We start from the raw sequence: 101666 nt of genomic DNA, 5'->3' as shown, positions 1-101666 counted from the left end.
TAATTCAAAGTAGGCAGGTAGTGGGCATGTTGTATTATAATGAATCGTGACCCCATGTAAATGTATGGCCGATCGAACGGCGCATTCTCAGAATCACGTCTCATATACTCCCTAAGATACGACGGCTCAATGCGTACGACGTGACTTACGCCCAGCCCCATTCAAGTACGACTTACGTAAACAACGTAAAATAGGACGGCAGTTTCGATGTCCATACTCTAAGGCCCCATACACACGAGAGGATTTATCCGCGAATACGGTCCAGCGGACCGTTTCCGCGGATAAATCCTCTCGAGGATTTGAGCGGATATCCATGCGATGGAGTGTACTCACCATCGCATTGAAATCCGCGCCGAAATCCTCTGGCGATGACGATGACGATTTTGACGCGGCGACGTGCGCGACGCTGTCATATAAGGAATTCCACGCATGCGTTGAATCATTACGACGCATGCGGGGGATCCCTTCGGACGGATGGATCCGGTGAGTCTGTACAGACCAGCGGATCCATCCGTTGGGATGGATTCCAGCAGATAGATTTGTTTGGCATGTCAGCAAATATTTATCTGCTCGAATCCATCCCAGGGGATAAATATCCGCAGAAACAGATCCGCTGGAGTGTACACACCATAGGATCTATCCGCTGAAACCCATTCGCTGGGATTTTTCAGCGGATGGATTCTATCGTGTGGGGCCTAACATGACTTAGACCAGCTATTTGGTGGTTTATCTTTACGCCGGAAAACCGCTTTACGTAAACGACGTAGATTACAGCGACGGGCGCAAGTACGTTCGTGAATCGCCGTATTTCGCTCATTTACATATTCGACGCGTAAATCAATGGATTTACCAGCGTAAATATGCACCCAAGATACGACGGCATAGGAGACTTACGTCGGTCGTATGCTGCCAAAATTCAGGCGTATCTTAGTACAAGAGTACGGCGCATAGACACGACGGCGCATCCATGGACTTACGCGGCGTATCATTAAATACGCCGGCGTAAGTCTTTCTGAATCCGGCTATAAATGCCTAGGCTTATGACATCATGCACAGCTCTCTCTCTCACTCTTGTGAGAGATTTTCATGAAGGGAGGGGGGATGAGTCAAAGGAGGGCCAATAAGAGCTGCAGAGGCATGCTTCTATGTACATCCAGGAATTGAACAGGCACCAGCTTCAAACTTGGTGGAGGGAGACTGCTGCAGTATATTTGGCAAGAACAGAATCACAGTATATATAAATTATGCAAAGTGATTAGAGGGAAGCTTCAAAATTACAAAAATGTTTTTATTACAAATTATGTGAGCAGACTGCAGTTCCTCTTGAATAGGGTTTCCCATGGAATAAAACATTTCTGCAGCAGGAGAAAGACTTTGTGGTGGGGGTGGAGCTGAGAACACCATTACAGAATCTCCAAGAGATATAAAAAAAATCAAACCAGCCAGGCTCCACCCACAACGCAAATATCAGCCTTCAGTGACATTGGGCCATATCCACAAAAGAGATACTCCGGCGTAAGCCGTCGTATCTCTGGTTCTAACTTTGGAACTGATCCTCAGAAGCAGTTTTCCTAAGTTAGGCAGAAGATCCGACATCTGTAAGGGACTTACACTGCCGGATCTTAGGATGCAGTACCGCATCAGCCACTGGGGGCATTTCGAGTCGAAATGCCTCTTCTAGTATGCAAATTAGCACTTAGGGCGATCCTCAAAGCTTTTGTGCCTAGTTTTTTCGCCGTAAGTGTTAGTTTGCCTGGTGTAAAACTAGGGCTGCTTTTACAAAGTGTAAAGTTAGTCACACCTTGTAAAGGCCCATTCAAGCGACGGCATTTGGTATGCATTCCCGAGGGAGAACTCCACGGCAATTTGTAAAATCCAAACCGGCATGGGTTCCCCCCCAGGAGCATACCAGGCCCTTAGGTCTGTTATGGGTTGTAAGGAGACCCCCCCTCCGCCGAAAAATCGACGTAGGGGGTCCCCCTACAATCCATACCAGACCCGTATCCAAAGCACGCTACCCGGCCGGTCAGGAAGGGAGTGGGGACGAGCGAGCGCCCCCCCCTCCTGAGCCGTGCCAGGCCGCATGCCCTCAACATGGGGGGGTTGGTTGCTCTGGGGCAGGGGGGGCGCACTGCGGGCCCCCCCACCCCAGAGCACCCTGTCCCCATGTTGATGAGGACAGGACCTCTTCCCGACAACCCTTGCCGTTGGTTGTCGGGGTATGCGGGCGGGGGCTTATCGGAATCTGGGAGTCCCCTTTAATAAGGGGGTCCCCAGATACCGGCCCCCCACCCTAAGTGAATGGATATGGGGTACATCGTACCCCTATCCATTCACCTGTAGGCAAAAAGTAAAAGTTATTAAACACACAACACAAGGCTTTTTAAAATAATTTATTATTCTGCTCCGGATGCCCCCCCTGTCTTCTTTATTAGCTCTATTAGCAGGGGGGGCTTCTTCTTCCGCTCTCCGGGGGTCTTCTCCGCTCTCCGGGGGGGGTTTCTTCTTCCGCTCTCCGGGGGAGGGCTTCTCCGGGCTCCGGGGGGCTTCTTCCATCTTCTCCCCTCTTCCGCTGTTGACTCAGCGAACCCCGGTTCTTCTGCAGATGTCCGGTGCCTTCTTCTTCAGCGCTGGCTGCCTGCTATCTTTGTGTGTTAGCTCAATTTCTAACAGGCAGCCGGCGCGGTCTTCTGTGACGTCAGGGTCTTCTCTTCTGTTCTTCTCCCCTCTTCCGATGTTGCCTCGTCGCCTCTTGTCGCTGCAATGATGGAAGCGCGCCTTGCATCCCATTTATATAGGCATCACCGTCCCATCATGCTCCGGCAGGTACCCACGTGGTGGGTGCCTACCCACGTGCACCCACCACGTGGGTACCTACCGGAGCATGATGGGACGGTGATGCCTATATAAATGGGATGCAAGGCGCGCTTCCATCATTACAGCGACAAGAGGCGACGAGGCAACATCGGAAGAGGGGAGAAGAACAGAAGAGAAGACCCTGACGGGAGAAGATGGAAGAAGACCCCCGGAGATCGGAAGAAGAAACCCCCCCCCCGGAGAGTGGAAGAAGACCCCCGGAGAGTGGAAGAAGACCCCCGGAGAGTGGAAGAAGACCCCCGGAGAGTGGAAGAAGAAGCCCCCCCCTGGTAATTGAGCTAATAACGAAGACAGGGGGGGCCTCCGGAGCAGAATAATAAATTATTTTAAAAACCCTTGTGTTGTGTGTTTACTAACTTTTACTTTTTGCCTCCAGGTGAATGGGTAGGGGTACGATGTACCCCATATCCATTCACTTGTTTAAAATTATTTGTTTTCCCGGCGCGTCTTTTTTTTCACCCGTCGCAACTTTAGTGTCCCGTCGCAATCCACAAAGCCGCCCGGCGTCAATTACGTTCGCGCGCTGCACGTTGGGAAAATGACGTCACACGCATGCGCAGTACGGCCGGCGCGGGAGCGCGCCTCATTTAAATTGTAAACGCCCCCCGGAGAGGAGGACCGCCTTACGACGGCAGCACTTAAGTTACACGGCTTGAAATTTTTACGTAAGTGCTTTGTGGATCAGGCACTTAGGTAGAAACTTTAAGTGTAACTTAACTGCTGAAAGTTAAGTTACGCCGCCTGGCTGAGGATTTGGCCCATTGTACTTTACTCATCTTGCTTTGGAATGGAGATTTGCTGGAGATTTGCTCATTTACTGTTTAACCCGGAGGGATCTAAAGCTCTCTGTGCTCTTTGTCCTCCAATATCTTCTGGATTTTCTGAGGGAGAATTTTGTACCAAAAGTCATATTTTGCGTCTTTCAGTCTCTGGGCGGCTTTCTGTTTCGGGTGAATATCAATCTGCAGATAATCTTCATCCTGGTCATACCGCGGCCACTCAGCCAGGCCGGGTCCATTGGGGTCACTAAAATAAGATGGACAGAAATTATGATCAGGAAGAAGGAACTCTGCACCAAAGGAGCTTACACTCTAAAATTCACACAGCAGTCGCACACTATTATTAACTCCTTCATATCTGCGCTATACCTGAAAGAAGACTACAGCGCGGACCTACCTTGCCGGGCAGCCGTTAATAGACGTCCTGCCTTCGCACACTCCCCACACGCTGTGATCACTGAGGCAATGAGACTCGGGTGATCACAGATCCCGACCTCTTACCACGTGATCAGCTGTCAGCCAATGACAGCTGATCATGTGATGTAAACAGAAGCTTGGTAATCGTTTCTTTTCGCCTCACGCTGACAGCAAAAAAAAAAAAGCCCATCACCGGATTCTGTGCAAGGGACATCGGTCCCGAAGAGAAAGAGACACAGGCACCTCATCTATGCCCACCAGTACCGCCTGCCAGTGCCCACAGTGCAACGAATCAGTGCCCACCAATGCATAACAGTGCCACCTATCAATGCCCACGAGTGCCACCTATCATTGCCCACCAGTGGTGCCAATCAGTGCCTCATCAGTGCCACCTAGCAGTGCTGCCTATCAGTGTCACCTACCAGTGCCAATCAGTGCCACCTATTAGTGCCCACCAGTGCCACCTATCAATGCGCTTCAGTGCCACCTCTCAGTGGCCACCAGTGCCGCCTTATCAGTGGCCACCAGTGCCGCCTTATCAGTGGCCACCAGTGCATCCTATTGGTGCCTATCAGTGCATCCTATCGGTGCATCCTATCAGTGCAGCTTTATCAGCGTACATCAATGAAGGAGAAAAATTATCCGTTTGCTAAATTTTATAACAAAATATGAAACGGTTTTGTATTTAAAAAAAAAAAAAAAATATCTGTATTTTTTAACAAAAAATAAAAACCGCAGAGGTGATCAAATACCACAAAATGAAAGCTCTATTTGTTGGGGGAAAATTTATAAAAATGTCAATTGGGTACAGTGTTGTATGACCGCGCAATTGTCGTTCAAAGAGCGAGAGCGCTAAAAGCTGAAAATTGGTCTGAGCAGGAGGGGAGTTTAAGTGCCCAGTAAGCAAGTGGTTAAACATTTATATAGCTCCGACATATACTGCAGTTCTGTACAGAAAGCACTGAGCCAGTCACATCGGTTTTTACAGCAGAAGAGCTTACACTCTAGTAGTACAGACAAGCAGATGTCTAGATGGCGTTTGTAGATTTTAGGAGGAAACCTATTTTATCACAGCAAGACCTACATACACTATGGGCTAGATTCAGATAGCCCGCCGTAACTTTGTATTCACAAAGAACCTGCGCCCTAAGTTACGGCGGCGTAGCGTAAATCTGCCGGCGTAAGCGCGCCTAATTCAAATTGTGAAGAGGTGGGCGTGTTTTACGTAAATAAAACATGACCCCACGTAAATGACGTCTCTAACTAACGGCGCATGCGCCGTCCGTGAACGTATCCCAGTGCGCATGCTCCTAATCACGTCGCAAATAGTCAATGCTTTCGACGTGAACGTAATTTACGCTAAGCCCTATTCGCAAACAAATTCAACGCTGTCCCGACGTCCATACTTAACATTGGCTATGCCTCATATAGCAGGCATAACTTTACGCCGGAAAAAGCCTTACGTAAACGACGTAAAAAAAATCCGCCGGGCGCGCGTACATTTCTGAATCGGCGTATCTAGCTCATTTGCATATTCTACACGGAAATCAGCGGAAGCGCCACCTAGGGGCCAGCGTAAATATGCACCCTAAGATACGACGCGTCAGAGACTTGCCGGTCGTTTCTTAGCAACATTTAAGCGTATCTCAGTTTAAGCATACGCTTAAAGTTGCGACGGCGCGGATTCGGACTTACGACGGCGTATCTACTGAATCTAGCCCTATGTGGGTAATATTAGGAACGGAAACCAGGACCCCAACATTGCAAGCCAAGAAGATTAACCACCAAGGCACTATAAAGGGGCTCTCTCCCTCAGCTCCTGAGTGCGCACAACATTATGAAATAAGAGAGATGTGTTTTTCTTTACAAGTTCATAGAGAAGCCTACACCATTTATAGTCATTTATGACTGGATATTCACATTCTCTTATAAGCCCAACCATGACTGGTTCTTATTAATACTGGTCCAATGAGGTCAGGCCCAGCAATGCAAACTCCAGCACAGGAGCCCCAATAATGTGAGTCTTACCCGGTCCGAGCGAAGTTGGCCCAATATTTCATCATGTTCTTACTAAGGATCTTTTCGTCTTCCTCCGTCTCGCCTGGTGGAGAGAAAAGAAGTGACACAATCTGGAAGCTTCTACAGGCGCCAAGATGCAACAAAGTGGTAACCAGATAATATCAGATGGTTCATAGATGACCAATCACTGAATCAATAAAAGAAAAGGGAAACTGCACTCTGAGATAAAAGAAAGCAGCTGTAAATAAAATAGTGCAGCGCTAAAATTATTAAATATTGATGTGCAATAAACAAATAATAATTAAATAAATGTGACTACACAGTGGCGGCTGGTGCTCAAAATGTTGCCGCCACTGTGCCCATCAAATGCAGCCACTGTGCCCATCAAACGCAGCCACTGTGCCAAAAAATTGTCGCCACTGTGCCATCAAACGCAGCCACTGTGACCATCAATTGTCGCCACTGTGCCATGCCATCAAACGCAGCCACTGTGCCAATTGTTGCCACTGTGCCCATCAATTGTCGCCACTGTGCCATGCCATCAATTGTCGCCACTGTGCCCATCAATTGTCGCCACTGTGCCATGCCAAAAGCAGCCACTGTGCCATGCCATTGTCTGCACTGTGCCATGCCATTGTCGCTCACCAGTGGGCCGGCCATCTGAATAGTGGGCAGCAGCGACAATACATAGATTCATGCAATGCATGAATCTATGTATTGTATTTCAATGGCGGTGCAGGAGCGAGAGGGGGTGGCGCTCCTGCGCCCCCTCTATGGACGCACCGTCACTGCCCGTACACACAAGCGGAATGTCCTCCAGCAAAAGTCTGATGTGAGCTTTTCATCGGAAATTCCAATTGTGTGTATCAGACTTTTGCAGTCAGAATTTCCACCAGCAAAAGTTTGAGAGAAGGTTCTCAATTTTTTCAGATGGAAAAAAATCCTATCGGAAAATCCGTTCATCTGTATGGAATTTCGACGGGGAAAAAAAACATGCATGCTCGGAAACAATTCGACGCATGCTCGGAAGCATTGAACTTAATTTTCCCGGCTTGTCGTAGTGTTGTACGTCACCGCGTTCTTAGCGCTCGAAAGTTCAGAGAACTTTTGTGTGACCGTGTGTATGCAGGCCAAGCTTGAGCAGAATTCCGTCGGAAAAACCATCCAACTTTTTTCTGACTAAAGTTCCGCTCGTGTGTACGGGGCATTATGCCGCGTACGAACGATCATTTTTCGGCATGAAAAAAAGCAACGTTTTTCGGCATGTAAAAAAAACAAAGTTTTTCCAACTTCATCATTAAAACGACGTTGCCCACACACCATCGTTTACAAAAAATGCTCTAGCAAAGCGCGGTGACGTACAACACGTACGACGACACTATAAAGGGGAAGTTCCATGCGGATGACGCCACCCTTGGGGCTGCTTTAGCTGATTCCATGTTAGTAAAAGACGATTTGCGCTTTTCTGTCTGTTACAGTGTGATGAATGCGCTTACTCCATTACGAATGGTAGTTTTACCAGAACGAGCGCTCCCGTCTCTCTCATAACTTGCTTCTGAGCATGCGCATGTTTTTAATGTCGTTTTAGCCCACACACGATCATTTTTTACAACCCGAAAAACGTCATTGTTTAAAACGTTGTTAAAAAATGCAGCATGTTCGAGAAAAAAAAAATTGTCGTTTTTCAGAACCCGAAAAATGATGTGAAGCCCACACACCATCATTTTAAATGACATTTTTTAAAAACAAGGTTTTTTTAATGCCGGAAAATGATCGTGTGTACGCGGCATCAGACCCAGTTCACACAGGAGAGACCTGTCAAGCCTTCTATTAGGAGGAACTCAAGTCTTAGACTTAGAAAAAGGTACTACTTTGGGGTGACTTCAGAGCGGCTTGCATTGACTTCTATACATACTTTTGCAAGCCGCGTCGTAGTCGCGCTGTACGGGGTAGCTTCAGAGTCGGGCGACTTTGAAGCCGCCCCTATGTGAACCAGCTCTTAACCGGTTCCCGACCAGCTCACATCTATTTACGGGGGCTGAATTTACGGGGTCCCTTTAACAGCCGCCAAAGAGCGCGCGCCTGCTGCATGGCGGGGGGGCCAAAACATGTGGCCGGCGATCGCCGATGGCCACACCCGATCGGGTGCACAAGCGCCTGAACTTGGAAAATAGAATAGAAAATAAAGGAATAAAATAGAAAAACATTTTTTTTTCTATTCTATTTCTTTATTTTCTATATTATTCTTTTTGGAAATTGGAAAATCTATTTGAATTTGAAATCTTTTCAAATTCGAAAATATTTTGAATCGATTTGAAAATGAATAAACAAATCTGTGGGGTCTACGTCACTTTCCGTTCCTCCCCGCTGTCTCCTGGGAAACACACAGGTCCCAGAAGACAGCGGGAACCAGTGAGGACGTGCAGCGCGACTCGTGCATGTGCAGTAGAGAACCGGGAAGTGAAGCCGCAACGCTTCACTTCCTGATTCCCTCACCGAGCATAGTGGTGGCAGCATCCGAGGAATGGGTCAGCCTCGGGTGCTGACATCGCGGACACCCTGGACAGGTAAGTGTCCATTTATTCAAGGTCAGCAGCTGCAGTACTTGTAGCTGCTGGCTTTTAATATATATATTTTTAGGTGGGCCTCCGCTTTAACATGGGTATCTTCACTTAAGGATTCCAATTTCTTGGTGGACTGGTACAATATTTTTTTTGATATATGAAAAGGGGGAACCAGATAACAAATTCCCACACAGGGGATATGGACGTGAAACATAAGATAGAAGTTCACGTAAGAATACATAATAAAACATATTATGAGGGTATAGATTAAAAACTGACACCGACCCGCAAGCCAAGGCCGGGGGTCAGTGTGTTATGCCCGCGCCTTAAGACCCAGGGGCTAAGGTAGACAAGGGGGAGCGGAGCTGTCTGCATAATGGGGGGGAGAAGATAAAAAAACATTAAAAATAAAAGAGGGGGGATGGGGGGGTACAAAAAAAACAAGACACACACATGAACAACAGTGGGGGGGGAGTGAGGTGTGTAGGTGTACAGCAGAGCGCCGGGAAAGAGGCCCAGAAACGGGACGAATAAGAAAGACGGACAAAGAGGAGATGGGAAAGTGAAAGAAAGGTCCCCCAGGCTGGAGATGGGGTCAAATTAGATTTAGAATCAGAATTAGATTTTAGAATCTAATGCCCCTAAATTTCCGACAAGAAAAGTCCGATGTGAGCTTTTGGTCGGAATTCCGACCGTGTGTAGGCTCCTTCAGACTTTTCCTGTCGGAATTTCCCCAAACAAAAATTTGAGAGCTGTTTCTCAAATTTTCCGCCGGAAAAATTCCAATCAGAAATTCCGATCGTCTGTAGCAATTCCGAAGAGCAAAATTCCGACGCATGCTCGGAAGCATTGAACTTAATTTTCTCGGCACTTCGTAGTGTTGTACGTCACCGCGTTCTTGACGGTCGAAAGTTCAGAGAAGTTTTGTGTGACTGTGTATATGCAAGCCAAGCTTGAACGGAATTCCGTTGGAAAAACCAGCCAACGTTTTTCCGGCGGAAAATCCGATCGTGTGTACGCGGTAATAGACTATTCGGATTTAAAGTAGGAAATGCGTAGGGCCACCACAAGGCCCACACCATAAAGGGGTGGTTCCCCTAAAAATAAACTTTTGACATTGCATTTGCTACATTATTTACAATTAGAATCGGCTGGTTTTATTGAAAAAATACCTCCGTACGTAGCGTTTGCTATAATCGTTCCCACCGCCACTTCCGGGTACGATGCTGGCGGTGGGCGTTCCTAATTGATGGACAGGCATCCGACCGACGCATCCATCGCGTCACGGGATGCCGAAAGAAGCCGAACGTCGGTGCGGCTCTATACAGCGCATGCGCACCGACGTTCGGCTTCTTTCGGCATCTCGTGACGCGATGGATGCGTCGGTCGGATGCCTGTCCATCAATTAGGAACGCCCACCGCCAGCATCGTACCCGGAAGTGGCGGTGGGAACGAATATAGCAAACGCTACGTACGGAGGTATTTTTACAATAAAACCAGCCGATTCTAATTGTAATTAATGTAGCAAATGCAATGTCAAAAGTTTATTTTTAGGGAAACCACCCCTTTAAGAAATTTGGCATGGGAGTGGTGGAGGACACTGGCCATTTTTTTATGAATCATAAGGGTCAAGGTATTCTTTACCTCCGAAAATGAAACAGCCGGATTTTTCCAGGCCCTTGCTATTGTTCAATTGCCTGTGATAAATAAGTATGTGGCTAGTTTCTGCTGGTGAGAGAAAAGGCCCGGGATCAGGCAATGGAGTAATGAAAATTTGGGGTCCTTGCGGAAGGGTATGTGAAATAGGGAGGATAGTAGGTCAAAGACCCTTCACCGTAATCGTACAAGACGGGGGCAAGGTGGACTTTTTTTCATTCATTTTTTGATTTTATGAACTTTCATTTTGGAGTTATTGAACTTTATTTATTCATTACCATTTTTTGCTTCATTGATTATAGCACGTTATTCACAATTTATTTGCTCTGTCATTTGTGCGCACATTAACAGTTTTTCAAGTCACATTTATTTCATTATTTATTGCACATCAATATTTTATAACTTTAGCACTGCATTATTATTTTAATCACCGAAGTTCTGTCGGGTGAAAGGTGGAAGGGGCAGTTCCTGGGGAATGTTTACCTGAAAAGAGAATATAGTCGTCGAGGAAGGGTCCTCCAATCACAAAGAAAACCTCATCGGCATGGTCGGCCTTCACATAATCCGGCTTAATATCTTTAAAGAGAGATGGACGACGGTGGAACTCGTAAAAGTAGACAGGATATCCAGAATCTGTGAGAGGATAATGGTTTAAGCTTAAGATTTCAATGGTGCCTGTTGATATCAGTGTAACGTGACTTTGGGGAAGGGTCCTGTGCTACTTTGTTGTGATGCGGCGTGATTTTGTCCCCCATAGACTTCATGGAAAAACATCAACACATCTACATGCATTTTTTATGCAATTCCGGTGTTATATTTCCCCTCCAACTGTTCTCCTCTAGAAATCACAGAAGTATTAAAATTGTGTCAAAAATGGATCAAAAATAAAATTAAAGTCATACCGCATGCAGTTCCACTACATAAGTTCATTGGAAAATCGGATGAAAACGCAGTTGCACTAGTGTGAACCAGGCCTTACGGTCAAGATGAGAATGCAGATGAAAAGGCATTTGAATTGGAGTTAAACTCAAACCTAGGAAAAAAAGCAACTTCCCATTCCTGTTGCTCCATCACCTAATCTATTAGGCAAAGCTTCAAAGATTTACCTGCTAGGCTGCTAGTATCCCTGGGCTCCCTTAAATTGCAAGCATCCTCAGGCTACCACCAGCTACCAGCATTCCCATGCTCCCTTCAAGCTACCAGCATTCCCATGCTCCCTTCAAGCTACCAGCATTCCCATGCTCCCTTCAAGCTACCAGCATTCCCATGCTCCCTTCAAGCTACCAGCATCCTCGGGTACCCCTCAGCTACCAACACACTTTGATTCCTTCAGCTGCCAGCATCCTCAAGCTCTCTTCTGCTGTCAACACATTTTGATCCCCGGGCTCCCTTCAACTGCCTTGATCCCCAGGCTCCCTTCAACTGCCTTAATCCCTGGGCTCCCTTCAACTGCCTTGATACCCGGGCTCCCTTCAACTGCCTTGACCCCCGGGCTCCCTTCAACTGCCTTGACCCCCGGGCTCACGTAAACTGCTTTGACCCCCGGTCTCACTTCACCTGCCTTGATACCCGGGTTCCCTTCAACTGTCTTGATCCCCGGGTTCCCTCCAACTGCCCTTATCCCTGGGCTTTTTTTTTTGTTTTTCGGGTCATTTGTTATGATCGAAATTCGGAAATTAGAAAATTCTGAAATTTTAGAAAATCCGAAAATTTGAAACAAAAATCCGAAAATTCTAAAGAATAACTAATAATAGCTAACTATTCAATTATAGGTATTGGAATATCCTTTCAAATTTGGCTGTTAGTCAACGTAACAAAACACAAATTTATCCGAAGTTACGAACTATCCGAAATAACAGATACCGCATTTAAACAAATGGAACCGAATGATTTAATAATAATAAAAAGGGCTCCCTTCAATGGCCTTCAATCTAAGGCTCCCTTCAACTGCCATCATTCTGGGGCTTCCTTCAACTGCCATCATCCCAGGGCTTCCTTCAACTTCCATAATTTCGGGCTCCCTACAACTGCCTTCATCCCGGGGCTCCCTTCAACTGCCTTTATCCCCAGGCTGACTGGTGACACAGCAGTAGGTGATGATAATTTTCTATGCAGAATTTAGTTGTACATGTATACTTATAGAAATTATCCCGATATGTGAAATTAGGGTATATAGTATACCCCATTTCCTGTAAACTTCACATTTAAGCAGCAGTTCTGTATCTATAATCACATCCAAATTATCATCAGACAATGAATATTCACCATGGGCATCCTGTCCTACTATAGGTTCAGAAACTTCACAATCAGACAGGAAGTCAGCTGTGCGCAGGTAAATATATCCCCCAGGACCGGGAAAGTATCTCACTAATTCTCAGGTCTGATGACTTCATAAAATGTACAGATACCGCAATGTATGAGTCTGAGAGATTTTTTTGGGGGTATTAAAATTATGACTGCTCTGGGCTCACCTCTATGATATTTCGCTGTTTTCAGGGCCGGCATTACAAATACGAAGTCTCCACACAGGTCCAGGAAGCGGTTGCGGAGTTCAGTGGGATCCGTCTCATTTTCGAAATATTCCTCGATCAGCAGCGGGATGACAGTGCCTAATGATCCCTGCAAAGACAGATACGATGTTCATTGCCAACAGAAACTTGTGGCTAATACCCAGCCAGGGCCTTTTCCTCCAAGGGTTGCGGATGTCCAGTCTGGTCCTGAGACGTGGCGACTTGTTTGGTCGGGAACGTGATTGACAGTGTAGTCTATGGACCCATACACGGTTCGATTGGCGATAAGGCGGCAGTAAAGAACTGGACAGAATATTATCAGTATTTTGTTCAATCCGTTCCACCTTTTACAACAACTGAAATCTAGAGCAAGTTATAGGCCAGCTGCTGCAGAACCTCTTGTCAGACCCAGCATCAGGAGAGTGCTGGCTCTCCTATTCTGCCGACCTCTGCACTTGTACCATGTTATTGCCCCGGCTGCCTCTCATGTGCAGCTGATTAGAAAGTCAGACTGCACTTCCCACAGCAGTCATGGATGAGCGAGTTTGGGGTGGTGGAACTTGACTGGCCTGCACAGAGTCCCGACCTCAACCTGATAGAATACCTTTGGGATGAATTAGAGTGGAGACTGCGAGCCAGGCCTTCTTGTCCACATCCTTGTCCTGATTCACTGAATTAGCGCTGCACATTTTATCTACCATTTTCATATACAAACTATATTTGTCTGTGCTAGCGGCTTTTTTGCTTTTTTCATTTCTCACCAGGCAGCCTGGTAATATCCTTCCATTTTTCTTGTCCACATCAGTGTCTGACCTCACAAATGCGCTTCTGGAAGAATGGTCAAACATTCCCATAGACACTCCTAAACCTTGTGGACGGCCTTCCCAGAAGAGTTGAAGCTGTTATAGCTGTAAAGGGTGGGCCAACTCAATATTGAACCCTATAGACTGAGGCCTCCTACACACGACCGAGTTTCTCGGCAAAAAACAGCCGAGGAAACCGGTCGTGTGTACATTTTTTGACAAGGAAACTGTCGAGGAACTCGACGAGCCAAAAAGAGAGCATGTTCTCTTTTTCCTCGACGGGAATAGAGAAAATTGGCTTGTCGAGTTCCTCGACAGCCTAACAAGGAACTCGACGAGCAAAACGATGTGTTTCGCCCGTCGAGTTCCTCGGTCGTGTGTACGAGGCCTAAGACTGGGATGCCATTAAAGTTAATGTGCTTGTAAAGACAGGTGTCCCAATACTTTTGGCAATATAATGTATGTTCCGCCTGTGTGTTCTGCTGACTGTCCATTTAAGTACTACGAGAAAAGTCAATCCATGGGGGATAGTCCTGGTTAGATACCCTCAATAGTTATCTGATCCTGTTGAGGGCTGAGGTTCATGCCCCAGACAAGTGAGTGGTGGTGCAAGTCCAGAGATCAAGTGATCACACCTAAAGTGACACTATGGGGGTTATTTACTAAAGGCAAATAGACTGTGCACTTTTCAAAGTGCAATTGCACTCTGCAAGTGCAGTTGCTCCAGAGCTTAGTAAATGAGGTAAAGCTTCACTTTGCAATGAATACCCAATCATGTACAAGGAAAATAAAAAAAAAACAGCCTTTTTGCTTGCATATGATTGGATGATGGAATTCAACAGAGCTTTTCCTCATTTACCAAGCTCTGGAGCAACTGCTCTTGCAGACTGCAAGAGTAGCCCCGATCCTCCTCTTCTGGGGTCCCACGGAGGCTCTCGTGGCTCCTCCCTGCATTAGATAACCCCCTCTGGGAAGCTCTCTCACAAGGGGATTACCTTGGGGTTACCTTACAGGCGCACTCCTGAGTCATACACTCTGCGTCCATAGACTCCAAGCCGAGTGTATGACTCGGCCCCGGCGCCCGTGTCATTGGATTTGATTGACAGCAGCGGGAGTCAATAGCTGAGCTGCTATCAATCTATCCAATCAAAGCCAGGAGAAGGACGGCGGGGACGCGCTTACGGAAATTCGGGGCTCAGGTAAGTAAAATGGGGGGGGCTGGGGGGGTCGGACACTGCAAGGTGTTTTTTCACCTTAATGCATAGGATGCACAAAGGTTTACAACCTCCTAACTGTTCCTGTGATGTCCAACATAGATAGATAAGAGGGATGAGAAGTCCTACAAGAAACAATATCTCCTGCCGTTATCCTACCATGTAAAACCTGGGCACCGACTGTTATTATGTTGGTTTTTAGTTATATTTATATCGTTTTGGAGATAAACGGTAAGTTGTACGTTGTTATGCACATGGCTATGTGGAACTAGTTGGCCGGGGTATGCCCCAATGTCCATGTTTTGTACCTTTACACTGAAACTTTGAGAAAAGGACAGCCCGGTGCTTCATTGTTTCATGGGTCTTCAAACTACGGCCCTCCAGTTGTTCAGGAACTACAATCCCCATCATGTCTGTGAATGTTAGTGTGTTACAATGACTCATGGGATGTGTAGTTCTACAACAGCTGGAGGGCTGTAGTTTGAGGATCCCTGGTGTAAGTAGTCAAGCTCTCATTTCATAGGATTTGGATTTTGTGGCACAGATTTAAAGTGAAACAATAAAACAATGATTTACACAATGTGCATTGTGGACGCACACGGAGACGATCGTACCAGCATGGGGTTGCCATATAGTGCTGCGGTTACTGTTTCTCTATCCATTCCTTTCTCCAATCCGCTAAAATTCATGGCCTGCAGGGGAAGAGAAAAAAACATTAAGGGCAAATTCACTGGCTTCCGCTCGCCCAACAAATTAAATTCAAAATACTAACAACTACCTACAAAGCCATCCACAACTCTGCCCCCAGCTACATCAATGACCTAGTCTCTAAATACCAACCTTATCATTCTATTCGTTCTTCTCAAGACCTCCTGCTCTCTAGCTCTCTCATCACCTCCTCCCATGCTCGTCTCCAGGACTTTTCCAGAGCCTCTCCAAGCCTATGGAACTCCTTACCCCAATCTGTCCATCTATCTCCTTCTCTATTATCTTTTAGAGGATCCCTGAAAACCCTCCTCTTCATAGAAGCCTATCCTACCCACACCTAACAACTGTATTTTCATTTTGTCCATCTGATCACCTCCCACATCTACTACCCATTGTTCCACTTGACCCTCCCTTCTAGATTGTAAGCTCTAACAAGCAGGGCCCTCTGATCCCTCCTGTATTGAATTGTATTGTAACTGTACTGTCTTCCCTGATGTTGTAAAGCGCTGCGCAAACTGTTGGCGCCATATAAATCTTGTATAATAATAATAATAATTCAGCGCAGAGTGCCCTTTTTTTTAATTTTTTTTACGAGTTTTATTCAAAGTCAGGCAGCATTTAGCATGGTGTGCTGTGCTGCCTGACATTGCAGTGCGATTATGGCCGGTGTGCTGCGATACAACATGTCTAGGCCGCTGTTGCAGTGTGAATGAGACACAAATGTTTCCTGTGTGTACCTGCGGTGGCAGACATTCTACTGTGCGGTAAAACCTTAAACAATGAAATAAAATAGAACCACACAGTCCAAATGCATCCAGAGTCCTTATTTCAATCACACTTCATATACCAGCATTCTTCATAAAATTCCATTTCCAATTTTTGTCCAAAAATATAACAATGGCTTCTGAAGGTGGGTGGGATAGATTATACGCTACAACGTATGAGCAAATCGATCAATATACGCTTATTGGGATTTTTATTACCAAAAACATGTAGCAGAATACATATTGGCCTAGATGATGAAATTTGATTTTTTATTGGATCTGTCTTATAGCAGAAAGTAAAGTAAAAAATATTGGTCCAGATTCACAGAATAGATACGACGGCGTATCTCCTGATACACCGTCGTATCTCTTGTCCTATCTATGTGGCTGATTCATAGAATCGGTTCCGCATAGATAGCCCTAAGATCCGACAGGTGTAATTGACTTACACCGTCGGATCTTAGGATGCAATACTTTGGCCGCCGCTGGGTGGAGATTGCGTCGTTTTCCAGCGTTGGGTATGCAAATGAGCATTTACGGCGATCCACGAAGGTTTTCGCGTTCGTTACGTCGTCGCAAGTCTTTTTTTCCCGTCGCAAAGTTAGTCCTGCTTTAACATGGCTTAACTTTACACAGCCCATGTTAAAGTATGGCCATCGTTCCCGCGTCGATTTTGAAAAAAAAATTCTGGCGTAAGAACGTTACACACATCGCGATTCACAAACACGTCAGGCCGCCGTATGTTCGCGCGAAGCACGTCGGGAAAATTGCGAACGGAGCATGCGTGGGAGCGCGCCTAATTTTAATGGTACACGCCCCATTTGAATTGGGCGGGCTTGCGCCGGACGGGTTTACGTTACACAGCCGCAAGTTTACAGGTAAGTGCTTTGAGGATCAGGCACTAACGCTGAAAACTTGCGGCGGTGTAACGTAAACACGATACGTTACGCCGCCGTAGTTTTTGGTGAATCTGGCCCATTAGCTCTATTTGCAGGGGGGGGGACACGGATTTTATTATGGCTAAAACTATAGGCTTGAATATTAAATACATCTTTTTGAATATAGTTCAGCAGTCAACATGTTATTGGAAACCCCTAATGCCCTGTTCACGCGTTCGGAGTTTCCGTCGGAATAAACTCCAACGGGTTTTTCCCGACGGAATTCCGTTCAAGCTGTCTTGCATACACACTGTCACACCAAATTCCGACCGTCAAAAACGCGGTGACGTACAACTAGTACGACGAGCCGAGAAAAATGAAGTTCAATGCTTCCAAGCATGCGTCGACTTGATTCTGAGCATGCATGTTTTTTTCTCCGTTGGAGTTCCATACAGACAAGCGGATTTTCCGTCGGAAAAAAAAGAGAACATGTTCTCTTTCTAACTCCGTCTGAATTTCCGATGGAAAAAGTCAGATGGGGCATACACACGGTCGGAATATCCGATGAAAAAATTCTGTCTCACTTTTTCCATCGGAAATTCCGATCGTGTGTACAAGGCATGTCCCTATCAGCAGAAAGTAAAAAATATTGGGGCATATTCTTAAAGATCTGAGGCGGCGGAACGTATGTCCTTTACGTTACGCCGCCGCCAGTTTAAGTGGCAAGTGCCTGATTCCCAAACCACTTACCTGTAAACTTGCGGCGGCGTCGCGTAAAGTCCACCCGCGCAAGCCCTCCTAATTCAAATGATCCTGGTAGGGGGCGTGGATCATTTAAATTAGGCACGCTCCCGCGCCGATCGTAATGCGCATGCTCCGTTGGGTAAATTACCCGACGTGCATTGCGCTAAATGACGTCTCAAGGACGTCATTTGTTTTGACTGTAACGTAAATGGCGTCCAGCGCCATTCACGGACGACTTACGCAAGCAACGTTAAATTTTCAAATTTCGACGCGGGATCGACGGCCATACTTAACATTGAGTACGCCACCTAGGGGGCATCTTTATCTTTACGCCGCGTATCGCTTACGGAAACGACGTTAAAACACTACGGCGGGCAAGCGTACGTTAGAGAATCGGCGTGAGTAGTCATTTGCATATTCTACGCTGACCGCCACCTATCGGTCAGCGTAAATATTGCAGCCTAAGATACAACGCCAACGTAAATTATTTGAGAATATGGCCCACTGGCTTTATTTGCGGTGGGGGGGGGGGGCTGGGTGGGGGTTCAAGGTTTTTGTTTTGTTTTTTGGCACAGCGTAGCATGACCGTGCAATTGTCAGTTGAAGTAACGTAGTGCCGTAAAAAAAATGGCCTGCACATGAAGGGAGTAGATCTTCCGGAGGTCAAGTGGTTGTATGTATTTTTTATTTTTTGCTTGTCTCATAGGTACACATTATATACTGTGATAGCCCTTATTTTTAATTTGGCACAGTGGGTGGTGGTTTTATTATATATAGAAGCACTACATTGTTTTCATATGCATAACATTATTATTTTAGAAACAAACATTTAATATGGTACACCCAGCACACTGGACTTGAAAAGCATTAATGATAGAGTTCCCCTTTACACCCTCCTGGAGCCACCCACAGTCTATGACATCAGTGGAGCCGTACAGAGAGTGCCTCTTACCGTGGGGAGAATCCAGCCAAATTCCTGCTCTGCCACACCGGTTATAAACGGAACCGGATTGTTTTCTTTATCCGCCAAGATCTGCTCTGCGGGTTTTGGGAGGAAGACGCCATCGATGGTGGCTGGGGGAGTCAGAAATTTCTGCAGGGACAGAAAATAGAGGAGCTATTCATGGGGGAACCCCAGACCATGCTGAAACATGTGGCTATCGTTTTTTGGTGGGTTTTTGTTTTGTAATTCCTTTATTTTCAAAGAAAGTGCATTTAACAGTCAATGGCCCAGATTCAAGAAGCACTTGCGCCCGCGCAACCATAGTTGCGCGGCGCAAGTGCTTACTTGCTCCGGTGTAACAAGTGCTCCTGATTCAGGAACCTCGTTACACCGAATGCAGCCTAAGATATGACAAACATAAGCCTCCTTATGCCTTCACATCCCAGGCTGCATTCTTGCGTTGGCCGCTAGGGGGCGCGGCCTTTGTGATCGGCGTGTAGTATGCAAATTGCATACTACCACCGATTCACAAAAGTTGCGCGGGCCCTGCGTACGCAAGGTACGGAGTTTCCGTACGGCGCCTTTAGCATAAGGCTGCTCCTGCTAATAGCAGGCGCAGCCAATGCTAAAGTATAGCTGCGCCTCCCGCCCGTGAAATTTAAATTTCACGTCGTTTACGTAAGTGAACCGTGAATGGCGCTGGACGCCATTCACGTTCACTTAGAAGCAAATGACGTCCTTGCGACGTCATTTGCCGCAATGCACGTCGGGAAAGTTTCCCGACGGAGCATGCGCTGTTAGCTCGGCGCGGGAGCGCGCCTAATTTAAATGATTCCCGCCCCCGGCGGGATCATTTACATTAGGCGCCCTTACGCAGGGCTAATTAGCATAGCGCCCGCGCAATTTACGGAGCTACTGCTCCGTGAATCGCTGGGCAAATGGAAATATTTGCGTGGGCGCAGAGAAAAATCTTTGCTCTTTGCCCACGCAAATATTGCTCCGATCTACCTGAATCTGGGCCAATACATATAGCAGAGATACATAATAAAAATCAGACAGAAAAAAACAAAAAGGGCACAAAAAGATGGTGCGGTATAGAGATATTGTCAGTGTGCAAAGCAACTACCTGCGTGACCCAAAACATATAATAACGTATGCGGAGCTATATAATACAATAAACTCTCACAGCTTTTTGGGGGGCAGAGCATCCCGATGACCAGCTGAGCCCAGATATGGGACACCATGACATGGATAATGCAAACTAGGATATTCACAGTATCTAATCAAAACAGCCCATGACTGGGTAAAATTTATGGGGAAGGGGGATGGACATAGGGGGAGAGGGTATGGGGTCAGTCATCTCTTAAGGCGAGATAAGGGCAATGTCAAGGAGAGATAGAAGGGGAAGCGAAAGGTAGAGGGGAAAGTATAAAGATAGAGAGGCAGTGGGATATAAAGGAAGCCAAGTAGAAAGGTAAAGTAGAGTATTGCCCCCCGAAAATTTTGGGGGGGGCGCAAACGAAAAAAAAAAAAAAACAATTGCAGCCTCACTATGCCCATCAAACGCAGCTACTGTGCCCATCAATTGCAGCCATTGTGCCCATCAAACGCAGCCACTGTGCCCATCAAAGGCAGCCACTGTGTTTTTTTAAAAACGTAGTTTTTTACATGCCGAAAAATGATTGTGTGTACGTGGCATTAGGCAAATTTCAACAAACTTTCAACAAAAAGGTCCGCTTGTCAATACAGTACAAAAAAAAATTAAAAAGGGGGAGAAAAGAGAAGAAAGGTAATTTTGAATGAAACAACAATGCCAGATCTGGCTCAACATAAAAACGTTGCTCTCCATATCTGCCAAACGTACTTCAGCGTAACAGGGAGACCGCCTACACTAGATGAAAAAATGGCCAAACCTCCATTGGGTTTGGCGTCATGGGCAGTATCCATCCATGAAAGGACATTATATAGATGAATATACGTTACCATTGCAGTACTTATGGAAAGGATTTCCTCTTCTGATTTTGCCTTCATACAATCCACCAATGATGCCAGATCACAGCCAGAAATGTTGGCGATTATCTGTAATAACAAGATTGCATCCAATCATAGGAGTGCTGAAGCTCAGTCAGGTGAGACGCTCATTCAAAATGACTGAAAATTCTCATCTTAAATGTAGAACAGTCTCGGGACACAGATAAAAAAAAATTCACCACCTTACCAACAGCCTTTCCATCTCTATGCTCTCTTCCCATCTCCTCGCCATCATTTATCTCCATCATTTATCTCCATCATTTATCTCCATCATTTATCCCTGTCCTCTCATCCCATCTCTCCATCTCTGTCCTCTCGTCCCACCTCCCCATCTCTGTCCTCTCGTCCCATCTCCCCATCTCTGTCCTCTCGTCCCATCTCCCCATCTCTGTCCTTTCGTCCCATCTCCCCATCTCTGTCCTCTCGTCCCATCTCCCCATCTCTGTCCTCTCGTCCCATCTTCCCATCTCTGTCTTCTCGTCCCATCTACCCATCTCCATCGCTTTATCTCCATCGCTTTATCTCTGTCCTCTCGTCCCATCTCCCCATCTCTGTCCTCTCATCCCATCTCCCCATCTCTGTCCTCTCGTCCCATCTCCCCATCTCTGTCCTCTCGTCCCATCTCCCCATCTCTGTCCTCTCATCCCATCTCCCCATCTCTGTCCTCTCGTCCCATCTCTGTCTTCTCGTCCCATCTCCATCGCTTTATCTCCATCGCTTTATCTCTGTCCTCTCGTCCCATCTCCCAATCTCTGTCCTCTAGTCCCATCTCCCCATCTCTGTCCTCTCGTCCCATCTCTGTCCTCTGGTCCCATCTCCCCATCTCTGTCCTCTGGTCCCATCTCCCCATCTCTGTCCTCTGGTCCCATCTCCCCATCTCTGTCCTCTGGTCCCATCTCCCCATCTCTGTCCTCTGGTCCCATCTCCCCATCTCTGTCCTCTGGTCCCATCTCCCCATCTCTGTCCTCTGGTCCCATCTCCCCATCTCTGTCCTTTCGTCCCATCTCCCCATCTCTGTCCTCTCATCCCATCTCCCCATCTCTGTCCTCTCGTCCCATCTCCCCATCTCTGTCTTCTCGTCCCATCTCCCCATCTCCATCGCTTTATCTCCATCGCTTTATCTCTGTCCTCTCGTCCCATCTCCCAATCTCTGTCCTCTAGTCCCATCTCCCCATCTCTGTCCTCTCGTCCCATCTCTGTCCTCTGGTCCCATCTCCCCATCTCTGTCCTCTGGTCCCATCTCCCCATCTCTGTCCTCTGGTCCCATCTCCCCATCTCTGTCCTCTGGTCCCATCTCCCCATCTCTGTCCTCTGGTCCCATCTCCCCATCTCTGTCCTCTGGTCCCATCTCCCCATCTCTGTCCTCTGGTCCCATCTCCCCATCTCTGTCCTCTGGTCCCATCTCCCCATCTCTGTCCTCTCGTCCCATCTCCCCATCTCTGTCCTCTCGTCCCATCTCCCCATCTCTGTCCTCTCGTCCCATCTCCCCATCTCTGTCCTCTCGTCCCATCTCCCCATCTCTGTCTTCTCGTCCCATCTCCCCATCTCCATCGCTTTATCTCTGTCCTCTCGTCCCATCTCCCCATCTCTGTCCTCTCGTCCCATCTCTCCATCTCTGTCCTCTCATCCCATCTCCCCATCTCTGTCCTCTCGTCCCATCTCCCCATCTCTGTCCTCTCGTCCCACCTCCCCATCTCTGTCCTTTCGTCCCATCTCCCCATCTCTGTCCTCTGGTCCCATCTCCCCATCTCTGTCCTCTGGTCCCATCTCCCCATCTCTGTCCTCTCGTCCCATCTCCCCATCTCTGTCCTCTGGTCCCATCTCCCCATCTCTGTCCTCTGGTCCCATCTCCCCATCTCTGTCCTCTGGTCCCATCTCCCCATCTCTGTCCTCTGGTCCCATCTCCCCATCTCTGTCCTCTGGTCCCATCTCCCCATCTCTGTCCTCTCGTCCCATCTCCCCATCTCTGTCCTCTCGTCCCATCTCCCCATCTCTGTCTTCTCGTCCCATCTCCCCATCTCCATCGCTTTATCTCTGTCCTCTCGTCCCATCTCCCCATCTCTGTCCTCTCGTCCCATCTCTCCATCTCTGTCCTCTCATCCCATCTCCCCATCTCTGTCCTCTCGTCCCATCTCTCCATCTCTGTCTTCTCGTCCCATCTCCCCATCTCTGTCCTCTTGTCCCATCTCCCCATCTCTGACCTCTCTTTACATCACCTCATCTTTATCCTCTTTTCTTCTCTTCATCTGTATCCATTGCACTCATCTCCTCAACCCCATGTTCCCATCCTCTCTTCCCATTTCCACCCTTTCTCCTCATCTCCATCCTTTTCCCATCTCCTCATCTCCATCCTCTCTCCCCTCCTCTTTATACACTAGACACATACATAAATACATATGTGTCTGATAATATTCCATGCCTTTTTGAGATTATCCAGGCATTGTGAAAATATGACTGTGGGTGGAATCCATGATTGTATCCATCATTCCGAGGCTTACACAAATCTGTCGCACACTCTGACATTTATTGCACTGCCGAGGGACAGACGTCTGCAGAGTATCTATGACGTGCCTTATGACCTCCCCTGATTGTCTTTCAGTAACAACCAACCAGGTGATTTCACAGCTAAGAAATGTTCTGTACAGATATCGTATATTCGCTATCAACATTGGGACTTACATTCCGCACAAAGCTGGTCTCCTCAGCAGACTTGGCGATCAGCCCTGGAACAAGGGCCACACCGCTCTCTGCAATGGCTCTGTGGAACAAGCCCTTGGCTAGTGGGGACAAGACCTGTCAGGGAAAGAAAAGACAAGATTAGTTACAATGTAACACACTGAGGAAACCGTATATATTCAAGAGAACCTATCAGAACAGAAGAATGAGAGCCAACATTGGTGACTTGTCTGTAGCGCCCAGTGCAGGGCTGTCATTCTTGCGCCATTATTTTTGTGAAACTAGTGAGCGAAATATGGAGTCTGTTAATACTGACCTCTTTAGGAAAATGCTAACTTCTTGACTGTTTGTGCACCTAAAACTTTGAGAAGCTGCCCTGAACCAGCATGAAGATCAGAACATTGACGTCAGAACTCCTCATCTGCTTGCTCTAGGTTAATGGCTTAGAAAGTACTGAAGCCATATGATCAACATGCCTCCATCCAGGAATCATGGGCCAAATTCACAGAGATTTACGCCGACGTATCTGTTGATACGCCGTCGTAAGTCCAATTGTGCGCCGTCGTATCTATGCACTCATTCTCTAAATCAGATACGCCTGAATTGTGGCAAGATACGACCGACGTAAGTCTCCTACGCCGTCGTATCTTGGGTGCATATTTACGCTGGCCGCAAGGGGCGCTTCCGTTGATTTACGCGCCGAATATGTAAATGACCTAGATACGCTGATTCACGAACGTACTTGCGCCCGTCGCAGTAAGCTACTTCGTTTACGTAAGGCGTACGTCCGGCGTAAAGATAAACCACCAAATAGCTGGTCTAAGTCGTGTAGGGTATGGACGTCGGAACTGCCGTCGGATTTTACGTCGTTTGCGTAAGTCGTACGTGAATGGGGCTGGGCGTAGGTTACGTTCACGTCAAAAGCATTGAGCCAACGTATCTTAGGGAGTATATGCAACGTGATTCTGAGCATGCATGCGCATGCGCCGTTTGTTCGGGAAGTCATTTACATGGGGTCACAGCTAATTTTAATACAACACTCCCACTACCTTCCTAATTTGAATTAGGCGGGCTTACGCCGGCCCATTTACGCTACACCGACGTAACTTAGGGAGCAAGTGCTTTGTAAATACTGGCCTTGCCTCTCTATTTTACGTCGGCATAGCGCAAATGAGCTGCGCTACGCCCGCTGAAATGTACGCCGCTCTACCTGAATCTGGCCCCATGTTTTTAGAAGAGGTCACTGACTCACCAGGTAGTAAAAAGCGAACGAGGATGATGGTTTTTGAGCCGGTATTTTTTTTAAACAAGTCAGAATTGGAGGCGCCAACAAATATATTTCACTTCTTCGATCCTTCTAAAAAAGTTTATTTTTATACTTACCAATGCAGAGACACTGACCCCACCAGCGGACTCTCCAAATATAGTGACGGAGTCTGGGTCACCCCCAAAATCTGCAATGTTCTCCTGAACCCAGTGCAGCGCCTTGACCTGATCCACGAATCCGTAATTTCCTGGAGCTTGGCTGTCCCCGGAGCTAAGAGATGACAAACAGAGGTTATATGACAAGTCAATAGAAAATGGTCTTTTAGAGAAAAGCCCTGCCCCTGATGATGCCATTTACAAACTCCTCCTCTGCTTCCAGGAGTCATTATTATTAAGTTATTTTTTTCGGCAGATACATTGATGACATCATTGTCATATAAGATGGCCCTCCGTCTATTATTGAGTCCAATACTGCAACGGTAGCAACCTAGGTTTATCCTTCACACATCTCAAGCCCCACCACATTGGTTTTCTTAGTTCTTGAATTGGGTCTTATGGATGAAAAGATTTCCAAAATGCACTTCAGGCCTTCCTCTGCTAATTCTTACCTACATTTCCAAAACGGTCATCATCCTAAATGGGATAATAACATCCCAAAAGTAAAGTTTTGTAGACTTTGCACCTTAGATGGGGAGAGGGTAAAAGATAAGTTCTTGGATAAGCGTTTTAATCTGGACCTGATAGATCAAACCAGGGCCGATCCGCCCTATAGGCTCACTATGCAAGTCGCTTAGGGCCCCCGCAAAGCTGCAGAGAGCCCCCCAAATTACTAGAACCCCCCTGCCTGGTGAGAAGTCATTTTCAGCCCCTCACCCCACTTCTCAACTCGCTGGCTGCATGGGAGAAGAGGTAAGAAGTCAGTTTAATGTGACATGTCATTTTCGGCAGCCCCCCCACTTCTCAACTTTAATGTGACATGTCATTTTGCTTAGGGCCCCAGGAAGGTCAGGATCGGCACTGGATCAAACCTTTCAAGAATGCCGGTCAGTCCACCCTCAGGGTCCCAGGGTTAAAGCTATAGCTGTCCCCGACATCGCGTGTATTACTCAAGTCCATAATAAATACAAACGAATGGAGAGAATTATTGCACTTCATAGGGTTATCCTCCTCAAGGATTCAAAACTATGGCCCATTATCCCAAAGAGGCCTGGATTTGTATATGAGGGCACCAAATATTAAAAACAAGGGGTTAATCGTCTGCATTGTGTAAAAAGGCTGTTTGATCCTGTCTTCTCTGATCCTCACCTTCTTCCATGTCCTGTAATCATTTCCTGATAGTACAGAGCTCGGGGACAAGCTGCACATGCTCAGTTTGATGTGTATTGCTAGAGCGTTGTTTATTTCTTTGGAGAGTACGTGTGATCAGCACAGGGCCAATCAGCACTGTCCAGAGAGAGGGTCGGGGGTCCTGCATTCTTATAGGACACTCATAGGAGAATGAAAACTCCTCCTACAAGCTTTAATCAGACACTGATAGAAGTTACAAGACTGCAATATACTGCTGAGAAAAGGTATTTAGCAGTTCATATTTACTAAAATAATTGCATTTCTGTGTCCTGTGGGAGACCAGATATAGTAAATGCAGGGTCCTGAGTTTAGTAACACTTTAATGCATTCTATGCATTAAAGTGGAGTTCCACCCAAAATTGGAACTTCCGCTTATCCCACTCCTCACCCCCTTACATGCCACATTTGGCATGTAATTTTTTTTTGGGGGGGGGAGTGGGGGCTTCAGGAGGAGTGGGGCTTCCTGTCCCACTTCCTCCTTCCGCCGAGAGGCTGGTTAGGCGATTAAGCTTAATCGCCTACAGCAGCCCCTCCCTGTAGGCGATCGCCTAGGACACGTTACAGGTCCTAGGCGATCTCCTGTCCAATCAGACGGCGCAGCGCCGGGGCGCGCGCGCATGCGCAGTGGGTGCCCGGCTGTGAAGCCGAAAGCTGTCACGGCCGGGTGCCCACAGTTGAAATGAAGACGCGGGGAGGGGGGGAGAGGAGCGGAGCCCCGGCCGGCGCGTCGCTGGAACACTGGAGCAGGTAAGTGTATGTTTATTATAAGCCAGCAGCTACACTTTTTGTAGCTGCTGACTTTTAATAAACATAAAAATTGGCTGGAACACCCCTTTAAGATGAAAAAACTTCTGTGTGTAGCGGCCCCCCTCAGCCCCTTTTAAGCTTGAAGGGAAATCCTTTTTAAGTGGAAGTTGTCCCTACCCCCTACTGTAATGTCCTGGCATGCTGCCATCAATGCAGTGCTGCCTCATGCTACCCGTAACTGCCATTGAAATATAAGACTTGGATAGTCTCTTGGGGAAGTAATCTAAATTCCTGGCAGTCTTGCTTGTTGCCTCTCCCATCCTGCTCTGACCCCCTACCCTCTTTACCCTCCCCTTCCCCTTCCCCTCCCCCTCTTTTGTTCTTCCTCTTGCCTCCTTCCCCCCCCCTTTTTTTTCCTGGTTTCTGAGTTGGAAATCTAAAGAAATATTTGTTGCTCTCTTTGCCGTATCCCATGGTTTTCTAAAAGAGTTAACTGCCTGCATTTGCATGCTTCATTGTCTTATTATTGATAACTCCAGCTTGTGTACAGTGCCTGAAAAAGTATTCATACCCCTTGAAATGTACTACATTTTGTCATGTTACATCCAAAAACGTAAATGTATTTTATTGGGATTTTATGTGATCGACCAACACAAAGTGGCACATAATTGTGAAGTGGAAGGAAAATTATAAATGATTTTGAACATTTTTTACAAATAAATATGTGAAAAGTGTGGGGGGTACATTTGTATGGCCCCCCGGAGTCAATACTTTGTAGAACCTCCTTTCTCTGCAATTACAGCTGGAAGTCTTTTTGGGGGTGTCTCTACATCTTTGTACATCTAGAGAGGGAAATTTCTGTTCATTCTTCTTTGCAAAATATCTCAAGCTCTGCCCAGGTTCACACTGGGTACGATTTGGTACGATTTGAGATGCGATTTCCCATGTCAAATCGCATCTCAAATCGGCGGCATTTGCCGGCAATTGTCGGCAATGGCACCGTCCTAATAGGTGCGGCGCTGCACCGATTTCAGAAAGTAGTTGATGTACTACTTTTTGCGATTTCGGGCCACGATTTACATTGATCCCTGCACAGATGTCCCTTAAATCGTGGCCGAAATCGCGGCAAAACCGCAGCCACGAAATCGCGGTAAAATCGCGATTTTACCGCGATTTTGAATTCGCAGTAGTGTGAACCTAGCCATAGTCAGATTGGATGGAGAGCGTCTGTGAACAGCGATTTTCAGGTCTTGCCACAGATTCTCAATGTGATTTAGGTCTGGACTTGGACTGGGCCATTCTAACACATGAATAGGCTTTGATCGAAACCATTCCATTGTAGCTCTGGCTGTATGTTTAGGGTCGTTGTCCTGCTGAAAGGTGAACCTCCGCCCCAGTCTCAAGTCTTTTGCAGACTCTAATGCGGGTTTTCCCGTCGGAATTCCTCTCAAACCTATCTTGCATACACACGGTCACACAAAAGTTTCAGTGAACTTTTGACTGCCAAGAACCCGGTGACGTAAAAGACTACGATGAGCCGAGAAAATTAAATTCTATGCTTCCGAGCATGCGTTGATTTTTTTCCGAGCATTGGTGTTTTTTTGCGTGTCGGAAAAGCATACAGACGAACGGATTTCCCGTTAAGATTTTTCCTGACGGGAAAAAAGAGATCCTGCTCTCTTTTTTTCTGCCAGTTTTCCTGTAGGAAAAAGTCCGATGTAGCATACACATGGTCGAGATTCCCGGCCAAAAGCTCTCATCGGACTTTTTCTGACGGGAAAACTGGTCGCGTGTACGGGGCATAACAGGTTCTCTTCTAAGATTGCCCTTTATTTGGCTCCATCCATCTTCCCATCAATTCTGACCAGCTTCCCTGTCCCTGCTGAAGAAAAGCATCCCCACAACATGATGCCACCACCATGTTTCACGGTGGGGATGGTGTGTAGTGTTCATTTTCCGCCACCAATCGTGTTTTTCTTTTAGGTTAAAAAGTTAAATTTTTGCCTCATCTGACTGAATATCTGGACCAACCAGTTGTTTAGAAAGAGGTGTATAGTGTGTTACCTGAAGAATCCCAGAATCCCCAGGCGGTACTGGATGGAAACGGTGATGACGTTTTCGTAGGCACTCAGTGCAGAACCTTCAAACATCATGGCTCCTCCCATAGCTAATCCGCCTCCATGAATACCCACCAACACCTGGAGAGAATAAATAAAGGATCAATAACCTTCTGTCCTCCAGGCAGGTCCACCACATTTTCTACAAGTGCAGGGCGGGTTCCCACACATCTGTACACCCGTACTGAGCGCCATAGCTGTGATTTGCAAATATGGTGACATTACAGGAACCAACAGTAAGCTAGGCACCAAAAACCAAGTGCAACACCCAGGGGCTGACTGATAACTCATGGGACCCCTGGGCAATAGAAGATTATGGGGCCCCTGGGCTCCAGGAGGCAGTGCAGAGGCGGGGCAGCTAAAATCTTTGGATTTTCACATCAAACGCATGTCGGTTTCGGACATATCAGGGACAGATCTAAAAAAAAAACACGATTTTTACATACTGTCCCTGGTTTTACTGAGCCTGGCAACCCTGATGGGGCCCCCTAGTGGTATCTCTGATACGCTGCGCCCATCTAATTATCTGTGGATCTGGCCCAGAATCACTATATTAAGACTGTACCAATGAGACTGAAAATACTTAAAGTGGTTGTAAACCGCAGACATGAAAGATGAACATCCTTCTATAGTGTGCACTTGTGTCTATCCAGAGCACAAAGTGTCATTTCTGTCTGCTGCTTTGTTCCCCTGCTATCTGCATGAATGACTTTTGACAAGTTTTCCTGACAAGAGAAAAAAAAGGTGACAGGGGAGGCATCTACAGCACACAGTCTGTTATTGACAGCCTCAGCTCTGTTCCTGTGTGCTGTGTGGAAGGGGGGGGGGTGTCCCTTCCCTCCAATCAGCTCTCAGGATTCTCTTTACTGAGCTTTCAGAGTGTAATTTCAGCTCTACATCCCCTATTTTCTGAAAGCGCGGACAAGCTTTATAAATTCTGGAAAGAGAAGATGAAAGATAAACAGGTAAAACTTGTACAATCTACAATCCAGCAATATCTCCCATAATCTGCAGCACCTCTGGGACTCACCGGTAGTTTGGCGTTTTGTCCGCGGTCAGCCGGAGTGAAGACATTGAGGTACAGGCAGTCCTCGGATGTGGGTGGGAGCTTGGTTTTGGCTTTGATCAGATCTACAAAAAGTTGCATCCCTTCTTTACTCTGCAGACACCTGAAAGAGAGGAAATAGAGATCAAATCAGAGTGGAGTGAGGATCTGGGGGGGAGGGGAGGGGACTTTGAAAACGCTTCATTGAGGCTTTACCACCCTAGAGGTCCCACCACACCAGGACCAGGACCAGGCAAAGGCAAGACAGGCAGCCACCTAGACTGCAATACTGTAAAAAAAAAAAAAAAAATTTAGATACCCTTTAAATATTCAACAGCTGTGCTGAAACTGAATTTAATAGAAGGGAGATCAGATTATGCAGACTGCTGACCTCTCAAGTAAAAATGGATTTTCTGTTTGAAGAGAACATCAGAAAGTCAGTCCGGCTTTACAAATTGCACTAAATTGTTTTAAAGTGAATGTAAACCCGATTTTTTTTTGCTGTCACAATGTAGAGTATAAGATTTCCTATCATCTGTGCCCAATCTTGCCATGGAGAGTTAATCCAGCTCTGAGCAATCCTCTTTTCATTGTTCAGTGAGATAAATGGACAAACAGGAGAAAACTTTTGTCCATTCTTCCCCCTTGCTGTGAGTGACAGGTTATTTACATATCTCATGCACTAGCCTGAGACAGGCATTAGTTTTTAATTCCCACCCCCCACTCCTTTTCTGAAGTCATGTGGTTACTTTTCTGGATCTTGACTGGATGTTAGTGATCATAGCAGAATTTAGTGTAAGAAATACATAGGAGAAAATGCATGTTGACAAGGGGAGTGTACAGGTAGGCGGGAGTCTACTGACATCACGACTCCACCCACCGAGCTCCGGACAACAGATCCGCCCACAGAATCTGCAGTTTTTCAGTTCTTATAACAGACAGAGGGGAGACATTTGACAGGTGAGGATACATGCAGGAGGCGTCTATATCCTTATAGATCAGCACTATGGCAGTAGTTTAGAAAGGATGAGAGTGGCTTTAAATCCACTTTAAATAAAGTTTTTATAACACACGATTATTACAAAATAAAACACATTGGTTTATAAACATTAAAAAGGACAGCTGTAAATATCTCTGTGGGTGGAAAAGGTTGCTCGGTTCAGTGACAGTTGTCAGCACAAAGGTAAAGGAAAAGTTGCTGACACTCCGAAATTCTCACATTACAGACGAGCTGAAGAGTATTCCGATCTTATGTGACAGTTCAGGGACGCTGATAGATAATGACAGGTGATTCTGGTGTCATGCAGAAGAGGTGACCCCCCCCCCCCCCCCCCAATCTATTCCTGATCATACAATGTAACAAACCAATGACTGGATGAGACAGGAAGTGTAACTTTGTATCTGTATGTTGTATCCATTGTATTATATTATTGTATCAAAGTAAATAGAAACCAGGACTGGATGACATTAATTAGGAGCTCCAATCTCCCCCCCCCCCCCCAAAAAATGTAAATGTCAGCAGCTACAAATACTGCAGCTGCTGATCGTCAGCTGTTACTGCGGCCATCGACTGTGCAGGCGCGGCAAGGCGCACGCTCGGCGCACGCTCACGCACAGCAGCCACAGCGGGGAGGAGACAGGGGCGGAGACAGCTCACATACTACACGCCGCAAGGGGCGGAAAAAGGGCGGGAAAACCCCAGAAAAGGGGACGGAGCCAAGAAGGGGCCGAGAATCATGTCCTATTGGACAGCGCCTACACACAGCAAGCCATGGGTCATCATGTTCAATATCACATCTGCCCCTTCCTGCCCCCTTGCTGTATAGAGCATCGGCGTGTATTATAAGGCATCGAGAGCGAGCGCATCTACAGCTGACGAACAACTGTTCCCGCTCTGAGCTTTCCGTCGGCTCGGATTACGCCTGCACACTGCACACTGAACCATATCGATAGCAGGAACCAGCTCGGCAGATCACCGGCATCGCCACTAGCTTCCAGCTGCCCATGCATGAGCCGCCCTGCGCTTTCGTAATTGATTTGCAGTCTTCTGGGTGCTCTCAAAAAGTTGGGAGGTATGTAAGCAGCACCTGGCCAATCAGCTCTTCTCTTCTCTCCCCCCCATCATACTTACATGGGAGGCTGTTCGGTGGCCTCTCTCACCCCATTCCAGCTTTCTGGGGGTTGCGATTCTGCAAAACGTAGCTCTCCAACCGGAGGCTTAGCGAAGGGGACCCCGTAGAAGACGTGCACCTTTCTGTCCGTTTCTTTGACCGTCACCGTTTTGCCAAGCAGTTTGCCGTACCGCGTGTGAACGAGGGGCCTTCCATCCTCGCCTCCTGCCATCAAAGCAAAGACACAATTTACTGAGTGATATCGCTGTGCAAGGAAAGGAGCAGGAAAATGGCGACTTAGCGCGAGCGAGAGGGAACATTCTCAGATTTACACATTGCAAGGAGTACAGTAAAACCTTGGAGTGCGAGCATAATTCATTCCGGAAACATGCTTGTCATCCAAAGCACTTGTATATCAAAGCGAATTTCCCCATAAGAAATAATGGAAACTCAAATGAACCATTTATTCGTAGATCCTTCAGTTTATAGTCCATATAAAAAGATTCAGGTTGTGTAACCATAAAATGTCCATCCACAAATGGAAGCCTCCACAAGGGGATTCGAAGCAAAATCCAGCAGGAGCAGGAGCTCCAGAGTATAAAAGAAGAGAGGCGCCTCTCAAGCCTCGTACACACGCTCGGTTTTCTCGGCAAGAACCAGCAAGAAAACTGCTGGCAGAGCTTTCTTGCCGAGAAAACTGAGCGTGTGTACGAGGCTTTCAAGTTTCTCGTCAAGAAAACTGCCCAGAATCTAGACGAGAAAAATATAGAACATGTTCTCTATTGTCTCGTCGTGAGATTCTCTGCAGTGTTTTCCTGCCGAGAAACCCGAGAGTGTGTTTACCGTATTTATCGGCGCATACCGCGCACTTTTTTCCCCTTAGAATCAGGGGGAAATCGTGGGTGCGCAATATACGCCGATGCTGTTCCCGGGCGCCGCCAAAATAGACCGAGCCGAGTGTACTGCGCACTCGGCTAGGCTCGGCCACACTCGGCTCCGCCCGCAGCCACGCAAGACAAGCCGAGAGGAGCCGAACACACAGGAAATCCGGCGCCTAATTCAAAAACTAACACCGCTGCAACCCCGGGCAAGGTGCGGATGGACCGGACGGACCCCGCAAGGAAGCCACAGACGGACACCCACAAGGCTGGACGGACCCCGCGCAAGGCCGCAGACGGACGCCGGACAAGGCCGCCGATGGACAAAAATGTTAGTTTTTTTTTTCCTTAAACTACTTTTTTTCCTTAAACTACCTTCTTAAGTTTGGGGTGCCCGTTATACGACGGCGCACGGTATACCCCGATAAATACAGTACTTACCTCTCCATGGAAACCCGCGCATGCTCGAAATGACTTTGACGCATGCGCGGTAGCTTCCTAGGGATAGGTAGGGTGCAGCAGGATGGCGGCAACGGCATTTAATTTGACGAGCGCACGCTCATCGTACGCGATGACGTCGCCGCGTTCTTGCTATTAAAAAGAATGGCGGCATGTCTGTACACGCGGCAAGAGAATCTGCCTGTATGTACCTTCATTAAATGTAACCATATTGCTACACTTAGAGGCTCCTCTCTTCTCTCTTTTATATTCAGTTGTGACGTGACGCTACTCTTATATCAAGACATCGCTTGTATATCAAGGCAAAATTTATAAAAAATGTTGCTTGTCTTGCAAAACGCTCTCAAACCAAGTTACTCTCAAACCAAGGTTTTACTGTATAAATAACAGATAAGAATTAGGTAGACAAGGCCGGTGGCTGTTGCATCATGGGAGCAGAGTATTTTTTGTCCTGGTTCAGACTTGTGACATCCTGAATGGATGGAAAATTATGGATTTTTTTTTTTTAATTTTTGCAAACATACCCGGTAGTTGGAAGATTTGAATGGTATAGAATGTTTGTTTTTCTTACACAGAGGGCCAGATTCTGGTACAATTGCGGCGGCGCAACGTAACCCATTTACGTTACACCGCCGCAAGTTTTCAGTGTAAGTGCCTGATTCACAAAGCACTTACCTGTAAACTTGCGGCGGTGTATCGTAAACACGTCCGGCGCAAGCCCGCCCAATTCAAATGGGGCATGAAACCATTTAAATTAGGTGCGCTCCCGCGCCGGACGTACTGCGCATGTTCAGTTTTAAAAATTCCCGCCGTGCTTTGCGCGATGTGACATCATTTTTTTGAATGGCGACGTGAGTTACGGCGTTTCGTATTCCCGGATGTCTTACGCAAAAACAAAAAAAAATTAAAATTCGAAGCGGGAACGACGGCCATACTTTAACATAGCTCGTGTAAAGTTAAGGCATGTAAAATCATGACTAACTTTGCGACGGGAAAAAATTACTAGCGACGACGTAACGAATGCGAAAACCGTCGTGGATCGCCGTAAATGCTCATTAGCATACCCGACGCAGGAAAACGACGCGAACTCCACCCAGCGGCGGCCGAAGTATTGCATCCTAAGATCCGACGGTGTAAGTCAATTACACCTGTCGGATCTTAGGGCTATCTATGCGTAACTGAGTCTATGAATCAGCCGCATAGATACGACAAGAGATACGACGTCGTATCTATTCTGTGAATCTGGCCCAGAGTTCCTGCGGTGATTTGTATACACTCAGAGTCTCGCCGCCATCGCTCAGTGCCAGATCTCAGTATTTGTGCTGAGCTTTGACCCAACCTCACCTTTGGCCGGCTATATGTACATAGATATCATCTGCATAGATCTCATCAAACATTCCAAAGGTCTGCAGTGCCAAAAAAAACACATCTATAGATCTGTAGATAGGAGATGGGCATACAGAGGACAGGAAAATAAAAACCCGCTACCAGGGCAACCCTTGGCTCTGCTGAGCCTTGGCATGCATGTGAAGCTTGCACACATTTGCAAATGATGCTGAGCCACAAATGATCAGATCTCTCTGACCCCCCCCCCCAAGGTCACATGACCAGCGAGCATTGTGCAAAACAATGAGGTCGCTGTTTATCCCTGGAAAAAAAATCGCATACCCCACGGGGACCCGTCACCCCTCACTGTGCAGAACAATCACCAGTTTGTAGCACATCAGCTCTACAGGAAAATAGGACAACTTTATAATAATAACAATTTGGTGGCATTAAAAATGTTTTACATAAGAAGTCAATGTACATGGTGCCAGTTTCCAGGAGTCAGTGTGCCCCTCTGTATATAGTGCCAGTCTGTATGTGGTATTAGCCCAGAGTAGTCAGTGTGCCCCTCTGTATATCGCGTCAGTCTCCAGTAGTCAGTGTGCCCCTCTGTATGTAGTGGCAGTCAGTGTGCCCCTCTGTATGTAGTGGCAGTCAGTGTCCCCTCTGTATGTAGTGGCACTCGGTGTGCCCCTCCTGTATGTAGTGGCAGTCAGTGTGCCCCTCTGTATGTAGTAGCAGTCAGCTTGCCCCTCCTGTATGTAGTAGCAGTCATCGTGCCCCCCTGTATGTAGTGGCAGTCAGTGTGCCCCCCTGTATGTAGTGGCAGTCAGTGTGCCCCTCTGTATGTAGTGGCAGTCAGTGTGCCCCTCTGTATGTAGTGGCAGTCAGTGTGCCCCTCTGTATGTAGTGGCAGTCAGTGTGCCCCTCTGTATGTAGTGGCAGTCAGTGTGCCCCTCTGTATGTAGTAGCAGTCAGTGTGCCCCTCTGTATGTAGTGGCAGTCATCGTGCCCCTCTGTATGTAGTAGCAGTCAGTGTGCCCCTCTGTATGTAGTGGCAGTCATCGTGCCCCTCTGTATGTAGTAGCAGTCAGTGTGCCCCTCTGTATGTAGTGGCAGTCATCGTGCCCCTCTGTATGTAGTAGCAGTCAGTGTGCCCCTCTGTATGTAGTAGCAGTCAGCGTGCCCCTCTGTATGTAGTGGCAGTCAGCGTGCCCCTCTGTATGTAGTGGCAGTCAGCGTGCCCCTCTGTATGTAGTGGCAGTCAGTGTGCCCCTCTGTATGTAGTAGCAGTCATCGTGCCCATAGCTCCCAACTGTCCCCGATTTGGAGCAATTTCCATCTTTCCTCCTCATTTGTCCCTCAGTTTGGTCTGATCTATAGAGTTGTATATAAAATGTACTTTTATCTTTCAAAAAGGGTTCCCCAGTGCTAAACCTTTCATCCAAATTCTAAATTGCTGAATTTGTAAATTTTAAAAGCCAATATAAAGGAATAGTAGTGGATTTAATTAATTATTTTTGTTAATTCTCCTTTAAGGGGCGTGTCTTATGCCAACATACAGTCAGTGTGCCCCTCTGTATGTAGTGTCAGTCAGTGTGCCTCTCCTGTATGTAGTGGCAGTCAGTTTGCCCCTCTGTACAGAGTGACTGTCAGGGTGCCCCTCTGTATGTAGTAGCAGTCAGCATGCCCCTCTGTATGTAGTAGCAGTCAGTGTGCCCCTCTGTATGTAGTGGCAGTCAGCATGCCCCTCTGTATGTAGTAGCAGTCAGTGTGCCCCTCTGTATGTAGTGGTAGTCAGTGTGCCCCTCTGTATGTAGTAGCAGTCAGTGTGCCCCTCTGTATGTAGTAGCAGTCAGCGTGCCCCTCTGTATGTAGTGGCAGTCAGTGTGCCCCTCTGTATGTAGTGGCAGTCAGTGTGCCCCTCTGTATGTAGTCGCACTCAGCGTGCCCCTCTGTATGTAGTAGCAATCAGTGTGCCCCTTTGTATGTAGTGGCAGGCAGTGCCCCCCTATGTATTGCCCCTCTGTATGTAGTGCCCCTCTGTATATAGTGCCCTCACCTGCACACAGGCCGGCCAGCAGCAGGCAGCACAGCACAACTCCTTCACTCCTCATCTCCTCTCTGGGGGAAATGGCAGATTCAGCTGCAGAGAGTTATATATGGTGGGAGGCTGGGCTGTTCCTGGCTGCTGATTGGTTGCAGAGGCTTTTATTGAAGGATTCTCTGTCTATATGAGGAGATAATGGAAAGTTTTGTTATTGCTCAGCCTGGAGGAGGACCGGTCACTATCTGTGAGATCTCACCGCTGACCTGCTGAACACTGACATTCCTTTCTCACATATACAGGGCCTTGAAAAAGTATTCATACCCCTTGAAAAGTGGCATATAATTGTGAAGTGGAAGGAAAATGATAAATGGTTTCCAACATTTTTTACAAATAAATATGTGAAAAGTGTGGCATGCATTTGTATTCATCCCCTTTACTCTGATACCCCCAACTAAAATCTAATGGAACCAATTGCCTTCAGTCACCTAGATAGTAAATAGAGTCAACCTGTGTGTCATTTAATCTCAGTATAAATACAGCTGTTCTGTGAAGCCCTCAGAGATTTGTAATGCCTTGTACACATGAGCGGAATTTCCGATGGAAAAAGTCAGACAGGAGCTTTTTATCGGATATTCCGTCCGTGTGTATGCCCCATTGGACTTTTTCCGTTGAAAATTCTGACGGAATTAGATAAAGAACATTCTTAATTTTTCCGTTGGAAAAAAATTCGAGAGGAACTTCCGTCTGTATGCTTTTCTGACGAAATAAACACCATGCATGCTCAGAAACAATTTGATGCATGCTCGGAAGAATAGAACTTAATTTTCTTGGCTCGTCGTAGTGTTTTACGTCACTGCGTTCTTGACGGAATTTAGTGTGACCGTGTGTATGCAAGACAGCTTGAGCGGAATTGCATTGGAACTCCGTCGGAAAAAAAAAACCTTTGGAGTGTAGTCTGACGGAAAAAACAGTCCTGTGTACAACGAAATTGAGAACTTTAGTGAAAAAACAGCATCATGAAGGCCAAGGAACACACCAGACAGGTCAGGGATAAAGTTGTTGAGAAGTATAAAGCAGGGTTAGGTTATAAAAAAAATCTCCCAAGCTTTGAACATCTCACGGAGCTCTGTTCAATCCATCATCCGAAAATGGAAGGAGTATGGCACAACTGCAAACCTACCAAGACATGCCATCCACCTAAACTGACCTGGCCGGGCAAGGAGAGCATTAATCAGAGAAGCAGCCAAGAGGCCCATGGAAACTCTGGAGGAGCTGCAGAGATCCACAGCTCAGGTGGAAGAATCTGTCCACAGGACAACTATTAGTCGTGCTCTCCACAAATCTGTCCTTTATGGAAGAGTGACAAGAAGAAAGACATTGTTGAAAAAGCCATAAGAAGTCCTGTTTGCAGTTTGTGAGAAGCCATGTGGGGGACACAGCAAACATGTGGAAGAAGGGGCTCTGATCAGATGAGACCAACATTTTTACTTTTTGGCCCTAAAGCAAAGCACTACGTGTGGCGAAAAACTAACACTGCACATCACCCTGAACACACCATCCCCACTGTGAAACATGGTGGTGGCAGCATCATGTTGTGGGGATGCATTTCTTCAGCAGGGACAGGGAAGCTGATCAGAGTTGATATGAAGTTGGATGGAGCCAAATACAGGACAATCTTAGAAGAAAACCCGTTAGAGCCTTCAAAAGACTTGAGACGGGGGGGGGGGGGGGGGTTGACCTTCCCACAGGACAACGACCATAAACATACAGCCAGAGCTACAACAATGGAATGGTTTAGATTAAAGCATATTCAAAAAATGTAATAAAGAGAATTAAATCTAAAAAAAAAAAAGGATCAAAGCATATTCATGTGTTAGAATGGCCCAGTCAAAGTCCAGACCTAAATCTAATTGAAAATCTGCTGCAAGACTTAAAAATTGCTGATCACAGATGCTCTCCATCCAATCTGACAGAGCTTGAGATATTTTACAAAGAAGAAGAATGGGCAGAAATGTCCCTCTCTAGATGTGCAAAGCTGGTAGAGACATCCCCAAAAAGACTTGCAGCTGTAATTGCAGTGAAAGGCGTTTTTACAAAGTATTGACTCCGGGGGGCGCCATACAAATGTACCCCCCACACTTTTCACAGATTTGTTTGTAAAAAATGTTGAAAGCCATTTATAATTTTCCTTCCACTTCACAATTATGTGACACTTTGTGTTGGTCTATCACATAAAATCCCAAAAAAATACATTTACGTTTTTGGATGTAACTTGAAAAAATTTGGAAAATTTCAAGGGGTATGAATACTTTTTCAAGGCGCTGTAATTCTGCCCAGGGTGTGGGTGTCAGCTATCCCAGGTACACTGGAGGTGTGAAGATGCAATACTGTACATGTAGGAACCACATATGGAATGAAGAACACCCTCAGCATGCACAGAACTCTTCTGCAAATACAAACTATGCTCTGCCACTGGGGCCCAATATGAAGGGTTCCCATCATTCCTGAACGGAGTTCCCAGTTTCTGTACACCTGCTGTGCCCATTATGAGGGGTTCCCATCATTCCTGTGCTGAGTTCCCAGTTTCTGTACACCTGCTGTGCCCATTATGAGGGGTTCCCACTATCCCTGTGCTGAGTTTCTGGATCTGCATACCTTCATGTACCTGCTGTCGGTGGCCTCCGCCCTTTCTAATCTTAGTAATTATGTATCAGATGAGATTTGTAAAGAATTAATTGTTACAGCGGATTGTGAAATCTGATTGGATGATCTCCAGTAAACAATGTCCCGGAGGCAAGGGGTTGGACGGCAGCCAGATCCAGCATGTAAGATCAGGTTGTGTTTAATTACTAGACCAACCTGTTCCCTCTCTGTACTCCGCACCCCGCAGGCTTTCCGCCATCAGGGTCCCTACTGGTGATATTCTGTCATATGATCAGGTGTAGTGATCTCCCCGACTTCCAAGGGCCTGATGGTGACCCTCAGAGGCGGGCCAGGAAGAACTGATATTCCTCCTCAGGGTGCAGGTTACTAGGCATAGTGGGTGTGGTGCAAGGTGGAAAGAATGGGCGCCAGTCACTTTTTGTAAAAATTAACAAAGAGTTGTATTTTTATTATTAACAGGAACGGTGGGAGAGAGGGTTAGGGCACAGGACACCCTTAGGCAAATGCAATAGCAATTAGGCTTAACTCTGCAGACCAAAAATAGAACTAGGCAGACAGCAATACAGAACGAGGGCCTTTAAGCTGAATGCAGCAATCTGTATCTGGTAGCAACCGCTGTTTTCTATAGCAGGGGTCTCCAAACTTTCTGAGAAATTGGCCAGTTTACTGGCCTTCACACTTTGAGAGGGCCGGAGTGTGGCAGTGTGAGTAGAAAATGCCCTGGTGCCAATGTGGATAAAGAATGTCCTGCACGACTATATGGCACGGCTGGGCAGATCGACGTATCTATACGTCGCCTTAAAGGCCCGTGGTTGTGGGGGTCGGAGGGGGAGGGGCATCACAATACCACCCTATAAGGGGAGAGAATATTTTCTTCTCTCCCTCAAGATGAGGAAGGAGGGGGACAGGGTGAAGAGAGAGAAGGGAGAGGGGAAAGTAACTTATTTTTTTTTGTGGTATTTAACACCTTTTCAATACAATAAAAACTATAAAACTTTTTTTTTTTTGTGTTGGGCACCGCTCTCTCTCCTGGGGTACCATCTAGCTGGTCGTGTTGGTTTTTCCCGAGCTCTGAGTTTGGAAAATGTGTTATTTTCCCGGATTAGGAATGGAGTCTTTATCAATAATATCAATCAATGTAAAGAGATTAAATATCCCAGAGAAAAGGCGGATACTGTTACAGGAGTTGAAGAGGATGGGGAGTGATATTACATTTATCCAGGAGACGCATTTTAGAAAAGGGGGGCTCCCCTTTCTCAGAAACAGAGCTTTCCCGACGGTATATCATGCTATGAATCCAGTAGCAAAGAAGGGGGGGGTTTCAATTCTAATGTCGAATAAGGTCACATGGTCAACTACAGGCTCCCTGATGGATACTGGGGGACAGTACTTAATGTTGAAAGGTACGATTGAGGGAATAATGGTGACTTTGGCCTCTTTTAACGCCCCCAATATGCAACAGGATGTTTTTCTAAAGAAGTTTATGGAGGAATTAGCGACATTTCAGGAAGGACAGTTGATTTTGGGAGGGGATATGAATATCCCCTATCTCCTAGAATGGATACCTCGTCCGGAGGGTCGGCAGTGCCGGCGGGTACATGGAAACGTATACTGCAGTTGATACTGAAGGAGAGATTAATAGACATATGGCGACTGACACATCCAGGGGAGCGAGACTATACCTTCTATTCCATCCCCCATAAGACATATTCCCACATAGACTATTATTTTATCCCACATAACCAGTTGCACGCAGTTCATGAGGTTGGAATAGGGAAAATTACATGGTCAGACCACGCACCAATTATCCTGAAATATACACTGGGTAACTCTCAACCCCCGGGGGCAGTGACCTGGAGGTTGAACGAAAGTCTCCTGCAGGATGCTGTTGTATTGGAAGAAATTCAAAAGGAAGTAAGGAGGTATTTTCAGATTAATGATACGCCAGATTGTGATTTAGGAGTGATATGGGAAACCCATAAGGCAGTGATAAGGGGTGTTTTGATGAAACATGGGGCAAGGATAAAGAGGGAAAGAGAAGTCAAACTAACAGCCCTTCTAACTGACATCGCACGTCTGAATTGCTTATGTATAAAGCGAAAAGGGCAATACAGACAGGTAAGAGACAAAACTACGAATATGGTAATAAATGTGGAAAGCAATTGGCCAGGTCGCTGAGGGAACAACAAGTAAAGACCTATATACCAGTGATTTCAGGGGAAGGTGGGGAAAAAATGTATTTACCCAGAGGTTTGGAAATTTCTATAGTACTTTGTATAACCTGCAAACAACTTCTCAGGATCAACGAGCGATGGAAAGGTATATAGTAAGTATAGATGGGAAGGGGACAAGAGGCTGCCCCGACAGCGAGGGGATAAGATGACCCAATGTGTACACTCTTAGGACTATGAATAATAATAGTATGTGTAGGAGGGGGTTAATGATGGTTGATAATAAGCAGATTTTGTTGTTAGGAGAAGGTATATTACATATAGAAGGAAGAGGAGGTTACATGATGCAGGGAATGTTTAAATTGAATATTGACATATACCTGTAATGGAATGTTGGTTCCCTCTGCTGTCATTTTTTTTTTTGTCTTAAATCATATAAAGGAAAATATGAAAGAACATGGGGACCCCTGGAGGCTGGATAGGGAACTGCACCCCCTATGCACTGCTTAAAACATGTTTACTCATCATGAATGACAACATCTGTCTGATCTCCTCACTGGTTACTTTTAAATCTTCTCCCTGTTGGCCGGGGTGAATACATTCAGGTAGAGGCAATCCTCCGACAAGGGCATTGTCATTGAAGTGGCTCTGAAGGAGTTCAGCATGTCATGCAGTTTGTGTGGATTTTGGAGGCACCTGGAAAGAAGAACAATGATCACACACCGTAATTTCCCATCTGTACATGAAAGGGTTAAGAAACAAATTTACCCAATATAGAATCCATATACACCCATCGCATGACCACTCACATAGGGGGGTATTAAGCCGCCTCTCACACTGCTGTCCAGGGTTCAGGCAGATCTGGGGCTGCAAGCCTCCGAGGCCCAACTGGTGGTTTGGCAAAGGGGATGCCGTAGAATGCATACACGAGCCTGACCTTCTCTTTCACTGTGACAGTTATTCCACGCAGCTTCCCATACCTTGTGTTCACTCGGGGGGTCCTGGCATCCTCTCCTAAAACCAGCAAAAGAAGAGATCACTCCACATCCCATACCATCTGTCCCCATACCATCAGACCCAGAATGGCCCAACGTGGGATTTTTCTAACTGTCCCCATACAATCGGACCCAACATGGAATCATTGAACTGTCCTCATACCATCAGACCCAGCACGGGCCAACATGGAATCATTCCAACTGTCCTCATACCATCAGACCCAACATGGAATCATTCCAACTGTCCTCATACCATCAGACCCAACATGGAATCATTGAACTGTCCTCATACCATCAGACCCAACATGGAATCATTGAACTGTCCTCATACCATCAGACCCAACATGGAATCATTGAACTATCCTCATACCATCAGACCCAACATGGAATCATTGAACTGTCCTCATACTATCAGACCCAACATGGAATCATTGAACTGTCCTCATACCATCAGACCCAAACATGGAATCATTCCAACTGTCCTCATACAATCAGACCCAATATGGAATAATTCCAACTGTCCCCATACCATCAGACTCAACGTGGAATCATTCCAATTGTGCCCATACCATCAGACCCAACATGGAATCATTGAACTGTCCTCATACCATCAGACCCAACATAGAATCATTCCAACTGTCCTCATACCATCAGACCCAACATGGAATCATTCCCACTGTCCTCATACCATCAGACCCAACATGGAATCATTCCAACTGTCCTCATACCATCAGACCTAACATGGAATCATTCCAACTGTCCTCATACCATCAGACCCAACATGGAATCATTCCAACTGTCCCCATACCATCAGACCCAACATGGAATCATTCCAACTGTCCTCATACCATCAGACCCAACATGGAATCATTCCAACTGTCCTCATACCATCAGACCCAACATGGAATCATTCCAACTGTCCTCATACCATCAGACCTAACATGGAATCATTCCAACTGTCCTCATACCATCAGACCCAACATGGAATCATTCCAACTGTCCCCATACCATCAGACCCAACATGGAATCATTCCAACTGTCCTCATACCATCAGACCTAACATGGAATCATTCCAACTGTCCTCATACCATCAGACCCAACATGGAATCATTCCAACTGTCCCCATACCATCAGACCCAACATGGAATCATTCCAACTGTCCTCATACCATCAGACCCAACATGGAATCATTCCAACTGTCCTCATATCATCAGACCCAAACATGGAATCATTCCCACTGTTCCCATACCATCAGACCCAAATATAGAATCATTCCAATTGTGCCCATACCATCAGACCCAAATATGGAATCATTCCAATTGTCCTCATACCATCAGACCCAAACATGGAATCATTCCAATTGTCCTCATACCATCAGACCTAACATGGAATCATTCCAACTGTCCTCATACCATCAGACCCAACATGGAATCATTCCAACTGTCCCCATACCATCAGACCCAACATGGAATCATTCCAACTGTCCTCATACCATCAGACCTAACATGGAATCATTCCAACTGTCCTCATACCATCAGACCCAACATGGAATCATTCCAACTGTCCCCATACCATCAGACCCAACATGGAATCATTCCAACTGTCCTCATACCATCAGACCCAACATGGAATCATTCCAACTGTCCTCATATCATCAGACCCAACATGGAATCATTCCAACTGTCCCCATACCATCAGACCCAACATGGAATCATTCCAACTGTCCTCATACCATCAGACCCAACATGGAATCATTCCAACTGTCCTCATATCATCAGACCCAAACATGGAATCATTCCCACTGTCCCCATACCATCAGACCCAAATATGGAATCATTCCAATTGTGCCCATACCATCAGACCCAAATATGGAATCATTCCAATTGTCCTCATACCATCAGACCCAAATATGGAATCATTCCAATTGTGCCCATACCATCAGACCCAAACATGGAATCATTTCAACTGTCCCCATACCATCAGACCCAACATGGAATCATTCCAACTGTCCCCATACCATCAGACCCAAACATGGAATCATTTCAACTGTCCCCATACCATCAGACCCAAACATGGAATCATTCCAACCATCAGACTCAACGCGGAATCATTCCAACTGTCCTTATACCATCAGACCCAACATGGAATCAATCCAACTGTTCCCATACCATCAGACCCTATATGGCCCAACATGGGATTTTTCTAACTGTCCCTATACCACCAGACCTAACATGGGATCTTTCCAACTGTCCTAAATCCATTAGACCCAACATGTGATGCTTGCATCTGTCCCTATACCATCAAACCCATAGAAAAATCTCCCAAGTGGGGCACAGAGAACAAAACATATACAAATATAAAAACAGACAAAGGTTCTAACCTTCCCCACTTCATCCAAAACTAAGAAAAGGTTTTGACTTTAGATTAATTTTATAGGTGTGTGATCACTGATCGGTGATAAATAGTTTTGCATTGAGAAATATTCTGTGTTCTATTTGTAGTGATTTGAACGGCTGTAAAGATTTGCTGTGTAACAAATGCAAATAAAGGAAAGACAGCACAAAAGGCGCAATCATTTATGTAAACGGCATATGGTGGGAATAGATTTTTATTATAGTTCATGGCTCAGATCAGCTGGGTGAATGACACGGTGGATCATAAATGTCCATTATTAACCTTTACAGCTGTCAGGGAAAAAGATAATGAATGGCTACTGGGATTTCCAGTCCTTCTGCACCCAGGTGACCTTCGTCCTTTAGAGAGGGGGGGGGTTCTCCAAAGAGGAAGTTCTCCAGAGGTTGCATTCTCTAGAGAGGGGGTCCTCCAGAGAGGGGACACTCCAGAGTGGGGGTCCTCCAGAGAGGGGATACTCAAGAGAGGGGTCCTCCAGAGAGGGGACACTCCAGAAAGGGGGTCCTCCAGAGTAGGGACAATCCTGAAAGGGGGTCCTCCAGAGAGGGGACACTCTAGGGAGGGGGTCCTCCAGAGAGGGGACACTCCAGAGAGGGGGTCCTCCAGAGAGGGGACACTCCAGAGTGGGGGTCCTCCAGAGAGGGGACACTCAAGAGAGGGGTCCTCCAGAGAGGGGACACTCCAGAAAGGGGGTGCTCCAGAGTAGGGACAATCCGGAGAGGGGGTCCTCCAGAGAGGGGACACTCTAGGGAGGGGGTCCTCCAGAGAGGGGACACTCCAGAGAGGGGGTCCTCCAGAGAGGGGACACTCCAGAGAGGGGGTCCTCCAGAGTGGGGACAATCCGGAGAGGGGGTCCTCCAGAGAGGGGACACTCCAGAGAGGGGGTTCTCCAGAGAGGGGGTCCTCCAGAGTAGGGACATTCCACAGAGGGGGTCCTCCAGACAGGGGACACTCCAGACAAGGGGTTCTCCCAAGAGGGGACACTCCAGAGAGAGGGTCCTCCAGAGTGGGCACACTCCGGAGAGGGGGTCCTCCAGAGAGGGGACACTCTAGGGAGGGGGTTCTCCAGAGAGGGGACACTCCAGAGAGGGGGTCCTCCAGAGAGGGGACACTCCAGAGAGGGGGTCCTCCAGAGTGGGGACAATCCGGAGAGGGGGTCCTCCAAAGAGGGGGTTCTCCAGAGAGGGGACATTCCAGAGAGGGGGTCCTCCAGAGAGGGGACACTCCAGACAAGGGGTTCTCCCAAGAGGGGACACTCCAGAGAGGGGGTCCTCCAGAGTGGGCACACTCCGGAGAGGGGGTCCTCCAGAGAGGGGACACTCTAGAGAGGGGACACTCCAGAGAGGGGGGTCCTCCAGGATGGGGACACTCCAGAGAGGGGGTTTTCCAGAGAGGGGACACTCCAGACAGGGGACACTACAAAGAGGGGGTTCTCCAGAGAGGGGGTTCTTTAGGAAGAGGACACTCCAAAGACGGGGCTCTCTAGACAGGGGACACTCCAGGGAGGGGGTTCTCCAGAGACCTTTTTTGTATTATATATATTTAGACCTTGTGCTTTTGTTTTTCCTGGATAAGAAAGTTTTTTTTTTGTTCTATTGGTTGAAGATGGAATTGTGTATTTTTTAAGCTGACTGTGTAACTCTGGTCTAGAAACAATGAACAGTACCAATAAAATATAATCATGCACAGTACACAGTGTGTGATGATGGGAGTAGTAGTTACAGCTTCACTTCTGGCCGGTAGATGTCGCTGTGAGAAGATAAAGCAGCTGCAATTCCACATCTAGCCGGCAGGTGCCCCCTGTGTGCGGTATATAAATATCTACAATTCCACATCTGGAACTAACTGCATCTCCTCTACGGCCGGTAGGCGTCGCTGTGCGCATTGCACATTAGCTGTAGTTCCCCCTCTGCCCAGTAGGTGGCCCCTGTGCAGTATATACATGACATGTACTGTATTACCTGTAGAATAGAAGCTCCGACAGTAAAGTGTCATTGTGCGAAGTATACATTAGATGTAGTCCCTTCCTCGGCCGTTAGATGTCGCTGTGCAAAGTATGCATTAGCTGTAATTACACTCTTGGCCGGCAGGTGTCGCTGTGCAAACTGTATACAGGATTGTAGTTCCACATCAACCCTGTAGGTGCCGCTGTACAGAGTGTAAATTAGCTATAGTTATTCCACCAATCTGTAAAGTGTCGCTGTTGCAAATATACAGATGGAAGCGCCCCTCCCGGCCGGTAGGCGTCGCCGTGTAAACCATAAAATAGCTATAGTTCTACCTACGGCCGGCAGGTGTCGCTGTGCAGAATATAACATTGATTGTACTTCTTCCTCTAGCCGAAGGGTGTCGCTATGCAGCGTGTACAATATGTAGTTCCTTTTACAGCCGGCAGGTGTCGCTGCGCAGAATATAATATGAGTTGTACTTCTTCCTCCAGCCGGCAGGTGTCGCTGTGCAGCGTGTACAATATGTAGTTCCTTTTACAGCCGGCAAGTGTCGCTGCGCAGACTATAATATGAGTTGTACTTCTTCCTCCAGCCGGCAGGTGTCGCTGTGCAGCGTGTACAATATGTAGTTCCTCCTCGTGCTGGCAGGTGTCGCTGCGCAGACTATAATATGAGTTGTACTCCTTCCTCCGGCCGAAAGGTGTCGCTGTGCAGCGTGTACAATATCATGTAGTCCCTCCACCGGCCGCCAGGTGTCGCTGTGTCCCGCTCTTGGCGCGCCTTCCGCCCGGCGTCTCTCTGGTGTCTCCCGCGCGGTGTGAAGATGGCTGTATCGGGCGCTCTGCGGGCGGATTTGGCTCGGGCGGTGGAGGGGAGTCAGGTGTTGGTGGTCGGGGCGGGAGGAATCGGCTGCGAGCTGCTGAAGAACCTCGTGCTGACCGGATTCACCCAACTGCATGTGGTGAGCGAAGGGAGCCAAAGTTACCATCACCCCCCCATAACACAATGGGACGTCCCGTCCCCCTATTTATTACTGCGGAGGGTGGACTGACCCAGGTGTTAGGAGGGGGGGGGGGGCACAAAGTGTCACCTCAATATCACAAAGGAACATCCAAACCCCCATATAACTGGGGGGGTGGACTGACCAAATTATAGTGAAGGGGGACCCCAATATTACCATCCCATAACACAGTGGAACATTTCATTACCTTATATCCCTGCAGGGGGTGGTCTGACCCAAGTGTTAGGAGGGGAACCCCAAAGTATCCACCTCAATATCACAGGAACATCCCATCCCTAATATAACTATGGGGGGGGGGGACTGACCCAACGTTAGGCATGGGGGACCCCAAAATTATAATCGTCCCATTACCCCATCTTTCCTTGCAGGGGATGGACTGACCCAAGTGTAAATCAAAGGGGTACCCAATATTACCATCACCCCCAATTTATTTGTAACATCCCATCCCTTCATATATTACTTAAGGGGCTGGACTGATCCAGTTGTAATGATAGGGGACCTTGTTATTCTCTTCGGTCTATCCTAGCCCCCCATATATCTCTACTGAGGGCAGACTGACCTAATTGTAAAGAGAGGGGGACCCAATATTACCATCACCCCCCCAATAAATGTAGAACATTCCCTCCCTTCATATATTACTGAAGACACTGGACTGACCCAGGTATAATGATGGGGGACCCTAGTATTATCAGACCCTCATAGCTCCCCCCATATATCACTACTAAGGGTGGATTGACCCAAGTGTAAGGAGTGGGGAATCACAAATCCCCCCCCCCCCCCAAATCCCTATAGAACAGGGATATTCAATTAGCAGACCTCCAGCTGTTGCATAAATACAAGTCGTGTCATGCTTGTAGCTGTCAGAGTCTGGCTAAGTCTCATGGGACTTGTAGTTCTGCAACAGCTGGAGGTCCACTAATTGCATATCCCTGCTCTAGAACAACCCCCCCCCCCCCATATATCCCTGTGTAGGGTGGACTGACCCAATGTTACCCCCCCAATAAATAGATGAAACCTTCTTTGCTCTGTGTATTGCACCCTACAATTCCTGTAAAGTTGGGAAACACGACGCTCTGCAAATCTCAAACACGTTTTATTCACATTAGAAAACATATAGGATATGTAGAGCAGTGGTGAGCTCTGCTTGGTCACTTGTATGATGAATGTCTCCTGAACCGTCTAGGTCAGGGGTATGCAATCAGTGGACCTTCTTAGCGGACCTCCAGCTGTTGCAGAACTACAAGTCCCATGAGGCAAAGCAAGACTCTGACAGCCACAAGCATGACACCCAGAGGCATGATGGGACTTGTAGTTGTACAACAGCCGGAGGTTCGCTAAATGCATATCCCTGGTCTAGGAGATGGTCACAAGTGTGTACTGAGATCTCTTCAGATTCTCTGGTGATATTATGTACTCTGGATCAGCGGGCCCCCCCCCCCCGAACCCCCCCGGCACCAGGGACCGATCTTGCAGAAGACAACCCCTCCAAGGACACGGGAAGTGTGGGTTGCAGCCCAATTGTCGCCTTGCTCGCCGATATGCCCTCCATAGGAGCCAAACCTCCATGTGCACAAGCCAGATCCCCTGATGGCCTCCTCATGGCGGAGATCACTTACCTATGTATACTACCTGAAGTGAATGCTGGGACATGTAGTCTTCCTGGCGGAGTGTACTCCGCTAAGTATACTGTTTGAAGTGATTGCCGGGACATGTGGTCCTCCTGGAGGGGTGTTCTCAGCTAAAGTTAAAGAGGAAGTAAACACTGATGGGTTTTACTTCCTCTTTATTTCCCTGCAAAGTGAAAACATAATGGGCTAGCGCAGGGTTTGACAAATTTGCTTGGAATCTAGGAGCCAGCTAAAAAAGTTAGGAGCCAGAAAACGCACCCCGTCCCGACGAGCTCGCGCGCAGAAGCGAACACAAACGTGAGCAGCGCCTGCATATGTCAACAGTGTTCAAACCACACATGTGAGGTATCGCCGCGATTGGTAGAGCGAGAGCAATAATTCTAGCCCTAGACCTCCTCTGTAACTCAGAACATGCAACCTGTAGAATTTTTTAAACGTCGCCTATGAAGATTTTAAAGGGTAAAAGTTTGTCGGCATTCCACGAGCGGACGCAATTTTGTAGCGTGACCTGTTGGGTATGAATTTACTCGGTATAACATTATCTTTCATATTATTAAAAAAATGGGGATAACTTTACTGTTTTATTTTTTTATAAAAAAAAAGTGAATTTTTTCCCCCAAAAAAGTGCGCTTTTAGGACTGCTGCGCAAATACGGCGTGACAGAAAGTATTGATACGATCGCCATTTTATTCTGTAGGGCAGGGGTGTCAAACTGGCGGCCCTCCAGCTGTTCCGAAACTACAAGTCCCATCATGCCTCTGCCTGTGAGAGTCATGCTTGTAACTGTTAGCCTTGCAATGCCTCATGGGACTTGTAGTTTTGCAACAGCTGGAGGGCCGCCAGTTTGACACCCCTGCTCTAGGGTGTTAGGATAAAAAATATATATAATGTTTGGGGGTTCTAATTAGAGGGAAGAAGATGGCAGTGGAAATAGTGAAAAATGACATTAGAATTGCTGTTTAACTTGTAATGCTTAACTTGTAATACCAACGGCCACCACCAGATTTTTTTTTTTGTTGCCCACCTTCCAAGCAAGTCGCCAGGATGCTATTTCTAGTCGCCATGGTGACCTGGCGCCCGGGATTTGTCGAGCCCTGGGTTAGCATGCAGTAGCCCCCCCACACACACACACACACCAGGCCATGTTGATATGTACTTGCATAGTTGGACATGATTTCTATCGCTGTGTTCTTCTCCATACATAATACACCGGGTGCTGCAGTAAACGGTCCGATGGGAAATGTAACACATCAGCACTTAGTTCCGTGGTCTGCAGTACCAGTTTATGGACAGTAGGGGGATGAGAAGGGTAGTGTGCTACAAATACAGTTTTTAAAGCTCGCCGCGTGGCCCTGCCCCCAACAGGCCACGGACCGGCAAATGTGGAATTTCAAAAGGGATGGACAGCCGCACTCCAAAGGGACTTCAAAAGTTGTCTCTATTGGTAAAAATGGACATGCATCACAGAATACAGCCAAAGAAAGGGACAGCCGACGCGTTTCACACTAGTTCAGTGCTTAGTCATGGCTGACTGACCGGCACCTGTTCTAGGTCCCGGGGGTTGAGGACCTCTTCTCTAGATGATATATTTAAAGTCTTTGCAATTTTACATTGAGGAACATTGTTCTGAAATTGACAATTTTTAGACGCAGCTTTTGGACCTCTGCCCATCTTTACTTCTCTGACTCTCTAAGATGCTTTTCTCTTTATACCCAATCATATTACTGACGTTGCCAATTAATCTAATGAGTTGTAAAATGTTCTTCCAGCTCTTCCTTGTTGGTGCTGCCTACATATCCCTGTCCCAACTTTTTTGAGACATGTTGCTGCCATCAATTTCAAAATATATTTTTTCCCCTATAATGGTACATACCTAGTCTCAGTTTAAAGCGCAGTTCCACCCAAGAGTGGAACTTCCGCTTTAAGGACTCCTGACCCCCTGATATGCCACGTTTGGCATGTCAGTTTTTTTGGGGGGCGAGGCGGGTACCTAGTTTTTGACAGGTACCTAGCTCTCACTTCCGCTCATGGCGCCGAGCAAAAGTCCCCCCCCCCCCCCCTCCAATCTCGTGGGACACGTCACAGGTCCCAGAAGATTGCCCGGCCATTCAGAAATGGGTGGAACTCCCCTTTAAGCATTTGATATGTTTTTATTTTTTTTATCGTGAATAAAATGAGATTTGCAGATCATTGCGTTCTATTTGTATGTAGATTTTACACAGCGCCCCCAACTTTTTTGGGGTTGTATTTCCCTGCTGCGGATGGACTGGCTGGAGTGTAGGGGGGACTCCGATATTAGCAGTTGTATTATCATCACCCATCTGATAACCCCCATCCTCTGTTTACCCCCCACCACCGTCGTCCTCAGGCTGTGTACTGGCTCTGCAGATCATCTCACCCACTGCTTGTGGAGCCCCGCCTCCATAACGCCATGTCTGGGTAGCCCCGCCTCTACCAGGGTAGTTGTTTTCTTTCTTTTTTTTTTTTTTTTTTTTTCAAACTTCAAAATATTTTATTCAGAACTACTGAACAGAAGTGCAAAACAAGTAATCAAGACAGGCACATTTTTTGTAGGTAGGTGAACAGTTGAAAAAGCACTTAAGATTTGTTGGAATGGCAAGCAGGTAAAACATTAGCTGAAAAGCTTAAGTGTCAGGTAAACAAAAGTGCATTATTAACAGAACTGAGAAGCCTGACATTGAAAATATTATGCATCCTTGATAAGAGCCACAGCTGAAAAACGCACTTCATCTTTTGCCTGCTCAGTGTACTGCTTGCAAATGTGAACTGCATTCTCCAGGAAGGATGCAGATAGTGGTCCGTGGTCAATAGGCTTTTCAAAACGCCCATCAATCTCCTTCAGCTGCTTATTTACACCAACCAGCACCAGCACATTGCAGTGTTCACCTCCAGCAGGCCTGACAAAGCCCTCAGCTGCAACAGCCTTGTAAGCTGACAACAATGGCTAATTTTTCTCCAACAGCTTGCCTCTTTCCTCAGGTGAGACAGCAGCAGCCTTATCAATATAGGCCTTCAGTGAAGAATCCTTAGCAAAAGTCACAAAAGCCTTGTTGGCTACAGTGTGAATCAAAGCAACAAGTCCACTAGAGTTTTCAATTGTCTGCTTCAAGTAAAACACTTCAGCGCTCAAGTTTTTGGCCTTCTGTTCCTCTGCTTTTTTTTTGCGGAACTCTTCAATCTTTGGTGTTAGTGGGAAGGTGAGCACTACAGCACAAACTGGTGTGGTAAAGGTTTTTAGGTAATCTGGTTCAAAACCCAATACGTCCACATATTTACAGCTGGCAACGCCAAACTTCTTCAGGAGTTTGTTCAGCATCTCAGGGTTGATCTCGGTAGGTGGTAGCGCCATTCTTTCTCACTCTTTATTATCTTCTCGTCGTTCCGATAAGGCAAGCAATGCGATCTCAGTTGTTTTCTTTCTATAACCGTCTTTTCCTTTGCAGATTGATCTGGACACCATTGATGTCAGCAACCTGAACAGACAATTCCTCTTCCAGAAGAAGCATGTCGGCCGCTCTAAGGCTCAGGTGAGACCCCCCCCCCCTCCCCCCGCACAGAACGTCATTGTGTCCAGGCCACTTTCAGCATCAAATAGAGGTGGAGTTATTACTGGAGGTTTAGCACAGATTGATGAATGGAGAACAACTAAAGCAGAACTCCGGGGGGATAAAAGACAAATGGCAGCTGTATAATCCTTAAATACAAGCAATGTAAGTCCTGCATGTGACCTGGTATCAGTCTCTGTACAGCAGCACTCAGGCTGGGGGAGGGAGAAGCAGCACAATAAGCCAGTCAGGTGTACTTAATTCCATAAAGCATGCTGTTAGGGGGGAGAGCAGAGAGATGAGCTCATCACTATGCTACTCTTTTTGCTGTCCAGACACAGCCTGGGGGAGGGACAAGATCTGTTGGCATCACCAAGCTTTAGCGGAGCAATGTTGGGTCTTCCCTGCCATCAGTTCAGATTTTAAATTGACTGAGTGCCGAGCTGACTATAGGGAGAGGATGAGATGTCAGCGGGGGATGGGAATGTGTTCGGTCTGTCTTGTAGAGCAGCAGTCCCCAACCTTTTGGCACCAGGGACTGTTTTCATTCCAATCTGCAGCTCCTCCCACCCCCTGCTCTGCTGATAGGACACCGTCGGTCGGGTGGAGGAGCCGGGAGAGGACACATGGGCAGGAGGTGAGCAGCAACCGCAGTCTGTGATGGCCCTGTGCGGACCGCAATCGCCACTCACCTTCTGCTGTGCGGCCCGGTCATCAACAGGCCATGGACTGGCACTGGTCTGTGGCCCGGGGGGTTGGGGACCCCTGCTATAGAGTGATCAGCACCCTGTTGTGATTCCTCCTGTGTGCAGTACTCGCATGTGACCTCCGGCTGGCGTTGTGGCTCAGTGGGTGTGATTTCAGTGGAGGTCTTGTGCTCTATTTGGCAAACTGTCGCCCCTCTTCTGCTGTGTCCCATCTTCTTCATATCCCATTCTGGTTGTGATTTTCCTTTCTGTCTGCAGGTGGCGAAGGAGAGCGTCCTCCAGTTCTGTCCTAGCGCTAACATCACCGCGTACCATGACAGCATCATGAAGTGAGTGCAACCATGTCCTGGGGGGCGGGGATACATCTTCTGTGATGTCAACAAAGATGGTGACAGTCGGTGCACATGAAAAGATATATAATAAAATATTTACAAAAATGTGAGGGGTGTACTCACTTTTGTGAGATACTGTAATTAGGCGGTGGGGTGTATAAATCATCTATTGGTGGTAAAGGGGTAGGGATTGTGTAATTGGAGGGGGTGGTTTGTATAGTGGGTTGTGTACATCAATTGGGCTGTATAGATTGTATCTTGGAGGGTAGGAAATATGAATTGTATAATGGGGGGGGGGGGTTGTATAATAGGGTGTGCGAATTGTATACTTTAGGGAGTGTGAATGTTATATTGGGGGGAGATTGTGTTTTGGAATAGGTGGTATGGATTGTATGGGGGGGGGTGTCCGAACCCCCCCCCCCCTCGGTCAGTAATGAAGGGTCTGCGCTCAGTGTTATCTCTTTGTGGACTGACTTGCGCCTAAACTCCCAATACTATACAGGCTGACATTTGTGATTTTTGGCTTTTTTAGTGCAGAGTACGATGTGGAATTCTTCCGGAAATTCACTCTGGTGATGAACGCCTTGGACAACAGAGGTACTGAACTTCACAGGGGGGGACATCATAGCAAAACTAGGGGGTGTGCCGCTCTCAGGTCCTCTTCATGGGAGGTCAGGCAGGGGCTCATCCTACGACCCACAGACAAAAAAAAAAGACTGGCTGCATTCCAAAAAAATAATTAAAAAACTGGTAACTTTATTAACCTCCACAACATGAACAGTGTCCCTGCATAAGTTAACCACTTCCCGCCAGCAGTATGTCATATGACGTTGTTGACTTTCAGTGGGAATATTATTCTTTTCTGCTGGCGATTCTGTGCACAGTAAGAACGATCATCCCCCCTCCTGCCACCCTCCGGTGCTTTCCCATGTGATCGGGGACCCGGAGAAAGAATCCTCCGCCGCTAGAGATTTCTCTATGACCGTCTGAGGCACAGGCGCGCCGTTATGACGTCATATCCGGGCTGCGGATGTCAACAAAGCTGCGAACAGGCTGGAAAGACTCAGATCTGTCCTCCCCAACCCCCCCCCCCCCCTTTTTATTTTATTTTTTAATGCTTTCCAGCCTGGAGGAGAGATGTGGGATCTTATAGACCCCACATCTCCACATAAAGAGAACCTGTCACTCACCATTCCTATTACAAGGGATATTTACAGTGGGAGGAATTGTGCCCCAAAGGCCGGATAAAGGCTAGCAAAGGGCCACATCTGGCCCTCGGGCCGCAGTTTGGAGACCCCTGCCTTAGAGCAATAGAAATGTGTTTTTGAATTATGGATGCTGGAAGAGAGCCGGTTGTCATAACATCAGCAGATGTAGGAAAAAGTGTAAATGAAACCTATTTATAAAGAAAAGTCTGGTGACCGGGTCTGTCTGTCCTTCTCGCTCACAGTTGCCCGGAATCACGTGAACCGGATGTGCCTGGCGGCGGATATTCCCCTGATTGAGAGCGGCACGGCCGGGTACCTCGGACAAGTCACCGTCATCAAGAAGGTTGGTATAGTTGTCCTGGGTGACACCGTCACTGTCTGTACCGTCTGCCATAATGGCTCACGCTGGGCTTTCCCCCCCGTGTACAGGGTGTCACCGAGTGCTATGAGTGCCGACCCAAACCCACCCAGAAGACCTTCCCCGGGTGCACCATCCGCAACACTCCCTCCGAGCCCATCCACTGCATTGTCTGGGCCAAATACCTCTTTAAGTAAGATCCGATATTCCGCCTGCTAGGATATTATCACCAAAATGGTCCTTTCCTGTGCCGCTGATCTTGTCTTTGTGTCTGCAGTCAGTTGTTCGGGGAGGAGGATGCCGACCAGGAGGTGTCACCAGACACTGCCGACCCCGAGGCCTCCTGTGAGTACTAAACAGGTTTTATCTCCTGTAAGGTGTGCCCCTGATTTACCCCACAAATGTCCGACATGTCCAATCACCCCCCCCCCCCCCCCACAATATTTCATCCATCTTCCTTTATCTATTTTTCACATTTTCTAACAATAGAATCCACACACATCAACACCCCCCATATAGTCTATACACTCGGTGTCCCTGACCTGTCCACCTTTATTACAGGGGATCCCACAAAGGCCGCAGAGCGAGCTAAAGCCTCTAATGAAGACGGAGACATCAAGAGGGTGTCGACCAAGGTGTGGGCCCGGGACATCAGTTACGACTCTGTGAAACTCTTCAATAAGGTAAATTCACCAAAATGTTATACAGTTAATGGCTTTTCACTTAGTGATATGTTTTAAAACTAAACTCTGGCTGCGGGTGCCGATCTTTAAGGCTGGTGCCGATCTTTGTGCTGCTGCTCCTGAGCATTATATGCAAGAACACCTCCCCAGCATCCCTTTAGATGTATATCCCTGCTGACAACTGTGTTCTGCAGCCTTCAGCTGTGCAATCTGCTGATCAGTTGCTTGATTACTGTTGGATCTGATCAACTGCATGGCTAAAGTCTTCATCACCAAGTGTCCAGCAGGAGGAGCATGCATGTTTAAAGGGATGCCAAGGATGTGTTTCCCAGCATCTCAAACAGTGTGTAAGGGGGGGGGGGGCTTTCTGATCAGATAGCAACTTTAAACATACCAGTCTCATTCACCCCTCTACAGTATGTGTCCGTTCCATCCTGTGTCTGTAGTGACCTGTAAATTAAGCCCTCGCCTCCCTTATCCTGCATAGTTGTAAATGAACCCCTTCATCTCAATCCTCCCATTGTGTGTGACCTGTATTTTAACCCTTTCACGTCCTCCCATTGTATGTGCTGCACTGCTACCAAGCTTTTTTTTTTTTTTTTTTTTTTTAAGCGTTCCACCCAAAAGTGGAAGCTCCGCTTATCTGCCCCCCCACCTCCCCAAATTTGGCACCTTCCAGTGGAGCGGGTACCTCGGCCCCCCTCCTCTACCACTGGGCCAGGCAGTTTACCATGAATGGTGGCGGCAGCATACGAGAGCCGATCGAGCCGACTCCTCTTTAACTCTCTCAATACCAGCATGTTTCTTCATTTCCAAAATTTGAAGCAGAAAATTATCACCTGGGGTTGTCTTCATTTTTAAAGCGGGGGTTCATCCAAAAATCAACTTTCTGCCATTAGATCCAGCATACTGACACGGCAGGCGCCGGCGCCGTAAACACTCGAGTGTCACTTCGGGTATTTTCGGAAGGCGTGACGCGCTTTAGCAGCCCGTCAATCAAATCTGCTTGGCAACGCCTATTCCCCACAGGAATCCCCGCTCGGAGCCGGATAACAACGCTGATAAAACGATAAGTACAAAAAAAAAAAAAACAGCATACTGCAGATGTCAACAGTATGCTGGATCTAATGGCAGAAAGTTGATTTTTGGGTGAACCTCCGCTTTAAATATTTTTGGGGGTTTTCATACTGTCCTGACATTTATTTTTGCGGAGTCTTGTATATAAAAAAAATACCAATTCTTTGGCTTTTTTTATATATAAAATGCCTCTGGGTGCAGTGTTGCGTGGCAGTGTAATAGTCAGTCAAACCATCACAGCATTGAAGAGAGGGTGCAACATACCAGTCCTAAAGTGGTTAGAGACATTGGAGTTGATTTACTAAAACTGGAGAGTGCAAAATCTGATGCAGATGTGCATGGTATCCACTCAGTCTGTAAATTCAGCTTGTTCAATTAAGCTTTGACAAAAAAACTGGAAGCTGATTGGTTTCTATGCCGAGCTTCACCGGATTTTGCACTCTCTCCAGTTTTCATAAATCAACCCCACTGTCACCTTGTCAATGCAGAGCTAAGTAACGCTGTCTTTCCAAAGGTGTGCTTCCAGCGTCCCCCATGCTCATCTAACCAGGAGGGTGATGATGTCGCTACTCTCGTCATGTGATGGCACTCAGGTTTAGCGAATGGCTGTTAGATCTTGGGCACTGTCATTAAATCGGGTCACATGCTCCTCCATGCCCAGAAGTTTTGGGTATTCCTGCTGGCATTGGAGGAGGAAGGTGCCTGTGGTAAGGTTAAAGGGGGTCGGGGGTCCGTTTGCAGGGACACTGTTACTTTGCACTGGATGGACAATTTTGTTTGCTTATTTAGTGGAATGAAGGGTAAAAAAATTCTTGTCCTCCCATTGAGGGACGCATGAATTCAGATACATGGGTTATACTGCTGCTTACAGAGGGTTGAACATTGCAAACCAGGAAAATCATAGGCCAGTCTCCATATAACCCACCCCCCAATGTACCCAGCATGCCTCAGGTTTAGTTGTATTTCTTTTGTACTCAATCCATATCCGTTTCTGGTGGTGAATGTGTCCGTCTCTTCTCACTCAGCTATTCAAAGACGATATCCGTTACCTGCTGACGATGGACAAGCTGTGGCGGAAGAGGACAGCTCCTGTGCCATTGGACTGGGCCAGCCTGCAGGACGGCGGTAATCACCTGGTGTGAGTGGAGAAAAAATGGCAGTGGATTGGTGTGAGTGAGCGCTGTGTACACACTTCTGATTGGTCTGAGTGATCGATGTGTGCATATGTAGGTTACATGCTTCTGATTGGTCTGAGAGATCGGTGGACAAGCTTCTGATTGGTCCGCAGTATTGATTATATGTTCACATCCATTACATGTTTGAAGGCTTCTGATTGGTCTGAAAGGTTGCCTTATGTGTACGTACATAAGGTGGAGGTGAACACTTTTCTGATTGGTCTAGGTCGCTGTGTCTTCCAGATAAAGACTCCGAACAGAAGAAAGATTCCCCCGCCATTGGTTTAAAGGATCAGCAAGTGTTGGATGTCGCCGGGTACGCAGAACTCTTCTCCCACAGTGTGAAGACATTATGGGGGCAGCTGAAGGAAAAGGGAGATAACTCCTCACTTGTATGGGACAAGGTGAGTCCTCAGCGAGGGAAACGGGGGGCTGCCCTCTAAAAGGATTCTGGTATTTGTTGTGGAGGGGTCCATCTGATATCCTCTGTGCTGTGATGTGGCTATAAATGTGGGAATATTTGGCAGCTGATGTGTATAGGAGATCTCAGCCATCGCTCGTTTAGTCTTTTAAGAGTGCTTTACACTATGCTTTACACAAGCGTCGGCGGTAAAATAGTGGTAAAACGCCGCTATTTTACTGTTGAATTTGTGCCGCATTTCGGCCTAAGATGAGTTAAATTTTAAGAAAAGAATAATAAATGCACTTTTATTTTGGAGCCTCTAAAGCATTGCACCAGTGATGAGCAGATCTCCTGCAGATCTGTCAGAGTATCTGTGTGCCATACATCTCATGCAGATACAATCTGACGTGAAGAATCGATCAGCTCTCACGGCACTGTGGTAGTTCATTAAGAACGACAGCCGCAAAGGATGCTTGTAGTTCATTCGTACACAGAGCTCTGTGACTGACTGATGTGGCCATGTGGGGTGCTGCGATGTACAGGACATTGCTGCCCCCCTCCCATCAGTCGTGATCGGTCTGCATTACATAGAGACGCGCAGAGACCCAGTAATGTGACTGGGACCAAAATGTAATGTGACTGGCTTTTATTTAAAGTGGAGCTTAACTTGCCTTTTTTTTTTTTTTTCCAACTTGCTTAGTTTGTGACAGCAGAACATTGTTTGCTTTGACCGCCCCACGGACATATACTGCGGCAGGGCGACCGCTCTGTGCCAGATCGCATGCCTAGTACGTGATCTGACACTTCCGGGTCTGGGGCGCGCTGCCCCCACTGTAATTGGCCACAGTGGGAACCAATCAGCGGGTTCGGCGGACACTATGTCCGCTGGGACCTGACGATCGTAAAGGGAGGCAGAGCGGCGGTCTGCCTATGTAAACAAGGCAGGTCGCCATTCTGTGTTGGTAGGGAAGACTGAGATCCTGTGTTTCTGTTAAGCAGGAATACGGATCTCTGCCTTCCCCCAGCAAAGCACCTCCCCCACAGTTAGCAAGCACTCCCTAGGGACACATTTAACCCATTGAGTGCCCCTGATAACCCTTCCAAAAAGTTAGTGTTCGAATTGTTCGCTCCAATATCGCAGTCCCGCTATAAGTTGCGGATTTCGCCATTACTTGTAAAAAATAAAAAAATACCATATTTCGTAGACGCTATAACTTTTGTGCAAACCTTATTGGGATTTTTTTTTAACCAAAAATATGTAGCGGAATACAAATTAGCCTAAATTGATGAAAGTGTGTGTGTGTGTGTGTGTGTATATGTGTGTGTATGTGTGTGTGTGTGTGTGTGTGTATATGTGTGTGTGTGTGTGTATATATGTGTGTGTGTGTGTGTGTGTATATATATATATACACATACACACACACACACACACACACACTTATATCAATTTAGGCTAATTTGTATTCTGCTACATATTTTTGGTTAAAAAAAAAAAAATACCAATAAGGTTTGCACAAAAGTTATAGCGTCTACGAAATATGTTTTTTTTTTTTTTTTTTTTTTACGGTTGACCTTTTTTTGTCTATCGCAAAAAATAAACAGAGGTGATCAAATGCCACCAAAATAAAGCTCTATTTGTGGGGAGAAAAGGGCAAACATTTTATTTGGGTGCAGCGTTGCACAACTGCGCAATTGTCATTTAAAATGTAAAGTATCGCAAAAAATGTCCTGGTCATGAAGGGGGGTAAACCTTCTGTCGCTGAAGTGTTTAAAATTGCCATTAGTATGTTTGTTTGTGGGGGAGGGGGGTACCAAAAAATGTGAAGATTAAACTCCAGATAAAAGCTTTGTGTAGTAGCGATCCCTTGTTTTGGTGATGCTCACGATCTGTGGTCTCTTATAGGACGAGCCCCCAGCGATGGACTTCGTTACGTCAGCTGCCAATCTTCGGATGCACATCTTCAGCATGAACATGAAAAGCCGCTTCGATATAAAGTGTAAGCCCCCCCCCCCCACCCCCTCTCCTTGTAGGATGAAGATTCAACGTAGTAAATACTGAAGAGTGTTTGTCTCTTCCACAGCCATGGCGGGGAACATCATCCCGGCAATCGCTACCACCAACGCCATCATATCCGGGCTGATTGTACTGGAGGGCCTGAAAATCTTATCAGGAAGTCTGGAGCAATGCAGAACGGTAAATCTTCCTCCCTCAATACATTCTTTGGGGGGGTCACATAACTTCTAATAGCAGCAGAATGGCCCTAAAAACTTTTGTTGAGCGGGTCTGGATCAGGGAAAAACTGTAATCTGTTTTTTCCTAAATAGCTTCCTTTACCTTGGTGCAGTCGTCCTTCACTTACCTCATTCTTCCATTTTGCTTTGAAATGTCCTTATTTCTTCTGAGAAATCCTCACTTCCTGTTCTTCTGTCTGTAACTCCACCCAGTAATGCAAGGCTTTCTCCCTGGTGTGGAGTGTCGTGCTCGCCCCCCCCCCCCCTTGGACTACAGGAGAGTCAGGACACTCTCTACGTTGCAGATAAAGGAGCTGTGTGTTAGAGGGCGTCCTGACTCTCCTGTAGTCCAAGGGAGGGGGCGAGCACAACACTCCACACCAGGGAGAAAGCCTTGCATTACCGTGTGGAGTTAGACAGAAGAACAGGAAGTGAGGATTTCTCAAAAGAAATAAGGACATTTAAAAGCAAAATGGAAGGATGAGGTAAGTGAAGGAGGACTACACTAAGGTAAAGGAAGCTATTTAGGAAAACATTTTTTTAACTTTACAACCCCTTTAAGCATAAATTTTGCCCTCCAGTATGCATGGAGTGGTACTCTATGTAGAGCGCAGTGTTTTCAGATACAGTGTTTTATATTGGCTCCTCTCCCATTACAAGCAGTGACAACTGGTCTTTTGTGATATCAGCAGTTCCCTATTAAACAACATTCTGATTTCCACTTGGATTGTAGTTCTCCTTTAAATCCCAGCTTCATACTTTTGGTCTCTCCTGTAGGTGTATCTGAGTAAACAGCCCAATCCGCGCAAAAAGCTGCTGGTTCCCTGCGTGCTGGATCGCCCCAACCCCGACTGCTACGTGTGCGCCAGCCGGCCGGAGGTGACAGTGAAGCTGAATGTCCACAAGTTGACGGTGCAATCGCTACAGGACAAGGTGTGTATGATGGGGGTCATGGGCTGGTGTGTATGTGTTTGTGTGTCTGTCTGAAGGGGGTGATGGGCTGGTGTGTGCGTGTCTGAAGGGGGTGATGGGCTGGTGTGTGTGTGTCTGATGGGGGTGATGGGCTGGTGTGTGTGTGTGTGTCTGATGGGGGTGATGGGCTGGTGTGTGTGTGTGTGTGTGTCTGATGGGGGTGATGGGCTGGTGTGTGTGTGTGTGTGTGTGTCTAATGGGGGTGGTGTGTGTGTCGGGGGTGGTGTGTGTGTGTTTGGGGGTGATGGGCCTCCTATGGGTATGCATACTCCCTCCACAGAGCACCAGACAGCACTTGGACATTCAACCCCCCCCGATCACTGATATCAGGTACAAGAGGGGCAGCATTGAGGCTGAGCTGTGGCTACATCTCCAGTGATGCATGGAGTGGTACTCTATGTAGAACGCAGGTTCACAAGACAGCTGTGTATAATGGAGAAGGGGATACACCAAGGGCCCAAATGGGGGGGCTCTGCAATAAGTCTGTCAGAGAACCGGTGTGTATAGTGGAATAGAGGGGTACACTGGGGGGGCCGGTGCGAGAGGTTGCAGTGTTGTTTTTGATGACATGTTCACCAGTCAGTCTCTATGTGGGAGATCTCGGGCGTTCCTTGTATGGCCATATTCTGTCCTTGTTACTAACAGAAGTCACAGAGCAGAGTCTGCAAGTAATGCACTCGTATTCTACCACCATGGCTGCCTCTGTGCAGCCCCACCTGTCTTCCATGAATAAAAATAAGTTTGGGTTCATTTTTCAGATAATCAAGGAGAAGTTTGGGATGGTGGCTCCTGACGTCCAGATAGAAGATGGCAAAGGCACAATCCTCATCTCCTCTGAGGCTGGGGAGACGGACGGTGAGTGACCATGCTGCTGAGATCCGTGGTAACATGTTACATGTCTGTGTTGGAGGCGGGGCTTATGAACTAAGTTCTCATTAGCGCAGTAATGGTGAACCTTGGCACCCCAGATGTTTTGGAACTACCATTTCTCAGAATGCTCAACTACACTGCAGAGTGCATGAGCATCATGGGAAACGTACTTCCAAAACATCTGGGGTGTCAAAGGTCACCATCGCTGCATTAGAGGTAGACTTCAATGGGATGAAGAGCCACAGAGAACAATACAGTCAGTGGTGTGGGGCTGATGCTGCAGATGTGATAACTGGTACTATTGATCATAGTGTTTGCACATAAACCTCCAGGTGATCTGTACTCATCTTAAGCTGATTTTTCTACAGTTTCCTCGCCTCCCCTACCCCATTGGCTGAGCGACGTGTTCACTTGTAGGGAAATTGGCCTATAGCCGCCAGCAGGAAGTAGCGTGGAGATCAATTATATTGCCAGCTTGGCCCAAATGAACTATTTAAAGTTTAAGGAAAGATGGTGTTAGGGTTAAATGTAACTGTTCATAAAAAGTTTTGTAGAATTTGATTTTTTTTTTTTTTTGCGCATTTATTCCTTGTTTTTGTATTTTATTTTACTTATTTTTTTTATAGCCAACAACAACAAGATGTTGTCCGATTTTGGCATTCGGAACAACACGCGGCTCCAGGCGGATGACTTTCTGCAGGATTACACCCTCCTGATCAACGTACTGCACAGGTCAGTTGAATATGTGTATTGTCTTTGCTTAGCCTCGGCTATCCTGGGAATATGATCAGTGATGTCCTACTGTATATGTCGGTGTAACCTCTCCAAGTTTCCACTAACTTGCAATGCAGATATTTTCACAATATGATGGCAGTTGGAGGCCATTATTCCTAATCATTCCTCAATGTATCTAAAACTTGCAGAGGTTTTGGGTTTAGATTATACTTTAACCTCTTGCCGACCAACTGCCGTCATTATACAGCGGCAGGTCGGCTCTCCTGTGCAAACCGTTGTAGGTGTACGTTGGTCTGTACAAGAAAAGGATAGTGGACTCGCTGTCTGCCGCAAACCCATGATCGATGTGTACAGAGGCAGACCGGAGAACTGCCTATGTAAACAAGGCGATTCCCCGTTCTGCCAGATGACATGTCAGATCTTCTGTTCCCAGTGATTGTGAGCGCCTTAAGACGATTTAGTTCGCATTTGTTAGCGCTATAAAAGTTACTCACTCTGTGATCTTTGTCGTGTCCCAGTGAGCGCCCCCCCCCCTGCAGTTGGAACACACCCAGGGAACACCTTTAACCCCTTGATTGCCCCCTAGTTTTAACCCCTTCAGTGTCAGTGTCATTTTTAGATTGATCAGTACGACACGTGTTAATTTTGTTTGGGCACAGCATCGCGCAATCGTCGGTTAAAACGTTGCTGTGCCATATCGCAAAAAATGGCCTGGTCATTAAGGGCACTTTCACACGGGGGGGTTAACGGTAAAGCGGCACATTTCAGCTGCTAGCGGGGTGCTTTTAATCCCTGCTAGTGGCCGACATAGGGTTAAGAACGTGTTTTTTTTTTTTTTTTTTTTTTTCCCTTTAGGTTATTTCTATGGCACAGTTACCATTTCCTCGTACCCCCCCCCCACCCAGAGGGGGACATTTAGTAAAACTGGAGCATACATAATCTGTTGGAGCTCTGCATAGAGAAACCAGGCAGTTTCCAGGTTTTATTGAACAAGTTGAGTCTAGAAGTTGGTTACTGAGCACCGCTGCACCAGATTCTGTGTGCTCCAGTTTTAATCTCTCCCAGTGTCCCCTGCCTCTTCTTCCTTTCTGCAGCTGATTTATTATTCTTGTGTATTTCCAGGGAGGATTTGGAGAAAGATGTGGAGTTTGAAGTTGTGGGAGATGCACCTGAAAAGGCTCCACCGCAACCAGCAGAAGGGGCCAGTACTACCAGTATTACCAATGGCAGCGATGATGGAGCACAACCCTCAACATCCACAGGTAAGGGAAGGGGGAGCCTGCCCTGTTTACTAGTGTTTAAGGGAAGAACTACTTCTTATCCTATCTCCCCATATTAGTAGTATATTAATAATAATTATACATTTACATAGCTCTGGCATAAACCGCAGTGCTATACAGAGACTACTGAGCCAGTCCCAACAGTCTCCTCACCAGAGGAGCTTACACTCTAATGTCCCCTTACAACAGTCGCACTATTTTTAGATCCTTTTTATATCGCTCTGCCATATTCTGCAGTGCTGTACAGAAAAGACTGAACCAGACAAATTAATCTGTACCAGAGGAACTTACGTTTAAGATACAGTTGGGGGTAGTTGTAGCAGCGCTGGGTCACCAGTTATGGTGTCTAATAAAGGTTCTGCATTGTGCTGTAGTAGCAGTTCTGATTCAGGAGATGTTACTCTTTCGCTCTCTGTTTAGCACCAGAACAAGATGATGTGCTGATCATGGATTCAGACGAGGAGGCTCCGTCTTCCAGCAACTCTGATGTCAACATGGAGAGCGCCACTCTAAAGAGGAAGCTGTCGGAAGATGAAGTCGTGAGCAGTAAAAAGAAGCGTGTGGATCCAGCAGAGGAGCAGGATGATGACATCATTGCGCTGGACTGAGCACCCCCTGCACACTGCTACAAATTTTCATATTTTGTTATGTGACTTCTGTTAGGGTGTGTTAAACGTCTGTAGCTAGAACTCCCCGCCCCCTCGTCACGCCATCCAATCCAGCGGGCCTCTTCTTTTGCGATTCTCTGCCATTTGAAAGCCATGATTTAATTATGTGCTTGTGGCTGTTGTGTGCGGCGGGACCCCTTCTTCGGTTACACGTTTAGCACGCCATACTGTGGTATCCGGATACGTTTTTTGTATTTATGTTTGTACGTATTTTTTATACCTAGGTTAGAAAAGGGACTTTCTAGAGCAGAATGTTTCTCACACCCAACAAAGCGCAGCATCACGTACCCTTGGCTCCCTGCAGGGGGGAGAGTTCTCCTGCAGTGACGGGTGCTCAGTACGTTACTGTAAGCCGGACGCTGTCCATGCTCGGCAAGAACTGTGTGCTTTGTTTTCAGGTTATTTATATTCCTTGTTTTGTAAAACTCAGTACTGCTCCTTACTGTATCCTCTGAAAGGACCAAATAAAAACACGTCTTGTATAACCATGAGTGATGACTTTCCTGGGCAGGTTTGAGGTCACTGTGAGATGGGCCCCTTCCTGAGTGGGCGCTCTGCGGTTGCTGCGATGGAGGGGCCCCTTCCTGAGTGGGCTCTCTGCGGTTGCTGCGATGGAGGAAGCCTCTTCCTGGGGGGGTGCTCTGTGATGGAGGGAGCCTCTTCCTGGGGGGGCGCTCTGCGGTTGCTGCGATGGAGGGAGCCTCTTCCTGGGGGGGGGTGCTCTGTGATGGAGGGAGCCTCTTCCTGGGGGGGCGCTCTGCGGTTGCTGCGATGGAGGGAGCCTCTTCCTGGGGGGGTGCTCTGTGATGGAGGGAGCCTCTTCCTGGGGGGGGCGCTCTGCGGTTGCTGTGATGGAGGGGCACCTTCCTGAGTGGGCGCTCTGCGGTTGCTGCGATGGAGGGAGCCTCTTCCTGGGAGGGTGCTGTGATGGAGGGGCCCTTCCTCATTCTGTCTTAGTTTTCAGCTTGTGCATTACAAAACTGTTGTGAACGCTAGAACTCCTAGACCTTGTGCATACGGCTTAATTATCTGTAAGATACAACTAATCTACAGATTTTAGAGCAGCTTCATCTGATACGGTCTGTGACTCTACTTTGTCAAACCATGTCTGACTGGTCAAATTCCCTATTTCATTTTACATTTGTGGAACCTTTTGTGCAAGTAGTGTTTGACCCACATGGTTGACAAGGTCTCTTCAGCCTGCTCAACAATGCTATTGGTGGTAATAGTACTTATCCTCCTCAGCAGACGAAGCCTAAGGGGACAGCCTTCAAAGATTTCATCCCCTCGGTCACAAAATATCCTATTTGTTTCTCTACGCCTTGACCTCTTTCAGACCCAGGTTTTTATTTACACAAAGCTACAGGTTTTCATCGTGCACCATTACAACCTTCCAGTTGCCGGCATCCTAACAACCAATGATGTCATTGGTTGATATGGAGGACGTCCAGTAAATGCACAGCATCCTTGTTTGCCCCCTCTCGATCAGCATTGGGGATCACATTAGCCGAGTGAGGGAGAGAAATATTGCAATACTAGTCGGTACCAGTGTTGCTTGGACCTTGAGGAGACGCACCTCAAAATCTTGTCCTAAAAATGTGTCTGTTGCAAATAAAAAATTAAAATCGTGGACTGTACTTCAATTGTTCTGTGTGGAAGAATACATCGCCTCTAATGCTGGGTGTCCTACATGTGTGGATATGTAAAACTATCAGTCAATTTTTTTTTTTTTTTTTTTTTTTACCTTTTTTAGAATAGGATGCCTCGAGATGAAAAAAGTTGACTGAAAAAATGGTTGAGAAATGCTAATTTAGACCAATGTTTCTGAACTTTTTTCCTATAAAGGCACCCTTTAAAATTATGGAAAATCCCAAGGCACCCCATTCTAAAATTTTAAAATGATTCTAATAGTTTTACATAATGCAACAACTTCAGTACACCAAACGTTGGAGGTGATTTTATTCTTCCAAAACAAATACACTTTTGCAAACTGGTACTGACTAGTATTCCAATGTTTCTCTTCTCTCTGTTTTTCTCTATCACTAATGTGACCACACAGCTGATAGAGAGGGGCAGAGGAAGTCAAACATATGCAAGCAACTGACATTCTCCTTATCGACTAACAATGTCATTGGACGTTAGGATGCCGGCAGCTAGAAGGTTGCAATGGTGTACATCAGGGCTCAAAATTTCAAGTCTTGAGCCACTAGCCAGGCCTTAAGAGTTACGAGCCACTAGTTGCCCCACCCAACCCCTCCCCTGCCCCACCCCTAAGTCCGCCCCCAAACATGCCCTTGTAAATTATTTCATGAAATGACTGTTAAATGTTTTAAGCAGAATTAAGTTCCAAAAATAAATATTAACAACAACGTTAACTTAAAACATATCGGTACCCATCAGTGCAGCGTCACTGTGCCCCCATGAAATGCAGCGTCACTGTGCCCCCATGAAATGCAGCGTCACTGTGCCCCCATGAAATGCAGCGTCACTGTGCCCCCATGAAATGCAGCGTCACTGTGCCCCCATGAAATGCAGCGTCACTGTGCCCCCATGAAATGCAGCGTCACCTTGCCCCATCACTCCAGACTCACCATTGTCGCCTGGTTCACACACAGCGGACATCTCCCACTGTGTGTTACGGAGCTGGGTCTGTTCCGTGTAACAAGATCCCGCCCCCCTAGACTGGCTCGGATCACTGAATCAATCTACTATCACACAAGCCAGTCTAGGGGGGCGGGACCTTGTTACACAGAGCCGCCGAACAACAGACCCAGCCCTGTAACACACAGTGGGAGGTGTGTGTGTGTGTGGAGGAGACGGTGGCGGCTTCAGTCCAGCCATGATCGCTTCAGCCAGGAAACAGTCAGCCTGCTCTGTCCCTATACTTAACTCGCCCTGCACTAAATTCCACTCGCAAAATGCGAGCATGCGAGTGGAATTTTTGAGGGCTGGTGTACATAAAAGGCAGACTTCATCCACCTGCTGGCTTGTATACAATTTTGGGGCAATTTGTAGGCTTTTTACCAAGACACCGTGGTTGAAAAAGGCTGATCTAGACCATAATTCCAGTGGAAGAATTGACAAAAAAAAATACAATCTATGTTCCTTAATTAGATAGATATCTGAACAAAAACAGATCCGTACGAGAATTCAATTTCAGAAGTGACATAATGGGGGTTATTTACGAAAAGGCGCGGTAGCCAGACACTATAGCATTGTGTATAAGTCCAGGGCACAACCAAGTACCGGCAGGCCTGCTTGTCTTAAGGGAAAGGGGGGGGGGGGCTGCTATAGGTGAAGCACACAGTAGCCAGCTATGGTGTCTGTCCACCCGCGTTAGGGTAGACGTGACAGGAGGATTGCTTTCTAAGGGAGGCAGGTGGGTGGTGATCAAAAAGGGGGAGGGGCTTAGACACAGGGGAGGGGTCTATATCCTGGTGCGTTAGCTGTGTGAATTGAGCCTGTCGTATGTCTTGGATGACGCCAATCATAGATTCATAAAAGCTGAACCTATTTTCCAGCAGTGTGGCTGTTTTTCTTGAAGGAATTTTAGTTGTATTGATGTTCCTCAATAACTGATATGTTCCTGTTTTTTTTTTTTTAAATAAAACAAAACACTTTGCTAAGCACCATGGGAAGGTTCCATTAAAAATTTACATGAAATCAATAATCATGAATATCCGACGTATACAAAGTTCAGGCTTTCCATATATTTGTAGATCCGCCACTAGATGGCGCCTCGCACCAGCTAATCCATTACACGTATGGTAGATGAAGCCTGAAGGCCCATCCCATCGGACTTTTTGACAACAACGGTCCGACGGACGTGTTTTATTGGACAATCCGACTGTGTACGCTCCATCGGACAATTGTTTTCAGTTTCCGACAACAAATGTCCAAAGTACAAATACGCATTTTCAGAACCAATTCTAAACATCAGACAACAATAGCAGAAGTTGCCCAAAGGGTGGCGATAAGGAGCAGAAAAACCACGTGATTTGGTGAATGTTGGCTGAAAAAGTTTTGCCATTTGTATGCATATCAGAAAAAATCCACGTAAAAGTCAGATGAAAGTCCGATTTGTGTGTATGAGGCTTAAGACCCCTTTTACACTGGGGACGTGGCTGCTTTCGTGGTAAAGTGCTGCTTGTTTTAGCGACACTTTACTGCTGTTTAAGGAGCACTTTTGTGCCACTTTCACCTGCTAGTGGGGTGATTTTTAAACCCAAAAAGGGATTAAAAACTCAAATTTTTTGTTCAGAAATTTGGGCCAAATTTTATACTGCTACATATCTTTGGTAAAAAAGGATAACCCAAATGAGTGTAATATTTAGTCTGTGAAAGTTATACATCTCTTGTACTAGGAATATATCAAGTCCTCTTTATGGAGAGAGGCGGGGTCAATAAGACCCCACATCTCTCCTCCAGGCTGGAAAGCATGAGATTGGTGAATTTTTTTTCACAATCATGCTTTCAGCCGCGATCGTGGCTTTGTTTACTTCTGGGTACCCGGGCGTGACGTCATAACGTCGCGCTCAGGCCTCCGGCAGTCATAGAGATGACTGGTGACCATCTGGTCACCAGAAATCTCTATGATTCTCATCCGGCGCCGGCCGATCGTTTTTCTCTGGGTCCCCAATGACACGGGAGAGCCAGGAGAAGCACCAGATGGTGGCGGGAAGGGGGGGGGGATGTTAGCCCCCCCCGTCACCTATAAGAACAATTAAGTGGTGGAACTGCCGCTATGATCATTCTTATGGTGCGCAGAATTGCCGGCTGAAAATGGTGATATCTGAATGATGCCTGTAGCTGCACCCATCATTCACATATTCCCACTGAAAGTCCAGGACTTCATTTGACGTCCTTGGGCGGGAAGTGGTTAATGTTTTTTTTTGTTTTGTATTTTATTATTTATGAAACGCGTTTAACCACTTCATTACTGGGCACCTAAACCCCCTTCGTGCCCAGACCAATTTTCAGCTTTCGGACCTGACGCATTTTGAATGACAATTGCGCGGTCATACAACACTGTACCCAAATTATATTTTTATCATTTTTTCCCCACAAATAGAGATTTCTTTTGGTGGTATTTGATCACCTGCGATTTTTAGTTTTTTGCGCTATATACAAAAAAAGACAGAAAATTAAAAAACAAAAACAAATTCTTTTACTGTTTGTTAGAATAATATTTTTTTTTTATTATTTTTTTCCTCGGTTTAGGCCGATACGTATTCTTCTACATATTTTAGTTAAAAAAAAAAATCGCAATAAGCGTATATTGTTTGGTTTGCGCCTACAAAATAGGGGATAGATTTGGGATTTATTTTTTACTAGTAATGGTGGCGATCTGCGTTTTTTATTTATTTTTGTCAGTCCTGCGATTTTGCGGCGGACGTATCGGACACTTTTGACACAATTGTGGGACCATTCACATTTATACTGCGATCAGCGCTATAAAAATGCACCAATTACTGTATAAAGGTGACTGGCAGGGAAGGGGTTAACACTAGGGGGTGAGGAAGGGGTTAAATGTATTCCCTGGGTGTGTTCTAACTGTGGGGGGAGGGGACAGACTGGGGGAGGTGACCGATGCTGTGTCCCTATGTACAAGGGACACAGAGCTCCACGTCCCTGCTGTCACCGCCGATCGCGGGTACATGGCGGACATCGGCTTCCCAGCGATGCGCCGGGCACAGTGTTTCCCCGCTGCGCGCCCCCGGGGAATGTAAACAACAGGACGTCCACCCGGCACTTGAGAGCCGCGCTGTGGACTTCTTTCGTCTACAGCGCGGGTCTCAAGTGGTTAAAAACTGCTGTGCAAATAGGAGAGAAGTGTCAGAATTGGCCTGGGTGGCAAGGGGTTAATTACCGTAAGTAATATACAAATAATTATTTTATATTATTTTTAAGGTAATTTACTATATTTTCTAATAGCTAGATTCAGGTAGGGGCGCGCAACTTTAAGGTGGCGTAGCGTTTCGTATTTACGCTACGCCGCCTTAAGTCAGAGAGGCAAGTACTGTATTCACAAAGTACTTGCCTCCTAACTTACGGCGGCGTAGCGTAAATGCGGCGGGCGCAAGCGCGCCTAATTCAAAATAGGCTGAGGGGGCGTGTTTTATGATAATTTGCTTTGACCTGACGTGATTGAGTTTTTTTTGGAACGGCGCATGCGCCGTACGCCTACATTTCCCAGTGTGCATTGCGGCTAAGTACGCCGCAGGGGCCTATTGATTTCGACGTGGACGTAAATGACGTAAATCCCTATTCACGGACGACTTACGCAAACGATGTAAAATTTTCGAATTTTGAAGCGGGAACGGCGGCCATACTTTAACATTACTATTCCAACTATTTGATGGAATAATTTTAGGCCTGATAAAGCGTTACGTAAACGGCGTATCTGTACTGCGTTGGCCGGGCGTACGTTCGTGAATAGGCGTATCTAGTGATTTACATATTTTACGCCGACCGCAATGGAAGCGCCACCTAGCGGCCAGCCTAAATATTGCACCCTAAGATAGGACGGCGCAGATACACCTAAACTTAGGTCGGCGCAGATTCCGAGTTAGGTCGGCGTATCAGTAGATACGCCAACCTAACTCTATGTGAATCTAGCTATAAATCTGTACCCAAGCAGGTGGCTTAACGGACAAATTACTAAAGTGTGAAGTTAGAACTTCCAACCAGTAATCTCACAGTAATCAGATAAATGATAAGCGATTATCTTATAACATAATATATCATTCACCTTTTCAGCAGGCAGCAGATTCTCTCTCTTAACTGTGTGAGAAAAACATGGGATTGTGGCTAATTCTTACATGCTTTTTCCTTGGGCTGGAAGGGCGTGTTTGTCTTTTAGATACGCCCCCCTTCTTTGTCACTGCAGTGAGAGGCGTGCCTCCACTGCAACATTTTTATTGGACAGCTTGTTCCAATGGTGCTTTACTATTGGTCCAAGCCTCCAAGCTGTCCATTGAGCTCGGTGCTTCTGACAAGAACTGAGAGGTACTGAGAGCTCATCCTCTCCAATCTACTGCAAACAAGAGTGTGCCGGCTTGTATTTAAACTGGCCGCTCTGTATGTAGCTTCTGACAGGCTGTGCAAGGAGCCCCCGTATCTCCGGAACCATAAGTGTCAGGAGCCACACATTCTGGTCAGTGGTGGGTTAGGACTACCCCAGGTCACTACGACCCTCCAAGCTTGATTGCGTTTTTTTAAATATATATATTTTTTTATGTTCATGGCAAGGGAGGCTCTGGCTCACCTGCCTCCCCGCCCCTGATTCCAAGGTGTTTAGTAAGAATAATGGTGAATTTTATTAAGTTGTATTTTTTCCCCCACAATTCTTGGGAAATGAAGAAACGGACAGCACAGCATATGCATACTTGCACCCCAAGATCCATTCTGCTCCCCCTCCTGAGTATGGCGATACCACATGTGTGAGACTTTTACACAGCCTGGCCACATAGAGAGGCCCAACATACAAAGAGCACCTTCAGGCGTTCAAGGAGCATAAATTACACTTCTAATTTCCTGATGACCTATCACATTGTGGAAGGCCCCGAAAGAGCACCAGGACAAGGGAACTACCCACAAAATTACCCCATTTTGGAACGCAAACACCCCAACGTATATTCTATGAGGCATGGGCTGCAGATAGGTACTCGAGTACTCGGGGCTGCAGATGGGTACTCGGGGCTGCAGATGGGTACTCGGGGCTGCAGATGGGTACTCGGGGCTGCAGATGGGTACTCGGGGCTGCAGATGGGTACTCTGGGCTGCAGATAGGTACTCGGCTACTCTGGGCTGCAGATAGGTACTCGGCTGCAGATAGGTACTCGGGTACTCTGGGCTGCAGATAGGTACTCGGGGCTGCAGATAGGTACTCGGCTACTCTGGTCTGGAGACGGGTTCTCTTTATTTTATGGGCAATCAGTGTGTTTTTCTTTGGGCGGTGACTAGCTGATACCACAATCTCCTCCTTGCACACAATTGGCGTGTGAGGAGGAGAACCCGGTAACAGCTACTTACCACTTTTTCTTACATTTGTAACTGGCTGAGATGGGACACAGGCGGTCACCTCGTAATGAGACATTTTCATTGGCTCTCTACCCTGATCGGGGATGGGCGGTGCCCCAAGGGAGGGAGGAGGGAAGGCTCCTGCCGGCTTCATATTACTATACGCTGGTAGGGAACTGGTGAAGAGAGTAGAGAGTGCTCTTAATCTCAGCTTGTTACCTGTATAGAAGACACTTGGGATCCTGATAGGGGATCAAATCAGTGGCGTTACTAGGGTTGGTGACACCCGGGGGGGTAAAACATGGTGTAACCCCCCCCCCCCACCAATTATAGTCACCTCTCAGTACAGACCCCCCTCCACCAATTATAGTCACCTCTCAGTACAGACCCCCCTCCACCAATTATAGTCACCTCTCAGTACAGACCCCCCTCCACCAATTATAGTCCTCCCTCAGTACAGACCCCCCTCCACCAATTATAGTCCTCCCTCAGTACAGACCCCCCTCCACCAATTATAGTCCTCCCTCAGTACAGACCCCCCTCCACCAATTATAGTCCTCCCTCAGTACAGACCCCCCTCCACCAATTATAGTCCCCCCTCAGTACAGACCCCCCTCCACCAATTATAGTCCTCCCTCAGTACAGACCCCCCTCCACCAATTATAGTCCTCCCTCAGTACAGACCCCCCTCCACCAATTATAGTCCTCCCTCAGTACAGACCCCCCTCCACCAATTATAGTCCTCCCTCAGTACAGACCCCCCTCCACCAATTATAGTCCTCCCTCAGTACAGACCCCCCTCCACCAATTATAGTCCTCCCTCAGTACAGACCCCCCTCCACCAATTATAGTCCCCCCTCAGTACAGACCCCCCTCCACCAATTATAGTCCTCCCTCAGTACAGACCCCCCTCCACCAATTATAGTCCTCCCTCAGTACAGACCCCCCTCCACCAATTATAGTCCCCCCTCAGTACAGACCCCCCTCCACCAATTATAGTCCTCCCTCAGTACAGACCCCCCTCCACCAATTATAGTCACCTCTCAGTACAGACCCCCCCCCCCCCACCAACTATAGTCACCTCTCAGTACAGACCCCCCTCCACCAATTATAGTCACCTCTCAGTACAGACCCCTCTCCACCAATTATAGTCCTCCCTCAGTACAGACCCCCCTCCACCAATTATAGTCCTCCCTCAGTACAGACCCCCCCCCCACCAATTATAGTCCTCCCTCAGTACAGACCCCCCTCCACCAATTATAGTCCTCCCTCAGTACAGACCCCCCTCCACCAATTATAGTCCTCCCTCAGTACAGACCCCCCTCCACCAATTATAGTCCTCCCTCAGTACAGACCCCCCCTCCACCAATTATAGTCCTCCCTCAGTACAGACCCCCCTCCACCAATTATAGTCCTCCCTCAGTACAGACCCCCCTCCACCAATTATAGTCACCTCTCAGTACAGACCCCCCCCCACCAACTATAGTCACCTCTCAGTACAGACCCCCCTCCACCAATTATAGTCCTCCCTCAGTACAGACCCCTCTCCACCAATTATAGTCCTCCCTCAGTACAGCCCCCCCCCCCACCAATTATAGTCACCTCTCAGTACAGACCCCTCTCCACCAATTATAGTCACCTCTCAGTACAGACCCCTCTCCACCAATTATAGTCACCTCTCAGTACAGACCCCCCTCCACCAATTATAGTCCTCCCTCAGTACAGACCCCTCTCCACCAATTATAGTCCTCCCTCAGTACAGACCCCCCCCCCACCAATTATAGTCACCTCTCAGTACAGACCCCTCTCCACCAATTATAGTCACCTCTCAGTACAGACCCCTCTCCACCAATTATAGTCACCTCTCAGTACAGACCCCTCTCCACCAATTATAGTCACCTCTCAGTACAGACCCCCCTCCACCAATTATAGTCACCTCTCAGTACAACCCCCCCCCCCACCAACTATAGTCACCTCTCAGTACAGACCCCCCTCCACCAATTATAGTCCTCCCTCAGTACAGACCCCTCTCCACCAATTATAGTCCTCCCTCAGTACAGACCCCCCCCCCACCAATTATAGTCACCTCTCAGTACAGACCCCTCTCCACCAATTATAGTCACCTCTCAGTACAGACCCCTCTCCACCAATTATAGTCACCTCTCAGTACAGACCCCCCTCCACCAATTATAGTCCTCCCTCAGTACAGACCCCTCTCCACCAATTATAGTCCTCCCTCAGTACAGACCCCCCCCCCACCAATTATAGTCACCTCTCAGTACAGACCCCTCTCCACCAATTATAGTCACCTCTCAGTACAGACCCCTCTCCACCAATTATAGTCACCTCTCAGTACAGACCCCTCTCCACCAATTATAGTCACCTCTCAGTACAGACCCCTCTCCACCAATTATAGTCACCTCTCAGTACAGACCCCTCTCCACCAATTATAGTCCTCCCTCAGTACAGACCCCCCTCCACCAATTATAGTCCTCCCTCAGTACAGACCCCCCCTCCACCAATTATAGTCCTCCCTCAGTACAGACCCCCCTCCACCAATTATAGTCCTCCCTCAGTACAGACCCCCCTCCACCAATTATAGTCACCTCTCAGTACAGCCCCCCCCCCCACCAACTATAGTCACCTCTCAGTACAGACCCCCCTCCACCAATTATAGTCCTCCCTCAGTACAGACCCCTCTCCACCAATTATAGTCCTCCCTCAGTACAGACCCCCCCCCCCCCACCAATTATAGTCACCTCTCAGTACAGACCCCTCTCCACCAATTATAGTCACCTCTCAGTACAGACCCCTCTCCACCAATTATAGTCACCTCTCAGTACAGACCCCCCTCCACCAATTATAGTCCTCCCTCAGTACAGACCCCTCTCCACCAATTATAGTCCTCCCTCAGTACAGACCCCCCCCCCCACCAATTATAGTCACCTCTCAGTACAGACCCCTCTCCACCAATTATAGTCACCTCTCAGTACAGACCCCTCTCCACCAATTATAGTCACCTCTCAGTACAGACCCCTCTCCACCAATTATAGTCACCTCTCAGTACAGACCCCCCTCCACCAATTATAGTCACCTCTCAGTACAGACCCCCCCCCCACCAACTATAGTCACCTCTCAGTACAGACCCCCCTCCACCAATTATAGTCCTCCCTCAGTACAGACCCCTCTCCACCAATTATAGTCCTCCCTCAGTACAGACCCCCCCCCCCACCAATTATAGTCACCTCTCAGTACAGACCCCTCTCCACCAATTATAGTCACCTCTCAGTACAGACCCCTCTCCACCAATTATAGTCACCTCTCAGTACAGACCCCCCTCCACCAATTATAGTCCTCCCTCAGTACAGACCCCTCTCCACCAATTATAGTCCTCCCTCAGTACAGACCCCCCTCCACCAATTATAGTCCTCCCTCAGTACAGACCCCTCTCCACCAATTATAGTCCTCCCTCAGTACAGACCCCCCCCCCCACCAATTATAGTCACCTCTCAGTACAGACCCCTCTCCACCAATTATAGTCACCTCTCAGTACAGACCCCTCTCCACCAATTATAGTCACCTCTCAGTACAGACCCCCCCCCCCCCACCAACTATAGTCACCTCTCAGTACAGACCCCCCTCCACCAATTATAGTCCTCCCTCAGTACAGACCCCCCTCCACCAATTATAGCCCCCCCCCCCCCTCAGTGTAGACACCTTCTCAGTACAGACCATCCCTCAGGATAAACCATCCCCTCTACCAGTACTGACCCCCTCAAGAAAAACCACCCCCTCCACCAGTACCGAACCCCCCCTCAGGATAATCCCCCCCCTCCACCAGTACAGACCCCCCTCCAGTATAAACCTCTCCCCTCCACCAGTACAGCCCCCCCTCCACCAGTACAGACCCCCCCCATCAAGACAGACCCCTCTCTCCACCAGTGTGTACAGTACAGCACACGGTCCCCTCAGTACAGTGTATGGGGTGTATGTACAGTACAGCACACGGTCTCCTCAGTACAGTGTATGGAGTGTATGTACAGTACAGCACACAGTCTCCTCAGTACAGTGTATGGAGTGTATGTACAGTACAGCACACGGTCTCCTCAGTACAGTGTACAGTACAGCACACGGTCTCCTCAGTACAGTGTATAGTACAGCACACGGTCTCCTCAATGAAATGTAGTCCCAGTTTGTGGTAAGGGGCGGAGCTTTCTCTGAAGTGAGCGGTTTCCCGCGAGGAGGTAATCATTGGAGGGCGGAGTTATCTGTCAGGTGGGCGGAGTGGTGCTGGTAGTGTCAGCCTATGCAGGGGGCGGAGTTCTCTGTCAGGTGGGCGGAGTGGTGCTGGTAGTGTTTGCCTATGCAGGGGGGCGGTGCTCTGCCTGCGGCGCGCGGAGTTCTGCCTCTCAGGGGATGGTGTGTAATTAATTGGGCGGTGCTCTCTCGCGCTCTATTTTTTTGTGGGGGCGGAGTGATTCCAGCGGTGGGCGGTGCTCTTTAAATATTTATTCTCTCATGGGGGCGGAGTGATCAATGTTGGGCGGGACTCTATAATCCGCTTTTTCTCTCATGGGGGTGGAGTTATTCCAGAGGTGAGCAATGCTTGTTTCTTATTAGGGGGGCGGACTGATTATTGTGGTGGGCGGATCTCTCTAATCCGTTTATTCTCTCATGGGGGTGGAGTGATCAGTGTTGGGCGGGACTCTCTATCCGTCTATATTGATTCTTTCATGGGGGTGGAGTTATTACAGAGGTGAGCAACGCTTGTTTCTTAGGGGGGCGGGTGATTATAGTGGTGGGCGGATCTCTCTAATCCATTTATTCTCTCATGGGGGCGGAGTGATCAGTGTTGGGCGGGACTCTATCCGCCTTAATCTCTCATGGGGGCGGAGTTATTCCAGAGGCGTGCAACGCTTCTTTCTTAGGGGGCGGAGTGATCCTAGCGTTGGGCAATGCCTCTTTCCTAGTGGGCGGAGCGATCCTAGCGGTTGGCAATGCTTCTTCTTCAGGGGGCGGATCGTTGGGCGGTACCCTCTGCGCTTTCTCTCTCATGGAGGCGGATTGATCCCGGCTGTGGGCGGTGTTTTCTCGCGTTCTCTCTCCGTTAGAGGGGCGGTGTGATCCCTGCGGTGGGCGGTGACATTCCTCAGAGCCGCAGTGCGCTGTGTTCCTCCGCACATTCCTCCGGCCGGGGAAGGCGGGAAGTAGTGCGGGGGCCCCCGGCCGCCTGTGTCGGTGTAGTCCGCTGTCCATGGATCGCTTCTCGGAAGAGCTGAGCCTGCAGGCCGGCCGGCTGATGGAAGGTCTGTGCCTAGAGGAGTCGAGCTGCCAGTCTGAGGTGGCTTTGCCGTGTTATGTGGGTGAGAGAGGGAAGAGATACTCTGCGGAGCTGTATAGGGCCGGTTGTTATGAGGGTGGCCCCCCAGGCCGGGGCCCCTTGTACCCCTCCTCCTCCAGCAGCCCACGCTCCAGCGTCAGCGCCCTGAGCCCGCGCTCCAGCCTGGTGGTCCCGGGCGGTCAGTACGAAGGTTCGGTTCTGAGCCCGCGCTCCAGTTACGCCAGCACGGCCAGCGACACCAGCAAGCACTCGAGTCCCCGCGCCAGTCTGACCGGCTACGACGGCGGCGGCTCCAAACCCAGCAGCAACCGCACCAGCGGCATCAGCATGGGCTACGACCAGCGGCACGCCAGCCCGCGTTCCAGCACCGCCAGCCAGTACTCCTGCACCACCAGCCCGCGTTCCAGCTACTCGGACCCGCGCTACGCGGCGTCGGCGATGATGGCCAACCACGAGGCGGACGGGGTCCTGGTGAGCCCGCGTTCCAGCGTCTGCCTCCTGCAGGACGGCCGGGCCGCCACGCTGGGCTCCTGCAACCCGTCGGTGGCCAGCCCGCGCTCCAGCATCTCCAGCCACAGCTCCCGGAGTTCCCGCAGCTCCCGGGGGTCCCTGGGGGCGTACGGCGACCTGCCAGTGCCCTCCCCCCGCTCCTCCATGCTGGGCCCCAGCGTACAGGAAGAGGATCCCGGAGGAGAGCCGTGCCACTACAGAGTCCTCGCCCAGTCCCCGCCGCGGCACGACGAGCTCAGCAACTCCTCGGGGGTCACCTACAACTTCAGCGCCGCCAAGGGCTCCGCCACCCTCCACCGCTTCAAGGTGCCGTACCAGGTGACGCCGTCCAAGGAGAGCGGGCCGAGCCAGGCCGAGAAGAGGCTGGAGGCGCTCACCCTGGAGCTGGAGAAGGAGCTGGAGATGCACATGAAGAAGGAGTATTTCGGTGAGTGTCCTGATTACTAACCCGGCGTGTCCGGCCGATCCTGGACGGGTCGCACACGACTTCCAGCACACCGGATTCGCCACATTTTCTGCCACCCCCTATTCATGTGTCCTGCTGGGAATTCATTGAATCCCCCAACATACGTTGGAAGATTCACCGACTTCGCAGCCAGACAAATGAATGGGGGGGTCAGACGATTCGGCAAATCTGGCATGCTGGAAGTATTTCCCGGCACACTGTATTCCCTCATTAATGTGTGAATCTTCCGAAATGCCCGGTTCTGTCTATTCTGTGAGACGGCAGATTCACGCCACATTCAACGGATAACCGGTCCTGAGGTTGGAGAATCTGGCGGTGAATTTCCCGTCTCGCAAAAAAAAATAAAACATGCTGGCGATGACTGGCACACCAAGTTATCCCCAGATTGGACAGACCGATCTGCCACCATGTGTCAAACTTCAGATTTCACCGAATTCTCGGCAGATGCGGTCAGTCCGGTTTATCCCCCCCCCCCCCCCCCCCCCAATGTGTCCGGGGCTGTCCATTGTACAAGGAGCCCTCGGTGTCCATTTCCTGCATGTTCGCTGAAACCGCGGTTCCTCTGGTTCGGTGAATTCAGGAAATTTTGCCAACGTGCCCCAATTCACCCGCGTTTTTCTCAGGTTGGATCTGCCGCCACGTGTTCAGGTGAATTGTTTGCCCATGTGGCAGATCTGGCAACCCCCCCCCCCAACATGTACGTGGGTCTGTCTGATCTGCCAGGTGATGGCAGTTTGCTGAGTATTTGTCGGATTGGTCAGACCTGCCAGGGCAACGGGTTCAAAACACCGGGTTTTCTGTGCCTGCTGGACACAGGAACTACAAGTGCCAGCCACCTCCCCCCTCAGCAGATTGGAAGTCTGAGTCACGCTTTATTTTTTTATCGTAATTTCACATATGTTTATTGCGTCCTACCTGCCATTCATTGATCCTATTTTTATTTATATATATATATATATATATATATATATATATATATATATATATATATATATATATATATATATATCTATCTCTATCTATCAATTTTAAATCTGTCGTATTACCTGATTCCGGCTGGGAGCTCGGATTCTGATGCCCCCCCCCTTCCCGGGTATTAGCTGGTATTCTGTGCACGCCGAGCACCCCCTCTCCGGCTCACAGGGGGTTAAGTGTTGGAGTAAGAGGCAGACAATGGCCGCTCTGTTCCCGTCTTGGCCGCTGCAATGTATATCTCCTGATTTAACCCCCAATGTGCTGAGTCTGCTGATGCAGGTGGGAGACGAGCGCCTCGGGCATACTGGGGTCGGGCACCTCTGAGTGCCACCGTCATTTGGGCAGAAAATGTCTGGGGGGGGGGGGGGAGAGACGTGAGTTAATGTGTTTGGCATAAAGGGGTTAAATTGTTCGGTGAGATTACCGCTGTCTTTCTTTCGCTTGCGTTCATCCAACTTTATAAACGTTCTCACCTGTAACCGTCCGCACGTCATTCATGGACATGGGAGGCCGCGTGCACGATTCACCCCCTGAAACTGCCACACTTTATACCCCCAGCAATGAGATTACCTGTAAATGTATCAAATAATGTGCTGTGTTGTATGATTGACACGCCCCCCCAGTAATCAATTAACTCCCTAGGTGCCCAAAAATACGACCCCAGCATCTATATGTAGTATAGGTTGGCCTGGGAGTCAGTGATCATCCTCCGGGGGGGGGGGGGGGGGTATCCAGTGTTAAGCACCCCCCCCCCCTTATAGGAATAAGTAGTTTACGTTGGTCTGGGAGCCAGTGCTTCTCGTCGGGGATACAGTGGTATCTGTGCTAGATGCAGTGATATGTAGTTGAGGTTGGTCCCACTGATCGGGGATCTGGTGTTAGACCCCACCCCCCCCCCCCCTCCGGTGTTGTGTATATTGTAGTTCCCATTTTGGTTTGGGAGCCAGTGACCATCGTTGGCGATTTTGGTCCCTATGACCAGCAGCTGTCAGTTTGTAGTGTCACCGGGGATCTGCCAGGACCTGTCTTTTGTATCGGCAGTCGGTCGTATCGGTTTGATAATGTTCTGGGTAATGAGCTTCAACTAGTCCAAATGGATGGGGCCAGCGTGCTGAAAAATCTATGCCATAGGGAAGGGTGATGCCAGCCACAGGAAGGGGTTGTAGTAATGATCATTGCTGTCCATTGGGTGAATGGTCTACTAAAGGTCTTTCCCAGCCAATGAGTGATAGAGCTAATCCCACAACAGCATGTCTGCTCTGCCAATAAGTGGTTAGCCTGACTCCTCTTCCTCCGCCACCCCATCTGCCAATAACTAGTAAGATTGATTGCCTCCAACTCTGGGCGAACTCTGGGTGTTCTGCCGATGAGTTACTCGCCTAAGCCCCCCCTTCTCCTGTCAATGATTGACCCCCCCCAAGGCTTTCTGTCAGTGAGTGCAGAGGCGTTGCTAGGGGGGTGCAGGAGGTGACACCCGCTAGAGGGGTGACACCATCCTTGTTTTGTTTTTTTGTTTTTTTTTAAGCTGACATGCCCAGCCTGCCCTGTGCCACCCCAGCCTGCCCTGTGCCACCCCAGCCTGCCCTGTACCACCCAGCCTGCCCTGTACCACCCCAATCTGCCCAATGCCACCCTAACTTGCCCTGTACCACCCCAACCTTTCCCATGCCACCCTAACTTGCCCTAAACCACCCCAACCTGCCCTATGCAACCAACCCTAACTTGCCCTATACCACCCCAAACTACCCTATATCACCCCAACATGCCCTATACCACCTTAACCTGTCCTATACCACCCCACTACACCAACCTGCCACTATACCACTCTATACTCCCCTAACCTGCCACTATACTATCATTTACAGGGGCTGGTTTGGGGTGCGCCCCGTGCCCGTGCCCTGCCTGCTTGGTGCTGGGCAGCCTAGACAGAGGGGGGGTGACACCATGTTTTACCGCACCGGGTGACGCCACTGAGTGAGTGGGCTGCCTTATTGATCCCCAACACCCGGCTGTTCTGCTGCTCAGTGACCTGGACTTAATACCCCCCCAATCGTTCTGCCAATGAGTGGCTGGGCCCACTCTGGTTCTGGCCCTTCTGCACCCCCCCCCCCACCTTCCCAGCCATTCTCCTTTCCATGTTTAAAAAGCAAAAAGTGGCCCAGCATTTGCGGAGCGTATCCTTCCTCCCCGAGTCAGGCTGCTTCCTGTATGCACAGAGGTCAGTTCCAGCCAACTTAACCTTTTTTGGCAGATTTTATTTTTGCGTTGTGTAGGTCACGCTGTCAGATTGGAACTAGCCATGGGGGCCAAATTGGGGGATTTATATAGATATTTCCCAGCATGCTGAGCATTTTTTTTCGTTCCGCTATTACAATCGCTTACTGTTCGGGTTGGGACAATCCAAATGGGTTTGTGTGGAGAGCACGTTATCCGTGTTCATAACTAACACTTTTTTTTTGTTCTTTCTGTTTGTGCCTGTCCTTATGACACCCATACAAGAAATGAAGGGAGTGGTTGTCACTGGGAGAAGCGGGCAGAGACCGCAATAAAAATATCCCATCATTTCCTGCCCTAACACTGGGGGGCAAATCTCCCCAACCGAAATAAAACCTTCTCAGCTCCATCCAAAACAGTATTGGCTGCAGTTGGGCTATAAATGTCATTCCTCCATCTGTGGTACATAGTGGGAGGGGTCTAAGTGGTACCCTGCCACGTCCTGCTTGATTATATGCCGCCTGAGGTGGTCCTGGAATGTCGGCCACTCATAGAAAAGCAGGATCCCGCCGACACAAGAGACTTGGCCCAACGGCCTTATGTCTGTGGATGAATTGAAAGCTGGCTGGTGGAGCTACCAACCAGGCAGGTCATGAAATCCAGGAAATGTAGAAGTAGTGGTCCCAGTCCAGTGTTTCTCAACTCCAGTCCTCAAGGTGCCCCAACAGGTCATGTTTTCAGGATTTCCCTCAGATGAAATGGCTGTGGTAATTACTAAGGCCTCTTTCACACGGAGCGGAACGTTTTTGTGTCCGCTCCGTGTGTGTCCGTCGGCTCAGCGGGGATCCTCCGTAATCCCCGCTGAGCTGTCGGCGGACAGGGTGGTCCCCGCACACTGTGCAGAGACCGCCCTGTCTTTCCTCCGCTCTCCCCTATGGGGAATCGGATGAAGACGGACTGTCTGTCCGTCTTCATCCGATCCGTTCCGCCGGACGGAAGAAAAATAGGGTTTTCTTCCGTCCGAAAAACCGGATCCTGACGGACGCGGATGGTTGCGGACGTTAGCGGATGCTCCATCCGCTAACGGACGCGATCCCATAGGGATACATTACAAGTCCGTAAACGGACTTGTAATAAACGGACGAACGGTCCGTCAATGTGAAAGGGGCCTAAGGCATTGAAACTGATCAAATCACCTGTGCAAAATAATGGAAATCCTGAAAACATGACCTGTTGGGGCGCCTTGAGGACTAGAGTTGAGAAACACTGTCCCAGTCCACAGGAATTGTTCTATGGTCCATAGGAAAAGTTCCAGACCCTGATGCTTTTACTCAATCATGGAACTCCAAGATCACAAACCAATGCATTCCAGTGGTTGAAAACATTCTGCCGTAATTGGGACTTCAGGTGCTGTCAGAAGTAAAGAACGGAAAGGTACATTTTGTAGGATCTTCCCCCTCAAAAGGATTTGGCAGTGATTTTTTTTTTTTTTTTTTTTTTTTTTTTTTTTTTTTGCTCCACCGTTAAAAATCACTCTGAGCCCAGAGGAAGTGAGTGGTTGAATTAAGCCCCAGAAGGTGAAGTTGGCAGAAGTGCCCAAGGTGAAAGAACCTGTTTTGGAGACTTCTCTTGAAAGGATATTTATTGCCAAGCAACAGTAAACTGGACAATTCGAGGCACTGTAATGGGCACTTCATCAGGCCAGCTGTACAGAGTACTGAATAAAAGAAGTGACGATAAAATAGAACATAAATTATTGACATTTTTAATATTAATATATATATATATATATATATATATATATATATATATATATATAATATATTCATTTTATATCACTGTAGTTTTATCTATCTAGATCTTGTGTTTACACCCTTTCAGTGTTCTGTACACCTGCCCTGATAAAGTGCCCATTACAGTGCCACAAAACCTACTAATGGCCTGTTTTGCTTGACTCCAAAGCTGCTTTGTTCACCATGGGTGCCTCTTTTCATCTCGCCTCCTATTATTATTTTTTTAAGAGTTCAAGTTTCCCTCCTTTTGTGTGCTGGGATCTGAATAGTACAAACTACTTGATCACGGGAATACGGTAACATTTAATGAAGGTACAACATTTAGAAACTCACATGGTTGATGATTAAAACGGGCACATCTAAGTATGCAGGCATCCGGGGTAAAGCGATCCACATAGACCATCCTCTGCACCACCATTGATGTCGTCCCTTCCACGACCGGTTCAAGTCTCGCTTTCAGATTTCTCTCCTGCAGGGTAGTCTTTCCGGTCACAATTGCAGACTGATGGCGGTGAGGAGGATGGTCTATGTGGATTGCTTTACCCCGGATCCCTGCATACTTGGATGTGCCTCTTTTAATCAACCATGTGAGTTGCTAAATGTTGTGCCTTCATTAAATGTAACCATATTGCTACACTTAGAGGCGCCTCTCTCCTCGTTTATACTCTGGAGCTCCTGCTGGATTTTGCTTCTAATCCCCTTGTGGAGGCTTCCATTTGTGGATGGACATTGGTTGTGTAACCCAGGGCTCAACAAATCCCGGTCGCCATGGCGACTAGAAATGGCATCCTGGCAAATTGGCTTGGAAGGTCCCCAGCTCTTCCTTGTGTGAGCTGGCGCCATCTGGTGGTGGCCGTTGGTATTACAAGTTAAACAGCAATTCTAATTAAACTAGTTAAACAGACTATGCAACGCTTTACCAACCAGCATTCGGTTGGAGGAAAACCATTTAGCATTCAGGAGAAAGATAAAGACGCATCTCTTTTGATATCAAAGGAAACGGGAACAACAAGCGCCCAGAGGCGATTCAGTTCGCATGTGCCGCGCTATATAAGTTTTTCATTCATTCATTCTAATGTCATTTTTCACCATTTTCACTGCCATCGTCTTCCCTCTAATTAGAACCCCCAAACATTATATATTTTTTTTACCCTAGAGAATAAAATGGCGATCGTTGCAATACTTTCTGTCACGCCGTATTTGCGCAGCGGTCTTACAAGCGCACTTTTTTGGGAAAAAAATTACACTTTTTTTAATTAAAAAATAAGACAACAGTAAAGTTATCCCCATTTTTTTTTTATATTATGAAAGATAATGTTACGCCGAGTAAATTCACACCCAACATGTCACGCTTCAAAATTGCGTCCGCTCGTGGAATGCTGACAAACTTTTACCCTTTAAAATCTTCATAGGCGGCGTTTAAAAAAAATCTACAGGTTGCATGTTTTGAGTTACAGAGGAGGTCTAGGGCTAGAATTATTGCTCTCGCTCTACCAATCGCGGCGATACCTCACATGTGTGGTTTGGAACACTGTTTACATATGTGGGCGCTGCTCACGTATGTGTTCGCTTCTGCGCGCAAGCTCTTCGGGACGTGGTGCGTTTTCTGGCTCCTAACTTTTTTAGCTGGCTCCTAGATTCCAAGCAAATTTGTCAAACCCTGCTGTAACTATAAAATCACATTGCTATAATCTATGGACTATAGACTGAAGGACCTATGAATAAATGGTTTTGTAACAAATCATTTGAGTTTCCATTATTTCCTATGAGAAAATTTGCTTTGATATACAAGTGCTTTGGATTACAAGCATGCTTCCGGAATGAATTATGCTCGCAATCCAAAGTTTTACTGTATTTACTAGAATCCATCTGGTCTTGGCTCATGCATGCAGGAGAGTGTGCTTGGCTGAGAAAACACCTTCTCTTCTCCTCCTCCTCATTACACTTGGGTGTATGACATCATTTGCCTAGGCAAGAAACCAGGAAGTAACTGAAGAAATGTTAAAAAAAAAAAGTTGTAAATATGATCTGCTACTAGCATTAGGAAAGTATAAAAGAGAAAATGATCAATGTTAATTGGGAGAGGGGAGTTCCACTTTAAGCAGAGCTGTCTTAAAATTGCAATGTCAACTTATTTAATAGATCCCTCCCCCACCATTCATGCCTTTAAACCCTGCATACAAAAAAGGGGAAAATTGCACATTAGGACAAAAAAAATACTTTACACTTGGGCTTCTGCCCAGTCACTGTTACATTGTAGGACCCTGGGGGGAAAAGGGTCTAAAATCTCATGAGAATACACCTGAGCGCTGCACTGGGGGTCCTTCTTGTGAGATTTGGGGTCCCCAGTTTGTCCTGCATTCCCCCGGGAGGGGCCCATGAGATCATCCTCAGAGGTGCCGCTGGTTGAAATCGGGATATAAGGTAAGTATGTTTCTTCTTCAGTTTTTACAACTTTTGAGATAATTTGTTTATTCTGCATTTTTGCATGGGGGGGGGGGGGGGGAGGGGGGTGTAATGAAAAAGCAGACCTTACAATTTGTCAGCATTAGGAGCCGTCGTACCAGAGCCATTGTACTCGTCTAACAAAAGAGCGCACTCTGCCAGCCCGGATTAGAGGTAACCCGAGAACCAGCGTCGCTTATCCACATTTCTTCGGTCAAGTTAGGAATCCCTTCCTGGTCGTTATTTGCTTCCCATCCCCCGCGCTTTTTCCAGCATGGCTACCCCTAAGGCTAGTTGGTGGGGTGCTTCTCCATGTGTGAGCCCTGGGGGGGGGGTCCTATCATTCTGCTCCTACCAACGGCTTCACGGGAGAGTTTGGCGAATGTTTACCACAGGTGTCCTGTTATTGGTAAATACCGTATTTATCGCGGTATAACGCGCTCCCGCGTATACCGCGCACCCCTAAAGTGGCCCCCAATCCTGTGGAAAAAAAGTTTTTTAGTTTTTTTGTACTTACAGTTTTGGTGTCTTGCGCGGCGGCCTCGTCGGGTCCGGCGTCCTTCTGCGGCTTCGGGGGTCCTCTTCGGCGGGTCGGGGGTCCTCTTCGGCGAGTCCGGCGTCCTTCTGCGGCATCCTCGCGGCGTCCTCGCGTCCTCCCCGCTCGTTTCCCGCCACGAGTTTGAATACTGCGCCGGCATATACCGAGCGCAGTACACTCGTGAATCTTCGGGCAGGCTCGGCAACTGTCGCGCTGACGTCCTGTACGCTCAGGACGTCAATGTTCATGACGGCTAGGGGAAATGTGTAGGCTATGGGCCCTGAGCTCAGGATAGGTGTACATGAAGGGCCCCCCAGCACAGGACAGGTGTAGGCGATGGACCATGGGCTCAGGATAGGTGTAGGCAATGGTCTCAGGATAGGTGTACATGACGGCTACAGGAAATGTGTAGGTTATGGGCCCTGAGCTCAGGATAGGTATACATGAAGGGCCCCCCAGCACAGCACAGGACAGGTGTAGGCGATGGACCATGGATAGGTGTAGGCAATGGTCTCAGGATAGGTTTACATGAAGGGCCCCCCAGCACAGGACAGGTTTAGGCGATGGGCCATGGGCTACACCCAGGTGTAGGCGATGGACCATGGGCTCAGGATAGGTGTAGGCAATGGTCTCAGGATAGGTGTACATGAAGGGCCCCCCAGCACAGGACAGGTGTAGGCGATGGACCATGGGCTCAGGATAGGTGTAGGCAATGGTCTCAGGATAGGTGTACATGACGGCTAGAGGAAATGTGTAGGCTATGGGCCCTGAGCTCAGGATAGGTGTACATGAAGGGCCCCCCAGCACAGGACAGGTGTAGGCGATGGACCATGGGCTCAGGATAGGTGTAGGCAATGGTCTCAGGATAGGTGTACATGACGGCTAGGGGAAATGTGTAGGCTATGGGCCCTGAGCTCAGGATAGGTGTACATGAAGGGCCCCCCAGCACAGGACAGGTGTAGGCGATGGACCATGGGCTCAGGATAGGTGTAGGCAATGGTCTCAGGATAGGTGTACATGACGGCTACAGGAAATGTGTAGGTTATGGGCCCTGAGCTCAGGATAGGTATACATGAAGGGCCCCCCAGCACAGGACAGGTGTAGGCAATGGTCTCAGGATAGGTTTACATGAAGGGCCCCCCAGCACAGGACAGGTTTAGGCGATGGGCCATGGGCTCAGGATAGGTGTAGGCAATGGTCTCAGGATAGGTGTACATGAAGGGCCCCCCAGCACAGGTGTAGGCGATGGACCATGGGCTCAGAATAGGTGTACTGATGGCACCAGGCACAGGAAAGTTACATAGGACTGCCCAGAGCACAAGAAAATTGTACGCGATGGCCCCAAGCTTAGGAAAGGTGTACATGAAGGGCCCCCCAGCACCGGACAGGTGTAGGTGATGGACCATGGGCTCAGGATAGGTGTAGGCAATGGGCTCAGGATAGGTGTACATGACGGCTACAGGAAATGTGTAGGCTATGGGCCCTGAGCTCAGGATATGTGTACTTGAAGGGCCCCCCAGCACAGGACAGGTGTAGGCGATGGACCATGGGCTCCAGATAGGTGTACGCCATGACCCTGGCTACAGGAAAAGTGTATGTAATGGCACCAAGCTCAGGAAAGGTGTACATGATTTCCCTGGGCACAAGAAAGGTGTACACCGTGGTTCTGGATTTAGTATAGGTGTATGTGATGCCCCCTGGCTCTGGAAAGGTGTATGTGATGCCCCCAGGCACAGAAAAAGATGTAGGCGATGATCCCTGGCACAGGAAAGGTTGGGGTTAGTCTGGCTCCATCAATACATCCAATGAACGTCCTCCTGTTCTTTGCACACCCCACAAGCTTAATTGATAGATAAAATAAAATACATTTTTGGGAAAAATGAAGATGCCCTTGCGTGGTCTGGCACTTCTCTTTGTCCTGGGAACGGCCGCTGGTTCCCGCAGGGTGCTCTCACGTCTGGATGTGCGCACGTTGGAAATATTTACGAAATTTCCAGAGAGAGGAGCGCAGGCCTGATCTCCGGACTGGGGAGGTTTTTCTCTTCCCCCTCCCCAGAAGAATTCCTTTCAGCCAGCGAGCTGTTTGAGGTCATAGGACGAGCCGTGTCTACAATGGAGAATTCAGCTCACAAAGAGCACGTTCAGCCAGGCAAACACAATCGGTCCACATGAGCGCATTCCAGGCCGCTGTGGCCACCGCATTAACCCCTCCACGGCTACGGGAGCTGCCTGTCCAGGAATCTGCAGACACCAGAATTGCTGGAATTCCAGGGCTTTTTTTTTTTTTTTTTTTTTACACCCTTTCCTTTTTGGTGGAGAGCAGCCATGTGGCATCATCATATATGAGCCACTCTAAGAATGGTGGCTGAGGGTTTGGCTAGCATTCTGACCACAGAGCGATAATCCTGAAATTTGGCTTTTTAAATTGACCATAGATGGACAGACCCCTGGTTTCTCTTGGGTAGATTCACGTACAATTGCCTAAATTTAGGACGGCCTAGCCTAGCCTTTTTAGGCTACACCGCCGTAAATTAGCTAGGCTAGTAGTGATTCACAAACCACTTACCTGCTAATCTACGGCGGCGTAGCCTAAAACGAGCGGGCGTAAGGGCGCCTAATTCAAATTGCTTGGAGGGGGGCGTGTTGTATGGAAATGAGGCTTGACCTCACGTTTTTTGACACTGCGCATGCACCAGGCGACTACATTTCCCAGTGCGCATTGCGGCTAAGTACGCCGTACGGGCCTATTGATTTCGACGTGTACGTAAACAACGTAAATCCCGATTCGCGGATGACTTGCGCAAACGACGTAAAAAATTTGAGGCGGGAACGGCGGCCATACTTAAAGTTATTCCACCTATGAGGTGGAATAACAATGTTAGGCGGCCTATCCCTTACGGAAACGACGTAATGCGACGGTGTAGGCCTGGCGTTCGTTCGTGAATCGGCGTATCCCCTCATTTACATAATCTACGCCGGCCGCAATGGAAGCGCCATCTAGCGACCAACAGAAACATTGCAAGCTAAGATAGGCCGGTGCATTGCCATGAAATGTGTTTTGCCATGAAATGTGATGGTCCGCCTCCATCACATCCCATTCACATCCCATTGGCTCACTCATGTCATGTGACATATACACACGTCATCAGTCTCAGCTAGGCTATTATAGGGAGAGGATCTCCTCTCCCTGTGATAGCTTGAGTTATATATGTGGATGAGGGCTGAAGTGTCGCCCCTTCACCTCTTCTGCGCCTGCTCCTTCCATAGAACTGAGAGTGATACCCGTGTAACCAAAAGATAATATAAAAGTCCTATTGGAGAGTATGGGGGATTTCCAGGGTGCAGAATACAACAATCAAAGCACGGAGCTGGTATATAGTGTTAGGAAGGAGAAGGCAGTGTGATATGCACAGCTCTGTGGGGAGCAGCCTGTGTGCAGTGAGTGCATTGCTCGTGTAACAATGTATAGAAACAATGATCTCACACACACATCTATAGGCTGCCTCTCCCCTCCTCCTGCCTGCCCCCCTCTCCTCTCTCTTAGCCCTTTGAAGAGCTGCACGGGGGTTGACCTCCCTGGGTGTGCGAGTAAGCTACATTTACTACTAGAGCTCCGTGCAGCTATTACAGGGGGAGGAGATCCTCTCCCTATGATAGCCAATAGCCTAGCTGAGACTGATGACGTGTCTATATGTCACATGACATGAGTGAGCCAATGGGATGTGATGGAGGCGGACCATCACATTTCATGGCAAATCGCATTTCATGGCAATGCACCGGCTTGCGCCGTTCTATCTTAGCTTTGTTTTAAGTGGATCTCTGTTTGAGAATACACTTAAACGCTGGCGTAGATTCAGAGTTGGGTCGGCTTATCTACTGATAAGCCGGCCTAACTCTTTGTGAATCTACCTATCTGAGTTTAAAAAGGATCTGCTCTACTTTTGTACGAAGATTTTACAGCACATTGGGGAAATTGCTTTTGCGTAATTATTTGATCCCCTGCAGATTTTGTAAGTTTGCCCACTTGCAAAGAAATGAAGGGTCTATCATTTTTATCATGGGTGTATTTTAAATGATAGAGACAGAATATCAACCAAAAATCCAGAAAAAACACGATACAAATGTTATAACTTGAGTTGCAGCGAGTAAAATAAGTATTTGATCCCCAAGGAAAATATGACTTGGTGGAGAAAACCTTGTTGGCAATCACAGAGGTCAGATGTTTCTTGTAGTTGGTGATCAGGTTTGCACACATCTCAGGAGGGATTTTGGTCCACTCTACTTTACAGATCTTCTCTGAATCCTTAAAGTTTTTTGGCTGTTGCTTGGCAATTCGAAGTTTTTTAAGCTCCCTCCTTAAATTTTCTACAGGATTAAGGTCTGAAGACTGGCTAGGCCACTCCATGACCTTAATGTGCTTCTTGAGCCACTCCTTTGTTGCCTTCAAGGTATGTTTTGGGTCATTGTCATGCAGAAAGACTCTTCTTCTGTGTTCTGGCTGAGGAAAGAAGGTTTTCATCCAACAGTATTCCATACATGGTCCCGTCCATTGGCCCCTCAGTGCAGCAAAGTTGGCCTGTACCCTTTAATGGCCCCAAAGATTTCCACCTCCGTGCTTGACTTTAGGGATGGTGTTCTTAGGGTCATAGTCGGCATTTTACTTCCTCCAAACATGGCGCGTCAAGTTAATGCCAAAGAGCTAAATTTTGGTCTCTGAAGTTTGCCAACGAACATCTAAATAATTCGGAGAAGGATTGGTAGAAGTGCTGTAGGCAGATGGGACGGGGCCATGTAAAATCTTGGATGAGAACCCTCTTCCCTCAGCCAGAACACTGAAGATGGGTCTTCCAGCATGACAATGACCCAAAACATACCCCAAGGCAACAAAGGAGTGGCTCAAGAATAAGCGCATTTAAGTTATTAAGTGGCCTAGCCAGTCTCCAGACCTTAATCCAGGGCTTGACAAATTTGCTTGGAATCTAGGAGCCAGGTTTTTTTTTTTTTAACGACAAAATTGATGGCACAGTGGTGACAATTGATGGCACAGTGGCTGCGTTTGGCAGGTCGCGGTGGTGACAATTGATGGCACAGTGGCTGCATTTGATGGGATGGCACCGTGGTGACGATGGCACAGTGGCTGCATTTGATGGGATGGCACAGTGGTGACAATTGATGGCACAGTGACTGCATTTGATGGGATGGCACAGTGTGACAATTGATGGCACAGTGGCTGCGTTTGATGGGATGGCACAGTGACTGCATTTGATGGGATGGCACAGTGGTGACAATTGATGGCACAGTGGCTGCGTTTGATGGGATGGCACAGTGGCTGCGTTTGATGGGATGGCACAGTGACTGCATTTGATGGGATGGCACAGTGGTGACAATTGATGGCACAGTGGCTGCGTTTAATGGCATGGCACAGTGGCGACAATTGATGGCACAGTGGCTGCATTTGATGGCATGGCACAGTGGCTGCATTTGATGGCATGGCACAGTGGTGACAATTGATGGCACAGTGGTGACACTGAAACTTTGACTTGCCAAGCAACAGCCAATAAACCTTAAAGTGGATGTAAACACTCGCATATACCCAGTGAAATGAACAGCCTCAGATGATACAAATCTCCCTACATAAGTCTTACATGTATATCTGCTGTCTTCATCTTTTTATATATTCTTTAGAAAGTTCAGATTGTGTTTTTTGATTTTCTCTTCCGGTTCAGCACTGCAGTGAAGTATGGGCATACAACCAAGACAGCTGATTGGAGGAAAGGCGCACACACCCCCCTCTCCTCATAGGTAGAGACTTTTTAGAGCTGTTCATTGAATAGTTCAGCACACTGCTAATCTATTTTATAGCACCTTCCCCAACACAAAACTCAGGCTGCTTTTATCTCAGTTGATGGAGAGCTTGTCTTTTATCATGCTGATAACAGAAGAATGGAGCAGGAGACAGCCATATAGTGCTTTGAAGAGAGATAAGAAAACAAACACTGCAGATAAATGCCAAACTCAGGTTTCATGAATCGGGTTTTACATCCACTTGCAAAACTACAAGTCCCATGAGGCATTGCAAGGCTGACCGTTACAAGCATGATGGGACTTGTAGTTTTGTAACAGCTGGAGGGTCGCCAGTTTGAGACCCCTGATCTTGGGGAACAATAGTATGTTGACCAAAATTGTACTGTAGCCTCACAATTGCTCATCTGCAGCCTCCCCATTACCATGAATGCAGCCTGATCAATGCCCATCTGTAGCCTCACTATTGCCCATCAATGCCCAGCTGTAGCCTCCCCATTACCATGAATGCAGTTTGATCAATGCCCATCTGTAGCCTCACTATTGCCCATTAATGCCCAGCTGTAGCCTCACAACTGCCCATCAATGCAGCTTGATCAATGCCCATCTGCAGCCTCCCCATTACCATGAATGCAGCCTGATCAATGCCCATCTGTAGCCTCACTATTGCCCATCAATGCCCAGCTGTAGCCTCCCCATTACCATGAATGCAGCTTGATCAATGCCCATTTGTAGCCTCACTATTGCCTATTAATGCCCAGCTGTAGCCTCACAACTGCCCATCAATGCAGCCTGATCAATGCCCATCTGCAGCCTCCCCATTGCCATGAATGCAGCCTGATCAATGCCCATCTCAGGGAGGGGGCGGGACGAGTGCCGTCAGATTACATACAGCGAGAATCTCCTGTTTACTTGGCGGCTTCTTTAATATAAAGTCCCGCCTCCTGGACCGGCTTCTATGATAGACAGAACATTGGTCCAAAGCCAGCCCAGGAGACGGGACTCCCTATTACTGAGGCCGCTGAGTAAACCTAGTAAGGAAAGCCGCCACTCCCAAGCCCTTAGTCCAACGTCTGTGTAGAAGGTGGGTACAGGGCGAATGGAGCTCATCAGCGCTCCCCCATGAGCAACCAATAGAACCACTCACACTCAAATTACTTTAACCATAGCAAAGCTTTGATCTGGACAAGATCACAAAAGGTCCATTCCCCCCCCCCCCCCCCCCCATAAACTGGGCTTAGGTTAAAATGTGTTGGCTGAGGGGGACCCTTTTTAGATCATGTCTAGAATGGTAAAGCTTTCCTAGGACTGAGTCCTTGCTGCCAGCTAAGAACGGTCTGGGAGAACCTTTTAAAAGCCTGTCTAGAGCAAATAACGGTTTGCTAAGACCTAAGCTTTTCCAGGTGAAACGCGTCAGTGTGGATCTGGTGACACTTTTTGTGATCTTGTCTTGAATAATAAAGCTTTACTAAGATGAAGCCCTTTCTGCGTGAAGCATCTGAGGAAGGCCTGGACCATTTGTGGTCTTGTTTAGAACAATAAAGCTTGGCTATTGCTGATGTCATTGAAGTTCAGTGTGTATTAGATGAAAAATCATATGATTTTACTAGAAATACGAATTGGGGTTGGCGGATGTTTGGAGCGCACTGTAGAGGTTCTCTGGTTGTTGTGGAACTACAAATCCCATCATAGCCCCCGGAGGTTCTGACCATGGTTGGAGATTGTTTTATATTGTACATGGATACAAAAGGTCCAGGTTGGCTCCTCTGTACAGCAGACTCTGGGCCTGCACTGTAATTACATATTTGTGCCTTTGGCGGAAGCAGTTACCGCCGGGCGTTCACGATTCATGGTGTCTCACCCCCTCCTTCCCTGGAGCCCGCCGTCTTTAATTCACAAGCCACAAAGCTTTATTTATTCTGCATAAAGCCGTCATTATGTCTCCCGTCTGGAGTCACAGGACTGAAATTAGACGAATTTTGCTCAGAATAAACACAGGGGGAGCAGCCGGCCTCCTGTCATGCCGCGACTTGTCCGCATAGCTGCCGGGGGCTTTGAAGCCGGCGTTCCACAGCGGACCTCAAACGTTCCATCTCCGGGTTGTTGTCTTTGTGGAAAATGCTTTGCGTGCGATCTGGTATGGTGGCCCCTGTGAATTCTACCGGGGCTGGAAAACCCAGCGCAGCCCCAGCAGATGACATTGTATGAGTGCAGTACAGACGTACCCACCTCTCCTCTGTGATTGCAAATTGTGTGGAGATGAGCCATTCAACTTGGGGGGGGGGGGGGATGGGAAAAAGCAACTGTGGCCTGAATACTAAATCTACAATGTGGTCACTTATTTTATTATTTATTTGTGTGTAAAATATATAATATGTGGCAATTGGCAGAAAGTTGCGCCCCTCCATGGCCATTAAAGCGGAGGTCCGCCAAATGGTGTGTGTGTGTGGGGGGGGGGGGGGGGGGGATTTTGGTGGAGAAGGTGCTGGACAGTGACGTAGATACCCACGGGTGGCTCAGGTATCTATGCCTGGAAGTGGGAGCAAAATGCACAGATACACAGGTATCTGCTCCTCCCCACTGAGGTTCCGAAAAGCAGAAGTTCTATTTTTAGGTGGAACTCCGCTTTAATGGGAAGATGCCCCCCCATCCATGGCAATTAATGGGAAGTTGCGCCCCACCCCTCCATGGCCATTAATGGGAAGCTGCACCCCCCCCCCCAACCCGCCCCTCCATGGCAATTAATGGAAAGTTGCGCCTGCCCCTCCATGGCCCTTAATAGGAAGTTGTGCCCCCAACCCGCCCCTCCATGGCCCTTAATGGGAAGTTGCGCCCCCCCAACCCGCCCCTCCATGGCCATTAATGGGAAGCTGCGCCCCCCCAACCCGCCCCTCCATGGCTATTAATGGGAAGCTGCGCCCCTAACCTGCCTCTCCATGGCCATTAATGGGAAGTTGCGCCTGCCTCTCCATGGCCATTAATGGGAAGTTGCGCCTGCCCCTCCATGGCCATTAATGGGAAGTTGCGCCCCGCCCCTCCATGGCCATTAATGGAAAGTTGCGCCCCGCCCCTCCATGGCCATTAATGGGAAGTTGCGCCCCGCCCCTCCATGGCCATTAATGGGAAGCTGCGCCCCCCCAACCCGCCCCTCCATGGCCATTAATGGGAAGTTGCGCCCCGCCCCTCCATGGCCATTAATGGGAAGGTGCACCCGCCACCTCCATGGCCATTAATGGGAAGTTGTGCCCCCAACAAGCCCCTCCATGGCCATTAATGGGAAGTTGTGCCCCGCCCCTCCATGGCCATTAATGGGAAGTTGCGCCCCCCCCAACCTGCCCCTCCATGACCATTAATGGGAAGTTGTGCCCCCAACAAGCCCCTCCATGGCAATTAATGGGAAGTTGCGCCCCGCCCCTCCATGGCCATTAATGGGAAGTTACGCCCCCCCAACCCGCCCCTCCATGGCCATTAATGGGAAGTTGCCATAGCGAACATTCCATCTTCACACATAAGGGGTAGCCTCTGTTGTGTGAGCTACCCAGTGTTGTCACAAAAAGAATGAGGAGCTGCATGCCATTGTCTCATTTTAGCTGTGTTTGTAGCACACAAGAAGAGACCTGGAGTAAATTAAGGGGCTGCATGTTATTGCCCCATTTTGCTGTGTTTGGAGCACACGTGAAGAATCCAGGGTAAGCTCTTTGGTGTAAACTTCTTTTTGTATTCATTACTATATAAACCCCAGCAATGTCACTCCTATAAATTGAGGATCTGTATGTCATTTAGTGATGTTTGTAGCACACAAGAAGGGGCCTGAGGTAAACTTGAGGAGCTGCATGTTTATTGACTTATGCTTTGTTTGGAGCATGTGAGGGGTCTGAGGTAAACTCCCGCCATGTAAACTGTGTTCATTACTATATATAAGCCCTGGTGATGTCTCTGCTATAAACTGAAGAGCTGCATGTAGTGTTTTTTTTTTTTTTGCTGTGTATGGGGCACACATCAGGTGTCCAGGATAAAACCCTGGCGTGTGTTTTGCTTTATTCATTATTATATAGACCCCAGTAATGTCACCGCTTTAAATTGAGGAACTGCACACCATTGTCTTCCACCTCCATACATAAGGGGTCCAGAGTAAGCTCCCACTGTGTCATCTCTTTGTATTCACTGCTATATAGGCCCCGGTGATGTCACTGCTATATAGGCCCCGGTGATGTCACTGCTATATAGGCCCCGGTGATGTCACTGCTATATAGGCCCCGGTGATGTCACTGCTATAAATTGAGGAGCTGCATGCCATTGTCTTTATTTGTTGTGTGTGACCCCTTGCTGTACAGCTGCATAGTATAAGGAGGGTGACCACACTTTTCAGAGAACTTTCTAGCAAAGGTTCCACCTCCACACACGAGGGGTCTGTGTAAAGTCTGTGTATGCATTGCTATATACAGGGCATTCGGAAAGTATTCACAGTGCTTGACTTTTTCCACATTTTGTTATGGTTACAGCCTTATTCCTAAAAATGGATTAAATTCATGATTTTCCTCCAAAATTCTACAAACATTACCCCATAATGACAACGTGAAAAAAGTTTGTTTGAAATCTTTGCAAATTATCGTATTTATCGGCGTATACTGCGCACTTTTTTGCCCTTAAAATCGTGGGTGGGCGATATACGCCGATCCTCCTCAGTGACAGCCGATCCTCGCTGTCTGAGCGCCCCCGGCAAAGACCGAGCGTACTGCGCACTCGGCTAGGTTCGGCCACGCTCGGCTCCGCCCGCAGTCACGCCGAACACACCGGAAATCCGGCTCTGCACAGCTCGACCGAGGCGCCAAATTCAACGCTGCAACCCCCGGCAGACAGACGTGACAGACACCGACATGGACGCCGACAGCAGACGCACACTGATAAGGCTGAGCATCCAAAAAATGTTTTTTTTTTTTTTACCCTAAACTTCCCTTCTCAGGTTGGGGTGCGCGCTATACGCCGGCGTGTGGTATATGCCGATAAATACGGTAATAGAAAATAAAACTATCCCATGTACATAATTATTCACAGCCTTTGCCATGACACTCAAAAGTGAGGTCAGGTGCTTCCTGTTCCCACTGATCATCCTTCAGATGTTTCTACAACTTGATTGGAGTCCACCTGTGGTAAATTCAGTTGATTGGACATGATTTGGAAAGGCACACACACCTGCCTATAGAAGGTCCCACAGTTACCAGTGCATGTCAGAGCACAAACCAAGTCATGAATTCTAAGGAATTGTCTGTAGACCTCGGAGACAGGATTGTATGGGGGGACAGATCTGGGGAAGGGTACAGAAACATTTCTGCAGCATTGAAGGTCCCAATGAGCACAATGGCCTCCATCATCTGTAAATGGAAGAAGTTTGGAACCACCAGGACTCTTCCTAGAGCGGGCCATCTGGACAAACGGTGATCGGGGGAGAAGGGCTTTAGCCGGGGAGGTGACCAAGAACCAGATGGTCACCCTGGCAGAGCTCCAGTGTTTCTCTGTGTAGAGAGGAGAACCTTCCAGAAGAACAGCCATCTCTACAGCACTCCACCAATCAGGTCTATATGGTAGAGTGGCCAGACGGAATCCACTCCTCAGTAAAAGGCACATGACAGCCACTTGGAGTTTGTCAAAAGGCACTTGAAGGACTCTCAGACCATGAGAAACAAGTCTCTGGTCTGATGAAACAAAGATTGAACTCTTTGGCCTGAATGGGAAGCATCATGTCTGGGGGAATACCAGGCACTGCTCATTCACTGGCCAATACCATCCCTACAGTGAAGCATGGTGGTGGCAGCATCATGCTGTAGTGATGTTTTTTCAGCAGCAGGAACCGGGAGACTAGTCAGGATCGAGGGAAAGATGAATACAGCAACCTTGATGAAAACCTGCTTCAGAGCGCTTTGGGGGCAAAGGTTCATCTTCCAACAGGACAAGGACCCCAAGCACACAGCCAAGATAACACAGGAGTGGCTACGGGACAACTCTGTGAATGTCCTCGAGTGGCCCAGACCTGAACCCGATTGAACATCTCTGGAAAGATCTGAAAATGGCTGTGCACCGACGCTCCCCATCCAACCTGATGGAGCTTGAGAGGCCCTGCAAAGAAGAATGGGAGAAACTGCCCAAAAATAGGTGTGCCGAGCTTGTAGTATCATACTCAGAGAGACTCGAGGCTGTAATTGGTGCCAAATGTCCTTCACCAAATTATTGAGCAAAGGCTGTGCTATCTTATTTACCGTATTTATCGGCGTATACCGCGCACTATTTTGTCCTGAAAACCAGGGCAAAATCATGGGTGCGCGGTATACACCTATACCCGCTTTCCCGCCACGAGTTTGAATACTGCGCCGGGATATACCGAGCGCAGTACACTTGTGTATCTTCGGGCGGTCTCGGCGCCTCTCGCGCTGACGTCCTGAGCATACAGGACGTCAGCGCGAGAGTTGCCGAGCCTGCCCGACGATACACGAGTGTACTGCACTCGGTATATGTCGGCGCAGTATTCAAACTCGTAGCGGGGAGGACGCCAGACCCGACGAAGAGGACACCCGAAGCCACAGACGGACGCCGGACCCGACGAGGACGCCGCGCAAGACACCAAAACTGTAAGTACAAAACATCTTTTTTCCCACAGGAATTCGGGCAACTTTAGGGGTGCGCGCTATACCCCGATAAATACGGTAAGTGGGGGTTATCCCTTTTTATTTTTTTTTATGTATTTTTTTGGTGTGTGGGGGTTTTTATTTTTTCTTAATAATAATAATAATAATAATAATAAAATATAATTTCTACATTATTTTTTTTTTTTTTTGTAAATATTTAAAACTTATTTCACGTCATTTATGGGGTATTTGTAGAATTTAGAGGACAATAATGAATGTAATGTATTTTGGAATAAGGCTGTAACATAAAATTGTGGGAAAGAAATGTGCTGTGACTACTTTCCGGATGCACTGTAGGCCCCGGTGATGTCACAGCTATACATTGAGGAGCTGCATACCATTGTCTTTGCTGTGTATAACCCCCTCTTTGTGTTGCATAGTATGAGTGTTCATCTATGTAAAGTCCCCCCCCTCCTCGGTCTAGCGGTTTTTGGGGCCATAAATCGGTCACGTCGGTGTCAGAGGACAGACTGGGGGGTGGGGGGGGGATATATGAATTTGCTCGGCTCGGAAATCTCTTTCTCCGGAAGGCCGCGGAGGAACACAAAACAAACTGTTTGCTTTGTGAATTCTCTGTGGTTCCTGCCAAGCAACAATGCACATTCCAGCGTACGCGGGCGATCACCGAGCAGGCCGGCCATTATTATCTCGGCTCACGTCCTCCCCTCCTCCGAGCCACAGCGGGGCAAATAGATTTTTTAGAGGGCCGGTCCGCTGTTCAGTATCATTATTCGGGCTGCGCCGAGTCCAATGAATTGCCGGAGCGCGCTACACCATGATTTCTTGTATTCACACTGACTTCATATTTCTGAGATGCGCTCTCTTCCTCCGGTCAGAGCCGTACT

General features: G+C 47.9%; 3 protein-coding genes and 1 pseudogene across 4 annotated transcripts in view; 2 read left to right on the top strand and 2 right to left on the bottom strand.

The window, feature by feature from the left end:
- Window positions 1–1267: 1267 nt before the first annotated feature.
- Window positions 1268–37043, bottom strand: LOC120917793 (liver carboxylesterase-like). 2 transcript variants are annotated; one of them, XM_040329339.1, is made up of 14 exons: window positions 36942–37043; window positions 32237–32441; window positions 30091–30229; window positions 29008–29141; window positions 24967–25120; window positions 23587–23700; window positions 20860–20955; window positions 18886–19026; window positions 15454–15531; window positions 12784–12931; window positions 10796–10945; window positions 6102–6174; window positions 3642–3903; window positions 1268–1486 (listed from the first exon to the last, which is right to left on the bottom strand). In XM_040329339.1, the coding sequence occupies exons 1-13, from the start codon at window positions 36994–36996 to the stop codon at window positions 3714–3716; spliced, it is 1677 nt and encodes a 558-aa protein (XP_040185273.1). In that variant the 5' UTR covers window positions 36997–37043; the 3' UTR covers window positions 1268–1486; window positions 3642–3713. The 2 variants fall into 2 exon arrangements, with proteins under 2 accessions (XP_040185273.1, XP_040185274.1); XM_040329340.1 differs by lacking the exon at window positions 32237–32441 and having other exon boundaries at window positions 36942–36998.
- Window positions 37044–47871: 10828 nt separating this feature from the next.
- Window positions 47872–66520, top strand: UBA2 (ubiquitin like modifier activating enzyme 2). The gene is made up of 17 exons (XM_040329335.1): window positions 47872–48081; window positions 53234–53317; window positions 54301–54371; window positions 54907–54971; window positions 55825–55925; window positions 56012–56133; window positions 56218–56285; window positions 56502–56623; window positions 58726–58825; window positions 59119–59279; window positions 61182–61275; window positions 61360–61472; window positions 62288–62443; window positions 63241–63337; window positions 63979–64084; window positions 65210–65349; window positions 65788–66520. The coding sequence occupies exons 1-17, from the start codon at window positions 47944–47946 to the stop codon at window positions 65973–65975; spliced, it is 1926 nt and encodes a 641-aa protein (XP_040185269.1). The 5' UTR covers window positions 47872–47943; the 3' UTR covers window positions 65976–66520.
- LOC120917799 lies at window positions 52267–53193 on the bottom strand (annotated as a pseudogene).
- A 12630-nt stretch (window positions 66521–79150) lies between the features above and the next one.
- The window catches only part of LOC120917794 (Wilms tumor protein 1-interacting protein homolog), a 67269-nt gene continuing 44753 nt past the window's right edge, over window positions 79151–101666 (top strand). The window contains exon 1 of the mRNA XM_040329341.1: window positions 79151–80335. Within this exon, the coding sequence (XP_040185275.1) occupies window positions 79312–80335 (1024 nt within the window). The 5' untranslated portion in view covers window positions 79151–79311. The remainder of the gene's footprint in view (window positions 80336–101666) is intronic.

This window comes from Rana temporaria, chromosome 11 (genome assembly GCF_905171775.1).
Source record: "Rana temporaria chromosome 11, aRanTem1.1, whole genome shotgun sequence".
Taxonomy (NCBI): Eukaryota; Metazoa; Chordata; class Amphibia; order Anura; family Ranidae; genus Rana; species Rana temporaria.
The sequence above is the reverse complement of the archived record's forward strand: the minus strand, read 5'-3'. Positions and strand labels throughout refer to the sequence as shown.

Coding starts and splice junctions, on each gene's coding strand:
- UBA2 (XM_040329335.1), top strand. CDS start 47,944: ATGGCTGTATCGGGCGCTCTGCGGGCGGATTTGGCTCGGGCGGTGGAG. Junction 54,372..54,906: donor TACCATGACAGCATCATGAA/GTGAGTGCAACC, acceptor TGGCTTTTTTAG/TGCAGAGTACGATGTGGAAT. Junction 55,926..56,011: donor AAGTCACCGTCATCAAGAAG/GTTGGTATAGTT, acceptor CCCCGTGTACAG/GGTGTCACCGAGTGCTATGA.
- LOC120917793 (XM_040329339.1), bottom strand. CDS start 36,996: ATGAGGAGTGAAGGAGTTGTGCTGTGCTGCCTGCTGCTGGCCGGCCTG. Junction 32,442..36,941: donor GCTGGCCGGCCTGTGTGCAG/GTGAGGGCACTA, acceptor CTTTGATGGCAG/GAGGCGAGGATGGAAGGCCC. Junction 19,027..20,859: donor TTTCCATAAGTACTGCAATG/GTAACGTATATT, acceptor CTGTCCCTGCAG/AAATTTCTGACTCCCCCAGC.